At 44.5% G+C, this 137,306-nt stretch overlaps 3 protein-coding genes across 7 annotated transcripts in view; all 3 read left to right on the top strand.

Annotated features, from left to right (window-relative positions):
• Positions 1-15,882: 15,882 nt before the first annotated feature.
• ZFAND2B (zinc finger AN1-type containing 2B) lies at positions 15,883-57,654 on the top strand. 4 transcript variants are annotated; one of them, XM_073647328.1, is made up of 11 exons: positions 15,884-16,019; positions 18,433-18,517; positions 18,595-18,689; positions 18,768-18,899; positions 19,280-19,431; positions 20,246-20,344; positions 20,439-20,493; positions 21,163-21,239; positions 22,073-22,151; positions 24,198-24,256; positions 24,407-27,254. In XM_073647328.1, exons 1-10 carry the CDS (start codon positions 15,993-15,995, stop codon positions 24,216-24,218), a joined length of 822 nt encoding a protein of 273 aa, XP_073503429.1. In that variant the 5' UTR covers positions 15,884-15,992; the 3' UTR covers positions 24,219-24,256; positions 24,407-27,254. The 4 variants fall into 4 exon arrangements, with proteins under 4 accessions (XP_073503427.1, XP_073503429.1, XP_073503428.1 ...); XM_073647326.1 differs by lacking the exons at positions 24,198-24,256; positions 24,407-27,254 and adding an exon at positions 52,904-57,654 and having other exon boundaries at positions 15,883-16,019; XM_073647327.1 differs by lacking the exon at positions 24,198-24,256 and having other exon boundaries at positions 24,407-27,252.
• On the top strand, positions 51,146-108,165 carry LOC141161853 (uncharacterized). Of its 2 annotated transcripts, none has more exons than XM_073647319.1 (2): positions 51,146-52,159; positions 106,672-108,165. In XM_073647319.1, the coding sequence occupies exons 1-2, from the start codon at positions 51,498-51,500 to the stop codon at positions 107,330-107,332; spliced, it is 1,323 nt and encodes a 440-aa protein (XP_073503420.1). In that variant the 5' UTR covers positions 51,146-51,497; the 3' UTR covers positions 107,333-108,165. The 2 variants fall into 2 exon arrangements, with proteins under 2 accessions (XP_073503420.1, XP_073503421.1); XM_073647320.1 differs by lacking the exon at positions 51,146-52,159 and adding an exon at positions 104,875-105,609 and having other exon boundaries at positions 106,672-108,089.
• Positions 108,166-134,776: 26,611 nt separating this feature from the next.
• LOC141161857 (uncharacterized) overlaps positions 134,777-137,306 on the top strand; it is a 3,370-nt gene continuing 840 nt past the window's right edge. Inside the window, exons 1-2 of the mRNA XM_073647323.1 lie at positions 134,777-135,544; positions 136,735-137,306. The exon at positions 136,735-137,306 is cut by the window's right edge and continues 840 nt beyond it. Of these exons, the coding sequence (XP_073503424.1) occupies positions 134,919-135,544; positions 136,735-137,251 (1,143 nt within the window). The 5' untranslated portion in view covers positions 134,777-134,918 and the 3' untranslated portion in view covers positions 137,252-137,306. The remainder of the gene's footprint in view (positions 135,545-136,734) is intronic.

Genomic DNA, 137,306 nt, shown 5'->3' with positions numbered 1-137,306 from the left:
CGTCCTTGTTCACTGTCCCAAGCTCTGGAACCATCTACAAAATACTCCTCAGAGGGGTTAGTGAGTGGTACATCAGTAATATTTGCCAAGCCCTTTATTTCAGCTTCCATCAATGCCTGACAAGCATGTTCATGTGCCATATCAAACTGAGCTTCCTCATCTGCTAATTTGAAAAACAGGGGCAAATCTTGGCTCATGGTCTCTCCCTCTTCCACATCCTGATACTTTCCTCCCTTTTCTAAATCCACTGGAAGTAGTGTAGCTGGATTTAGAACATTACAGCGTTCGATAGTTATATGGGGAGGTGTAAGGAGTGAGACTTCATATTTTGTCAACCTTGATGCTGAGAGGTGACGGGCCTGAGCCTGTTGAAGTATTTCAGATACAGCATGAGGAGCTTGAAGTGTGAGGGGGCTTCCTAACACTATGTCCTCTGTCTTTTTAAAAAGTTCTGAAGCAGCTGCCACAGCTCTAACACAAGTAGGAGAACCCATAATGACTGGATCTAGGGTTACATAGTAATACCCTAGAGGGCGCTGCCTATCACCATGTTCTTGGGTAAGGACACCAGACGCATGTCCAGCCTGTTCGTGGCAGTACAAAGTAAAAAACTTGTCATAATTCGGTATACCTAGAGCTGGTGAGGCAGAAAGAGTGAGCTTGAGGGTGTTAAATGCATCAATAGCCTCAGAATTAATGGTGAAAGGCTCAGTTTTGATGCATTGGAACAATGGGGCCATAATACTAGAGGCATTTCGTATCCAGAGATGGCAGCACTGGACCAGGCCCAAGAATGCCCGAAGGGACTTGGTAGATCTTGGAAGGGGTATTTTTAGTATAGCCTCAATCCTCCCTGGGCTGAGATGCTTAATGCCTGGAGACAGGCAATGCCTAAGGAAAGTGACTGTGGACTTGCACAATTGAAGTTTATCTTTTGAAGCTTTGCACCCATGTTCTGCTAAGAATATCAGCAGAGATTGAGATTCATTGTGGCATATCTGGTCAGTGGTGCAGCAAAGGAAAAGGTCATCCACATATTAGATGTATACATGGAGTATCCACTATAGTTACTGCATTAACTGCCCTAAGATCATGTACTATACGATAGGCTACTGGTTGTCCAGGTGGGGTTTTCTTTTTGACTGGGTACAGGGGAGTGTTAACTGGGGATGTTATAGGAATAACTAGACCTCTTAACAAGAGCTCCTGGACATTCGCATGTATTGCTGCATCCTGAGCAGCACTTAAAGGATACTGCTTTATACAGGGGGGTTGGGCACCTGGTTTAAGTTTTACAGTCACCGGAGGGATGGGTAGTTTTCCCACATCAAGTTTTCTACATGCCCACAATTGACTGGGTATATCCTCAAGCCAAACAGGATGGGAATGAGGTATAGCGTCTGTATTGTCTAGAACTGTGGGAATTGTTAGGGATAGAAGACTATACAATGTGTCATCATCCTGGGGGATGGTCATCTTGGGGCCATTTGGAGTGAATTCTATGCAGGACCCAATTTTCTGCAACACATCTGTTCCCAACAAATTAAAGGGCACATCAGGGGAAACTAAAACCTGGGTTACAATTGAAATTGAGTCATGCAAATTTAACCGGAGAGGATGAGTCATTTGTAATTTAGTAAGTCGCCCCTCTACCCCTTCACAAGTCACATAGTCGGGGGACAAAATGTCCTCTGGAACATGTTCTTGCATTAATACTGTGTCTACCATGAATGAAATAGTTTGTCCCTCCCCCAGGGACATGGGGACAGTGAGTGTGGGTCCCTGGGGGTTGACAACGGGGCACAGGGAGACATCTGGATTGCCAGTTTCCTATGGAGGGGGGTGGGCAGTGGCTGTTGATTTTGCAGGACATTTGATGGATAGATGTCCGTTTTGCCGGCAAGACCAACATTCTACCTTACTGCAATCTCTATTTCCTCCTTGGTGGTTACTTCCTCCTCTCCCCCCATCTTCCCTTCCTGGGCTGCACAGGAGCCAAGTTAACCCTTTTCTTTGACATGCTTTCTAGTTCAGTACCTTGGGCTATTTCCTTTAAATCAACCCATTGCATATTGCGCCACTCCGGGCGACTAGTGCGTTCTACAGTCTGAACCATAGGTCTAAGACCATTCATAAAACACTGCAACAATAATTTGCGATCCTGATCATCAATCCAACCATGTTTGTTCTAATACAGAGGCATATTCTGAGACTGACTGAGCCTTATCCTGTACTACAGTTTGTAACAGGTTATGTTTTCTATCCTGCTCTGCCCGTGCCCAGTTTTGCATCCTTTGTATAAACACGCGACCCGACTCTGGTGTATTTTTAATGGCTGATTCCTGGCCTGGCAGCATCTGTGTAATTTCCATAAGTAAGGGGTCACTGCCTTTCTGCAGAATGACAGAAACTAGATCATCCCATGTGGCCTGATATGCCTCCTGAACACCCTGGAGGTGCATTCTGAATGTTAAGGTTTTTTTTCGGGGATCTGGGAGCTGTGTAGCGAGGGCAATAAGTTCACTGAGGGACCAAGGCTGATATGTTTCTATTGGCCATACTTGGGGGGGATCGTGTACCTACACATTATCAACCATCCTAGGAGGTTGAAATTGTACATGACTAGTGGTCTTCATAGGGAACTGAGGCACCCTGGGTGTTGTCCCTGGGTGTGAAGACCCACAGGACCAGCAACAATTAACCCCAGGGGGATTCTGATGACCACAATGTCTGCAAGTCCATCTCATTGACCCAGCATAAGGCGGGGGTGCTGAAGGGGGTGCAGAATTTACATCAGGTACAGAGACTACAGGGGTCTGAGAGTTTTTCAAACTATCATAGATTACATAGACAGTTCCATGCCTGGTTTCCTCTGATTTATGTTCACTCATTGAGAGATGTTTTGCTACTTCTAACCACATCCTAGCCTGCTCTAGTTCGTTTTTATCTTTCAACCATCCTTCCCAATTGCAGATATATTTCTCCCATTCCTTCTCTTCCAGATTTCCCCACTTTCCCATACCAAATTTCCACAATATTATTTCACATCCCTCTACTGCTTCTTTCCCTTTCAGTCTCTCCACTATCTCACATGCTGGAACTGGAGCCACGCCCTTTTGGTCAGTTAATTCCTTACTGTTGCCAGTCCCCATGACTGCAACCACTGTGCCAGAGTTACCGCAGAACTCTCTTCAGCACACCTAGAGCCTCTCAGACTCTAAACTTGATCCCGTCCCAGTCTCCTCTGATCCTCGGAAGACAGATCTGATCCTGTCCCAATCTCCTCTGAGCCTCGGAAGACAGATCTTTAAGGAAGTACTAACACCGATTTTCCAGCCCTGTGAGCTAGGGAGATTCATACACACAACCAAACAAATAACCAAGCCTACTGCATCACCTACTATTCCAATTATTTCTGCATGATCATATAACATTTCCCAGTTCAAAGGTTTTCCTTCTACACCTTGTTAAGGCACTGCGAGACAATTACATCTGCAATAAGTGTTGCTTTTTATACTATACAGTACAGACCAAAAGTTTGGACACGCCTTATTTAAAGATTTTTCTGTATTTTCATGACTATGAAAATTGTACATTCACACTGAAGGCATCAAAACTATGAATTACCACATGTGGAATTATATACTTAACAAAAAAGTGTGAAACAACTGAAAATATGTCTTATGTTCTAGGTTCTTCAAAGTAGCCACCTTTTGCTTTGATGACTGCTTTGCACACTCTTGGCATTCTTTTGATGAGCTTCAAGAGGTAGTCACCGGAAATGGTCTTCCAACAATCTTGAAGGAGTTCCCAGAGATGCTTAGCACTTGTTGGCCCTTTTGCCTTCACTCTGCGGTCCAGCTCACCCCAAACCATCTCGATTGGGTTCAGGTCTGGTGACTGTGGAGGCCAGGTCATCTAGCGTAGCACCCCATCACTCTCCTCCTTGGTCAAATAGCCCTTACACAGCCTGCAGGTGTGTTTGGGGTCATTGTCCTGTTGAAAAATAAATGATGGTCCAACTAAACGCAAACCGGATGGAATAGCATGCCGCTGCAAGATGCTGTGGTAGCCATGCTGGTTCAGTATGCCTTCAATTTTGAATAAATCCCCAACAGTGTCACCAGCAAAGCACCCCCACACCATCACACCTCCTCCTCCATGCTTCATGGTGGGAACCAGGCATGTAGAGTCCATCCGTTCACCTTTTCTGCGTCGCACAAAGACACGGTGGTTGGAACCAAAGATCTCAAATTTGGACTCATCAGACCAAAGCACAGATTTCCACTGGTCTAATGTCCATTCCTTGTGTTCTTTAGCCCAAACAAGTCTCTTCTGCTTGTTGCCTGTCCTTAGCAGTGGTTTCCTAGCAGCTATTTTACCATGAAGGCCTGCTGCACAAAGTCTCCTCTTAACAGTTGTTGAAGAGATGTGTCTGCTGCTAGAACTCTGTGTGGCATTGACCTGGTCTCTAATCTGAGCTGCTGTTAACCTGTGATTTGAGGCTGGTGACTCGGATAAACTTATCCTCAGAAGCAGAGGTGACTCTTGGTCTTCCTTTCCTGGGTCGGTCCTCATGTGAGCCAGTTTCTTTGTAGCGCTTGATGGTTTTTGCAACTGCACTTGGGGACCCTTTCAAAGTTTTCCCAATTTTTCTGACTGGCTGACCTTCATTTCTTGAAGTAATGATGGCCACTCGTTTTTCTTTACTTAGCTGCTTTTTCTTGCCATAATACAAATTCTAACAGTCTATTCAGTAGGACTATCAGATGTGTATCCACCTGACTTCTGCACAACACAACTGATGGTCCCAACCCCATTTATAAGGCAAGAAATCCCACTTATTAAACCTGACAGGGCGCACCTGTGAAGTGAAAACCATTTCCGATGACTACCTCTTGAAGCTCATCAAGAGAATGCCAAGAGTGTGCAAAGCAGTCATCAAAGCAAAAGGTGGCTACTTTGAAGAACCTAGAATATAAGACATATATTCAGTTGTTTCACACTTTTTTGTTAAGTATATAATTCCACATGTGTTAATTCATAGTTTTGATGCCTTCAGTGTGAATGTACAATTTTCATAGTCATGAAAATACAGAAAAACCTTTAAATGAGAAGGTGTGTCCAAACTTTTGGTTTGTACTGTATGTTTCCCAGTCTGGGTATACAGGCTAAGCAAGAACTTCAGTTACTATGATTTTGACACTGAGGACAACGATTCTGATTTATCAAAAACGACTTAACAATACGCAATCATTCAATGCACACTGCACAATCACTGATATTAATCCCCCTGCTGTATTCGGGCTAAAAACTGCATTCAGTTACCCCTTTCTTGAGGGTGCCCTTATCAATTTACAGTGGAATTCAATACCCTCAGAGTACTACCTTATCGTGAAGGATTCCTCTGTTATAGGCAATCACACTTCCCTGATCCTCTTACGGACCGATTTTCCTCTCCACCACATGTGAAGGAACACACCTAACGGGATCCCTTATCAAGCAGAGACCATAGTCCCTTATTGGTCAATCAAAAATCATTCAGTCCCACATTCAAGGATTCTCATAGTTTACAATATTATACCAGCTATTTATGACGTAGACAAAACAAACAACATAAAACAATCCTCCGACTCCTGAAATATACAGAAGAACTGCGGAGGTGCCTAATCCCAACACGCTGGGCAAGGTTGGTTACTCGTCACTTCATTCAATTATCATTCAACCGTCATTCAATCGTCAATTATACATCTAAAAACCACATTGAAACATATAAGACAACAAATTCAATCACTGGCAAGGGTTCAAAAAAATGATTGTCTTGTTAGGACCACTAATTACCCGTCCTGGAGCCCTCTAGGTAGCACTGAATTATTAGTAATACAAGGGATTACTGTCACGCTGTCTCTGTATACTGGAGGTAGGGGGCCTAAGCTGACCCTAAGCTGGGGCCCTGACTAATCCCTCAACCTGGAGGTACTGTTAAAGGTACAGAGGTCCAGGCCGCCAGCGTAACCCCTACCTCCTGAGGATCCCTGCACCTAAGTAATCTAGTCCTGAGAAGGACCCCGATCACAACAAAAGGGGACAAGTAATAATATGCCCACACACAGTACTTAGACGAACGAGACAGTACAAGGGAAAAACCAAAACCACCTTGCATACAAAAACTACACAACTACAACAGAGGGAACACCAACGGGAAAGGAGATAAATGATAAAGCGAGGAAGGGAAAAAACTCTCCGAATACACTTATCTCTGAAACTCCAAATACCACGATCCGCTCTGTTAGTCTGCATGAAATGCTTTCACCGACACTTCCCTAACAGACCAGCAGGCATTTGAAGGAGTCTCACTACAGCAGCAATGATTGCAGCTGGGCGAGGCTGGACCTCGTCTAGCACAGAGAGAGAGAATTAACTCCCTCACTGCCGAAAAACACAAAGCTCCAAAAAGTCAGCTGCGAGAAGTCAGGCTGTGTAATCGTGACGATCTTCGTGGCGACACACCCGTGACAGTACCCCCCCTTCTACGAGGGGCCTCCGGACCCTCAGGGCCAGGTTTATCCGGGTGAGTCGTGTGGAAGGCCCGAACTAATCGGTCTGCGTTAATATCCGACGCAGGAACCCACATCCTTTCCTCAGGACCATACCCTTTCCAATGAACCAGGTACTGAAGGGACCGGCGATTAAAGCGTGAATCGATGACCCTCGATACCGGGAACTCCAAGTTACCCTTGACCACCACTGGAGGGGGAGGTAAAGGTGACGGTACCACCGGCGCCACATACCTCTTAAGCAACGATCTGTGGAACACGTTGTGAATTTTAAACGTAGGGGGGAGGTCAAGACGGAATGCCACCGGATTAATAATAGAACTGATTCTGTACGGCCCGATGAACCTGGGACCCAGTTTCCAGGAGGGAACCTTAAGTTTTATATTCCTGGTAGACAACCATACCCGATCGTTCACACTTAGGTCCGGACCAGACACTCTCCTCCTATCAGCCATACGTTTGTATCGGTTCCCCATAGTATTCAGATTCTTCAGCACCCCTCTCCATACTGAAGCGAGTGATGAGGAAAATCGTTCCGAAGAGCCCCCCCTACTGAAAGTACAAAACTGGGGGTGAAAACCATATGCCCCAAAAAACGGGGACTTACCAGTGGACTCGCTCCGCCTATTATTAAGAGCAAACTCTGCCAGAGGTAAGAAAGAAGCCCAGTCCTCCTGGTTCTCTGACACAAAACACCGGAGATATGTCTCCAAGCTCTGGTTCATACGTTCCGTCTGACCATTGGTCTGAGGATGAAAAGCCGATGAGAACGACAAATGCATACCCCGCCGTGCACAAAACGCCTTCCAGAACTTGGACACAAACTGAGACCCCCGATCAGACACCACCTCGGAGGGTACCCCGTGAAGCCTCACAATCTCCCCAATGAACACCTGCGCAAGAGTTTTAGCATTAGGGAGAGCCGGAAGAGCGATAAAATGTGCCATCTTGCTGAACCTGTCCACTACAACGAGTATGACCGTTTTACCCGAAGACGGAGGGAGGTCCGTAATAAAGTCCATAGACAGATGAGTCCAAGGACGCTCCGGGATCTTCAAAGGTAAGAGGGCCCCAGACGGACAGGTATGTGAGGTCTTAGAGCGCGCACAAACCCCACAGGACGCGACAAAAGTTACCACCTCCTTATGTAAGTTAGGCCACCAAAACCGACGCGAGAGGAGATCCACAGTTGCTCTACTCCCCGGGTGTCCTGCAAAAACTGAGTTATGGTGTGCCTCGATCACCTTTTGTCGCAACTGATCTGGAACAAACAGTCTCCCCGGAGGTCCAACAGGGGCGTCCCCCTGAGCCTCCAATACCTCCTCCTCCAGCTCAGAGCATACTGCCGAAACCACCACCCCCTCCTGAAGGATAGGAATCGGGTCGTCCGTATTCCCGGCCCCAGGGAAACTACGAGATAAGGCATCCGCCTTTACATTTTTTGACCCAGGACGATATGTAACGACAAAATTAAACCTGGTAAAAAACAATGACCACCTAGCTTGTCTGGGATTCAGACGTTTCGCGGACTCCAGATATAGCAGGTTCTTGTGATCGGTGATAACGGTGACCGGATGGACTGCCCCCTCCAAAAAATGGCGCCACTCCTCAAAAGCTAACTTAATGGCCAAGAGTTCCCTATTGCCGACATCGTAATTCCTCTCAGCGGACGACAATTTTTTAGAGAAAAAGGCGCACGGATGCCACTTACCAGGGGACGAACCTTGTGACAATACTGCTCCCACCCCTACCTCGGAAGCGTCTACCTCTACAATGAATGGCTGTGACGCATCCGGTTGAATGAGTATGGGTGCCGAGGCAAAACATTTTTTCAAGGAGGAGAATGCTTGACAAGCCTTGTCAGACCACCTAGAAAAATCCGTCCCCTTTTTAGTCATGTCTGTGAGAGGCTTAACCATGGACGAGAAATTACGAATGAACTTCCGGTAATAATTAGCAAACCCCAGGAAACGTAGTGCCTTAAGATTCTCTGGCCGATCCCACTCAAGAACTGCCCGCACTTTCCCAGGGTCCATACGAAAACCGGACGCTGAAACCATGAAGCCTAAAAACTGGAGTTCCTGTACGGCGAACACACACTTTTCCCATTTGGCATACAGTTTATTATCCCGCAAGATCTGTAACACCTGCCTAACGTGCTCCTGATGAGACACCAGATCCGGCGAGTAAATTAAGATATCATCCAGATATATGACAACAAACTGTCCCACCAGGTGGCGAAAAATGTCATTAACAAAGTGTTGGAACACCGCCGGGGCATTAGTCAGACCGAATGGCATGACAAGGTTCTCATAATGCCCCTCCGAAGTGTTAAACGCCGTCTTCCACTCATCCCCCTCCTTCATCCTAATCAGACTGTACGCCCCCCTGAGATCCAACTTAGAGAACCATTTGGCGCCCACGATCTGATTAAAGAGATCGGGAATAAGTGGGAGCGGATACGGATCTCGGACCGTAATCCGATTAAGTTCACGGAAATCCAGGCAAGGGCGTAGGCCTCCATCTTTCTTCTTAACAAAGAAGAACCCTGCAGCCACCGGTGAAGATGAAGGTCTAATATGCCCCTTAGCCAGACTTTCTGAAATATAATCCTTCATGGCCTGCCTCTCAGGACCAGAAAGGTTATACAACCTAGCTTTAGGTAACTTGGCCTCAGGGAGCAGTTTTACAGAACAGTCATACTCGCGATGAGGAGGTAGTTCCTGACACCCTTTCTCCGAGAATACATCCTCAAAGTCCGCCAGAAATGGAGGTAAGACCCAAGGAGTAACCGCACCGATGACCGTGTTCATGCAGTTTTTATTACAGAATTTACTCCATTGGCTTATCTCTCTGGTTTGCCAATTAATAACCGGGTTATGCTTAGTTAACCAAGGAAGGCCCAACACTATAGGAGTGGGAAGACCCTCCAACACGTAGCAAGACAACAGTTCTTTATGTATCGCCCCCACTTGAAGTTTTACGTCATGCACAGCTTGCAAAAAACTTCCCTGACCGAGAGGCCTGGCATCGATCGAGAATATGGGGATGGGTTTAGCCAACTCACTCAACCGCATACCTTGAACCCGGGCAAACCGAGCATCAACCAGATTAGCCCCGGCCCCACTATCCAGAAGAACAGATATCCTCTCAGTTCTCGTACCCACCACCACCTCCGCCGGTACGAGAAACTGAGACGAACCTAGGGACGAAATACCTACTCCCAGATTGCCGTCCACCACACAACCTGGGATCAACAGTTTTCCGACGACTCTTCACTCTGCAATGGACGGGATGGACACCCCCCAATAAAATGTCCCTTTCTCCCGCAGAAGAAACACCTTCCTGTCTTATGGCGCACCACCGGTCCCCTCCCCCGAAATGATGTCCCTCCTAATTGCATAGGCTCCTCTGGACTGACCAGGGGAACCACCATATGAGGGGACCTTGTAGGAGGTGGAGTCATCACAGGGGGTAGAGTTATCCCGCACCTCTCCCGAAGCCGTCTGTCAACGCGAATAGCAAGGGCCATAGCGGCTTCCAGTGACGCGGGAGAGTCATACTGTGCCAACACATCCTGTAATTTGTCGGATAAACCTTGACAAAACTGGCTCCTAAGAGCCGGGTCATTCCACTGGGTGTCCGTGGCCCACCTACGGAACTCCGAACAGAATTCCTCCGCCGGACGATCTCCCTGCTGGATCCTACGTAACTTAGACTCAGCAAGGGAGATCCGATCTGGGTCATCATATACGAGTCCCAGAGCAGCGAAAAACCTATCCACTGACTGGAGAGCCGGGGAGCCCGGGGGAAGAGAGAACGCCCAAGATTGTGGGTCCCCTTGTAGGAGCGAGATGACAATTCCCACCGTTTGTTCTTCACTCCCCGATGACCGAGGCCGCAGCCGAAAGTACAACTTGCATGCCTCCCGGAAAACAAAAAACTTGTCCCGCCCCCCAGTGAACCTGTCAGGGAGAGCTACTTTAGGTTCTGGTCCGGCTTGCTCCTGAGGATACAAAACCTTGGACCTAACGTCCGCCAGCTCCATGGACAAACTCTGCAACTGCCGAGCTAGACCGGCTACTGGATCCATGGTAGCTGGAGAAAAACTAAGTGGTCGGTGAAAATGTCACGCTGTCTCTGTATACTGGAGGTAGGGGGCCTAAGCTGACCCTAAGCTGGGGCCCTGACTAATCCCTCAACCTGGAGGTACTGTTAAAGGTACAGAGGTCCAGGCCGCCAGCGTAACCCCTACCTCCTGAGGATCCCTGCACCTAAGTAATCTAGTCCTGAGAAGGACCCCGATCACAACAAAAGGGGACAAGTAATAATATGCCCACACACAGTACTTAGACGAACGAGACAGTACAAGGGAAAAACCAAAACCACCTTGCATACAAAAACTACACAACTACAACAGAGGGAACACCAACGGGAAAGGAGATAAATGATAAAGCGAGGAAGGGAAAAAACTCTCCGAATACACTTATCTCTGAAACTCCAAATACCACGATCCGCTCTGTTAGTCTGCATGAAATGCTTTCGCCGACACTTCCCTAACAGACCAGCAGGCATTTGAAGGAGTCTCACTACAGCAGCAATGATTGCAGCTGGGCGAGGCTGGACCTCGTCTAGCACAGAGAGAGAGAGAATTAACTCCCTCACTGCCGAAAAACACAAAGCACCAAAAAGTCAGCTGCGAGAAGTCAGGCTGTGTAATCGTGACGATCTTCGTGGCGACAAACCCGTGACAATTACATACCTCGGATGATATTCAGTAATTCCCAGAGAGATCCTTGTTGACGAATCCAGAGGAGGTCCGGTTATGACAATCCCAGGTTTCAGGCACCATGTACTGTTATGGAGACCTTTGTTTTAAGGAGAACTTTGGAATAGACAGCGAAGGGTCTTCACATTGCCAGTGAGATTCAAATTAAAATACTTCATCGATGAAGGGAAAGAGACAGAATACATGCGACATACATTGTCAGCAGGTAGAGTCTTCTGGTGTGGCAACAAAGACTCACCACATTTATTAGCTAGACAAAAAGTAAATACAATTGTTACATACAACTGAACAGGAAACCGAAATTAGACTATCAGTAATAAACACACTTCCCTTGGCCCAACGTAAAACCTTCTTATCAGGGAATTCACAGGAAACCAGTATCTTAGTCAGACATTCCACAATGTAAGTCTTAAACACTTAAGCAGACTTCAGACATAGCAAAAATATGAATTGTTTTCCTAAATTAATAATGATATCTAGATATAAAAAATTAACCATAACACAGGCAAACCTCAAAGTCCACCATGGCTTTGCTTCAGAAAGAAGATGTCCTGGCAGATTCTGGAGTGACCATCAGGGGCGGAACTACCGCCCGTGCAGCCGGTTCATTGAACGGGGGCCCCGAGGGAGAGGGGGCCCCTCCAGCCTCCAGCAGGGCCGCCATCAGGGCATGACTGCCCTGACTCCAGTATGGGGCCCGGCCGGTAGGGGCCCCCTCGGGGGCCCCCCTCTTGTGCATCTCTCTCCTCATGGGGCCCCCGGCCCCATGCTATGCGCCGGGTCCGGGACATTTCAGCGCTGAGCTGCGCTGTTGCAGCAGCGCCTTCATGATTCCCCTGACTTCCGGTCATGTGACGGTGCAGTCACATGGCCGGAAGTCAGGAGAACCTGCTGTCAGCGATTTGGACGAGCGCCAGGATTCTGCAGGGATCGCATGGGGGTAAGTATAACAAGTTTTATTTTTTTTAAAATACAATTAACTAGGAGTGGAGAGATGGGAGATGCACATGTGTGTGTGTGGGGGGGAGATGGGAGATGCACATGTGTGTGTGTGGGGGGGGAGATGGGAGATGCACATGTGTGTGGGGGGGGAGATGGGAGATGCACATGTGTGTGGGGGGGGAGATGCACATGTGTGTGGGGGGGGGATGGGAGATGCACATGTGTGTGGGGGGGGGGATGGGAGATGCACATGTGTGTGGGGGGGAGATGGGAGATGCACATGTGTGTGGGGGGGAGATGGGAGATGCACATGTGTGTGGGGGGGAGATGGGAGATGCACATGTGTGGGGGGGGATGGGAGATGCACATGTGTGGGGGGGGGGATGGGAGATACACATGTGGTGGGGGGGAGATGGGAGATGCACATGTGGGGGGGATGAGAGAGGTGCACATGTGGTGGAGGGGGATGAGAGAGGTGCACATGTGGTGGAGGGGGATGAGAGAGGGGCACATGTGGGGGAGGGGGACGAGAGGGGCACATGTGGGGGAGGGGGTGAGAGATGTGCACATGGGGGGGTGAGAGCTGCACATGGGGGGGTTTGAGAGCTGCACATGGGGGAATTGGGAGTAGGGGATAATGAGCTGCACATAACGAATGTGGGGTGGGGGAGAGTAAATGATAAATGATGATGGGGTGGGGAGAGCACGGACATGATATAATGAATTGGGGCAGGGGGTGCATGTAAATATTGAATGCGGGGAGCAGGAAGTATAGAGTAGGGGGCGTTGCGGATGCAGGAGTGTGACTGGTAACAAATTGGCGGAAAGAGTAGAGGTTCTAATTAAATTATATATTAAGTGCCTATTTACAGTTAATGGGGGCACAGTGGTGGATTACAATTTATATTTGGAATGGTTGCATAATAACTAACCATATATTGATGGTGGATGCACGTCTGTATTCAGCTGCGTAATGTAGAAGTTGGGGAATGTGCTCTAGATAACTGTGTTATTTTATGCAGAGACGAGTCCTGGCTGGAAGATGTGATGGCGGTCTGTGCTGGATGAAGGAGAAAAGCGAAGATGAAGGACTTCACCTAGAGACGTCACCGGTGAGTCAGTCTATTACATGTACACTGTGTATAATGTCACTGGTGATCACTGTATTACCTGTACACTGACACTATATACAGAGCTCCTGTGTATAATGTCACTGGTGATCCCTGTATTACCTGTACACTGACACTATATACAGAGCTCCTGTGTATAATGTCACTGGTGATCACTGTATTACCTGTACACTGACACTATATACAGAGCTCCTGTGTATAATTTCACTGGCGATCACTAGATTACCTGGACACTTACATTATACATACCATGTATAGAGCACCCGTGTATAATGACACTTATGGTAATATTAGTAATGTGGTGGTAATATTAGTAATGTAGTGGTAATATGTGGTCTGGTCATGGTGTGGCAGTTTTTCTCCCTTCTGTGTGGTATTATTCGGTCACTATGTTGTGGTAATATGTGGTCTGGTCATGGTGTGGCGGTATTCCCTGTATGTGGTATTATTGGTCATTTAAAAAAAAAATGTATATGACACATTCCCTTAAAGAAAACTAAATAAAAATATATCTAAAAAGAGTATTGGATATTTTAAGAAAATTTTAATAGGTTAGAGTAGGGCCCGCCCAGAAGAGTCTACCTTATCGTGGTGGCGGCTTTAAAAATCTTTTGGCCAAAACAAAAGCTGATGGCTATGTATGTGGCGCCGTCACATGGCCGAACGTCAGGAGAACCTGGTGGCAGCGACATGGACGAGCGCCAGGATTCTGCAGGGATTGCATGGGGGTAAGTATAACAAGTTTTATTTTTTTTAAATACAATTAATTAACTAGGAGTGGGGGGAATCAGAGATGCACGGGGGGGATGAGAGATGCACATGGGGGGGTGAGAGATGCACATGGGGGGTGAGAGATGCACATGGTGGGGGTGAGAGATGCACATGGTGGGGGTGAGAGATGCACATGGTGGGGGTGAGAGATGCACATGGTGGGGGTGAGAGATGCACATGGTGGGGGTGAGAGATGCACATGGGGGGGTGAGAGATGCACATGGGGGGATGAGAGATGCACATGGGGGGGGATGAGAGATGCACATGGGGGGGGATGAGAGATGCACATGGGGGGGATGAGAGATGCACGGGGGGTGAGAGCTGCACATGGGTGGGATGAGAGCTGCACATGGGGGGGGTGAGAGATGCACATGGGGGGTTATGTTTACATAACTTTGTTGCCTTATGAAGGGCAGGGGGGCCCCCCAAAATTTCTTGCACAGGGGCCCACTACAGTCTGTGTCCGCCCCTGGTGACCATCATAGTTGCATTCTTTGGTGCGATGTGAAGAACGTAGCAGCATGTAAATCCCCAAATATTACTGATATTATCTAATATTCCTCAGGCACGCTGCCAGAAGCTGGTGTCTGGCTATACAATCATGTTTGCAACAGGTCGTAACAGCCAGAGGGGCTCAACTATGTACTAAAGATGCTTGTCATGAAAGGGGTGAATAATCCTGAGACTGCAGTAGTCGGTAAAAGTGACATTTTCTGCTGAATTTAGAAGAACCACTTGTTATATTTTGAACTACTTGCATTGTTCTTGTTTGATTGATTTAGTAAAAAGGGGAGAAAGTTTGAAAAATTTTACTAATCAACCTAATTTACGAGAGGGGTTGAATCATTTTGATTGCAACTTTTTTGATCCACAGGAAATTATTGTTGAGGCTGATTACTGTCCGTGCAGTGGAGGTCGCGGTCATTGAGGAGGAGATCGACTATTATAAGGATATGGATAAGCTTTGGGACCTTCACGAACGTGAGAGAATGAGGAGAGCATGGTGCTGGATAGTGTCGGATTGCTCTGCAGCCCCCTCACTGTCTTTCCATGCACAGTTGCGGCGACTTCTTTTTCAGTTTCAACGGTGGTCCCAGAGCTCAGACCCTCACCGATTATTATGTGATGGTATATCCCATTGGATCGGAGAACCCCTTTAATTCTGCCTAACTTATTAACATCTGGTGACCCCTCAAATTTACATTTCTTCAGTCATTGATTTGCTGCTGCATGACATTGATAATGACTATGAAGATGTCCCCTGGCGACTCTCAATGTCACGCATGCAGCCCGATCAGAACAATGCTATTTGTAGCTGCAATGACCTGAGGAAACCTAATGAAATACTAAAAATAAAGCGAAAAATCCCTCTGTGCTACTTTGCTGTGGAAATATGACAAGTGCTTTTACAGCGAGAGAACAGAAAGTGTCCTCCATCACCATATGCTAATATAAAGGAGTTGTCCGGCTGTTAAATATCATATTAATTGTATAGATTATAAAATATGACCGATGTTTGCCATTCACATGCTGTTAAAATCTTTTTTTAATCCAGGATCAGGCGAGAAGACTAGTATCCGACTGAGTCACAAGAGTTGCACAACGCCCATCACATGATGAACTTGTGTGAAAAACAACGCATCCCTCTCCAGGCTTCCGTATTTCTGTGGTTTTGGGTGTACAAAGATGGCCGCTAGTCCCGCCTTCTTATGATTGACAGCTCGTGCAGCCAATGATTGAGCCGCGCGGCGAGGAAGCTTTGCGGTCTCCAGGGTAACGAAGAGGAAGTGACGTTGTTTCCGGATGTCGGGGAGCTACAGGCGGGTTCAGGTGAGTAGTAGCGGGTTTAGTTGGGTGATATCGGGATATTACAGGGTAGAGGGGATTATCGGGGGTCTGGACGATGGGGAGAGGTGATAACACCCCGGGAATGCGTCGTGTGTGCTGTGCGGGTGTCACCTGCGCCCTGTATGGGGTGAGGCCTCATATTGTGTCCGGCTATGGCTGACCGCCCGCTGGGGGTGATTCCTGTGCTGACAATGATGAGGGTTGTATCCTGACAGCAGACAGCTGACTTCTGCAGCTTCACAATGGACTTTCCCAATACCTCTGCTTGCTGTCAGTGAATGGGACCCATGTAAGCTGCACAGATCTCACTTCTCACAGCTGAGGGGTCGTAACTGTTGTCTCCACTCCATCAATTATTGAACTTCTCAATGGGAACGTCGGCCATGACTCCTCACCGGTCCTGCGCTCACTAATGGCTCGTAATGACTTATTCTTCCATTCACTGACTCATTTCCGTCTCATCCGTAGAAGCTTTTGCCGCCATTAATGTTCTGCGCTGATAATGGGGAAAGCGCCCAGGGCGGCCGCGGTCCTCATAGGAGACGGCGATGTTATTATCCATTACTGGAGTATTACAATATAAAGTACAAGCTGTCCAATAAGCGTCAGGGCGATGAGTAAAGTAAAAATGCTTTCAAAAACTTATGTTTTTTTTTAATTACTCCATTTTCCCAATTCAGAAATAAAATAAAAACGCATATTCCATACTACAACCGATACTGTTGGTTCTAATATTCTATACTGCGCCTGGTGAAAAAGTCCAGAATAATAAAAAAATATAAAGTTATTTAACCCATTAGGAAAATGCTGTAAAAAAATAAATGAAACACCAGGATTGACATATTCGGTCGCTGCGCTGCCACAAAAAAAAGCAATAAAAAGTGATTTCAACATCATGTGATTGGAAATATTGTACCAATAAAAACTCCTTCTCTCCACACAAAAATAAAGCCTCACACAGCTGCATAGATAGAAAAATAACCAAAGGTGCGGGGCTCAGAAAAGGCCGGCACAAACCACATTTTTTATTTATTTTTATTTTTTTTAACCAGTAAAATATAAAAAAAAAAAAAAAAAAAAAAAAAAAGTTCTAGGTATCGCCGTGATTGTAATGACCTGAAGAATCGCACTGCCAGGCAATTTTTACGTCACAATGATGACTGTGAAAACAAAACCCAAAAGAACAATCTGAGAATTAATTTTTTTTTTTTTTTCTTGAAATTTTTTCCGTTCTTCAGCACATTATATAGTAAACTGAATGGAGGCATTCAAAACTACAACTTGTTCCACAAAAAACAATAAGCCCTGATATGAGTGTGTGGATAGTCAGCTGATGAAGGGGGAAAAAAAATGAACAAAAATGTAAATATTCCACACGCTGAAGAGATTGAGACTAGTGATGATCCAGTGTGCTCGGTTAACCCTTTCACCGAGCATGAGCGGGTGCTGCCCGAGTATTTTCGGCGTGCTCGACAACTATGTTCGAGCCGCTGCAGCTGTTAGCTGCGACACATGCAGGGATTGCCTAACCAACAGACAATCCCTGCATGTATCGCGGCTGTCTAACAGACTCATGCAGCCACGGCTGCTCGAACATAGTTGTCGGGCAAGCTGAAAGGGTTAACCGAGCATTCTCAATCATCACTAATTGAGATGTAGATGGGGGGCTGCAATCTGATTGGTGGACGACTGGCCGAGATGACTATAAAGCGCCACGTTCCCAGTTTCGGCCTCTGGTCTTGTCCTTGGTTGTGGCCAGCGTTCTTGGCCGGTTCCTCTGTCACCTCCTAGGCCCTGTGACATCCTGACATTGCGGAGCCTAGGAAGCCACAAAGGTGCCATAGAGATGCCGGGCTCAGGGTGCTGATGCAACAGAGGAAAGGAGCAGAGAGGTCAGAACTGCAAACCACTATTTTTTATTTTTTTTCTCACCCCTAAAGCCCACTTTACTCGTGTTTTGCACCCATGGAGGTTAATTTCTCCCAATCATTGTCATCAGTGCCCCTCACCTAGCATCACCCTTCACATCTCTACCCGCTGTACATACAGGAAATCATTCTTCAGTATTTGGGGGGTTATTTCGGTTCAGGGTGGTAAAATGTAAAGATATTTCCCCCACTTGACGACCCTTGATTATAAGGAAGCCCCCACGACAATCCGCTGGAGCCTCCAGTGATCGGAGGAAGCTTCAGGCTCCAAACATAACACTGCCAGATCCATGGCCGCACTCTCGCTCCTCTCTGGCTGGCATAGGGGTGACGTCTCTGTAATGACTGTACATTAGAACATAAATAGGTCACAGTCTGTAATGTCTCTGCCCATGATCACGTTTTCTTTGCAGCCATCTCTGCCGATCTCTTCTGCTTCCTTTATGAAGCCATTTCTTTTCTTCCAGGCAGCACTTATTTCTTTGGAAACTACGGCCATGGAGTTCCCAGACCTCGGGCAGCATTGTTCAGAGCCGACCTGCAAACAGCTGGGTAAGCTGAAAATCCGAGATGGTGACTATGGCATAGAAGTAATAACTGGACCTGATCTTTGTCTTCTCATCCCTCAGATTTTCTGCCTCTGAAATGTGACGCCTGTGAGCAAATTTTCTGCAAAGACCACGTAACGTACGCCCTCCATAACTGCAGCTCGGCGTACAAGAAGGTAACCTCACGGGATAAACCGCCCTGTAGATAGTGGATGTCTCCTGTGTGGCCGTCTCATCACCTCTGCTTCTTTCAGGATGTGCAAGTCCCAGTTTGCCCCCTTTGTAATATCCCAATCCCCGTGAAAAGAGGCCAGACGCCGGACATCGTGGTTGGGGAACACATTGATCGTGACTGCAAGTCCGACCCGGCTCAGCAGAAGCGCAAGGTGAGGAGAAGTTGGTTCTCTGCAGGAAGGAGAGAGGTTAATGTTTATGATCAGTTGGGGGTCCTCCTTTACCCACCCCTTAGTGCATTAAATGGGACTGTGCTGCAATACCAGAAATGACCTGTGGACCAGAGAGGAGCTGCCTCCTACCTGCTGGGATTCCCGGCGCCTGTACTGATCGTCACACATGACTCTGAAGAGGCACATAGGATGCCGGCAGGTAGGAGGCTTTTCTGAGGGCTCCCATGGCAGCCACAGACTACTGACGTGGCCTCGGGACCAAGGTCTTGCCAATCGATTCTCTCATGGCCATCTTTATCCCTTGCATAGCATAATGGGTGCACTCAGCTTTCCTCATGATTATATCTGTCCATATCCAGATATTCACTAATAAATGCGGGAAGCCGGGCTGTCGGCAGAAAGAGCTGATGAAAGTGATCTGTGAAGACTGCCATGGAAACTTCTGCCTCAAGCACAGACATCCGCTGGACCACGAGTGCAAAGGCAAAAGCGCCCCCATCTCCCAGGCAGGGTGAGTCCGCGCTGGGCTGAATATGCAAGCACAGAAATGTATCGTGAGACCGGGAAGAAGCCGTCTGTCCATCTGTTAGGGAAAAAAAAGATCAATAACTTTCTTCACGGTCCATCGGGGATCCCTGCCATCTCCGCTATATTATTTATGTGACCACTGCAGCCAATCACAGACCTGACTCTCTAGCATCATTGCGGAGGCCGGTGACGTACTACAGTGATCACTTGAATGATGTCAATACTTCATTACTGCAGAAATCAAGTAGATATCGCTGAGACGGCGGCACCGGAGAGGCTGGGGATTGAACCCATTCCTTTCACACATTCTGGAAAACCCCTTTAACTGCTTTCTAATTCACTTAACGGGGTCGTCTCAACTTCTTAAATGGCTAAAATTGTAAAGTGTTCGTAAAAACAAAGAACTTTGCAATTTATCTCTTTTTTTTAAAAAAAAAATCCTCTTCATTCTAAAGATCGGAATGGTTTTCATTTTTATTGGTTACTGCTCATTTCCTTGGTTACTGGCCACCGCTGCAGTATATGAGAGGTGGTCAGTTTCTTAGACAAGGAGTGTTACTTTTACAAGCTCTTGGCTATAGAGCTTGTAACTTCTGCTGAGTTGATGGCCGGATCCCTCCATCTTCAGCGTCCCTGCGCTGCTTGCTGCATGGGAGAGCGCACATTTCGGACCGGCGGTGCACTGACGGTTTGAACGATCAATCATCAGAAGTTGCCATCCCCTCCCCCGTCAAACAGGAAAATGGAACGTGAGACAAACCCTTTAATGGTAAGATTAACCTTCTGCTGTTTTTCAGGCACGCCGCTCTGCTCCGGTCTCAGGCCTCTTCCTCTAAAGCCCCAGCATCCTCTAGTCACACGGTGGCCAGGCCGGCACCACAGCCGCAGCACAGCCGGTATGGAGGACCGACCTCGGTTATTGGCTGATGTATTTTTGCATTGAATTTGATTAAATCGCTTCCGTATTCATCTCTTCTTCTGTGTTTTCAGAGCGAGCGTCCCTAGTCCCGCACCCCCTGCCGCGGCCGCTCTACAGAATGGACTAGTAAGTGCTCCGCTGTTCCTGACGGCCGTATCGTGTAACGACCAGAACCCAGCAGCATAAATACACTAAAACACTCGAGTGCGCCAGTTCTCTAGCATGGAGCACCGTTCCGCTGATCCAACATGCAACACTAGGGGGCAATCTATGTGCAATTCCTGCATAGACTTCTGTGTACACATCGCCCTCTAGTGGAAGCACCAGACTAGGTTTTGACTTGCTGCCTGTGTACTTTTCCAATGACATTGAATATAAATTAGGCTCTAACTTATTTTATACTGCTGGTTCTCGTAGCAATAAATGCACTTTAAAGGGGTCTTTTATAACTAGCGAAGTGATAATATAATAAGTATAACTCAGATTTTCCGTCCTTGCTGAGCTGCTCATCCTGTGCTCCCTGCTGGTCACATGCTGTATATCATTCACGTGACTGACGCAGCCAATCACCGGCCTCAGCAGTGGTGCTGGCCTCTACGGCACGTGACCACCGAGGCCAGGGATGTGATCAGTGAGTTACAGCTAATGTATTATGTTATCACACTCTTTATAAAGTCTCCCAAAAATAAATTCCCTTTAAGGTTCTTGCAGCGTTGAATGTCGATCGGGTCTTTTGGGGTTTAATGACTTATTGTGCCGCTTCGTCCAGTTTCTGACTTCATCTCCTCCTCTCAGACAGAAGAAGAGGCGTTACAGAGGGCTTTGGAAATGTCGCTTGCAGAGTCTGCACAAAATGCTACTCCGCAGCACAGGTAGGGTTAATTAATACCTGAAAAATCGTCTTTTTTTTCCACTGGTGATTCCAACATTCTGTCCTGTGGAAATCGTTTGTGTGCATTACGTCCTCTGCTGGGCTTGTGATTTTACACGGCAACCAATCTGAGCTGCAGTGTAAATCATGGTGGCCGATCAGCCATCTGAGCCACGTGGTGTTTTGTCAGATTTTTTTTTTTCTTTTTTTGCAACTTAGACTACAATTCAGCGAATTGCAAAGCAGCCATCACTGAAAATGATCATCAAGGTAGCAAAGGCTTAAAGGGGTTTTCCATGATTAAAAAAACAGGGCAGCTATGTTTTAAAAAAAACAAAACAGTGTCACACCTGTCCACACGTTGTTTCTGGTATAGCAACAAGGCTCCAGTGAAGTGAATGGATCTAAAATAAAATACAAGACACCCATGGACAGGTGGGGTGCTGTACTGGAAGAACGCTGCCGTGTTCTTCTAATGCTGGACATGCCCTTTAAATATTCCAATGCGACGCTTATACAAGGTGTAGGGGGGTCTTCGGCATATTTCCTAATGGGTCCATTTGTTTCTGTGATTGCAATATTCATAGGCCATCAATATGAGATCGGTGGGGTCCGACCGTTGGCCTCACATTGATTTGGGGGGGGCGTTGCTGCCTCTGCATTTCTGCTTACACATGAGGCAGTGATGGGTGTCTCAGCTCGGGCAGTAAGGAAGCCACAGACCCTACAAACAGCTGATCTGAAGGATGGGGGTCCCAGAAACTCCCCCCTTTTACGTCTACTGCACCCTAAGGCGATCTATTGCTTCAGTACCTGAACATTGTGTTCTCTCAGCTCTCAGGAAGAAGAGGATTTGGCTCTAGCTCGAGCGCTGTCAGCCAGCGAGGAAGAATACAGACGGCAGCAGCAGGCGGTGAGTAAAAACCCTCCAAGGTCATCACATGCTGCGATGTAAAGACTGGCACAACATGAGCATGCTGCTGTGTGCAGAGCAATGCATGGCGCCATTCAGCCCGGAGTGACGCTTATATCACCGGGACTCCTAGTTTACAGGGGTTGTGCCATTGTGAACATCTATGGCAAATCCCCAGGATAATGCCATAAATCTCCCAAGAGAATACCCCTTCAATCTGTCACTTTTAAAGGGACACCATCATCCAAAATGATCAATCTTTAACCACTTCACTCCCGGGCGATTTTTCGTTTTTTCCTCCCCTTCTTCTAAGAGCCATAACTTTTTCATGTGATGCCCTGGAAAACGGGAAAAAAATTCCAAGTGTGGTGAAATTGCAAAAATAAGTGCTGTTCCACAATTATTTTTTTGTTTTTTTTTCCATATAGCATGTTCACTATATGGTAAAACTGACGTTTCATATGATTTTCCAGGTCAGAACGAATGCGCAGATACCAAACATGTATAGTTTTTTTTTTCTTTTTAAATGGTGAAAAATAAAATCAAAAATTAGATAAAAAAAATGTTTGCACTTGTCGCCATTTTTCAGGATCTGGGGCCTGGTGAGGGCTTATTTTTTCACCCTTAGCTGACCTTTCTACTGATACTATTTTGGGGTAAATACGATGTTATGCCTCTTATTACATTTTATTGTAATGTTTTTTTTCTCGATACGCTGTTTCGCTGTTTGCCAATCAGATTCATCATCATTTTATATTTTGATTGGACATTTCTGAACGCAGCGATACCAAATATGTGTATTTTTTCATTTTTATTTGGTGATTTGAACTTTATTATTTTTTTTTTTTTACTATCTTCAAATGTCCCTTTAGGAGACTTGAAGCTGCGATCATCCAATTGCCTGTGCTATAGCAGCCATCAAGTGCGGGGAAAGAAGCGGGCTCAGCATGTGAGCCCGCATCAAAAGCAGGGACACGGCCGATGACGTGAATATACATCATCGGTTGTAAAGGGGTTAAAGGAGATTTAAAAAACACCACCTTTTAGCATTTAATTTTTTCATCCATGTATAAATAAATGAACATTTTTACATGTATTTTACTGCCTGGCTAAGATAGCACATAATTGTCAGTGTGATAGCTGCCTAAGTATTGAGGTATGATCATATGGGGGGGGCGGCTGTCTAAGGAGGATGGTGATGCCCTTCATCTAGGGAGGATGGTGATGCCCATCATCTAGGGAGGATGATGATGCCCATCATCTAGGGAGGATGGTGATGCCCTTCATCTAGGGAGGATGGTGATACCCTTCATCTAGGGAGGATGGTGATGCCCATCATCTAGGGAGGATGGTGATGCCCATCATCTAGGGAGGATGGTGATGCCCATCATCTAGGGAGGATGGTGATGCCCATCATCTAGGGAGGATGGTGATGCCCTTCATCTAGGGAGGATGGTGATGCCCATCATCTAAGGAGGATGGTGATGCCCATCATCTAGGGAGGATGGTGATGCCCTTCATCTAGGGAGGATGGTGATGCCCATCATCTAGGGAGGATGGTGATGCCCATCATCTAGGGAGGGTGGTGATGCCCTTCGTCTAGGGAGGGTGGCGATGCCCTTCGTCTAGGGAGGGTGGCGATGCCCTTCGTCTAGGGAGGGTGGCGATGCCCTTCGTCTAGGGAGGGTGGCGATGCCCTTCGTCTAGGGAGGGGGGCGATGCCCTTCGTCTAGGGAGGGGGTTGATGCCCATCATCTCTCCAGTATCGCATGCTGTGGTGACGATGCAGGGGACGTGGACGCTTTCTGCAGATAATTGCTGGAGGTCACAGCAGCGCGGCATCCTGTTTGCAGTCATCCCTTTAATTATCCTTTATACACAGTCATCATTACTTTGCTTTGCTCCCATCTAGTATAATGTGCCTATAGTCGCTTCCCGCACAATGTACAAGGTACCAATAGTCCAACACTCCTCAGAAACAAGAAAAAAAAGGAAACCAATTCCAATAAAAGAAAAACATTTTCTCCCAAATATTCTTTCCTCCAGCCCTCTGACCGCCACACTTAGGATTTTGCATGCCGCGTAGCACAGCATTGTGCGCACAGGTAAGTGGAACGATGCATATATATTTTCTATATACATACGGCGTGTCGGCCTATTGTACCTTGTATGTTCTCTGTTGGTTTCCCGCTATCATTTCTGCTGAACTTCTTGGTTGATCTAAAACTAAATAAATCTGAAATTTCTGAATTCAGGGGCAGACGAGTCGCAATGCCAAACAGAGCACCTGCAATATGTGCTAGCGCCACACGGACCACCTGTGACCGAGCACACGGACCACCCGTGACCGAGCACAGGGACTGCGAGCAGCATCATGACCCGATCAGCGCCTCTCTACTTCTCCGGGACGGCAGACACAGACTGTGTTTTGCATGCTTTGATTTCTGTACGGAATCGCTGTAATTGGGGGGCTACGACCATCACAGGTGGACACCAGATGCTTAAAGACTACGTGGGACCCTCTATCTGACCTCAGGTTTCTCGTTGGGTGAATTTCCAGTCTACTGCCAGGTACTAGAGATATCATGGAGGAAACTGATCCAAACTAATGCAGAGGAAAAATTAAAGGGAATGTTCCCACATCAGAAAGTAGTGGCATATGCCATCACTCGATGATCGAGGGTGGGGGGGTCTGACCTTGAGAATGGAGGGGCAGCTGCACTGGATCAGAACAAAGTCCCTAAAGCAGTTTTTCCTTGAATGTTCCTGGCATCGCCCTATTATTTGAAGTGCGACCGGCCATAGGTCCTTACTCAGCCAGGTGGCCAAGAGCCTTATTGTTCTGGGAAAAACTGTCACGGGGACTCGGCTCTGGCGGACGTAGTATGGACACTAAAATCCGTCTGTGTTACTGTGTTTTTGGATTATGAATCTGCACAAAAATCCGCCACATCTGAACACGGGCGTACGGCAGCATTCATGTTGGTCGGAGTTACTGTTGGAGAAGATATCAAATTTGCATAAGCAGAGCGTCTATATCCGTCGTTCAGTTTCATTAATTCCAAAGAAATGACCTCCTTAATAAGACGCCTTTAATTCTCTTTGTCTCACATTGACATTTTTCCATTCCTGGTACTTAAAGGAACACTCCAGGCACAGGATACCCCGTGTAATGCCTGGGCAGGGTCTGCGTGGGAGGGGTCCCTGTGTCTTGCTCCGCCCCTGCAGACCCTGCTCCAGACATCACACAGGTATCTGTTCTATCCAGAGGGCTCCTTTAATTCACCCCATCATATAATAGTCTGATAACTACTACAAGTCTGAACATGCTCCACATTTACAGGATATATTGGGAGTGGTAGTTATACATCTCATTTCTGCTGTGTGTAGAAATCTACATGGTGCTATCATTTTTTTTTTTTTTTTATAAATGCTGATTTTTTTTTTATTAAATGGCAAAGAAGATGGAGGAGGGGTAAGGAATTAAAGGGGTTCTCCAGTCTCCTGTAAATAAAAGCTCTACGACCTTTTAATGGACTTTTCTGTGTCCGTTCATCACCATATTCAAGATCTCTGCTTGTTACCGGTGATCTACATTCAGATGTTGGACGCCCGTCCTGCGTCTGGTCGTGTTCACACTGCTGCGGCTTGTTGCAGACAATCCTCCGTGAGCACAAATACAGCAGCACAAACCTTCTTTCTGTCCTGATAGCTCTTACCTACTCTGATACATTGTAACAAGCGGCAGCTGTGTGACAGTAGACGGCTAGGATAGATTTTTTTACTGCCGCCGATTAAGCTTTATGGACATAAGACTGGAAGAGTCCATCATATACAGAGGACGTAAACGTCACCGCCATGTCCTGCTGATCGTTACGCCAACTCTATATACCGCTCCCTTTTTTTTTTTTTTTTTTTTTTTTATTTCTTTTTGTTTTGTTCTGTTCAACTGGATATGATTGACATGTAATTCTGAGTGATCGCAGATATTTTATTTTATTTGTACGTATTAGAAATAAGAGCATAAAACTTAACATTTATTACCATTAGATAAAATATGTGCAAAATGCAAGGACCTAAAAACACACAGTTAGACTGTCTGTGATATACAATAGCCAAAAGAACTTCCATATATTGTTACTTCCAGAGATATAAATATATGTCATATAAGCATACTGTATCTCTAACACAGACCAAGGAAGAAATGGCAATAGGAAAATAATGGAGCCCACAGTACACTATCAACTTATTGTGCCCCAATATATGGGAACATGAAAACACTCGCCCTGAGATATGGAAACATGAAAACACTCACCCTACCAATGATGACCATTTGACTTAGTTATATATAGAAATGGAACATCCTCACCAATTTTGATGACTGTCCATGCTCTCAGATTTCAGAGGGGGCTCCATGTGGTGGAAGTGAACCGAAATATCATGAGGTCACCAACCAAATACCGCTCCCCAGATGCCGCTCCCGACGCGTTTCTTAGCCTTAGCTATTCATCAGGGGAAAAGGGAAGAGGACATGCGGTATGCATGCTGCCCAAAGTCGCGCAGCTCATTCACCAGACAGCGCTACTTCACACTCTAGTAGATCCTCTTTTGAATCCTGATCGCGCTCTGTTCGTGATCGTGTCATTTCCGGTTCCGGTCACCTGACATCCGGTATGTGGAACGCAGATGCCGGCCGTGACACGCAAGCGTCACTTCCGGTGTGCGCGTCATAGACAAGGGAAAATCGCACATAACGGAGCGACGACTATGGGGCACGCAGGGTCGCCAGTTGACATCCTGCTTTGGATGGCACCATAGAGAAGTCTCATCCATGAATACCCCAAGCCAGGGTGAGTGTCCAGAACATGTGATAGCTGGCACTCATCCTGGCAACATACCATATGTACCGCGGTATATATAACACGCGTCCATTCTACCCCAGTGGTTATAAAGCTGGAGATGCTTCATAGGTCCAGAATCGCACAGTGAAGCTACGGCCCAGCCCCAAAAGCGCACTTTAAACCCAAAATAGAAAATTGTGCTAATACAAATATAAAGGAAAATGGATAAGTGACAAAAACAAGAACAGAAATATAAAAAGGGGGGAGAGGGGTGTTGAAGGGATGCGAAGGAGCATGAGGGGAGAATGGAGAGGGACCGCACCTCACCAAAACAAAAAAGGGGGGGGGGGGGAGAGAGAGAGATGCATGTGGGGGGCCAGGGGACCTATAAATAGCCCTATTCAGCACCTAGGGTAATATTCTTTTGAGATCATAAAGGACGTAAATTTGTTTGTGCGCAAGTTGAAGTGGCGCAAGCACTATATTAAGATTGATAAACAGGCATGCGCGGATCTGGGGGTCCGTGAAGAACTCCTACCTGATATTAGAACCCTTTTTCACCTCGGTGATGTGGATCCTAACCTTGAGGGTAATGGTCCATTCACCAATTTGAAACTGAAGAGTACTAAAATGCCACCCCCACAGAGTGATTTGAGCCCTATTGATGTATTTTTGAACATGGTGACTAAAGACTTAAGGGACCTGGAAAATGATTCCAGACGCTTCAGACACAATTTCACTCGTTGTGAGATGCAGGCATTGAGGTCACTAGAAAATGATGAACATATCACCATAAAACCTTCAGATAAAGGGGGTAACGTGGTGATCATGGATACCAGTCAGTACTATTTGATGTGCAGTGTTATACTAAATGTTAACCCCTTCAGGACCCAGCCTATTTTGACCCTAAAGACCTTGGCATTTTTGTCAATTCTGACCAGTGTCCCTTTACGAAGTAAAAACTCTGGAACACTTCAACGGATCCTAGCGATTCTGAGATTGTTTTTTCGTGACATATTGGGCTTCATGTTAGTATTAAATTTAGGTCGATAATATTTGCGTTTATTTGTGAAAAAATCAAAAATATGGGAAAAATTTTGAAAATTTTGCAATTTTCAAATTTTGAATTTTTATTCTGCTAAATTAGAGAGTGATGTGACACAAAATAGTTAATAAATAACATTTCCCACATGTCTACTTTACATCAGCACAATTTTTGAAAAAAAAAAAATTTTTGGTAGGAAGTTAGAAGGGTTCAAAGTTCATCAGCAAATTTTCTTTTTTCCAGCAAAATTTGCAAAGCCATTTTTTTTAGTGACCACATCACATTTGAAGTCCCTTTGAGGGGTGTACATGACAGAAAACACCCAAAAGTGACACCGTTCCAAAAACTGCACCCCTCAAGCTACTCAAAACTACATTCAAGAAGATTATTAACCCTTCAGGTGCATCACAGGAACTAAAGCCACATGGAAGAAAAAAATGAACATTTTTATTTTTCTAACAAAAATTTTCTTTTAGCCTAAATTTTTTAATTTTCACATGGGTAACAGGATAAAATGCATCCTAAAATTTGTTGGTCAATTTCTCCTTAGTACACTGATACCTCATATGTGGTCATAAACCACTGTTTGGGCACACGGCAGGGCTCAGAAGGGAAGGAGCGCCATTTTACTTTTTGAATGGAAAATTAGCTCCAAAAGTCAAATTGCGCTCCTTCTCTTCTGAGCCCTGTCATGTGCCCAAACAGTGGTTTACGACCACATATGAGGTATCAGTGTACTCAGGAGAAATTGACCAATACATTTTAGGATGCATTTTATCCTGTTACCCATGTGAAAATTAAAAAATTTAGGCTAAAAGAAAATTTTTGTGAAAAAAAAAGTACTTTTTTGTTTTCACAGATCATTTTGTGAAGCACCTGGGGGTTCCAAGTGCTCACTATGCATCTAGATAGGTGCCTTGGGGGGTCTAGTTTCCAAAGTGGGGTCACTTGTGGGGGAGCTCCACTGTTTAGGCACATTAGGGGCTCTCCAAACGCAACATGGTGTCCGCTAACAATTTGAGCCGATTTTCCATTCAATTTGTTAGCGGACACCATGTCGCGTTTGGAGAGCCGCTGTGTGGCCAAACATTGGAGCTCCCCCACAAGTGACCCCATTTTGGAAACTAGACCCCCCAAGGCACCTATCTAGATGCACAGTGAGCACTTGGAACCCCCAGGTCATTCACAAATTAATCCGTAAAAATAAAAAAGTGTTTTTTTTTCCACTTTTTCATTTTTATGAATCAATTTGTGAAGCACCTGGGGGTTCCAAGTGCTCACTATGCATCTAGATAGGTGCCTTGGGGGGTCTAGTTTCCAAAATGGGGTCACTTGTTGGGGAGCTCCAATGTTTGGGCACACAGCGGCTCTCCAAAAGCAACATGGTGTCCGCTAACAAATTGTCGGCTCAAATTGTTAGAAGACACCATGTTGCGTTTGGAGAGCCGCTGTGTGGCCAAACATTGGAGCTCCCCCACAAGTGACCCCATTTTGGAAACTAGACCCCCCAAGGCACCTATCTAGATGCATAGTGAGCACTTGGAACCCCCAGGTCCTTCACAAATTAATCCGTAAAAATAAAAAAGTGTTTTTTTTTTCCACTTTTTCATTTTTATGAATCAATTTGTGAAGCACCTGGGGGTTTCAAGTGCTCACTATGCATCTAGATAGGTGCCTTGGGGGGTCTAGTTTCCAAAATGGGGTCACTTGTTGGGGAGCTCCAATGTTTGGGCACACAGGGACTCTCCAAACGCAACATGGTTCCAATTTGTTAGTGGACACCATTGTGTAGTGTATGTCAGGTTGGTGTGCGGTGTGGTATATTGTAGTGTATACACCACACACACACACACACACACTACAACACACACACCAACCTGACATAGCCTACTAAGCTGAGTACGCCCTAGACTGGGATGAGTGGGACGGGCGGGACATTTTGTGTGCTGTGTGCGTGTGTAAAAAAAAAAAAAAAAAAAAAAAAAAATCGAAACTTTATTATAGTGTGAGTGTACGTGTGTGTGTGTGCTTGGTGTAACCTTCTGCAGTCACGTGTGGGGGCTGTCAGGCGTAGGGGGGCTGTCAGGCGTAGGGGGGCTGTCAGGCGTAGGGGGGCTGTCAGGTGTACGGGGGCTGTCAGGCGTACGGGGCTGTCAGGCGTAGGGGGGGGCTGAAGAGATGGAGGAGCCAGCAGCTGCAGCAGGGGGGGTGATCACTGGGGCAGGAGCCGGCAGTAGCAAGGGGGGTGATCACTGGGGCAGGAGCCGGCAGCAGCAAGGGGGGTGATCACTGGGGCAGGAGCCGGCAGCAGCAAGGGGGGTGATCACTGGGGCAGGAGCCGGCAGCAGCAAGGGGGGTGATCACTGGGTTTGCGGGGGGGGGGGGGTGATCACTGGGATGGGGGGGTGCACACTGGGGATGGGGAGTGAACACTGGAGACAGGGGGGGTGAACACTGGGGACAGGGGGGGTGAACACTGGGGTCAGGGGGGGTGAACACTGGGGTCAGGGGGGGTGAACACTGGGGACAGGGGGGGTGAACACTGGGGGAGGGGTGATTATTGGGAGGTGGGGGGTGATATCACTGGGACTGGGGGATGGTGGGTTTGATCACAGGAGCAGGGCATTTACACTGAGCCTGCTGCTGCTGTGATCACAGTCCACCGGCTGTCAGAAGGAGAGCAGCAGCCGGTGGATGAAGACGTGGGAAAGGGAGCAGAGGGAGCGGAGGTCGGGGTGCAGGTATGAAAGTGGAGGGGGGGTCGGGGGTGGAGGGGGGGGCAGGGTGGAGTGGAGGGGGGGTCGGGGGGGAGCGGGGGCAATACTACCTGATGCAGATCAGCGGCGGCAGCAGGCGATCCACGGGGGGGCAGCTGCAGAGGGTCCACGGGGGGGCAGCAGCAGAGGGTCCACAGGAGGCAGCAGCAGAGGGTCCACAACGGCCGGCACCCGATCCATGGACGGGCAGTTGCGACCATCATTAAAAACTCCCTCCACATCTGATTGGGGCTAGTATCCATGTGACGCTAGCCCCCCAATCAGATCTGGGGGGAGGGGGGGACAGAGGTGACACTCCCCCCAGCCAATGGCTGATGCTGTAAGCATCAGGCCATGCCCAGATTTAAATATTACACCAATTTTCATTGGTGAAATATTTAATTCATACCGATTGGCAGTTTCATTAAAAGTGAAAATGAAACAGCCAATCGGAGGGGTCCCAGGCACGGGGGGGTTAATCCACCCCCCGGGGGGTCGACTTCAGGATGTCCAGTTGCAGTAGCAACTGTGACACCTGAGCGACCCCGCTCGCAGGCGCTGCAGGGGGTCTTTCCCTCCATGTCACAGACGCTGTGACATGGGTCGGGAACGAACTGTTTTCCATGTCACAAACGGTGTGACACGGGTCGGGAAGGGGTTAAGGAGTGTTATAGCACATTAAAGGCGGATCCCACGAAGAGATTCTCTCAAGATTTGGAGGAACTGGCAAATGAGGCCATGAGGGATGGTACCCTAAATAAACAGGAGAGAGACTTTATCTGTCCAACCTATCCAGTTATGTCCACCTTCTATAGTCTCCCAAAGGTACATAAGGGCCTGAATCCACTGAAAGGACGACCCATAATATCAGGAATTAACAACCTAACCCAAAATTTGGGAATATATTTGGAGAAGGTACTTAAACCCTTCGTTTTAAGCTTGAACTCATTTGTCGGTGACACCAATGACCTGCTTCGCAAACTAGAAGGTATGACAGTTGACAAAGATGTGACTCTAGCTAGCATTGATGTCGAGTCACTATATTCCTCAATTCCCCATGATAGGGGTCTGGAGGCGATACGTTTTTTTCTCATGGGGAGAGGCAAACAATTTGAGCGACATAATCACTTTGTGATGAAGGCCCTTCAGTTTTGCTTGACAAAAAATGTATTTCTCTTCGGTGGGAAGTACTTCCACCAGCTCAGGGGTACCGCGATGGGGAGTCCTTGTGCCCCATCGTATGCCAATTTATACCTGGGTTGGTGGGAGGAAACCGTGGTGTTTGGAGACATCCCCATTGAAGGTGGTGAAAACATTTTACTATGGGTTCGATATATCGACGACGTCCTAGTTCTGTGGAAAGGGGACAAAACATCCTTTGGAAACCTCGTAGAAAGGCTTAATCATAATAACCTTAACTTACATTTCACTTTTGAGTTCGGCCCCCATGAGTTGCCCTTCCTTGACATTTTGATACGGATAGGAAAGGATGGGGAGATAGAAACTAGTACATACAGGAAAACAACTGCCTCGAATTCTCTCCTTAGGTGGGAAAGCAACCATCCAGCCCCCCTTAAGAGGGGCATACCGAAGGGGCAATTCATGAGGATCCGGAGGAACTGTTCGGACGATGCCATTTTTAGAGCCCAGGCCACCGATCTTTGTCAAAGATTTCATGAGAGGGGCTACCCCAAGAAGGTGATAGCTGAGGCTTATGGGGGGACTTTGGCCAGGGACCGCTCCTCCTTTTTACACCCATCCCCAATTTCGGATAAGGACAACACTTTCTGCAGACTCATCACTACTTTCACTAATCAGTCACATACAGTCCGTAGGATACTCCAAAAACATTGGCCGATTTTACTAATGGACGAGGATATTGGTAATATGGTCGACTCAAGACCTATGATTAGATATAAAAAGGGCAGATCCCTTAGGGACAGATTGGTCCACAGCCACTATATGGGCCATATGGGGAACAAAAGGCTGAAAAGTTCCATAACTGGCTGTTTTAGATGCAGTGGATGCGTATCATGTAAAGTCATCACGCAAGGGAAAGACTTTATAAGTAACGTCACCGGAAAAACATTTGTTGTCAAACATTTTATTAACTGCAGATCTAAAGGAATTATCTATATGGCTAAATGTGCCTGCGGAATGGAATATGTGGGGAAGACAAGGAGAGAATTGAGAAGAAGAGTAGGAGAGCACCAAAGAGATATCGCCCTGAAAAGAGATACCCCCCTGGCAAAACACGTGAATAACGCACACCCAAACAGTAGGGATATAATACGTTACATGGGAATTGACAAAGTTACGGCCCCACCAAGAGGGGGCGACTGGGACAAACTGATCCTGCAAAGAGAGACGAAGTGGATCTTTAGAATGCGGACAATGGCTCCCTACGGCCTTAATGAGCAGCTGTCCTACAGGTCGTTCCTATAAATGTAGGGTGAATTAGGGAGAGGAGTGTAGGGACAGCCGTCGAGGAGTGGGGGCGCCATTTGCGCAGGTTCATAGGGTGCCAACCTCCACTGCCAAGTAGGGATATTACCCTAGGTGCTGAATAGGGCTATTTATAGGTCCCCTGGCCCCCCACATGCATCTCTCTCTCTCCCCCCCCCCCCCTTTTTTGTTTTGGTGAGGTGCGGTCCCTCTCCATTCTCCCCTCATGCTCCTTCGCATCCCTTCAACACCCCTCTCCCCCCTTTTTATATTTCTGTTCTTGTTTTTGTCACTTATCCATTTTCCTTTATATTTGTATTAGCACAATTTTCTATTTTGGGTTTAAAGTGCGCTTTTGGGGCTGGGCCGTAGCTTCACTGTGCGATTCTGGACCTATGAAGCATCTCCAGCTTTATAACCACTGGGGTAGAATGGACGCGTGTTATATATACCGCGGTACATATGGTATGTTGCCAGGATGAGTGCCAGCTATCACATGTTCTGGACACTCACCCTGGCTTGGGGTATTCATGGATGAGACTTCTCTATGGTGCCATCCAAAGCAGGATGTCAACTGGCGACCCTGCGTGCCCCATAGTCGTCGCTCCATTATGTGAGATTTTCCCTTGTCTATGACGCGCACACCGGAAGTGACGCTTGCGTGTCACGGCCGGCATCTGCGTTCCACATACCGGATGTCAGGTGACCGGAACCGGAAATGACACGATCACGAACAGAGCGCGATCAGGATTCAAAAGAGGATCTACTAGAGTGTGAAGTAGCGCTGTCTGGTGAATGAGCTGCGCGACTTTGGGCAGCATGCATACCGCATGTCCTCTTCCCTTTTCCCCTGATGAATAGCTAAGGCTAAGAAACGCGTCGGGAGCGGCATCTGGGGAGCGGTATTTGGTTGGTGACCTCATGATATTTCGGTTCACCTCCACCACATGGAGCCCCCTCTGAAATCTGAGAGCATGGACAGTCATCAAAATTGGTGAGGATGTTCCATTTCTATATATAACTAAGTCAAATGGTCATCATTGGTAGGGTGAGTGTTTTCATGTTTCCATATCTCAGGGCGAGTGTTTTCATGTTCCCATATATTGGGGCACAATAAGTTGATAGTGTACTGTGGGCTCCATTATTTTCCTATTGCCATTTCTTCCTTGGTCTGTGTTAGAGATACAGTATGCTTATATGACATATATTTATATCTCTGGAAGTAACAATATATGGAAGTTCTTTTGGCTATTGTATATCACAGACAGTCTAACTGTGTGTTTTTAGGTCCTTGCATTTTGCACATATTTTATCTAATGGTAATAAATGTTAAGTTTTAAGTTCCTATAGCACTACATCTGCTGGCATCTATATCTACTTTTGTGTAGTTTTTTCTATTATCCCCGTTGCTGCATATAGAAATAAGAGCAGAATTGTGATTTCTTTTTGGTTCTGACTTCACATCTTCCCGCCACCGGCTGCTGGTTCAGTGTCTGTACAGTGAGGTGGGAGATGTAGTGTGCTTGACTGTACGAAGGCTGTAGATGCCTCCGTATGTACAGAGGCCAAGCTGAAGGCTAAAAGTTGTGGCCTCCTGGTAGTAAACGGAGGCCCATGAGTCCGATTGGGGTAAGCCAGCAGCTTTCCTGGATCATACAGCAAATGGGTTGCTTTTGGGTAATTGAGCACATCTCTCTGGAGGTTTGCGGGACGTAACAACATGGGCACCGCTTCCGGTGTGGAAGCGAGCGGCTCTGGACGACGCCCGATAACCCTGTGCACTGGAGATCTGTATAAGAACTGAGAAATGTCTCATCTTCGCACCTCCGCAACATTTTCCAATAGTAAATTGCCCAATTTACCATAAACGAGTTTTTCACACGATGGGGCAGATTTCCAAAACAAGTCTGTGCAGCTCAGAGAGGCAGTGTATTCTGCAGCGTCTATAACTACATGTAGTAATCACGCAGGCAAAAAAAAAAAAAAAAAAACATAGTCGCTCGACAGTCAAAAAGTAGGCACTTTACAAGAGAAGGCATGCTGAGACTTCTAGTTTCACAACAGTTGTAGGGCCCGGAGCCCGTCTTCATAAGCACCTATCATCGTTTCTATCAGTCTAATCTCCAATTTTACTGCTCTGTCGGTATTTATTAATCTCGTCTATATTTGCTGATTGCTTTATATCACAGATATTGTCTTCTACGGCTTATAATATGGATATATGTATTTATAAGGATTTATCTGAGATTTTTCATGCTCGCATGTGGCAAATAATTTACCTTTTTGAGACTTGATGTTACCCAGTCCGGCCTTTTAGGTAGCAGGGGGCCGATAGCCATCGGCTAGGTGGGTTTTTTAACTCTCCACTGTCTTATTCCTGTGGCCACCGTATTCCTGTGGCCACCGTCGTGTTCCACCAAAAAATAGTTTCACAAAAATCTGATTATTAAAGCCGCGATAAATGGCTATTATAATTATAAGTCCTGTCCGGCCTCCTGTACTTCCCCAGTTGGACCTTTAGAATAATCTGAGACACTTGTTAAACTATTTGTCTGACAAACATTAGTTGTTAAGCAGTTTATCCGTAGCAACCAGGCTTCCTTACTTGACACTTAAGCTCACAGCTGGTCCTATCCTGCACTATTAATCAGATTTTTCTTTAAAAAAATGATATAAGGAAACTTCCTTAAAGGGGTTTTCCAGGTTGAAAATATATTTCTGCAGTCACTCTGTGTGACCGTAAATTGCCAAATCCTGACAGTATGCAAAATGCACACTGTCAGGATTACGCTCAGTTATCAGCTCGAGCACACCATGACTTTGTCCGGTCAACGTGCCGACTAGCTTTCCAACCATTTATCTCAATAGAAAACTGAAAGAAGCAGGAAAAGTTGCTCATCAGCACACGACCGCAACGATACAGATCGCGTATGAGCAACCGCTCAAGCCGGCAGCAAAGCGGCATCACGACAGTGAGCTTATTCGATAATCTGTAGTCACTGCAAAAAAGTTACTTCTAAGCACAGAAATCCCTTTAAGCCTGATCTATAGCAGCGGATCACCTGAAGTCTCTCTGTAATTCCCATCAAAGTTATTTCCTCAGGTTCTAAAAGTGCCGAGAAGCGCAGGTTTTATTGATAATGTGACAATTTGTAATGTTCGGAGGAAAAACTTTCCGAGACGGAAGTCGGCTCCTCCCGGTTATTGTTCTAATTTATAAACCAAATAAATGAATGAATGTACATTCATGTAAAACTTTTTTTTTTTTCGTGTCTTTCTTCATAAATTAATATTTATTAAAGTAATAATAGGACGTGATGGCGTCCAGAGAATGGGAAGAATTGTCTACAATACATTATGTGGTTCTTCCAGGAAGGGGGGGGGGGGACAGTCATGAAGCTGAAGTTTGCAAGGTAGAAAGAGAGGAAAAGTAATTAGGGAACATTTAAAATTGTAAAGTGCTGCGGAATATGTTGGCGCTATAAAAATTATTATTATTCTTATTAAACTCATAAGAGGTATTGTTACTATTAATGGAGATTAGAATCGTGATTTACAAACGGGAATTGTTGCTGCTGATTCCAAGATCCGAAGACAAAATAGTTAAAGGTAAAGGTGGTTTATTGTCAACGCGTTTCAAAGTCAATAACGACTCCTTCCTCAGGACAATAACTATTGATGGAGCTTGTCACATATGCCTTTACTCTACTCTTGGAATATCTGTGCACCTGTAATATCTGCTTCTATGTGAATGAAGATCCACACAAGAAATTACAAGCCTGTCTGTCTGTAGAGGTGACTGCGTGGTAATAAAGTCTTGCGATTACAGCAACCTCTGCACCCAGTCAAGCAGACGATCTCTGTTTCTGAACTGTCCCGAGGGTAAGATCACAAGTGTCATATGAGAAAGAAGTTTTGTCGAAACCGGAACCGGAGACCTGGCCGCAGATGAGGCGAGCTTTATTTAAGAAAACAAAAAAATGAGATCTAGGTCAAGAAACTGAATTGTAATTTTTGTAATATCAAAGTAAATATATAATGCACAGATAACATGAACTTTGCAAATGTATACACCCAAATACTGCCATTCGGTTTTCAGATTCTTCCATACATTCCCTAAATAATGCCTCTATACAGTAAATAAAAAACACCATCTAGAACTCGTATAACTCTGCTATATATTTTCCTCACATGTCCAAAAAATACAGCGTTGATATTAGACTTTAAATATGGGGTTCATACCACCAGAAAATGATGAAATACTTGTATTTGGTGTCCGAATATTACCGCCAAAGAGTGCTCCTATAATAGATTAAAGAGAGATTTACTGCCAAAAACAGTTGTCATTTATGTACAGTCATTCCCTAAAAAAAAAAGAATAAGAAACCAACAATACTGAGTAATTTCTGTGCTTTGTGGCCTTCTTCTAGCCATCTTCTGTCATTACCAGGAAAGGTCTAGACCACCGCTTTCCTTTAGAGGAAATGCAGTACTGTAAAAAGTCATGGTGGCATTCTTCATCCTTCCAGATGGATATCAGCCGTCATGTAAAATGACTGTTCTAATGGAGTATTGGGGGGAGGTTGAAGGGGCAAATAATGTTGCGGAGTGAGTTTTACTGGTTATTGTTTTGCGAGAAACTTCTTTTCTTGGAAATGAAAATGAAAGCAACGAATGGACTTTTCTTGCCACGTCTGACCAACACTATAAAAGTTACGTAAAACTTTGGCCGGATGGGAAAAAAAAAGAACCCATGGTGACTTGACAAAAATCGAGTTCCCAATGAGATCAGATTAATAAGGTTTACTAAGTTATGTATGACATTGGCCGGATGAAAAAAAAAAAAAGAACCTGTGACGACAAAAATCTAGTTCCCAATTAAATCAGATTTAGAAGTCTTACTAAAGAAAAACAAGGAAATTAATCTAAGATTAAACTCTTATCTAAAGTTCTGAAGCGCAAGAAAAGTTATGGAATATTCCAAGAAGTTTAGAGACGAGAACATGAAGATACTGTATCCGTTACTCACCACAGATCGGCTTGCAAAGGACCTTAGAAACGATAGCGCACCTTATCTTACTTATACCGCAGAGGATAGCTTGTCTCATGTTAAGTTCAGAACAGAATTGGATGCCTTTATTGAAAAATATAACATTACAGGTTCTGGACTCTGTGATGGGTCGTTGATCAAGAAAACTCATCTGATTGCCATATGTGAAGTCGGCAAGGAATTTGTCCCCTAATATTGGGAAATTAGCATCTGCCTCATGGGGTTTTGTCTTCCACTGGATTAATATGTTACATTATACAGTACAGACCAAAAGTTTAGACACACCTCATATAAAGATTTTTCTGTATTTTCATGACTGAAAATTGTACATTCACACTGAAGGCATCAAAACTATGAATTAACACATGTGGAATTATATACTTAACAAAAAAGTGTGAAACAACTGAAAATATGTCTGATATTCTAGGTTCTTCAAAGTAGCCACCTTTTGCTTTGATGACTGCTTTGCACACTCTTGGCATTCTCTTGATGAGCTTCAAGAGGTAGTCACCGGAAATGGTTTTCACTTCACAGGTGTGCCCTGTCAGGTTTAATAAGTGGGATTTCTTGCCTTATAAATGGGGTTGGGACCATCAGTTGTGTTGTGCAGAAGTCAGGTGGATACACAGCTGATAGTCCTACTGAATAGACTGTTAGAATTTGTATTATGGCAAGAAAAAAGCAGCTAAGTAAAGAAAAACGAGTGGCCATCATTACTTTAAGAAATGAAGGTCAGTCAGTCTGAAAAATTGGGCAAACTTTGAAAGTGTCCCCAAGTGCAGTTGCAAAAACCATCAAGCGCTACAAAGAAACTGGCTCCCATGAGGACCGCCCCAGGAAAGGAAGACCAAGAGTCACCTCTGCTTCTGAGGATAAGTTTATCCAAGTCACCAGCCTCAGAAATCGCAGGTTAACAGCAGCTCAGATTAGAGACTAGGTCAATGCCACACAGAGTTCTAGCAGCAGACACATCTCTACAACAACTGTTAAGAGGAGACTTTGTGCAGCAGTCCTTCATGGTAAAGTAGCTGCTGGGAAACCACTGCTAAGGACAGGCAACAAGCAGAAGAGACTTGTTTGGGCTAAAGAACACAAGGAATGGACATTAGACCAGTGGAAATCTGTGCTTTGGTCTGATGAGTCCAAATTTGAGATCTTTGGTTCCAACCACCGTGTCTTTGTGCAACACAGAAAAGGTGAACGGATGGACTCTACATGCCTGGTTCCCACCGTGAAGCATGGAGGAGGAGGTGTGATGGTGTGGGGGTGCTTTGCTGGTGACACTGTTCGGGATTTATTCAAAATTGAAGGCATACTGAACCGGCATGGCTACCACAGCATCTTGCAGCGGCATGCTATTCCATCCGGTTTGCGTTTAGTTGGACCATCATTTATTTTTCAACAGGACGATGACCCCAAACACAACTCCAGGCTGTGTAAGGGCTATTTGACCAAGAAGGAGAGTGATGGGGTGCTACGCCAGATGACCTGGCCTCCACAGTCACCAGACCTGAACCCAATCGAGATGGTTTGGGGTGAGCTGGACCGCAGAGTGAAGGCAAAAGGGCCAACAAGTGCTAAGCATCTCTGGGAACTCCTTCAAGATTGTTGGAAGACCATTTCCGGTGACTACCTCTTGAAGCTCATCAAGAGAATGCCAAGAGTGTGCAAAGCAGTCATCAAAGCAAAAGGTGGCTACTGTGAAGAACCTAGAATATAAGACATATTTTCAGTTGTTTCACACTTTTTTGTTAAGTATATAATTCCACATGTGTCAATTCATAGTTTTGATGCCTTCAGTGTGAATGTACAATTTTCATAGTCATGAAAATACAGAAAAATCTTTAAATGAGGTGTGTCCAAACTTTTGGTCTGTACTGTACGTAGAACTGGATGGACTTATTTCTACTTTCAACCCTAACACTATGAAATTATGAAAACTGTCACTTAAACCTAATAGTGGCTGCAATAAAAGTAAACTTCATAAAATTGCAGGTGTTTTTTTTTTTTTCCATTTCCTTTCGCCCAAAAAAAATGAATAACCTATTAATACATGTACGGCAAAATTGTGCACAATAACAAGCCCTCATACAACTAAGTCTGAAAAGAAAAAAATGTAAAGTTATTATTTTTGATTATGCTGATATCCAGATGATCATAACCATCTAATGGCAGATCTTATTTCAACTTGAACAGCGGCTTCTGTTTAAAAAAAAAAACAAGAAAAAGTCAAAAATGCAAAAACAAAATATAAAAAGGGGAAAAAACATGTATATAAAGGTAAATGTTTTTTTATTCTTGCTGTTGTAGTGACATTATAGCTTATGTGTGGCATAAGCATCTGGGGAAGAGCTTTGGGGAAACAGAAACAAATTTGCTATTAGAATGCAGCATTAGGCTACGTTCACACATTGCATATTTGCTTTTTTTTTTTTTACCCTCGGGTATTTTCCTGCAGTTTTTACCTGCGTTTTTTTTTTTCGCAGGTAAAATAAAAAACACCTCCATTCACACACTGCGTTTTTTGCTGCGTTTTTTTTACGCAGTGTACACTACAAAGACAAAGTTTGTTGAAGAAAAATAAAAAAGTGTCATTGATGTCATTTCCTGTCTTCTCTGCTGGAGTATACAGCATTTTGCCCCGGTGGACAAAGAAAACAAGCAGACAACATTGTAGTTAAATTTTTTTTTTATATTTCTGGAACTGTTTTTACTTGCAAAAGTATTTCTTCTGGTTTTCAAAAATGTTATAAAAAAATGTTTCATCTACATAAATTGATTTGATTTTTTTCTTGTAAACTTTAACATGTTAACATAAAGTGCAAAGCACCAAAAAGTGCGGTTAGGGTGTTCTGCATAGTATGTCACCACCATTGATAAAAATGACATGCAGGACTCTCTATTGTCAGGGGTTAAATTCCTTACACGTTCGGCTAGCGAGCTCCCAAAGGTGCTATACTCATCATCCTCTGGCTGTTGTTGGATCAAGGCCATAGCCTGTGCTAGAGCCACCTTTTCCTCCTGCACTGCCACATTTTTTCTTTTTTTAGCCTGTTTTCTGGGTGGTGGTGACAAGGGGCTAGACGAATCAACCAGAACAGGTCTAGCAGCACTACGGTCCTCAGAGTCAGGCAGGTTTTCGGGGGCCGGACTTGAGAGGGTGCTGTCACTAGTCGGTGATTGACACTCTGTTGTCATTGTCACCGAGGTTGAGTTGCATTCTGGCATTGGGGGCGTAGTGCTCGGCACAGCACTGGGGATAGCCGCAGGCACGGTTGGTGTTGCAGTCACTGCAGCAGGAGTGGAAGAGGATGGCATTGTTGGGAGTGGCCGTACATTCCCAATGGTTCTGTAAAGGGAAACATCAAAACAATTATGTTAGTCTTTTGTCATTATGATAACGCTTAAAATTAGAAGTTAAAAACTTTATTGATACTTACGGACGGTAATGCAGACTTCTCATCAAGAATTGTAACTCCTGGTCAAATTTTACATTATTCCCATAGGCCGCAGAGCCACTTGGCGCTTCCTGTTTGGCCCGCATGAATCGGTCCTTCACAGACCTCCACCGTTTCTTCACCGATGTTTCTAGAATGGGAAAAATCAAATACATTAGCATACAGTTCTAGTGTATACAGACAACAAATTAAAATAAACACCTCCAAACCAAAAACCATTTACCGATATCAGACCGCAACTCCTTTGAATAGGATTGAAAATGGGGGTAGAGGGTCAGAATTACTTTATTCCAGGACGCAGCCTTTGACCATCTTGTTGGAGAAGTCCCTGGACCCCTTATCCCACAGAGCTGGAAAATGTTGAACCGTAAAAAGAAAAACATTAACAATTACATTACGAATTTATCCACACCAGGGAACCGAAAAAAAATTTTCTTAAAAAAAAAGGACTTAAATTACACACAGATTACCCATACACACACATCAGGGCGAATTAAAAATGCCATTTGTCCACCCACACCTATTACTATCGGCCCGTGCACCTTATTACTACATCCGTAATCCTCCCTGTTTCACCCAAAAATGGAAGATTATGCACTGGTGTACTGAAAGGAGTATCCGCTATCCTCCAGGCAATCCACTTTCCTCCCATAATTTTACATACAGAGGTTAACATTGTGAGAACCAATGGGGAGAGTTTTGTCAATGTATTTACATACATACAAAAGTAATCGAGCAATATACAGTACAGACCAAAAGTTTGGACACACCTTCTCATTTAAAGATTTTTCTGTATTTTCATGACTATGAAAATTGTACATTCACACTGAAGGCATCAAAACTATGTAACTATGACATAGTGGGAATAACCGAGACATGGTTAGATGAAAGCTATGACTGGACAGTTAACTTACAGGGTTACAGTCTGTTTAGAAGGGATCGAAGAAGTCGGAAAGGGGGTGAAGTCTGTCTATATGTAAAGACGTGTCTAAAGCCTACAATACGGGAGGATGTATGGGAGGGAAATGAGAAGGTTGAGTCCTTATGGGTGGAGATACATGGGGCAAAAAACAATAATACAATTATCATAGGAGTCTGTTATAAACCACCAAATATAGCAGAAGCCACGGAAAGTCTATTAATGAAACAAATAGACGAAGTAGCACAAAATAACGAGGTGATTATTATGGGGGACTTCAACTACCCCGATATAGACTGGGAAACCGAAAGCTGTAGATCTCAGAAAGGAAACAGGTTTCTGTCAATTATCAAAGACAATTATTTGTCACAACTTGTGCAGGAACCAACTAGAGGGACGGCCCTTTTAGACTTAATATTAACTAACAGGCCAGACAGAATAACTGAGGTGCAGGTCGGGGGGCACCTGGGAAATAGTGACCCCAACATTATACAATTCCACATGTGCTTCAGTAGGTGCCCAGCAAGGGAGTCACAAAAACACTGAACTTCAGCTAAGAGATGCCCTTCACCTTATAGACTGGGATAGTATCTTCAGTAATAGGAGCACGGATAGAAAATGGGAAATTTTCAAAACAGTCCTACATAGTCACTGTAGAAGGTACATACCTTATGGGAATAAAAGGGCTAGGAATAGGAGGAAGCCAATGTGGCTAAATAAGGAAGTCAAGAGGGCAATGAAAAACAAAAAAAGGGCTTTCGGTAAACTTAAACAAGAAGGCAGCGAGGAAGCGCTAATATCTTATAGGGAAAAAAACAAAATCTGTAAGAAACAAATAAGAATAGCAAAAGAGGAGACAGAGAGACTAATTGCCAAGGAAAGTAAAACCAATCCCAAACTGTTCTTTAACTATATAAACAGTAAAAGGATTAAAACTGATGGAGTTGGCCCATTGAAAAATAACCTGGGTAAAATCATAGAGGGCGATGAGGGTAAAGCGAACCTACTCAATAGCTTCTTCTCCACTGTTTTCACAAAAGAAAACAATTTATCGGAGGAAATGCAGAGTGATAAAGTAAACCCTCCGCTAAATATCACCCACCTAACCCAGGAGGAAGTTCAGAAATGCCTAAATAATATCAAAATAGACAAGTCACCAGGCCCAGATGGCATACACCCCCGGGTACTAAAAGAATTAAGTAATGTGATAGACAGGCCGCTGTATCTTATATTCAAGCACTCTTTATGGACAGGGACTGTCCCACTAGACTGGCGCCAAGCAAATGTGGTACCAATATTCAAAAAGGGGTCTAAAAGTGACCCTGGGAACTATAGAGCAGTCAGCTTAACATCTGTTGTGGGTAAATTGTTTGAAGGATTTCTTAGAGATGCTATTGTAGAATATCTTAATGATAATAACTGTCTAACTCCATATCAACATGGATTCATGAGGGATCGCTCCTGATGGCCTTCTACGAGGAGGTGAGCTCACAGCTGGACCGGGGAGAGTCAGTGGATGTTGTATACCTTGACTTCTCCAAAGCGTTTGATACCGTGCCACACAAAAGGTTGGTATATAAAATGAGAATGCTTGGTCTGGGGGATAATGTGTGCAAGTGGGTAAATAGCTGGCTGAGTGATAGAAAGCAGAGGGTGGTTATCAATGGAGTAAGCTCAGGGGGTGTCAAGGTTACTAGCGGGGTGCCTCAAGGGTCTGTCTTGGGCCCTATATTATTTAATATATTTATTAATGATCTAGTGGAAGGGTTGCATAGTAAAATAGCAATATTTGCAGATGATACTAAACTTTGTAAATTAGTTAATACAGATGAGGATAGGGCACAGCTACAGGAGGATTTAGATAAATTGGGGAGTTGGGCCAAAAAATGGCAAATGGGGTTCAATGCCGATAAATGTAAGGTCATGCACATGGGAAAGAAAAACAGCAGTCACCCATAAATATTAAATGGGAAACCGTTGGGGAAATCTGACATGGAGAAGGACCTGGGCGTCTTGGTTAATAACCAATTAAATTGGAGTGCCCAGTGTCAGGCAGCAGCTGCGAAGGCAAATAGAGTCATGGCATGCATCAGAAGAGGAATAGGGGCATATGATGAGAACATTGTTCTTCCTCTGTATAAAGCGCTGGTAAGGCCGCACTTAGAATATTGTGCACAGTTCTGGGCTCCGGTGCTCAGGAAAGACATATTGGAGCTAGAGAGGGTACAAAGGAGGGCGACTAAGGTAATAAAGGGAATGGAGGGACTAGAATACCCAGAGAGGTTGTCAAAATTAGGCCTATTTACGTTGGAAAAGAGAAGGCTTAGGGGAGACCTCATAAACATGTATAACTAAATCAGGGGGCAGTACAGAGATCTCTCCTAAGACCTGTTTATACCAAGGATGGTGACAAAGACGAGGGGGCACACTATGCGTCTGGAGGAAAGGAGGTTCCTGCACCAGCATAGAAGGGGATTCTTTACGGTCAGAGCCGTGAGACTCTGGAACTCTCTGGGAGAGGAAGTGGTGATGTCCAACTCACTTAATGAGTTCAAGAGAGGCCTGGACGCCTTTCTTGAGAACAATAAAATTACATCTTATGCTTAGTGATAGTTAATTAATCCAGGGATTTAATCTGACTGCCAGATTGGAGTTGGGAAGTGAATTTTTCCTCAATGATGTAAATTGGCCTATACCACATGGGTTTTTTTTGCCTTCCCCTGGATCAACGCTGCAGAATAGCTGCAGTGCACAAGAAATAGGCTGAACTCGATGGACGCTTGCCTTTTTTCGGCCTTATAAACTATTTAACTATGAATTAACACATGTGGAATTATATACTTAACAAAAAAGTGTGAAACAACTGAAAATATGTCTTATATTCTAGGTTCTTCAAAGTAGCCACCTTTTGCTTTGATGACTGCTTTGCACACTCTTGGCATTCTCTTGATGAGCTTCAAGAGGTAGTCACCGGAAATGGTCTTCCAACAATCTTGAAGGAGTTCCCAGAGATGCTTAGCACTTGTTGGTCCTTTTGCCTTCACTCTGCGGTCCAGCTCACCCCAAACCATCTCGATTGGGTTCAGGTCTGGTGACTGTGGAGGCCAGGTCATCTGGCGTCGCACCCCATCACTCTCCTTCTTGGTCAGATAGCCCTTACACAGCCTGGAGTTGTGTTTGGGGTCATTGTCCTGTTGAAAAATAAATGATGGTCCAACTAAATGCAAACCGGATGGAATAGCATGCCGCTGCAAGATGCTGTGGTAGCCATGCTGGTTCAGTATGCCTTCAATTTTGGATAAATCCCGAACAGTGTCACCAGCAAAGCACCCCCACACCATCACACCTCCTCCTCCATGCTGCACGGTGGGAACCAGGCATGTAGAGTCCATCCGTTCACCTTTTCTGCGTCGCGCAAAGACACGGTGGTTGGAACCAAAGATCTCAAATTTGGACTCATCAGACCAAAGCACAGATTTCCACTGGTCTAATGTCCATTCCTTGTGTTCTTTAGCCCAAACAAGTCTCTTCTGCTTGTTGCCTGTCCTTAGCAGTGGTTTCCTAGCAGTTATTTTACCATGAAGGCCTGCTGCACAAAGTCTCCTCTTAACAGTTGTTGTAGAGATGTGTCTGCTGCTAGAACTCTGTATGGCATTGACCTGGTCTCTAATCTGAGCTGCTGTTAACCTGCGATTTCTGAGGCTGGTGACTCGGATAAACTTATCCTCAGAAGCAGAGGTCACTCTTGGTCTTCCTTTCCTGGGGTGGTCCTCATGTGAGACAGATTCTTTGTAGCGCTTGATGGTTTTTGCATCTGCACTTGGGGATACTTTCAAAGTTTGCCCAATTTTTCGCACTGACTGACCTTCATTTCTTAAAGTAATGATGGCCACTCATTTTTCTTTACTTAGCTGTTTTTTTTCTTGCCATAATACAAATTCTAACAGTCTATTCAGTAGGACTATCAGCTGTGTATCCACCAGAGTTCAACACAACACAACTGATGGTCCCAACCCCATTTATAAGGCAAGAAATCCCACTTATTAAACCTGACAGGGCACACCTGTGAAGTGAAAACCATTTCCGGTGACTACCTCTTGAAGCTCATCAAGAGAATACCAAGATTGTGCAAAGCAGTCATCAAAGCAAAAGGTGGCTACTTTGAAGAACCTAGAATATAAGACATATTTTCAGTTGTTTCACACTTTTTTGTTAAGTATATAATTCCACATGTGTTAATTCATAGTTTTGATGTCTTCAGTGTGAATGTACAATTTTCATAGTCATGAAAATACAGAAAAATCTTTAAATGAGAAGGTGTATCCAAACTTTTCGTCTGTACTGTATATCATGTTATTAAATAACGTGTACCCATTAAAATATATAAATCCTACAAAGATGGAACGTTACTCAAATATATCAGTGATTGCATGTTTTATTGAACAATTCAAATTACATAAAGTACACATAGAAAATGGGGATATATACACAAATGAATCAAATAATGCTAGATGAGAGATACGTAATTAAATGCTATTACATCAGTTTAGAACAGAACATGAGCACTGGTATTTGGCTTGCCTATAAAGTCCATAAATATCCTTGCCAAGGATATAATTGTATATATCTAAAGGCAATTAGGATGTATACAAAGTAAATTATATCCACATCAATAGAGGCATGATATATGTTAAAGCGCAAGTGCATAAAGAAGTAGATACAAAAGTGCCGATAGTGCAATCAGTGCAAAACTTCCCTTGTGAAAGCCAGTGAGGCGGAACGTACGTCGGGATTTGCTCTATGTGAGAGGTCTGTAGATATATTATTTACTGCTTTTTCATTCCTTATTTCTGTTTTGCACTATGGGCACTTTTGTATCTACTTCTTTAAAAAACAAAAAAACAGTGCGCCGCTGATCTGACCTGTTCTAAGCTCTCCACAGCCCCCACACTCACCTGGCACATGTCACCGCTCATCATACACTTGCACTATGCTAACAAAACTGTTCAAAATGCCGTGGTTGCCCTATATTCGCGGTCCCCCGCAAATTCGTCGAAGTTTTCCGATTTTAAGAAAGTTTTCTCGCCTTTGTGATCACAAATCCGAATGTGCCATATTCGTGGCGAATTTGAAACTTTCGAACATTCACCGAACAAATTCGCTCAACACGACTCTTCAACTTTTATCTAAAGTTCTGATGATAAAGGAAAGTCTTGTGGAAAATTCCAAGTGGAATTTAGACCAGAACATGAAGATACGGTATCCATTACTCACTTAATATCTGGTGATGGCGCTGATTCAGGGACCAAAGACAGTGCTTGCAGATTACCTTAGAAATGATACCAGCACCATTACTTCTGTATGCCGCAATTCTGAGGACAGCACCATCTAGTTAGACACCGAAGTATGAATAAGTAGACAGGGCCTAATTATTGCCAGACAACCAAAGAGAAATTATTAGACCAGTAAAAATTAACTTTTAATAAGTACGCTAAAAGCATAAAAGGTCTAAACAATCCACAATACGTATAAACAAGACAAACATACCATAGGTTATTAAAAAGTTTTTAGGTTAGGTAACACACCAGCCAGGAGATAGGGAGAGGATTAGCCCATACTATTTATCCCTTAAATCTCTTCCTTCCTGGCAGCGGAGGTTGGCACCCTAATTTATGATGCGTGGCGCCCCCGCTCAATCCTCTGAATCTATGCGTATACACCTTTTCTACCTTTCTCATGATTGTATTTTTGCTCTGTCTTAGGATAGGTTTAATAATAGGGATATAAGGGACACCTACTTTGAGCTGGGGCATCACGCAGCATAAATTAGGGTGCCAACCTCCGCTTCCAGGAAGGGAGAGATTTAAGGGACAAATAGGGACAGGATTAGCCTGTACTATCTCCTGGCTGGTGTGTTACCTAACCTAAAAACTTTTTAATAAAGTTAAGACCCAGGGTCTTCTGTGGGCGTAACGCTACTCAGACAACACAGGGTGCGGGTAAAACAGTGTGGCAATACATTATTGAACCACAAAGCGGACAATAAACACACAGAACAGCCCCAGCAAATGCCCAAGATGGTACAACATTACACAGTCCTCACCCTTCCTTCTCCGCCCGCCTGGGATAGAACAGCTGTGACTTTGGAGACTTCCAAGGCCGACTACCTCAACCAATGGTCCCCCGCTTCTGGTGGGCTTCCACAGAGAATAGGTAGCGGTAAGCTTAGGAAGCTAGCAGTCCATCGAGGTGCAAGGCCAGGAGACCCGAGGGTCCAAATCTGGCCGCTCCGAGAGTTTCCATGGAGCCAGGCGGCCAGTGGGTCCCTCCTGGCAACTCCAATGTCTTCATGAGTTCTAGGCGACCCGTGGGTCCCTCCTAGCAACCCCGAAACAACATATCCATGGGGCCAGATGACTTCTTCGTCCTCTCTCCTATAAGTCAACACAACACAATAGTGTATTTCTCTTGACTTAACAAATCTAATCATCTAGCTAATTAAGATTTTACTCTGTATCGTCACAATAACCTATGGTATTTTTGTCTTGTCTATATGTATTGTGGATTGTTTAGTCCTTTTATTCTTTTAGAGTACTTATTAAAAGTTAATTTTTAGGGGTCTAATAATTTTTCTTTAGTTGTCTGACAGCACCAACTATTGGTCACAGTTCCACCCCTCACTGTGTCTGGGATGCAGTTACTGACAGCTCAGCCGTCCAATCTTGTACAGGGGCGTGCTAGAGCTGTCAGTACTGTGATTGACAGCTCAACCATCCAATCTGGTACAGGGGTGTGCCATAGCTGTCAGGGTGGTGATTGACAGCTCGGCTGTCCAACCTGAGACTGGGAGGCACTTGCTATTGTAGCATCGGCATCTCTGCCCCCTGCCAGGTTGAGACGCCGTCCCCGTTACCGCCGCGGTCCTGCTCCGGCATCTTCCGGCCTCCATGCTGCGGCTGCTGGTGCACGCAGCTTCCCTGGCTCTGTGCTTAGGGCGCGCGCGCGCTCCCTCCCTCTTAAAGGGGCCGCGCGCGCCGTCCTAAAAATTCCCCGGCCAATGGCCGGAGGACTTTCTCTATAAAAGGCACCTCCTCCAATATGGAGGTGGCCGTGCAAGGTTTTTGCTCTGTGTTACTTACTTTGCTTCAGCCCTCAGGTCCTCAGCAAGTCATTCCTGTCCGCCAGTCTGATCTTCAGTCCAGTCCGCCAGTCTGACTACTTTCCAGCCCGACAGTCTGTCTACAGTCCAGTCCGCCAGTCTGTCTATGGGCTCTGCCCGCCTGATTACCTGGAAGCACCTGCTTGTTACCTGCCGTGTCCGCCAGCCTGCTTACCCGGAAGCACCTGCCAGTTACCTGCCGTGCCTGCCAGCCCGCTTACCTGGAAACACCTGCCTGTTACCTGTTGTGCCCGCTTGTCTGCTTACCCGGAGCACCCGTCTGGCTATCAGCCAAATCAAACTGCTTGTCTACCCGGACCACCCGTCAGCCTGCCTGCCGTGCTCATCTGCTGTACCGGTCAGTTCCTGCCTTCTGACCCGTGGGAGTCACCTGCTCTCATACAAGGTCAGTCCCAGAGTGGCACCTGGTCCCCCTGCTCGGTTCCTCCCTGGTTCACGGAGTCTACTGAGCCGCTGTGTGACCTTGGTCGGGCCGAGTAGATACTTAGTCACGCCCCTCTGGCCCCTCCTTGCACCGCAGCATAGAGGTTCCACCACCCGGATCCTTAACAGCAATCTTCACGTGTTCATTATCCCAGTTGAATGCCAGGCTACTTAACTGAGCTGTTCCCCCCACATCTCTGCCTGACATACATTCAGCTAGTGTGGGGTTTGTTCTCTGTGCTTGAGTTCTGTTTATTGATCTTCTGTTGCCTGACCTTGGACCTTGTTCTGACCATCCGTCTGATTAACCGCTTCTGCTCTGATCTGCTGTCCTCCTGGAATTCTGACCAACGGTACGTTACCTGACTACGCCTTTGCCTCTTTCCTCTGTTTATGACGTACCCTCCTGGCTTTGACTTCGGACTCCTTGACCATCCCGTCTCACGTCCTGGCCATGAAAAATGACTCAGCGTCACACTATTAATGTGCAACATTTTTGGAAAAAAAGGATCTAGAATCTAGATCCCAGCAAAGAAATATAATCTGAAACACATACTAACAGGATGCCTGTCATATTGCACATGAACAATAGCAAGATTGCTATTTTTGTATTCATCTTGACTTTCAATAAAACAACAAATTATATGAACCACGAAATGGTGCTTTAAATAACAACTTGCAAATAAGTCGTCATATGGCTGTATCGATAGAAAAGTAACGTTAAGGCACTTGGTGGTGGTGATCTCGATTTCAGCTCAAACGTCTCATGATGGATTTAATTTTGCCTTGGAAAACTACCTCTCCTGTATTAAATAATAGTTAAAAGAATAAGTAAGTTCTACTGAATTATAAAAACATGCATAAAAAACAATATAAAATGCTAAAAAAATGTAAGATACACAAGGTTTCTTGTTCTTGCTGTTTTAGTGATGTTATGTTGTATGCAATGTACTCATAGTTGGTATAACTTTGGGGAAGAAAGAAAACCACAAATTCTCCATAAAGATGTAATATAGAAAAGTTAAAAATTTCACTGTGGAATAAAAAGTTTGCGCCTGCGCCACCCATGACCATAAAAGGGTTAACTTGGCTAATCTGTTGTAGTGGCTAATCTGTTGTAGTGAAAGTGAAAACAGCGCGGGGACTTTCTGCTCCCTTATCTGTATAGAATATAAAGAAGATGCCAGAATAATTTGTACAGAAAGGTAACAACACCTGTATAGAGAACAATGCTCTCAAGAATTCTTGGATTCTTTAGAAGTGAGGATGAAAAAAGTGAGGCCAAAAAAGTTAAAGAAAGGAGCATGAATAATCCATGTTTGCTGAGTGAAGATGAGAGAAAACAAGCCGAGGAAGCTAAAGAACGAACCCAACGACTTTTATCGGATGCTCTGAAGAAAAAGGAAAATCTTCTGGTGGAGGATCCCAAGGTTTTTGGAGACTTGAATTTAGAGAAGCTTTATCCATTCATCACCACAGATCTGGTTGAGGAGCTATGCCGGGAACTAGAGAAAGTGACTTTTGCAAAAAATAAAGATCCTGACCAAGATATTGGAACTATTGCGTATGTATACCGCTGTTCAGAAGACAGAACCATCCATCTATGTGCACCATTTTGGAAAACAGATCCAGAATCTAAATTCCAACAAGATACAATTATCCACGAGGTTTCCCACTTTCTTGGATATGGTCATATGGTCCAGGAGAACAGTGACAGAGTGCAGAAGTCTCCACAGTCTATGTTGTGCCCTCAGACCGCTTACTCAGTGGCTTCAGCCCTGACATCATCCATGGATCATCCAGGAACCTTCACGGACGGCTCCTACTCCTGCTGTGGTGAGACCTCCCGGGACACCGTGTGCCAGAAATCCTGGGTTTCTAACCAGATCAGGTAGGCGTCATATATTTATGTATTACTATGCAGTATAAAGAATATTTAGTAATTTACTGATCTACTGCAAATTGCCAAAAAGAAGAGAAAGTGGAGCAAGGAGGAGACAGATCTACAGGGTCATCAGTAGGCTTTCCCTCATATGGAGCAAAGTTTCAGTTTGCTACCCAAATCTGTATCTAAATACCCTGAGCAAATTAGCTATGTACATAGGGTATATAAACTATGGGAAGGAATGTATAGAGATTGGCACGTAATAAATTTTGGACATCCGTTGGGTTTCCTGTGCACCAGAAAATTAAATCTAAAGCAGCTCTTAATTTGACATACTTTCCGATGTAAATTATTGCACTGTGCTCGGAGGGGTCAAGCTTCATTTTGTTATACCCTTATTTTTATTTATTTATTATTTTTTGTTTACAAAAGTGACACACAAGGGCAAAAATTTGCAATTTTTTGACCAAACATGTCTTGTGGCAAGTTTTGGAACCGTTTTATGATAAATACTAAATATCTCCCTTTGTCTTTCTACAAGTGACTCTGAGACTAAATAACAGATCCATAGCTGATATAAATGGCTGCTGTAATTTAGCTACTTCCTAGATTAAGATACAAAAGTAAGAGCTCAGGAGAAAAACTAGCGATCACAAGAAAAGGCAGATTCTCGGGAGAGTAAGTTCTAATTTTTAACCTTACATCTAACTAATTTGATAATTTATCATATTTTTTATTATTATTTATCAGGTTGGTGAAGTTGATGCACAAAGTGGAACGTCTTTGGAAACAAATACTCCTGGTGCAGAGATGTCCTGCTGGTGATGAGACCTCTACTACTTGTGATAATCCAGATACCCTGAGTGAAGAGTTGGGGGCAGATACTTGTAGTATAAAGACATAATTTTCTTTTGGAGATACGGATATATCTAATGATGAGACAGATGCATCTGAGGAGCAGACGGATATTGTTATGCAGATGGTAAGGAGATGGATGACTCTGGTGAAAACCCAGGCAGGTCTGTTGAAGACACAAACTAATTTGCTAGAGAAGCCGAAAGATCTGATGAAACAAATCAATCTATTGAAGATACAAAGAAATCTATTGAAGATGCAGAGAAATCTGTTGCAGATACAAACCAATCTGTTAAGGGCACAGGATAATGTTTTGAAGGAAAAGACCAATATGGTAAAGCCACTGGCCGATATGTTGGAGTCACTGGACAAAATGTTGGTGACACAGATCAATGTGGAGAAGACAAAGGCTGACGTGGTGAAGACCCTGAGCGATATGCTGAAGACACTGGCCGATGTATTGGAGAGACTGTATATGTAGAAACGTAGGTTGTTACGTTATAGATACAGGCCAATGTTTTTTTGAGCAAGTATGGGTGCAAGAAATTGCAATATTGGTGCAACATGCAGAAAAAAATGTACTAGCATCTCAATGACTTAACCCTTTAAATTTACTATTTTATTTTTAAGTGTCCTGTTGTGCCACAATATCCTGGTTATACCACTACTGTACTGCCATATTCATTGATCCCTGTTTATATCAATCTGTCTGTTCTGGTTTCTGTCTGTTAATTCTTGTAACATCCTTCATAATCACAGCACTGAATTAACACCTGTATATCTCTCTGCCAGTATATTTTCCTAGTTGTAATTTCCTGTAATCCTTTGATCTCAATTCACATCTCTCTATCTATCCATTTTGGACTGTCTGCAGTCCTTGCTGTATAGCAAGTATACCCCCATATTAGCTCCGGTGTCTTAATTAACCCCAGCTGTGATTCTCTGATCTCTGGCTCTTCCCCTCTGCCCACACCCAGTCTAATCATAGATATATAAATATATGTAGACACAGGTATGGTGACTGAGGTCTGTGTGGTTATCTGCTTATCACATTTACTCAGCTTTTCTTTAAATCTACTCCTATCCTTTCGCCATGCTAACAAATGCTCTTACAGTTTTTGCTCTACTAATCGTCATTCTCCTTCGCTATCACCAAACCCCAGCACACTCTAACCAAATAATCATCTCTCCGTTCCTCTTACCTCCCCACCTGACTTCATCTGCCGACCTGCTCCTCAACCTCAGATCTATCCCACTAAAACATAAAACAAATCGGCGACTCTCCTTCTCCCACCTGCTCGCCCTCTCTCTGCTTCTCCTCACTGCTGGTGACATATCTCCAAATCCTGGACCCCCACAGTTGATACCTCTCATTTATTCCCCCTCCTATCGCACCCAACCAAATATAAACTACTGCAACCTCTGCTACATAAAACCTGTGCCCCTGACGCCCACCCCCCTGCTCCCTCTCTCTGGAGCACTCTGGAACGCCCACTCTGTCTGCAATAAGCTCCATGTGACTCTTTACCTCTCGAAATTTCTCCTTCCTGGGCCTCACCAAAACATAATTGACACCTTCTGACACTGCCTCCCCTTCTGCGCTGTGCTATGGCGGCCTCCACTTCACCCACACTCCTTGCCTGATAACAGACTTGGCGGAGGAGTGGGTCTTCTCCTTTCTACCAACTGCACCTTTAACCCAATCCCACCTCTACCTTCCCTCATCCTCCCTTCTTTTGAAGTCCACTCAGTCCGCATCTACTCTCCCTCTAACCTCCAAGTTGCTGTCATATACCGACCTCCGGGCCCAGTCACTGCCTTTATTGACCAATTCTCCACCTGGCTTCTTCACTTTCTCTCTGTTGACATTCCCACCATCATCATGGGTGACTTCAACATCCCCATTGACACCCACCAGTCAGCAGCCTCCAAATTCCTGTCACTTACTTCTTCTTTTGCACTTACTCAATGGTCCTCCTAAGCTACCCACACAGACGGACACACACTAGACCTCATCTTCACCCGACTCTGCACCCTATCTAACTTCACAACCTCCCCTCTCCCCCTATCTGACCACCATCTACTCACTTTCTCATCCCTGTCCTCCTCACCTGTCACCCATGTCCAGCAACTAACACACCCCCACAGAAACCTTGCACATCAAGACACTCACACACTCTCTGACTCTATTTTACCCCTTGCATCCATATCCTCACTCCACGACACAGACTGCTCCACTGCCTTCTACAATGCCACTCTCGCATCAGCTATTGACTCGGTTGCCCTTCTCGTGCATGGCAGAGTGCGACGAGTCAATGCAATCCTGGCACAACAACCTCACTAAAGAGCTTCGGCAAGTGTCCAGGGTTTCGGAGCGGTGTTGGAATAAGACACATTCGCATGACGACGTCACTGCATGCAAACAAGCAACACTCGCTTTCAAATCAGTCCTCACCTCTGCTAAACAGGCCTACTTCACAACCCTCGTATCTTCCTTATCCTACAACCCCAAACAGTTGTTCAACACTTTTAACTCCCTTCTCCGCTCTCCATTGCCCCCTCCGACCCCCCTCATCTTTGCAGAGGACTTTGCCACACATTTAAAAAATAAGATAGACCAAATAAGGCAAGTCTTTATTGTTCAACCATCACAACCCCTTTGTATACCAGACCAATGCCCTTCCCCCATAACCTCCCTCTCCAACATTACTGAAGGAGAGCTTACTCATCTCTCCAAATCACACCTCACCACTTGTGCACTCGACCCCATCCCATCCTACCTCCTCCCCAGCCTCACTATCACACTTATCCCAGCCCTAACCCACCTTTTCAACCTATCACTAACCTCTGGTACCTTCCTTTCTGCTTTCAAACATGCCACAATCACGCCTATCCTCAAAAAGCCATCCCTCGACCCAACCACTATGTCAAGCTATCGCCCCATATCGCTGCTTCCAAACTCCTTGAACAGCATGTCCACGCTAAACTTTCCTCCCATCTCTCATCTAACTTGCTCTTCGACAACCTACAATCTGGTTTCTGTCCCCATCATTCCACTGAAACTGCCCTGACCAAAATTACTAACGACCTACTTACTGCCAAAGGTAACAGATGATTCTCTATACTTCTCCTTCTAGACCTATCCTCTGCCTTTGACACAGTTGACCACTGCCTCCAACTACAGATCCTCTCTTCCTTTGGCGTCAAAGACCTTGCCCTATCCTGGATCTCCTCATACCTTTCCATTTGCACATTTAGCGTCTCCCACACTACCTCCTTATCCCACCCTCTCTCTGTTGGAGCCCCTAAGGCTCTGTCCTAGGACCTCTACTCGTCTCCATCTATACCCTTGGCCTGGGACAACTCAAATTCCCATGGCTTCCAGTATCACCTGTACGCTGATGACACTCAGATCTACCTCTCTGGCCCAAACGTCACCTCTCTGCTATCCAGAGTCCCAGAGTGTCTCTCAGCCATATCCTCCTTCTCCTTTCGCTTCCTCAAGCCCAATGTGGCAAAACTGAACCTCCATCTCATGTATCTTCCCCACCTGATCACTCTATCACAATAAACGACATCATGCTTTCCCCTGTACCAGACATCCGCTGCCTGACTCAGCCCTGTTCTTCAAACTGCACATCCAAGGTCTTTCCACCTCCAGCTCAAAAATATTTCCAGAAGCCGTCCTTTCTTCAACCCTCAATCTACTAAAATGCTTGTGCATGCCCTCATCATCTCCCGCCTGGACTACTGCAACATCCTCCTCTGTGGCCTACCTTCTAACACTCTCGCACCCCTCCAGTCCGTTCTTAACTCTGCTGCCCAACTAATTAATCTCTCTCCTTGCTACTCCTCTGCTTTTCCCCTCTGCAAATCTCTTCACCAGCTCCATTTCCCCAGCGTATCCAAATCAAACTACTAACACTGACCTACAAAGCCATCCATAACCTCTCTCCTCCGTACATCTCTGAACTAATCTCCCGATACATTTCCTTACGTAATCTCTGGTCCTCCCAAGACCTCCTTCTCTCCTCCACACTTATTCGTTCCTCACCCAATCGCCTCCAAGACTTCTCCTGAATGTCCCCCATCCTCTGGAATTCTGTGCCCCAACATGTCCGATTATCCACCACATTCAGATCCTTCAGACAGAACTTGAAAACCCATCTCTTCAAGAAAGCTTACAGCCTGCCATGACCACGCTGACTCCCCACCACCACCGGAGCTGCCTCCTCAACACCACTGGAGCTGCTGCAACCCCCCAACCTACTGTTTCCTTCCCCGTTCCTATAGAATGTAAGCCCGCAAGGGCAGGGTCCTCTTCCCTCTGTACCGGTCTATCATTGTTAGTTTGTTTATTGTAAGTGATATCTGTATTTTTTATGTAAACCCTTCTCATGTACATCACCATGGAATCAATGCTGCTATATAAATAAATAATAATACTGTACATTACTGCTTTCATAATCGTAGCTCAGATCAGGGATACGACAATCAACCATTATTACCATTTGCTTATTGTAATTGTAAATGTAATACGTTATCCACGTATTGTTCGCTGCTTGGAAACCATTGACAAATTGATTTTGGTTGACTTAATTCTCATCTCGGCAATGAACCTGCATTTTGATGTTTTCCATGAAAAATCTACATATATGCTGATACCTGCAGTTAATTCTTTTAGTTTATAAAGCAAATAAATGAAAATTGTTCTTCTCAGATTCTGTATTTTTCCTTATAAAATAATTAAAAAATTATTATCCAAGAAGAGGATGAACCGCACTCCTGACTTTGGAAGAACGTATAGAATAGACTTTATTTAACCGGTTCCCGACCGCCCACTGTAGATAAACGTTGGCGCTTGCTGGGCTCTGTGCAGCGCCGACGTTTAAAAACGGTGGGTGGTCTCGCAGCGCTCAGGACCCCCAGGGTCCTGCAAGCGCTGCGATTCCGGTGCAGAGCGTTAGCTCTGACAGGGGACATCATCGGGACCTGATTGGATCAGGTCCCAGTGATGTTAACCCTTTGCTATGTTCTATATGCCGCGATCTATAGTGATTGCGGCATGTAGAAGATAGAAGGAGGAGAGGGGGTCGTTTTACTTACATCTCCGAAGACCCCTGATACCTTCCAGGACCTGACGTTGCTATGGCAGCTGGAGGTCACATGACCGCCTCCAGATCTGCCATATATGGTGTCCTGCCTGGCTCAGCCTGCAGCTGAAGCCAGGCAGGAGACTGACTGTGAAACAGTCAGCGAAGATCTCATGTAATGTAATACATGTCTATTACATTACATGAGATCAGTGATCAGAAAAATAAAAATTAATGTCCCATACAGGGACTAAGTAAAAATGTGAAAAAAAGTAAAAAAAAGGTTTTTAAACTGTTAAAAAAAAATCACAAAATAAATAAAAATAAATAAATAAAATATTAAACCAATAAATCTGTATATTTTTACAAAACCAAAAAAAGTACACATATTTGGTATCGCCGCGTCCGAAGCAACCCGAGCTATAAAACTGTCACACTAATTAACTCCTTCTGTGCACACCGTAATAAAAATAAATAAAAAGCGGAGCAAAAAAATATGCTTTTTCATCATATCGCCAAACAAAAAGTGGAAAAAAATGCGATCAAAAAATAAAATAGAAATAAAAATGGTACCACTGAAAACGTCATCTTGTTCCGCAAAAAAAAAAGCCGCCATACAGCTCCATCAGCCAAAAAATAAAAAAGTTATAGCGCTCAGAATAAAGCAATGCAAAAAAAATATTTTTTTCTATAAAATTATTTTATTGTGTAAAAGCGCCAAAACATAAAAAAAATACAGTAAGTGTAGTATCGCTGTAAACGTACTGACCCGAAGAATAACGCTGCCTGATCACTTTTACCACACGCAGAACGGCATAAAAAAAAAACCTCAAAAAACAATTCCTGAATTGTTGATTTTTGTTAATTTTACCTCCCAAAAAACGGAATAGAAAGCGATCAAAAAATGTCACGTACCCAAAAATGGTACCAATAAAAATGTCAACTCGTCCCGCAAAAAACAAGCCGTCACATGACTCTGTCGGCCGAAATATGGAAAAATTATAGCTCTCAAAATATGGTGATGCAAAAACTGGATTTTGCAAAAAAAAGCGTCTCTTAGTGTGTGACAGCTGTCAGTCATAAAAACCCGATATAAATCTGGTATCTCTGTAATCGCACTGACCCGAAGAATAAAGTAATCACATCACTTATACCACACGAGAAACGGCGTAAAAAAATAAATAAAACCAATTCTTCACCTGCTACTGATTAGTTTATTATGTCTCCCAAAGATTGCAGTAAGACTCTGCTCACATTTATCCTGCGCTCTGCGCTGAGCACTTACACCAGAGTTTCCGTGTAAATCTCTGAAATACGTGATTCAGACGGAACCCATGACGGAATATTCCCTGTAATGAGGCAGATATAGGCCACTGTGGATGCCATCTGGCCTGTGATCCCACGGTGTCAGTTTTTTTAGGCGTGCATAAAAGTGCGGTTGGCCACAGTTTTGTGCACTTCTGAAAAAAAGGACACCGCTAAACAGAGGCCAGACGGAGTCCAGAGTAACTCTGCTGCCTCATTACAGTGAATGGATCCCGCAGGGGTTTCATCTGAATTACATCACTTGGAAATTTAGATGGAAACCCTGATGTAAGTGCTCAGCCTCGAGCGCCGGATAAATGTTACGTAAAATGTTCCCAATAAAAGCTTCAACTCAGTCCTCAAAAAAAGCTAGTCCCCACTCAGGTCCGTCATCTGTTAAAAATATAAGGGACTTCCAAGTTACTGGTAGCAGAAAGGCTCTGGAAAAGCGAAATGGCCCTTGCCCCCCAAAAGAAATTCAGAAAATTTTGTGCTCCCAAATCCAAATGCCTATTCTACAATAATTTGTTCTCCAATTGTCAAATAGTGCTCCGTCCCCCCCAGATCTCGCCGTATGGCTGAGCGGTACGATACAGCCACATATGGGGTATTGCCACTTTTAGAAGAAATTGTGTGACACATTTCGGCACCATTTTTACCCATTGCCCTGTGTGAAAATGTAAAATCTGAGGGTAAAACATTTTTTTGTGATAAAAATATAATTATGCTTTTTTCACTGCCCAATGGTATAAATTAAAAAATAAAAAAATACTACTTCCCTAGATGAATTCCTTGAGAGGTGTAGTTTACAAAATGGGGTCACTTGTGGGGGTTTCTGCTGTTTCGGCATGTCAGCGACTCTTCAAATGTGACATGGTGTCTGCTGCCTATCCCAGCCAACATAGTGCTCCTTTCTCTTCCGAACCCTGCCGTACACCAAAGCAGTGGTTTCCCCCCACATATGGGGTATCGGCGTACTCAGGAGAAATTGTACAACAAATTTCATGGTGCAATTTCTCCTGTTACCCTTATGATAACGCAAAATTAGGGAATGAAGAACATTTTTTGTGGGAAAAATGTGAAAATTTTATTTTTACGGCTCAATATTATAAACTTCTGTGAAGCAGCTGGGGGTGCAAGGTGCTCACCACACATCTAGATAAGTTCCCTAAGGGGTCTAGTTTCCAAAATGGTGGCACTTGTGGGGGGTTTCTACTGTTTAGGCACATCAGGGGCTCCCCAAATGCAAGATGGCGTCCGCTAATTATTCAACAAATTTTACATTCAAAAAGTCAAATGGCGCTCCTTCCCTTTCAAACGCTGCCGTGCACCCAAACAGTTGTTTGCCTCCACATATGGGGTATCAGCGTGTTCAGGAGAAATTGCACAACAAACTTCATGGTGCAATTTATCCTATTACCCTTATCATAACGCAAAATTAAGGGATGAAAAACGTTTTTGTGGGAAAAATGTGAAAATTTTATTTTTACAGCTCAATATTATAAACTTCTGTGAAGCACCTTGGGGTTCAAGGTGCTCACCACAGATCTAGATAAGTTCCCTAAGGGGTCTAGTTTCCAAAATGGTGGCACTTGTGGGGGGTTTCCACTGTTTAGGCACATCAGGGGCTCCCCAAATGCAACATGGTGTCCGCTAATTATTCAAACAAATTTTACATTTAAAAAGTCAAATGGCGCTCCTTCCCTTTCAAACCCTACCGTGCACCCAAACAGTGGTTTGCCTCCACATATGGGATATCAGCGTGTTCAGGAGAAATTGCACAACAAATTTCATGGTGCAATTTTTCCTATTACCCTTATGATAATGCAAAATTAAGGGATGAAAAACGTTTTTGTGTGAAAATGTTATTTTTACAGCTCAATATTATAAACTTCTATGAAGCACCTTGCTCACCACACATCTAGATAAGTTCCCTGAGGGGTCTAGTTTCCAAAATGGTGTCACTTGTGGGGGGGTTTCCACTGTTTAGGCACATCAGGAGCTCTCCAAACGCAACATGGCGTCTGCTAATTATTCAGACAAATTTTACATTCAAAAAGTCTAATGGCGCTCCTTCCCTTCCGAACCGTGCAGTGCGCCCAAACAGTGGTTTTCCCAGTGGTATCAGCACGCTCAAGAGAAATTGCACAAAAAAATTTGGGTCCATTTTTTCCTGTTACCCTTGTGAAAATTTTAAAAAAATTGGGTCTAAAGTAACATTTTTGTGAAAAAAGTTAAATGTTAATTTTTTTCTTCCACATTCCAAAAATTCCTGTGAAGCACTTGAAGGGTTAATAAAGTTCTTGAATGTGGTTTTGAGCACCTTGAGGGGTGCAGTTTTTAGAATGGTGTCACTTTGGGGTATTTTCTGTCATAAAGACCCCTCAAAGTGACTTCAAATATGATGTGGTCCCTAAAAAAATGTTTTTGTAAATTTTGTTGGAAAAATGAGAAATCGCTGGTCAACTTTTAACCCTTATAGCTCCCTAACAAAAAAAAACTTTGGTTCCAAAATTGTGCTGATGTAAAGTAGACATGTGGGAAATGTTATTTATTAACTATTTTGTGTGACATATCTCTCTGATTTAAGGGCATGAAAATTCAAAGTTTGAAAATTGCAAAATTTTCAATATTTTTGCCAAATTTCCGATTTTTTCACAAATAAACGCAAGTTATATCGAAGAAATTTTACCACTATCATGAAGTACAATATGTCACGAAAAAACAATCTCAGAATCAGGGGAATACGTTGAAGCGTTCCAGAGTAATTACCTTATAAAGTGACAGTGGTCAGAATTGAAAAAATTGGCCTGGTCACGAAGGCAAAAACAGGCTCTGGTGCGAAGTGGTTAAATAATCGGTATCTCAAAAATCATTGTAGCGTTGCAGGTGACGCGCCCCCTGGGCTCGTGGGGTGCTCGGCAGCCGGGCCTTCTTGTAGATGGCTGGTGGTGTTGGGGGATGTCACAGTGGCTGGCCCAGTCCGTGACCGAGGGTGGTCAATCCAAAAACATAAAAGGGGGATTTTTGGTTAAACGTAAAAATAAAAAGGGGAAATAAAAAGGTTTGTCAGAATGTCCGTGACGCCACCTGTGGTTTATGGTAATGGGTTACCAGCGCTGCAACAGTCCGCTGAGGCTGATGTTAGGGGCAGCTTTGATGGGACGGCTCCCCACAGGTGGAGCAGGCCTCAGGGCAGTGTAGAGTTGTAGGAAGATGGCGGTGTCGCCGGGCTCTGTGGTGCGGGTGAGGTGTCGCAGAGGAAATAACAGACAGAGGTGGTGGCTGAAGTCATCCGAGTCTTTACTCACTTTTTAGCTCAGAGCTTCTCTCTGCTGTCACACGGCGAGCTGCGGCCGCCAGGGAGGGGTTCAGCGCTTTCCCAGGTTGTTCAGGAGCATCTGTCAGGACCCCGCTCTCGTGTGTTCCTCTCTTGATCAACTTCCCCGCCTTGAGTCCCCCACTAAGTCCCATACGGGTACTGCGATGTCCCTATGGGTAACGTGGAGTTCCCGGACCGACTGGGTGCCCTTTTTGGTGACTTGTGGTGGGGTGGTGGCGACTGCACCTGGAAAGTACAGATGCCTCCACAACCAAAGACCTTGTTATTAAGATGGCCTGCAGTTATATAGATATCTGGTAAGTGCTTAGATAAGTGCTTCCTCCACCCTCACTCACTACGTGGTTCCCCCTAACTTTGGTTCCCCCCCATATCTCCATTCAGGACCGGGGCGGCACTATGGTGCTTTTGGCCCCCTTCAGAACTGGAGTGGTGTAGTGTTGAGTGTGTTATTGGGGCCCTGAGTGGTACTCCGTCCTTACCTTGGGAAAGGAGATACCACACCTCTATATGAGGTGCAGTACCCCTATGGCGACTGAACCCTCAGAGGCGCCACACAGGAATGTTTTCAGACTGATGAAGGTTCTTCTTCAGGCTCTGTGAGATTTAAAATAACAATAAATAGTTACCTCACCACTCAACTGTCCCAACCGCCCACCATCCACTCTTCGGCGCCTCTTTCTTTCCCCTTTGCCAGTTACACACACATTCTCTTTGACTTTTCAATCCAGGCCTTGTCTCTCTCGCACCTCAACTGGACCCCAGTCATAACTACGTATACAGACCGTGTCAACGCTCGGGCAACGTGCGTAGTAATGTCTGATGCCTAGACAAGGCAGAAGACCCAGCCTGGAGTGAAGAGGCCAAAGAGAATGTACATAATGGGGAAAGGGGAAAAGAAGAGGCCTTGGGAATAGGATGTCAGGTCTGGTAAGTGGTGGAGTGCGTATTATTTGTTTTTTTTTTTAAATTTGCCTACTCCTCTATAGTTCAGCAAAATGGTGACCTCAGCTAGCCACCAATTTGCTGCATTCACATGGTGCAATTTTCAAAAAATCCATATTCTGGAGAACATGAATTTTTATAAAATTTGAGGAGGAATTAATTCTACTCAAAAAACTTCACTCGTATCAAATTCCTGTACTTTACTCTTGGAATATTTTGCACCTCTATTGTCAGTGTGGACATGAGTGAATGTCCTAACCAAATAGGAAGTAACAAGCTGTCTGTCTGTAGAGGTATTAATAAAGTCCTGTGATTACAGCAGCCTCTGCACTGATTCATACCGGCAGTGTCTGTCTCTCTGCACTGCAGAAGGAGGAGATTGGTTCTTGTAATGTGAGCAAACAGCAGCCGGAGACCTTGCCATAGCCAAGCCTAGCTTTATAGAAAAAAAGTGGGGTCTAGGTCAGCAAATGCAATAGTCTCCCGACCACTTGTCATTTTAAGTTGCTTTTGTAATTTCAAACTTATTACATAAAAAATAGATACATAAGCATTTTCCACCCAAATTTACCCCAATATTGCCATTCAATGTTCAGATATTTTCATAGAATGCATAAATAATGCATCTATACAGTATCCAAATAATAGCACTATAGAAAGCTATATATTTTCCAAACGTGTCCAAGAAATCTGCAGTACAGTGCTTATATCGTACTTCAATACAATGTCAACCATACAATACTTAAATAACACTCCTATATAGAGTCCAAATAATACTGCCAAACAGTGTGTAAAAAGTCAACAGGTTAAGGAGTTTTTCTCCTTTTTTGCTCCAGTTATCACATATGTGTGGTCATTTTTGGTCCTTCTAAGTCCCTAAGGACTAAGGCCCTTCCTTTATCAGCAAAGAGACCACCACTTTCCACCAATACTCCATCACAAGCGATAGACTTAAAATTAAAGTTGACTCATTTATTGAAAGGGAAAGTTCTAATTAACTAATTGCGGAATTTAATTAGTGAGGTCATTCATTCTGTTAAGAAATGGCTGTCAAAGATGGATCTTACTTAAAGAAGGAAGGCAGCAAATGTTGTACCTGCTGGTTTTAGCCCTTGCTCAGTGAGTAAAATGGGTCGTTCCAGACATTGTACCGAAGGAGAAAGAACTTTGATCAAGAAGTTGATTGGAGACGGGAAACATATAAAGAAGTGCAGAAAATAATTGGCTGCTTGTGTAAAAAGATTTACAATGCTTTAAAATGGCAAACAACATCCGAAACACGTGGTAGGGAAATATATCCTACCATGTGCATACTGTAGATCATAGAATAACAAGAATGCCAAAGAAGCATCCAATGAGGGCGATCAAAGTAGATCTTCAGTTATCTATGAGTACTGCAACTATCAGAAGATAAACTGAAAAAATGAACTGGAGTATAAGTTGTTATGCATGCAAAATAGGAGCATGTTCACACTGGCCTTTAAACAGAGAAAACCTAGGACAGTTTGTGAGACGACCCATAAACCCTCAATTCAAGCCACAGTACACTGTGAAGACTGTAAAACATGGAGGTGCGAGCAGAATGGTTTGGGGATGTTCCTCATACTATGGAGTTGGGCCCATTTATCGCATACCAGGCACCATGGACCAGTTTGACTATATCAAAAAACTGGAAGAGGTCATGTTACCTTATGCTGAAGAAGAAATTTCCTTGAAATGGGGATGTCAACAGGAAAATTACCCAAAACAAACCAGCAAGGGGGCAACATCCTGGTTCCAGACCAACAAGATTGATGTTATGAAGTGGCCGCCCGATCCCCAGACCTCAATCCGATTGAGAATTTGTGGAGTGACATCAAAAAAGCTGTTTTTGATATAAAAGTTAAGAATGCAAAAGACCTGTGGAACGTAGTGCAGTCAGCTGGGCTGAAGATCTGTCCTCCGCAGGTGTCAGATGTTAGATGTGACTCTATGCCACACAGATGTAAAGCAGCTATCAGAAATAAAGGTGATACAACTAAAAATCACTTCAGTGATTAACAGACAAGTGAAGTCTGGAAACAAATTTCAGTTTATGTTGTAAAGATTCGAGTTTGTAAATGATAATACAGACACTGATATATTTCGAGCAGCCGATTATGCCCTTTTTCTTCATTTTCAGTTTAAAAATGAATATTTTGTTCATGTTTTCATTTGGAATTGAATGTGCAGCTCCCAGCGCCTTTGTCTTTATGGAAATAAATGCGATTATGAGGACTGGGATTTTTCTCAGTTGTGTTAAACACATTGCTGTTATTTTGCACATAACTTTATATGACTAAACCTATAAAGAAGCTGCATAAGACTTTGGCCAGATTAAAAAAAATGAAGATGGAGCCTTTGATGACTAAGCAATGTCCAAGTAGTTGCTCAGGGAGATCAGATTTAGAAGCTTTACTGCATAAAAGAGAAAGAAAAACAGGCAAATGAACCTGAAAATAAACTCTTCAGCTTTTATCTAAAGTTCTGATGATAAGGGAAAGTCTTGTGGAAGATCCCAAGAAGTTTGGGGACCAGAACATGAAATGCAGTATACAGAAGTTGCAAATATCACTCAGGAACCAAAGGTGTAAAACACCCTGGACCATAAAGTCTTAATCTGTCTGGCTATTATCTTATGTACTTTGTTATAACATCACATGAAAAAATGTCTGTAGTGAAAGTGAAAACAGCGCGGGGACTTTCTACTCCATTATCTGTACATTATATGAAGAAGACGCCAGAAGAACCTATATAGAAAGGTAACAACTCCTTTATAGAGAACAATGCTCTCAATGCTCTTTACTATTAGTAAGGATGAAAAAAGTACGGCCAAGGAAGCTAAAGAACGAACCCAAAGACTTCTATTCGATGCTCTGAAGAAAAAGGAAAGTCTTCTGGTGGAAAATGTCAAGGTGTTTGAAGACCTGAATTTAGAGAAGCTTCATCCACTCATCACCACAGATCTGGTGGAGGAGCTGATCCGGGAACTACAGAAAGTCATGTTTGCAAAAAATAAAGATCCTAACCAAGATATTGCAACTATTGCGTATGTATATCCCGGCTTTGAAGATAGAACCATCTATCTATGCGAACCGTTTTGGAAAATGGAACCAGAATCTAAATCCCAAGAAGAAACAATCATCCACGAGGTTTCCCACTTCCTTGGATATGGTCATACAGTCCAGGAGAACAGTGACAGAGTGCTGAAGTCTCCACAGTCTATGTTGTGCCCTCAGACCGCTGACTCGGTGGCTTCAGCCCTGACATCATCCATGGACCATCCTGGAACCTTCACAGACGGCTCCTACTCCTGCTGTGGTGAGACCTCCCGGAACACCGTGTGCCAGAAATCCTGGATTTGTAACCTCCTCAGGTAGGTGCTGCATATTTATATATTTTCATGCAGGATAAAGAATGTCTTGTCATTTACTGATTTACAAATTGCTAAAAGAAGAGATAGATAAATCCATGGGGTCATAAGTAGGCTTTCCCCATATGGGACAAAGTTTCAGTTTGCTGCCCTAGATCTATATCTAAATACTCTGACCAACTGGTGTGAGGACATCTACCTGGCGCCTAGGACCTCGGGTACATGCTTCTACCTATGTACATTGGGTGTAAGAACTATGGGAGGGAATGTATCAAGATTGGCACATAATAAATTTGGCACATCTGTTGGGCTGCCTGTGTGTAAGGTGCCCCAGCGAGGTAGTCGTGGGTGAGCTGTAGCTCCCTCTTGCTCTGGCGCCCTACAGACAATTCGTGTCCTCCCTCTGATGTGTGGCTGTGTATGTGGTGCTCTCCACTTACTTCAAACCATCCGATCGCGGCTGTCTCCAGGCATTTCTCTTCTGGGACTAAGGCAGCAATAAATTCAGAGGACACGAGGTTCTTAACCAGAACTTGGACTTTACTTGGGGAAGAGGAATATGTACAGTATTTACAGGCAGATATAATGGATAAGGCCCGACAGGTTATTATCTCTCTCACAGGCGCTGGCAACATCTTCAGCCCTGGTTCCCTCTTTAAGTGAAGCATCTCTGTGACTCTAATCTCTAGCCCAAGAGACTCTTCTGCAATACCAACAGTGATCTGGATCCGATTTCTCTCCCCCACGTCTTAGCCTGGAGTCCTATTTATCTTCCTCTGCTTTCTGCAGACTAGAAGTGCCCCGGGTCCTCACTACCTCTGATGAGTTTCTCCGGCCAGCTAACAGGACTCTTACTGTTGCGTAGGGAAACTTTCACACTATTGATCCCACTGTCTGAGGGTATGGAGCTCCTGTCTACCTTAGCAGCCACATATATTCATGCTGCCCGTACGGTTCACTGTCGTATCTCTAACTGAATATAACTTCCTGCTTCTGGAAACTAAGCAGAGATTTTCCTAAAGTGCCCACCCTCTGTGGACTGTCATCACACAGCATTAACCCATCACTGTCTGTAACACTGCTAGCAGACTCAACCTGACATCTGCACCCTGGAGAGTGGCATCTTGTGGCTGATTACAGGTACTGCAGCCCACAAGGAATTATGCCAGGAACAAGCTCTACAACACTCATTGCTTGATCAGGGCACTAAGTTCCCCCTCTACTCTACTGGACACTTCTCTTAACTACCTCAGTGCCAAGGGAAGGCTATGTCCTTCCTCACTATTACATGTGCACCAGAACATTAAATCTAAAGCAGCTCTTGATTTTACATACTTTCTAATGTAAATTATTCCGCTTTGCTCGGAGGGGCCTGTGCACCAGAAAATGAAATCTTCGGCAGCTTGGAAGTTGTGTTGATTTAAAATAATTTCTGATGTAAATTATTCCGCTGTTCTCTGAGTGGCCAAGTTCCATTTTGTTAATTCCTCACCTACTATTTTTTTTTAGAAAAATAACACACAAGGGCAAAAAGCTGCAATTTTTGGCCAAACATGCCTTTTGGCAAATTTTGGGACCTTTTTATGATAAATATTAAATATCCCTCTTTGTGTTTTTACAAGCGACTCTGATGAACACGGATGAAGCAATTTAGCTACTTGGTAGATTCAGATACAAAAAAAAGAGTTCAGGAGAATAACTAGCGATCAGAAGAAAAGGCAGGTTCTCGGAACCATAAGGTTTGACTTTTAACCATGAATCTAAGTATTTTTTTGATGTTTTTATTATTTCTATTATTTATCAGGTTGGTGAAGTTGATGCACAAAGTGGAACGTCTGTGGAAACAAATACTCCTGGTGCAGAGATGTCCTGCTGGTGATGAGACCTCTACTACTTGTGATGATACAGATACCCCGAGTGAAGAGTCGGGGGCAGATACTTGTAGTATAAAGACAGACTTTTCTTTTGAAGATACGGATATATCTGATGACGAGACAGATGCATCGGAGGAGTAGACAGATATTGTTATGCAGATGGTAAACAGATGGATGACTCTGGTGAAAACCCAGGCAGGTCTGTTAAAGACACAAACCAATTTTCTAGAGAAGCAGAAAGATCTGATGAAACAAATCAATCTATTGAAGATGCAAAGAAATCTATTGAAGAAGAAGCAAACCAATTTCTTCAAGCCACATGGAAATGTTTTGAAGGAAAAGGCCACTATGGTAAAGACTCTGGTTGATATGTGGGAGATGCAAACCAAAATTTTGGTGACACAGGTCAATGTGGAGAAGACAAAGGCTGATGTGGTGAAGACCCTGAGCGATATGCTGAAGACACTGGCCGATGTGTTAGAGATACAGTATATGCGGAAACGTAGGCTGTTACCTTATAGACACAGGACAATGTTTTTTGAGCAAGTATTAGTTAAGAAAATTGATATAATGGCACCACATGCAGAAAACATGCAGAAAACATGGCCACATGCAGAAAAAAATGTTACTAAAATCTCAGTGACTTAATCCTTTAAAAAATTGTGTTTTTTTAAGTATCTTGTTGTGCCATGAAAAAAAAAGGGTGAAACAATATCATGATGATACCACTGCATATCATAATTATGGCTCAGATCAGGGATACAACAATCGACCATTATTTCCATTTGCATATTGTAATTATAAACGTAATCCACCTCTCGCTCCCCTCCAGGAAACCATCGAGAAATTGATTGTGGTTGACTTAATTCTCATCTCGGCAATGAACCTACATTTTTATGTTTTCTGTGGAAAATCTACAGAGGTGCTGACACCTGCAGTTATAATTTTTTTGAAAAACAAATAAATTACAATTGTTTTTCTGAAACTCTGTATTCTCCTGTATAAAGTAATTGTAAAATTATTAGCCAAAAAGAGGATGAACCGCTCTCCAGACTTTAGATGAACTTATAGAATTGACTTCATTTAAATAATCAGCATCTCAAAAATCATTGTAGCATTGCAGGAATATTTTCAGTTCTTTTTTTCAGGCTCGGTGAGCAGGTCTAAGGGCTGCAGTGCCTCCCATTGATTTCCACTCTACTTCTGGGTAAGAAGGAAAACTATGGGTTTAATAATCTATACAATCTGAGATGATTTAAAAAAAAACCTAGTTCAGACAGATTTTGTAATTGATACATGTGTGATGTGAGTGATCAGTGATGTATGAGCTATTACATAATAAAGGATAAATGCCAAAGGTCTAAAATACGACTATACAGGATGCCACTAAGTAGTGAGGTCTGAAGTGTCGCTCATTATGAGTGGGGTTGACATATTGTACAGTTTGATTTCAGCATTAGCTTGTGTGTACTGAGAACATAAAATATTATTTTGTTCCATGAATAGAGGTCAGACACTTGCAGACGAACCGCTTGTCAGAACGAAGGGGATGACATTGTGCACAGCAGTAAAAGTCTGCATTATAGCTAGTTACAAGTGGGGGTGAGTAGTATTTGTTATAAATGGTGCCCAAGACATAAGTGAGGGCTACAGAGAAGAAAGAAGTAAATATTCTTGTGTCCCATGAGACGAAGTTAGACACTTGCAGACGGACAACCTGTCAGAACGAAGGAGATGATGTGGAGCCCAGCAGTAAAAGTCTGCATTATAGCTATTTAAAAGTGAGGGTGAGTAGTATTTGTTATACATGGTGCCCAGGACAAAAATGAGGGCCTCAGAAGTAAGAAGTAAAGTAGTAAGCATCAGCTTGTATTGCTGTCGGTGTATTCTGTCTTAGGCGGAGAAGACCTGCCCACTTGCATGTGAGCACTGTCACTAAGAAGAAAGCGCAAGGAGATCTAGCATGGATGGTGTGACGATACAGCTTATTATCATAATAAGCCAGACGATTAGATTAGTTAAGCCAAGGAAAATACATTATTGTGTTCATGTTGACTTGTAAATGTATGTGTTTTTCTGTGGCTGATCAAGAAGAACATACGATTATTTGTATAACCCTGATTGTTGTCTCTTCTTGGGACTGTGAACAATGAATGTTTGCTAAATATGTTGATTAAGCTTTGTGTGAACACTGTGGCTTGTTGACTCACAAGACAGGAGGACAAACTATGCAAATTCATCAAATGCTCAAACAATGAGATCTGAGCACTGCTCTTTCCCCCCAAGCTGTGGATGTATACTTAAAAAGGACATGTGCTTCTGTAGCAGGGGAGACTTAAAACAGAGATTGGAAAGAGATTTTACAAGGAGAATCAATCATCAAACTCTCTGAGACCATTAGCTTGGAAGTATGGCTTTAAGCAAAGAGACACAGATTTGGATTCTACATGATTCTGGCCTTAGAGTATGGCCCTTACTGGAAAGATACAGATCTGCTCCACTGACCATCAGAGACCCCATGGATACATTTGGGGAGAACTGTATAAGAATGAAAGTTTTGTATTGTGGGAAAAACCTGGTGTAGGCATCACCGCTACATTTTCCAGTAGTGTGAGATACATTGGCGATCACGAAAATAATATTATGACGTGGAAATGGGAAAAATTGTCTATGTTCAGTGCTACAGTATGTGTCTCTCTGAGGGGGCAGTCATGAAGTTAAAAAATTATTTGCAGTGTGGAACGAGAGGAAAAGTGTACACAACACAAAAATGAGAGTGTATTTAGCCCATATGTGGTATTATTGTCAGAAATTGCTATAGATACCTTTACTTTATTCTTAAATATTTTTGTACCATCGGTTGTGCATTGTAGCATCGGCGTCTCTGCCTCCTACTAGGCAGAGACGCCGTCCCTCTCACCTTCCTGTTCAGCGCGCGGCGTCCTCCAGCGCTCCTTCCCTCGCTGCTGCCGGCGCGCGCTCCTCCCCGGGCACTGTGCTTAGGGCGCGCGTGCGCGCGCTCCCCCTCTCTTAAAGGGACCGCGCGCGCCGTCCTAAGGAGTCCCCGGCCAATAGCCGGAGGACTTCCCATATATAAAGCACCTCCTCCAAAATGGAGGTGCCCGAGCAAAGTTGTTGCAAGGCATACTCACCTCTGCTTCAGCCCTCAGGTCCCGTTGCCAGCCTGACTACCAGTCTTGTTTGCCTGCTTGTCTTCTCTTCAGCCCAAAAGTCTGCCTTCTGCATCCGCCAGTCTGTCTATGGGCGAGTCCACCTGCGGACCAGGAAGCACCTGCCAATTACCTGTCTGCTACCTGCCGTACCTGCTAGCCCGCTCAGCTGGGAGCGCTCACCTGCTACCCGCCTGCTAGCCTGCCTGGAGGCTCCGCCGTCATTTGCCGTGACCACCTGCCTGTCAGCCAAGAGACTATTACCCGATCTGCCGTCACTTGCCGTGACCGCCTGCCTGCCAGCCAAGAGACTATTACCCGCTCAGCCGTCACTTGCCGTGACCGCCTGCCTGCCAGCCAAGAGACTATTACCCGCTCAGCCGTCACTTGCCGTGACAGCCTGCCTGCCAGCCAAGAGACTATTACCCGCTCAGCCGTCACTTGCCGTGACCGCCTGCCTGCCAGCCAAGAGACTCTTACCTGCTCTTCCGTCACTTCCCGTGACCACCCGCCTACTCACCCAGAGACTGCTACCTACCAGCTGTGTCCACCCGCTACTCCGGTCAGTCCCATCTACCTGACCCGTGGGAGCCACCTGCTCTATTACAAGGTCGTCCCCAGTATAACATCTGCCCCTCGGGGTTCCGCCTTGTTCCTGGGCACAAAGGTTTCACCACCAGGCCCGGTTACAGTTTGCTCGGGCCATGGAATCCGGTGGCGCCCAAGCTCCCTCGCTCTCTGACCTGTTCCACGAAGTCTCCTGTCAGAGATCCCAACAGGAATCCATCCTGAACCACCTGCATAATGTCAACTCCCGCCTGGACACACTGACTGCTCCACCTGGACCTGCCTCCAGTCGTACGACTCACGCCCCGGCAACGCCGTTACCCATCAATGCCATGGTACCCGGTCCAGGTCCTCGGCTCTCTGCACCGCCTCGTTTTGGTGGCGATCCCGCCTTGGCTCGAGGCTTCATTAACCAGTGCACCCTGCACTTTGAACTCTTGGCACATCACTTTACCACCGACCGGGCCAAAGTGGCTTTCATCATGTCCCATCTCACTGGGGAGGCACTGGCTTGGCTAAATCCCTTGTGGGAGAGAGGGGATCCCCTGGTATCCAACTTGTCAGCTTTCCTCACGGCTTTCCGGAAAGTCTTCGATGAACCGGGACGAAAGACCTCGTCAGCCTCCTCTCTGCTACGTCTCCGCCAAGGGAGTCTCACTGTAGGCCAATATGCCATACGGTTCCGTACCCTCGCTTCTGAGCTTGCCTGGGATAACGAGGCCCTGCTGTCCGTCTTCTGCGAGGGACTTTCCGGACGGATTAAAGATGAACTTGCCGGTCGGGACATCCCTACCACTTTGGACGACCTGGTGTCACTAGCTACCCGGATTGACATCCGGTTCCAGGAACGTACCAAGGAAACCACACGTGAGAGAAGGTATCCCCGTCTTGCTCCTAACTTCCAGAGACCTGTCTCTTCTTCAGTCACTCCCCGGGCGCACTCACCCGAGCCCATGCAGGTCGACCAGACCAAGTTGGTCAAATCCCGCCAGGAGTCACGCCGGGCCGACTGGAGCTGTTTCTATTGTGGCAGCAAGGAGCTGATACGTTCCTGCCCGGAGAGGCCGGGAAATGCCGGTGTCTAGGATCACTCGGAGAGGTCGTCCTAGACAAAAGTAAGTCCTCTCCCTCCCTGACTTTGTCTGTCTCTCTCTCCTGGGGAGAGAATCGGCACTTTGAAATCGCCCACCTGGACTCTGGAGCTGCTGGGAACCTCATCTCCCAGTCCTTGGTAGAGAGATACCATATTCCCACCAAGCCTCTCACTGAACCTTTGTCAGTTGCCTCCGTGGATGGTAGACTCCTTCCAGTACCCATCCTGCTCGTCACTGAACCCTTAACTCTGCAGGTGGGAATGCTGCACTCAGAGAAGATCTCCTTCCACGTGCTATCCGGACTCTCTCACTCCCTGTTGCTAGGTCTACCTTGGCTCCAGACACATGAACCCATATTGAACTGGCGATCCGGTGAAGTACTCCGGTGGGGTCCAGACTGCCATAAGACTTGCCTGGTTCCGGTCCGCCCAGCTCACCCTCCACCTACTCCAGCTAATCTACCCGGTCTCCCGGCTCCATACTGGCCCTATGCGGACGTCTTCGGTAAAAAGGAAGCAGAGACGTTGCCACCCCATAGGCCATATGACTGCCCGATCGACCTGGTACCTGGCGCCACTCCTCCCCGTGGGCGTATCTACCCGTTGTCTGCGGCTGAAACCCGGGCCATGTCTGAATACATTGAGGAAAATCTGGCTAGGGGATTTATCCGAAAATCTACCTCCCCAGCTGGAGCCGGATTCTTCTTTGTCATTAAAAAGAAAGACGGCTCGCTACGTCCCTGTATAGACTACAGAGGACTCAATCTAATCACTGTAAAAAACAAATACCCCCTGCCGCTCATCTCCGAATCGTTTGACTGTCTCAAGGGCACCAGGATCTTCTCCAAGCTAGATCTACGAGGAGCCTACAACCTGGTCCGTATCCGTCAAGGAGACGAGTGGAAGACAGCATTCAATACCCGGGACGGTCACTATGAGTACCTTGTGATGCCCTTTGGTCTCTGTAACGCCCCTGCTGTCTTTCAAGAGCTGGTCAACGACATCTTCCGTGACCTCCTGTACTCCTGCGTTGTGGTATACCTGGACAATATCTTGGTCTTCTCTCCGGATCTCCCCACACACCGGAGGGATGTTCGCCAGGTCCTGCTTAGGCTTCGGCAGAACCACCTCTATGCCAAATACGAGAAGTGCCTCTTTGACCAGACCCCCCTTCCATTCTTGGGCTATGTTATCTCCCAGACAGGCCTGCAAATGGATCCCGAGAAGCTCTCTTCCATTCTAAAATGGCCCTGTCCAGAAGGTCTGAAGGCGATACAGCGATTCCTGGGCTTCGCCAATTATTATTGTCTTTTCATCCCACACTTCTCGTCCCGGACTGCTCCCATATCTGCGCTTACCCGTAAGGGGGCAAATCCCAAGGTATGGTCGCCTGAAGCTGAGGAGGCCTTCCTTTCCTTAAAGAGAGCCTTTGCCCCCGTTCTGCACCGTCCGGACTGTAATAAACAATTCTACCTGGAGGTTGATGCCTCCTCCTCTGGAGCCGGAGCGGTACTCACCCAAAAATCTTCTACCGGGAGAATGGTAACCTGCGGCTTCTTCTCCAAAATCTTCTCCTCGTCTGAGCGCAACTACTCCATAGGAGACCACAAATTACTAGCCGTCTAATTGGAACTGGGGGAGTGGCGCTATCTGCTTGAAGGGGCTCTTTACCCGGTAATCATCTACACGGATCACAAAAACCTGGCATATCTCCAAAATGCCCAGAGACTCAATCATCGCCAGGCCCGGTGATCGTTGTTTTTTGCCCGTTTCGACTTCATTCTTCATTTCCGCCCGGCGGACAAGAACGTCAAAGCTGATGCCTTGTCCTGGTCCTTCCTGTCCTCCGATCAAGAGGAGGAGCCTACGCACATCATTGACTCCTCCAAGGTGATGAATGTGGCCCTCTTGGATCTGACTCGTCTTCCACCCGGTAAGACGTTTGTAGCAGTACCAGATCGGGAGAGGGTTCTTCGCTGGGGACATTCCTCTAAACTAGCTGGCCATGCTGGCCAAAAGAAGACCTTCCAGTTCATTTCCCGGCATTACTGGTGGCCTACCCTGCGAAAGGACGTCGTGGACTTCGTCGCGGCCTGTTCATCCTGTGCCCGTAACAAAATTCCCAGACATTTACCAGCTGGCCATCTCCAGCCCCTTCCCGTACCTGCAGCTCCATGCAGCACATTGCTATGGACTTTATCACCGATCTTCCTGTTTCTGCCGGTTGTACAGTCATTTGGGTGGTCGCTGACCGCTTTTCTAAAATGGCCCACTTCATTCCCCTGCCTGGTCTCCCATCTGCACCCGAGCTGGCTAAAGACTTTATTCGCCACATCTTCCGTCTCCATGGCCTACCCTTCCACATTGTGTCGGATCGTGGGGTTCAGTTCACCTCTCGCTTCTGGAGAGCAACATGTAAGCTGCTAGACATCACCCTGGATTTCTCCTTCGCTTACCACCCACAGTCCAATGGTCAAGTGGAGCGGATCAATCAGAACCTGACCTGCTACCTCCGGCACTTCGTTAATGCCCACCATTCGAATTGGGTGGATCTCCTACCATGGGCTGAATTCTCTTATAATAACCATGAGAGCGAATCCTCTTCCAAATCCCCGTTCTTTATAGTCAGTGGCCAACATCCCCGGATTCCAGTTCCTGTCCCCGCTTCTGTGGACAACCCTGCCGTGGAGTCTCTTGTCAGCGAATTTTCTACTATTTGGGAGAGTACCAGGTCCGCTCTTCTTGAGTCCTCCGAGCGGATGAAGAGATATGCTGATAAGAGGCGTCTGGATCCGCCTCAATTTCATCCGGGAGACAAGGTTTGGCTCTCTTCCAAACATGTGCGTCTCAAAGTACCCTCCTACAAGTTGGGCCCTCGATTCATCGGACCCTTCGAAGTCCTCAGGCAAATTAACCCAGTGGCCTACAAATTAAAACTCCCGGCCACCCTACGCATTCCCAACTCCTCCACGTATTCCTCCTCAAACCCGTTGTCCTTAACACTTTTTCCGACAATCCAGGTACTCCTCCTACTCCGGTTTCTGCTGAGGACGTCTTTGAAGTGGAGAGTATCCTGGCCACCAAGAGGGTAAGAGGGAGAACCTTTTTTTCTGGTGGATTGGAAGGGGTTTGGTCCTGAGGAAAGAACTTGGGAACCCAGGGAGAACATCAACGCTCCGCTTCTCCTTGAGAAATTTCTCTCTGGCCTAAAAAAGGGGGGGCCTAAATGCGGGGGTACTGTAGCATCGGCGTCTCTGCCTCCTGCTAGGCAGAGACGCCGTCCCTCTCACCTTCCTGTTCAGCGCGCGGCGTCCTCCAGCGCTCCTTCCCTCGCTGCTGCCGGCGCGCGCTCCTCCCCGGGCACTGTGCTTATGGCGCGCGCGCGCTCCCCCTCTCTTAAAGGGACCACTCGCGCCGTCCTAAGGAGTCCCTGGCCAATAGACGGAGGACTTCCCATATATAAAGCACCTCCTCCAAAATGGAGGTGCCCGAGCAAAGTTGTTGCAAAGCATGCTCACCTCTGCTTCAGCCCTCAGGTCCCGTTGCCAGCCTGACTACCAGTCCTGTTTGCCTGCTTGTCTTCTCTTCAGCCCGACAGTCTGCCTTCTGCATCCGCCAGTCTGTCTATGGGCGAGTCCACCTGCGGACCAGGAAGCACCTGCCAATTACCTGTCTGCTACCTGCAGTACCTGCTAGCCTGCTCACCTGGGAGAGCTCACCTGCTACCCGCCTGCTAGCCTACCTGGAGGCTCCGCCGTCATTTGCCGTGACCACCTGCCTGACAGCCAAGAGACTATTACCCGCTCAGCTGTCACTTGCCGTGACCGCCTGCCTGCCAGCCAAGAGACTATTACCCGCTCAGCCGTCACTTGCCGTGACCGCCTGCCTGCCAGCCAAGAGACTATTACCCGCTCAGCCGTCACTTGCCGTGACCGCCTGCCTGCCAGCCAAGATACTTTTACCCGCTCAGCCGTCACTTGCCGTGACCGCCTGCCTGCCAGCCAAGAGACTCTTACCTGCTCTTCCGTCACTTCCCGTAACCACCCGCCTACTCACCCAGAGACTGCTACCTACCAGCTGTGTCCACCCGCTACTCCGGTAAGTCCCAGCTACCTGACCCGTGGGAGCCACCTGCTCTATTACAAGGTCGTCCCCAGTATAACATCTGCCCCTCGGGGTTCCGCCTTGTTCCTGGGCACAGAGGTTCCACCACCCGGCCCCGTTACATGCATATGAGTGAATAAAGTAACCAAATAAGAAATTTCAAGCCTGTCTGTCTGTTGAGGCAATTACTTGGTAATAAAGCCCTGTGATTACAGTAGCCTCTGCACTGATTCCAGCAGGCAGGGTCTTTCCCCCTGCACTGTGGGAAGGTAGAGTGGCAAATGCAAAGTCAGCAGGCAGCAATCAGAGATCTGGCCTCTTGTTCAAACAGGCAGTTTCCCTGGATTGTGGGAAATGAGAAGAGGCAAGCGTAAAGCGAGCAAGAAGAATCTGAAAGTTAGCCAAGGCTGATATTGCATAAAATAATGACTCCTAGGTCAACAAATTAAATACCCTATCACCCATTTGTCATTTCTAACTGTTTTTGTCATTTGTAACTGTTTTTGTAATAGCAAACTAAATGCATAAAACACAGATACATAAACACATTTTACCCACATGTATAAACACAAGTACTACTATATAGTGTTCAGATATCACCATACAGTCCCTAAATAATGCCTCTATACTGTATCCTAGTGCCATCATGTAGAACTCACATAATGCTGATATATTTTCAATATGTCCAAAAATTCCATAGTACAGTGTCCATACCCCCAGGCAGGGCCGCCATCAGGGCATTACTGCTCTTACTGCTGTATGGGGCCCGGTGAACAGAAGTAAAGAGTGAGGGCCAAGGCCGGGGCCCCCCCTCTTGTGCTTCTGCTCAACAGGCCTCAGGGTATCCTGTGCTGGAGCGCAGTGTACATCTCGGCGCAGGGAGTCTTTGAGCTCTTATGGCCATGAAAATTGAACGGCCGTGCAGCTCCAAGGGAGTACCTCTGCCTCTTCTGTGACTCACTGGAGACGGCGTGTACATGTTGATGTCATCACGTACTCGCCGGCGAGCACCAGGATGTCAGTACAGAAGTGGAGCTGCCCCTGCAGGGGATCGTATGAGAGGTAAGTATAAAAAACATTTTTTAATAGAATTAACCCCTTTACCCCCGAAGGCTGTTTGCACGTTAATGACCAGGCCAATTTTTACAATTCTGACCACTGTCACTTTATGAGGTAATAACTGCTGGAACACTTCAACGGATCCCACTGATTCTGAGAATGTTTTTATATGACATACTGTACTTCATGATAGTGGTAAAATTTCTTCAATATGACTTGTGTTACTTTGTGAAAAAATCGGAGATTTGGCAAAAATTTGTCGATTTTCAAATTTTTTATTTTCATGCCCTTAAATCAGAGCGATAAGTCACACAAAATAGTTAATAAATAACAATTCCCACATGTCTACTTTACATCAGCACAATTTTGGAACCAAATTTTTTTTGGTTAGGAAGTTATAAGGGTTAAAAGTTGACCAGCGATTTCTCATTTTTCCAACAAATTTTACAGAACCATTTTTTTAGGGACCACATCACATTTGAAGTCACTTTGAGGGGCCTTTAAGACAGAAAATACCCAAAAGTGACACCATTCTAAAAACTGCACCCCTCAAGGTGCTCAAAACCACATTCAAGAAGTTTATTAACCCTTCAGATGCTTCACAGGAATTTTTGGAATGTGGAAGAAAACAATGAACATTTAACTTTTTTTCACAAAAATGTTATTTTAGACCCAATTTTTTTTATTTTTGTAAGGGTAACAGGAAAAAATGGACCACAAAATTTGTTGTGCAATTTCTCCTGAATAAGCCAATACCCTATACGTGGAGGAAACCATTGTCTGGGCGCACGGCAGGGTTCGGAAAGGAAGGAGCACCATTTGACTTTTTGAATGTAAAATTTGCTTGAATAATTACTGGACGCCATGTTGTGTTTGGAGAGCCCCTGATGTGCCTAAACAGTGGAAACTCCAACAAGTGACCCCATTTTGGAAACTAGACCCCTCAGGGAACTTATCTAGATGTATGGTGAGCAGCTAGAACCCCGATGTACTTCACAGAAGTTTATAACATTGAGCCATAAAAATAAAATTTACACATTTTTCCCCCAAAAATGTTTTTCAGACCCCAATTTTGCATTTTCATAAGGGTAACAGGAGAAATTGCAGCACATAATTTGTTGTGCAATTTCTCCTGAGTAAGCAGATACCCCATATGTTGGAGAAAACCACTGTTTGGGCGCATGGCAAGGTTCGGAAGGGAAGGAGAGCCATTTGACTCTGAATATAAAATTTGCTTGAATAATTAGCGGACGCCATGTCGCATTTGGGGAGCCCCTGATGTGTCTTAACAGTGGAAACCACCCACAAGTGACCCCAGTTTGGAAACTAGACCCCTAAAGGAACTTATCTAGATGCGTGGTGATCACCTTGAACCCCCAGGTGCTTCACAGAAGAGCCGTGAAAATCAAAAAATCAAACTTTTTCCACAAAATGATCTTTTAGAACCAAATTTTATTTTTTACAAGGGTAACAGGAGAAAATGGACCCCAAAATCTGCTGTGCAATTTCTCCTTAGTATGCAGATACCCAATATGTGGGTAAAATACAGTGTTTGGGTGCACGGCAGAGTTCAGAAGGGAAGGAGCATTGTGTGACTTTTTGAACACAAAATTGGCTGGAATCGAGAGCGAACGCCATGTCGCATTTGGAGAGCCCCTGCCTAAACAGTGGAAACCCCACACAAGTGACCCCATTATGGAAACTAGACCCCTCAATGTTTTTTTCAAGAGGTATAGTGAACATTTTGAACCCAGAGGTATGACACAGAATTTGATAACATTAGGTCATCATATTGAATAAGTTGTCATTAGTCTTGAGCGCAGGTGCTCGTTACTTGAATTTGCATCGAGTGCTCGGGTATGCACCATGTATCGTGGATGCTCGTGTCCCCGCCCCTCATGTTTCACGGTTGGTAGACACCCAAATGAAACATGCAAGGATTGCTTGTGTATGGCAGGCAATCCCCACGTGTTTTTTTTTGGCTGTATAACAGCCGCGAAACATGCGGGCGGAGACTTGAGCTTGTCACTCGAGCACCCGCGATACTCTGTGCATACCCGAGCACCCGATACAAACTCAAGTAGCGAGCACTTGCGCTCAACACTAGTCGCCATATCGTCATCTTTTTTTTTCTTTACTTTTGAAAAAATCCCAACCACAACCCTAACCGTAACCGTAATCATAACCCAACTCTAATACAACCCTAACGCTAATACAACCCTAACACAACCCTAATCCTAACACAACCCTATCAGAACCCTATCCCAAGGAATCCATTCACTGTCATGAGGCAGCAGAGTTACTCTGGACTCCATCTGGCCTCTGTTCAGCGTTGTCCTTTTTTTCAGAGGTTCACAAAACTGTGGCCACCGGCACTTTTATGCACGCCTAATGAAAAGACAGACACCGTGGGATCACAGGCCAGACGGTGTCCACGATGCCTCCATCTGCCTCATTACAGGGAATCCTCCGCCAGCGGTTCTGTCTGAATCACGTATTTCAGAGATTTACACGGAAACCCCAATGTAAGCGCTCAGTGCTGAGTGCAGGATAAATGTGAGCAGAGCCATACTGCGATCTTTGGGAGGCTGAATGAACAAATCAGCAGCAGGTGAAGATTTGGTTTTATTTATTTTTTACTCCTTTCCTCGTGCGGTATAAGTGATTAGACGCAGGGGGGGACACAGACTGTAGTTGGCCCCTGTGCAAGAATTTTTTTGGGCCCCCCCCCTGCCCTTCATAGGGCAACAAAGTTATGTAAACATAACCCCCCATGTGCATCTCTCACCCCCCCATGTGCATCTCTCATCCCCCCCCTGTGCAGCTCTCATCCCCCCATGTGCAGTTCTCATCACCCTCTGTGCATCTCTCATCCCCCCATGTGCAGCTCTCATCCCCCCCATGTGCAGCTCTCATCCCCCCATGTGCAGCTCTCATCCCCCCCGTGCAGCTCTCACCCCCCGTGCATCTCACCCCTCCGTGCATCTCACCCCCCCGTGCATCTCACCACCCCCTTGTGCATCTCACCCCCCCGTGCATCTCATCCCCCCTGTGCATCTCACCCCCCCCGTGCATCTCATCCCCCCTGTGCATCTCTCATCCCCCCCGTGCATCTCTCATCCCCCCATGTGCATCTCTCATCCCCCCCCATGTGCATCTCTGATTCCCCCCACTCCTAGTTAATTAATTGTATTTTAAAAAAAAAAAACTTGTTATACTTACCCCCATGCGATCCCTGCACAATCCTGGCTCTCGTCCACATCACTGCCACCAGGTTCTCCTGACTTCCGGCCATGTGACGGCGCCGTCACATGACCGGAAGTCAGGGGAATCATGAAGGCACTGCTGCAGCAGCGCTGCACTGCTACACAGAGGAAAGCAGCACTGAGATGTCCCGGCGCTTAGTGCTCAGCATGGGGCCGGGGGCCCAGGGCCGGCTCCAGGTTTTTGTGGGCCCCGGGCGAAAGAGTCTCAGTGGGCCCCTTTAACACATACCACGATTCATGATGCACAGATACCGAAGAGAAATATATATAAATACAGTACAGACCAAAAGTTTGGACACACCTTCTCATTTAAAGATTTTTCTGTATTTTCATGACTTTGAAAATTATACATTTACACTGAAGGCATCAAAATTATGAATTAACACAAGTGGAATTATATACTTAACAAAAAAGTGTGAAACAACTGAAACTATGTCTTATATTCTAGGTTCTTCAAAGTAGCCACCTTTTGCTTTGATGACTGCTTTGCACACTCTTGGCATTCTCTTGATGAGCTTCAAGAGGTAGTCACCGGAAATGGTTTTTATTTCACAGGTGTGCCCTGTCAGGTTTAATAAGTGAGATTTCTTGCCTTATAAATGGGGTTGGGACCATCAATTCTGTTGTGCAGAAGTCAGGTGGATACACAGCTGATAGTCCTACTGAATAGACTGTTGGAATTTGTATTATGGCAAGAAAAAGCAGCTAAGTAAAGAAAAACGAGTGGCCATCATTACTTTAAGAAATGAAGGTCAGTAAGTCCGAAAAATTGGGCAAACTTTGAAAGTGTACACAAGTGCAGTTGCAAAAACCATCAAGCGCTACAAAGAAACTAGCCGCCCCAGGAAAGGAAGACCAAGAGTCACCTCTGCTTCTGAGGATAAGTTTATCCGAGTCACCAGCCTCAGAAATCGCAGGTTAACAGCAGCTCAGATTAGAGACCAGGTCAATGCCACACAGAGTTCTAGCAGCAGACACATCTCTACAACAACTGTTAAGAGGAGACTTTGTGCAGCATGCCTTCATGGTAAAATAGCTGCTAGGAAACCACTGCTAAGGACAGGCAACAAGCAGAAGAGACAAGTTTGGGCTAAAGAACACAAGGAATGGACATTAGACCAGTGGAAATCTGTACTTTGGTCTAGTGAGTCCAAATTTGAGATCTTTGGTTCCAACCACCGTGTCTTTGTACGACACAGAAAAGGTGAACGGATGGACTCTACATGCCTGGTTCCCACTGTGACGCATGGAGGAGGAGGTGTGATGGTGTGGGGGTGCTTTGCTGGTGACACTGTTGGGGATTTATTCAAAATTGAAGGCATACTGAACCAGCATGGCTACCACAGCATCTTGCAGCGGCATGCTATTCCATCCGGTTTGCGTTTAGTTGGACCATCATTTATTTTTCAATAGGACAATAACCCCAAACACACCTCCAGGCTGTGTAAGGGCTATTTGACCAAGAGGGAGAGTGATGGGGTGCTACGCCAGATGACCTGGCCTCCACAGTCACCAGACCTGAACCCAATCGAGATGGTTTGCAGTGAGCTGGACCGCAGAGTGAAGGCAAAAGGGCCAATAAATGCTAAACATCTCTGGGAACTCCTTCAAGATTGTTGGAAGACCATTTCCGGTCACTACCTCTTGAAGCTCATCAAGAGAATGCCAAGAGTGTGCAAAGCAGTCATCAAAGCAAAAGGTGGCTACTTTGAAGAACCTAGAATATAAGACATATTTTCAGTTGTTTCACACTTTTTTGTTAAGTATATAATTCCACATGTGTTAATTCATAGTTTTGATGCCTTCAGTGTGAATGTACAATTTTCATAGTCATGAAAATAAAGAAAAATCTTTAAATGAGAAGGTGTGTCCAAACTTTTGGTCTGTACTGTATATATAGTATAATTCCAAAGATTTCACTTCTTACATTACATGAGTGATATCTATTGTAAATTCCACAATAGCTCAGAAACCAGTGAATCACTCCACACAGTATACTGGCCCCCATAAAATGCTCCATACAGGAGACTGGCCCCCATAAAATGCTCCATACAGAATACTGGCCCCCATAAAATGCTCCATACAGGATACTGGTCCCCATATAACGCTCCATACAGGATACTGGCCCCCATATATATGCTCCATACAGAATACTGGCTCCCATATAACGCTAAATACAGGACACTGGCCCCCATATAATGCTCCATACAGAATACTGTCCCCCATATAACGCTCCATACAGAATACTGGCCCCCATATAAAGCTCCATACAGGATACTGGCCCCCATATAACGCTCCATACGGAATACTGGCCCCCATATAACACTCCATACAGGATACTGGTCCCCATATAACGCTCCATACAGGATACTGGCCCCCATATATATGCTCCATACAGAATACTGGCTCCCATATAACGCTAAATACAGGACACTGGCCCCCATATAATGCTCCATACAGAATACTGGCCCCCATATAACGCTCCATACAGAATACTGGCCCCCATATAACTCTCCATACAGGATACTGGCCCCCATATAATGCTCCATACAGAATACTGGCCCCCATAAAATGCTCCATACAGAACACTGGCCCCCATATAACGCTCCATACGGAATACTGGCTCCCATATAACGCTCCATACGGAATACTGGCCCCCATATAACACTCCATACAGGATACTGGCCCCCATATAATGCTCCATACGGAATAATGGCCCCCATATAACGCTCCATACAGGATACTGGCCCCCATATAACGCTCCATACAGAATACTGGCCCCCATATAATGCTCCATGCAGAATACTGGCCCTCATATAACGCTCCATGCAGGATACTGGCCCCCATATAACACTCCATACAGGATACTGGCCCCCATATAACGCTCCATGCAGGCAGTTCCCCCCACATAATGCCCCACGCAGGCTGTTCCCCCCCACATAATGCCCCACGCAGGCTGTCCCCCCCCACATAATGCCACATGCAGGCTGTTCCCCCCCATATAGGATGTGACTCCCCCTTATAATGCCCCATGCAGGATGACACCCCCCTTCCTTATAATGCCCTGTGCAGGATGTCACACACACCCCCTCCCTTATAATGCCCCATGCAGGATGTCACACACCCCCTCCCTTATAATGCCCCATGCAGGATGTCACCCCCCCTCCCTTATAATGCCACATGCAGGATGTCACACACACACCCCTCCCTTATAATGTCCCATGCAGGATGTCACACACACACACCCCTCCCTTATAATGCCTCATGCAGGATGTCACACACACACCCGTCCCTTATAATGCCCCATGCAGGATGTCACCCCCCCTCCCTTATAATGCCCCATGCGGGTTGTCACCCCCCCTCCCTTTTAATGCCCCATGCAGGATGTCACACACCCCCCTCCCTTATAATGCTCCATGCAGGTTGTCACACACCCCCCTCCCTTATAATGCCCCATGCAGGTTGTCACCCCCCTCCCTTATAATGCCCCATGCAGGATGTCACATCCCCCTCCCTTATAATGCCCCATGCAGGATGTCACACACACCCCCCTCCCTTATAATGCCCCATACAGGATGTCACACAACCCCCTCCCTTATAATGCCCCATGCAGGTTGTCACACACCCCCCCTCCCTTATAATGCCCCATGCAGGTTGTCACACACCTCCTCCCTTATAATGCCCCATGCAGGATGTCACACCCCCCCTCCCTTATAATGCCCCATGCAGGATGTCACACACACCCTCCTCCCTTATAATGCCCCATACAGGATGTCACCCCCCTTATAATGCCCCATGCAGGATGTCACCCCCCCTTTATAATGCCCCATGCAGGATGTCACACACCCCCTCCCTTATAATGCCCCATGCAGGATGTCACACACACCCTCCTCCCTTATAATGTTATAATGCCCCATACAGGATGTCACCCCCACCTTATAATGCCCCATGCAGGATGTCACACCCACCCCCTTATAATTCCCCATGCAGGATGTCACCCCCCCTTATAATGCCCCATGCAGGATGTCACACACCCCTTATAATGCCCCATGCAGGATGTCACACACCTCCACCTTACCCCCCTCCCTTATACTGCCACAGGCCTCCATACAATAAAAAAAAAATCAAATACTCACCTCACTTCTCACCTGCTGCCGCTGCTCTGGTCTCCACACCCGCATCGGCGTCTTCCCGCTCTGCGCTGTGACTGCTCAGGAGAGAGCGCGGTGTAAAGACATCACCACGCCCTCCGACCTGAGACGTCACAGTGCAGCAGCCGCGGAGGATGCAGGAGCTGCTGCGGAGGCACGAGGAGGGGTAAGCATTGTGCCGGGTGCCGGGGCCCTGAGCAAGCGGGGGGGGAGCAGGCGCTGACACCGCTCTCCTCCGCTCACGGGTCCCATAGCGTGCGGGGTGCCCGACGGTGAGGGCCCCCCCGCCTGCTCAGGGCCCCGGCATTTGCCCAGGTGCGCTGGGTGCTGACGCCGGCCCTGCGGGGGCCCCATGAGGAGACACACAAGAGGGGGGCCCCAACGGGGCTCCGAGGGGGCCCCGACCGGCCTGGTCCCATACTGGAGTCAGGACAGTCATGCCCTGATGGCGGCCCTGCTGGAGGCTGGAGGGGCCCCCTCTCCCTCGGGGCCCCCGTTCAATGAACGGGCTGCACGGGCGGTAGGTCCGCCCCTGATTAGACGACTTTATTCTTTGGGTCGGTGTGATTACAGCGATACCAGATTTATAATCGATACCAGATTTATATCGGGTTTTTATGTTTGACAGCTGTCACACACTAAAAGACGCTTTTTTTTGCAAAGACTAGTTTTTGCATCACCATATTATGAGAGCTATAATTTTTTCAGATTTCGGCCGACAGAGTCATATAAGGACTTGTTTTTTGCAGGAAGGAAATATACATAGAAATAGTATATGTAACAAGAAAAATGGGATGAAAAGGGAAGGGATAAACAGAATGTAGAAAGGAAGGACATAGGAACGTAAATGAAAACATATACATAAAAGGTCAACTGAATCAATTGCACCTTACAATACAATATTTGCATAAAAAAGAACATTAGTCTATTCAATCATAAAATGAACGGTATAGATTCTCGTTATACAAATTTCGATCGAATGTTTTGCTTTTAAGGACTCCTATTTATGAGGATATATCGAGTTCCATATGGACGATTCCAAGTCATATGTTGAAAGGGTGTTATTTCTGATTGCATATGTATATTCAAACATATTATTGTTCATAATTCTGTCTATATCTTCTGTAATTGCGGGAATACATGTTTGTTTCCATTTAGACAACAATCACAGCTTTGTTACCAAGAAAATATGTATTATTATAGATCTTACTTTAAGTGGAAAATCATCTATTCCCAGAGATAGAATGGCTAATTGAGAAGTAGGTGAAATATCTATGTTGCATATTTTATTAATCAACCCAAAATTCTCTGTCCAAAGAGAAGAGATTAACGAACAGTCCCATAGTAAATGTAAAAGAGTACCTCTTTGGCTACATTCTCTCCAACATAATTCAGATTGATTGGGAAATATTCTATGAAGTTTTACTGGGGTATAATACCATTATATCATGGTTTTATAATATGATTCATGTAGATTAGAGTTTTGGATGAGTTTTTAAAGGAAATTTTTATCGCTTTTTGCCATTTATCAGCTGAAAATTTGGTGCCCAAATTCTTTTCCCACTCCAACATATATTTTTGTTTTGAGAATATAACATCATTGTTGAACAAAGAATAAATATGTTTAGTATTCCATATAGATTTATTGTCCGGATTCCTAATGAGAGAAAATACTTCTTTAGGAAGCATTAGAGGAAATTTACATTTGTATCTGAGGTATTTTCTCATTTCTAAATATGTAAAAAATTCTATTTCTGGGAGGTTGTATTTTATTTTGAGATATTAGAAGGTCATAAAAGAGTCTTCTTTGTTATCACTCAATATCTTAGATAAATATTAAATTCCCTTCCTTTCCCACAATTTATAGTCAAAATGTGGAATTTCCTTTATAAATATAGAAATGGGTATTTTTTTCCACTCTAATTGGTATTAAGTTGGACTTAGTGGTTTTATATAGAGTTTTCCATGCTAATAATATAGAATTATTAATTGGGAGAGATGTAAAATTTGATGAATGATCAAATAAGTGTAATAGAATTAGTATATGTATAGGCATATACTTATTGAAAGAGTTTTCCAACTCCATCCAACTGGGTTTATTCAAAGATTTTGAAAATAAATTTTTGCTCTGTATAACAATGTTGGATAAATTATTTGCATCTAGGTTTAGTACACTGTCAGGCAAATATGGAAGAACATTTTACTGACATTAATATTTTCCTGACATAGATGTTCACCCCCCTCCCTTACTCCCCTCACCACTTGTCAGCACCGAGCTGTCCGATTTGCCTCAGCACAAAAGCCCCAATTAACAAACGCCTGAGAAATGGCTTATGCAAACAATGCCAGCCAAGGTGTGTTAAAACTTTGTTAGGAAGCAAGCTTCTTGTCTCTGAAAGACGCAGGAGGTAATTAAAACGCAGTCTTGCACTAATTTGCATGTAACCATGAGGCTGCTTCCCGAGCCTCAAAGGGAAATTTGCAGACGCGCTGACTCCGATATGAACTATGAAATATTATGAGTTCCATACGTCCGACAGTAACGGGACCCATATGTTTACTGACCAAATCAGCCCAGGAATGTATAGGTTGTTTTCCAGGGCTGTAGGCAAAATCAAGGAGCTGTAGCGCAAAAACATCAGAATAGCAGACTGCAGCTATGTGATGTGTGGTCTATAAATAAAGATAAAATCATAAGGGAAAAAATAGCGTAGTTTTCAAGCTTCTGCGATCAACGAGCGATGAGTTATTGCAGAAGTTAGCGTTTTTAATAAAGATGTACAGGTTGGAGACCGGCCCACAGGATGTCACCACAAGGGGCGTGTGGCTAGATCTCTCAGGTATAAGAGATTCCATGGAGAAGACAGGAGCACTCATTTCCAAGGGGTAATAGGAATTATAAGCAATGGGTTTTGTTCAATAATAGCATAATCCAACTGGGGAGCCCCTCCACCACCTATATTGAATCGTTTCCACAATCATATAGTGTAAGTTATCTTCTTTCATCCTGTTTATTTTATGTAACTGCCTATGTATTTTAATGCCTCCTTTGTAAAATCCTTATGTATATATTTTCCTAAACACTGCCTCCCTTTTGGATTAAACATAAAATTTAATAGTTCTGTTTCTTTTGTTCTGTAATCGTTCCCTTCACTGAAGCCATATACGCTACCAAAACGCAGGCGTCCGGCCAGGCCTGTATTATATTTCAAACTTGGCCGGTGGTGGCAGCGAATATTAATAATTGGGCTATCGTGAAGCTGACAGTGACCGTACGGAGGGTGCTATACACGGATTCCAGGCTTTGGAATCCCCGAGGTGTGGCGCCATACGCTCACTGGTTGCTTGCCGATATCCACGTAGCGAATAGTCTGGATCGCGTGCTCGCGACTCCGTACGAAAGACGGCAATGGCGAGATATTACGTGATCTCCCCGGTGTCGTCCCTCAGTGTGGGTTGGAATTCCTGACATACACCTATACCACCTTTTAATTTTTGCTTAAAGAGAATATGTTTAGCTATCTTTGGAGGTTTGGAGCTCCAAATACGTTTGGATAGTTGTTTTTGTAAATTTTTTAACCAAATTCCTGGAATAAGTATAGGAATTGAGCGAAATATATACTGGAGTTTTGGTAGAAGAGATATTTTGTATAGTATGATCATCCCTAACCAAGAAGTTTCTAGTTTTTCTAGGATATGTCATTTTGTAGCTCTTTCAAGATACCAGATAAGTTTTCATCTATTATTTTGATTCCTTGATTTGTTAATTTTATACCTAGATATGATATATTATGTTCTTCCCATGAAAAAGGGGATTCATTTTTGATAATATTGGATAATTCTGTATCTATGTGGTAACCTAAGATTTTTGGTTTACTAGTGTTGATTTTATAATATGATATTTTGGAGAATTTCTCTATTATATTAGATATTTCACGGATGAAGTTAAGTGGGTCAGTCAAAGTTAAAATTATGTCGTTTGCATAGAGACCTATCTAATATTGCCTAGAATTAGTGGCTATGCCTTTAATAACATTATTTATTCTAATTGTTTCTGCTAGGGGTTCTATGCTAAGTGAAAAAAGAATCGGAGAAAGTAAGCATCCCTGTCTTGTTCCATTTGAAATTTTTTAATTTTTGGATAGAAGATCGTTGACTAATATATTGGCTGTAGGATAAGAATATAAAGCTATAATGACATTAAAAATTTGGCCATTAAATCCGAATTTAGATAATGTTGCTTGCATATATTTCCAATTCAATAGTCAAAAGCTTTTTTAGCATCTAATGAGATTATGGTGGCTGGTATTTTTTCTTTTTCAATATATGAAATTAGGCCAATGGTTGGTTTGATACCATCAGCGGATTGTCTGTTTTTTTTATAAATCTGACTTGATCTGTGTGAATTAAGTTGGGAAGAAATTCCGAAATTCTATTTACTATGATCTTCGCAAATATTTTAATATCTGTATTTAGTAGTGATATTGGTACCATTTTCGGGCATGTGACATTTTTTGATCGCTTTCTATTCCGATTTTTGGAAGGCAGAATAAACATAAACCAAAAATTCAGGAATTGTTCTTTTGTTTCTGTTTTTATGCCGTTCAGCATGTGGTAAAATTGATAAGGCAGCTTTATTCTTCGGGTCAGTATGTTTACAGCGATACCACATTTATATTGTATTTTTATGTTTTGGCGCTGTGATGAAAGCCGGCCGGTGGGTGCAGCTCTCTGGCGCCCCCTTACCTCTCAGGTCAGTCAAGGTACTGCACCTAGAGAAAGTAGTGCCAGGAAGCTGCAACCAGCGCAGGGAACACGGTAGTGTGTTATCCCTTCAACGTCACTAAACCGTAACGTCACTACACAGCACAACTCGCTAGCGCCCTCTTAGCCTCAGGTCAGTCAAGGAACTGCACCTAGGATAAGCGGTCGCCAGGGAGACTGTCCTGTAACCTACTGGGTATCGGGGCCCTCTGTAGTGAGGGCGGTATATATATCTTCCTTGGCCGCGCCAGGAATATATATATCTGAACCTCCGACCGTCACTACCAGCCTTCCCCAATCCCCAGTTGGTATGCTGCCACCAGTCCCTATTTTAGATATACGCCCAGTCCGTGAATGGGCCTATATCGGGTCAGGAACCAACCCTGGGTAGCGTTTTTGGCTTGAGCCGAGCTCACACGGACGTGCGTTCGTTATGCAGAATAAAAGGCAGGCCCACAATTACTTGAGGTAATTGATTATAATAATACACTAGATACACGATATACAACTAAATATACACAGGTATAAGGTCAGGCTAAACTATACAACAATGGAATACAACACACAGAATCACCACAGCATATCAGTTACCGGTTTCTTGATTTTCTTGTGACGCAGGGAGAGGATTCTGCGATCGCAGGCACGGTTCTTTGTTACAGGCTGAGGCCTACCACCGCATGGTCAAACTGCTCCTCCCCTTGGTGGCCTCAGCTGGTGCTCAGATGTTCAGCACACCACTCTTGGGTCAAGACTGACTTGTCTCTTGTCTGTCCTGCTATCTTACCTGCCCTGTCCCGCCCACTGCTGGTGAGGTCAGCTGACTCAGTCTCCACCCTCAGGTCTAACTTCGATCAGAAGCCCAAATTCTATGGAACCCAATAACTTCTTCTGGGATGGTCTCATGATACCCCCAGGGGTTCCCATGGATTCGGGCCGCCGTAACCGACCTTTTGATATCAATTATGATACCATACGGTCCTCAGGAATGGCTCCGCGCTATATCTTGGCTTCCAGAGCACGTACAAACGTCTACCGCGGAGGCTTGTGTGCGCAATGGCTCCGGGACGCCGTGATATTTTTTTATTGGCCCATCCCATGCAACATGCGTGTACTTTTCATGTTTCTATATCTTATGCCTCCATGCTTGTGACAGACAAAGAAACTAGTCCTATGGGACAAATGGTCAGGTACAGATAGACGAAGCACCCCCCCCTGCTGGCTGTGTTTCCTCTCGAAGTCTTTGAAGCTCCTAGCATTCAAGTGTTAAGTAGGCTTCTTATCTTACAGGAGCCTGGATGGGGGGAAACTATCTAGTTGACGTTTTAACAGAAGGTCCCAAGGGTGGGGGCTGCTGAAGTGTGGCCATCCCTGGATATGATTTATCATTACCAAGATGGCGGCTACAGGTTCATCACACCTCCCCCTATACGAGGGCGCGAGGGGGTAGCACATTCCTGTGTTCCCCCGTGCGTCCTTCTGCACCCTCCCCTTGCCGGGATAACCCGTCAGCGTTACCGTGGTCACGGCCTCTTCTGTGGCGAATGGAGAAGTGGTACTGCTGGAGAGCGAGGCTCCAGCGTAGCAACCTGCCATTCGACCCAGAGACCGTGTGTAACCAGCTGAGGGGGTTGTGGTCCGTCTCCACGGTGAAATGGCTCCCGTACAAGTAGGGCTGCAGACGCTGCAGGGCCCATACAATTGCCAGGCATTCTTTTTCCACCGTGGAGTAAGCCACCTCCCGGGGCAGTAGCTTCCTGCTCAGGTACAAGACAGGATGTTCCTGGCCTGTCGTGTTGACCTGACTTAGCACAGCACCGAGGCCAAAGTCACTGGCGTCGGTCTGTACCACAAACGGCCGGTCGAAGTCGGCAGCTTGCAGTACAGGGGAGCTACTTAGGGCGGCCTTGAGTGCCCCGAAAGCTGTCTCGCAGGCGACTGTCCAGTCGACTGCGACGGGCAGCTTCTTCTTGGTGAGGTCCGTCAGGGGCTTGGCCAGGGTGCTATAGTGTGGGACGAACCTCCTATAGTACCCGGCGGTCCCCAAGAAGGACATCACCTGCTTTTTGGTCCTAGGAGTGGGCCAGGATGCGATGGCATCCACTTTCCCCGGTTCTGGCTTCAGAACCCCCCCGCCTACCCGGTGACCCAGGTAGAGGACCTCACTCATGCCCAGCTGGCACTTTTCCGGCTTGATGGTCAAGCCTGCCCGGTGGATCCGACCGAGCACCTGCCGCAGGTGCTCTAGGTGATCCTCCCAAGTGGGACTGAAGACTGCAATATCGTCCAAGTACGCAGCCGCGTACCCTTCAAGTCCCTCAAGCAGCGTATTGACCATCCGCTGAAAAGTGGCAGGGGCATTCTTCATGCCGAATGGCATCACTGTGGACTCGTACAGTCCAAAAGGGGTGATAAAGGCAGAGCGTTCCCTTGCCGCGGGGGTCAGAGGAATCTGCCAGTACCCCCGGCTCAGATCCATGATGGTCAGGTACTTAGCCCCGGCCATCCGATCGAGCAGGTCATCGATGCGTGGTATGGGGAACGCATCGGTGGCCGTTACAGCGTTGAGCCCCCGGTAGTCCACGCAGAACCGTGTAGTTCGGTCCTTCTTTGGTACGAGGACTACAGGCGAGGCCCACGCGCTGCTGGATGCCTGGATCACCCCCAGCTTCAGCATCTCGTCTATCTCTTGGCGCATGTTTCCCTGCACCTCGAAAGAGACCCGATATGCTGAACGCCGGATCGGCGGGTGATCGCCAGTGTCCACGTCGTGGACAGCCATCTCAGTCCTTCCGGGCAGGCTGCTGAACAGCCCCCGGAAGGGGTGCAGGGTGGTCCCCAGCTGGGACCGTTGGTCCTCCGTGAGCTGGTGGCCAACCCCCACATCCTCGATGGACCCACCCGCCTTGGCTTGGGTGAGCAGATCCAGGAGGGTTTCTACCTCTCCTTCCTCGGGAAGGTTGCACACTGGGTGGGCAGTCGCTTCCCGCTCATGATGAGCCTTCATCATGTTCACGTGGAAGGCCTTCCTCCTTCCACGGGCGTGATCCAGGGTGACCAGATAGGTGACGGCATTGAGTTTCTGGTGCACGAAGTAGGGACCTTCCCAGGCTGCCTGAAGCTTGTTCTGTGGTACGGGGACCAGTACCCACACCTTTTGACCCACCTGGTAGGTCCTCTCACAAGCATTCTGGTCGTACCACCGCTTCTGGTCGGCCTGGGCCTGGGCCATATTGTCCTGCACCAGCTTTGCCAAGGCCATCATCCTGTCCCGGTGGCGCACGACATACTCGATGACCGACACCTCGGGGGTGGCCAAATCCCCTTCCCATGCTTCCTTCACCAGAGCCAGGGGGCCCCGTACCCGTCGCCCGTACAGGAGCTCAAAGGGGGAGAACCCCGTTGAGGCCTGCGGAACCTCCCGGTAAGCAAATAGGAGGTGTGGGAGGTAACGCTCCCAGTCTCTCCCGTGGGAGTCGACCAACATCTTAAGCATCTGCTTTAAGGTGCCATTGAACCGCTCACACAGGCCATTAGTCTGTGGGTGATACGGGCTGGCCACCAGATGTTGCACCTGCATTTGCTTACAGAGGGACTCCATCAGCCGCGACATGAACTGGGTCCCTCGGTCGGTGAGCATTTCTTGGGGGAAACCCACTCTGGAGAAGATCTCCAGTAAGGCGGTAGCCACCTTGTCGGCCCGAATGGACGACAAAGCTACCGCTTCCGGGTACCGGGTGGCATAGTCCACTACCGTGAGTATGAAGCATTTCCCGGAGTGGCTGGGAGTGGACAGAGGTCCAATAAGATCCACAGCGACCCTCGAGAAAGGCTCTTCGATGATTGGCAGAGTTACCAGTGGGGCTTTGTGGCGCGGCCCCGCCTTCCCCACCCTCTGACAGGTGTCACACGAACGGCAGTAGGCACCCACCGCGGCTCCCATCCCAGGCCAGTAGAAATGCTGAGCTATCCTGGCCTTGGTTTTAGCGATCCCTAGGTGTCCGGCCATCGGAATCTCGTGTGCGATCCGCAACAATTCCGCCCTGAACGGATAGGGTACCACTAACTGTCGGTCCCTGGGCCACGCCTCCGGTGAACCCTGCTGGACCGTTACCCGGTACAGCCGTCCCTGGTCCCAGACCACACGCTCGCAGTCTGACTCCATGGGAGGCTGTGCCGCCTGTTCCTTGAGAGCTTTCAGGCTGTCGTCTGCTTCCAACGCAGCCTGAAATTCCTGACTTGATGTGGCCAGAATCGACGAAACTGCCACATCCTCCGTCAGCCCCTCCGGGCATGTCACCTGGCCGCTGTCGGACCCGGCAGACACTTGGTCAGAAGTGGGGAAGCCGTCGGACCTCTGCAAGGCTCCTTGGGCTCCGACGCTCCCACTCCTGGTGACAGCGGCTATGACCGCTGTGACCGTGGGTAGTGCCTGCTTCCCCTCTGTTTCTGACCAAGCCGCCCGATCAGGCAGGCTTCCTAGGCCTTTGGACATCTCGGATGTGGGGAACTCCTGCCCTGGGGTCTTACCTGGCGGCTCCTCTCTTGGGACACCCCCACCTCCCATGGCCTGTTCCTCCCCCTGCAGTGGGCCTATACTCAGCAGCCTGGATACCCCTGGGAGCCCTACACTGCCGGTAGCTGCCCCCCTCTCCATCCCTGAGCTTCCCTCTACAGAATCCTGCCCGCCCCCTCCCTCACCGGAGGACAAGAGGTCACGGCACGCCGGCTGAGCACCTCTGCGGGCATCCCCACACTCCCCACCTGCTTTCACTAACCCTGTTTGTGTTGTGTCTGTGCAGGTGTTACCCTCAGGTTTCACTCCCTCCTCCTCAGCAGGACGCACACTACGTACAACATGGTTGGCATTAGCAGCTGACAAATCAATACACTCTTGGGGGGCCGAACTTGGGGGTTCAGAGGGTACATACTGCGATACTAGACGCCCCAAGTCGGTCCCTAATAAAACATTTGCGGGAATATTTGGCGTTACTCCCACCTCCCGCATCCCCCTTCCGGCACCCCAGTCCAAATACACCATGGCAACGGGAAGTGCCGGCTCCACGCCTCCAACCCCGGAGACGGAAAGAGTCTTTCCTGGTACCAAGTCCTGGGGGGACACCACCTCAGGCCGTACCAGTGTTCGTTCAGCGCCAGTGTCCCGCAGTCCCATGACCGCAGAACGGCCTATGGTGACGGGTTGGATGTTGTCCAGGGACCTACCACCACCCCCTCCCACACACAAAACATTGGGCGCTCTCTGGGACTGGGATGGGGTCTTTTGGCGCTGGGGACACTCAGCCCTAAAGTGTCCTGGTTTGTTGCATAGATGACAACGTCTTACGTCTGGTCCTTGCCTGGAGAGGGCAACAGGGGGATACACCCCTTGTGTTCTAGGGGCCGGGGAAACAGGGGCATGACTGGGCTTACCCCCTCTCCAGGTGCTGCTGGCAGACTTCTTCAGCTCAGACGCCCTGTTATTGGCATACTCGTCTGCCAGGGCGGCTGTAGCAGAAGCCCCTGTTGGTTTTCGGTCACGGAGGAACTGTCGGAGGTCCTCTGGGCAGTTCCACAAGAACTGCTCCGTGACGAACAGTTCCTGGACCTCCTGGCGGGTAGTAAGCGCTAGACCCGAGGTCCAGTGCTCTGCGGCTCTCAACAGCGCCTGCATATGATCGGTCCAGGTGTCCTTGGGGCCACGCAGCAGGCTCCGGAACTTCTGGCGGTACGACTCGGGAGTGAGGTTGTACTGCCGGATCAGGGCCCGCTTGATGCAGTCGTAGTTCTGTACCTCCCCGGCAGGTAAGTCCCCCAAGGCATCCAGGGACTTACCCCTCAAACGGGGGGTCAGGTATCTGGCCCACTGATCCCGGGCCAGATGGTGCTGAAGACAGGTCCGTTCAAATGCCACCAGAAAGGAGTCCAGGTCCCCATCCTTCTCCAGTAGAGGGAAGTCCTCAGCTCGGACTTTGGACGACTTGGTCTCCTGATGGGTTGGTTGCTCTAGCGGAAGCCCCCGCTGGGCCAGGTCCAGTTGGTGCTGGCGCTCCGCAGCTCGCTCTGCACGCTCCGCAACCTCCCGGCGCTCTGCAGCTTCACGCTCCGCAGCCTCCCGGCGCTCTGCAGCTTCACGCTCCGCAGCCCGCTCCGCAGCCCGCTCCGCAGCCCGCTCTGCACGCTCCTCCTCCGCTGCCTTCTCTGATGCTGCCAGGAGGGTTTTGTAGACGGCATCGCCATGAGACTGGAGACTTGCCATAGCCGCTTGTAAAAGGGCTTGTGATCTGGACAGGCTGGGCTGGGTAGGTGGTGGGCAGCCCACTGCGGGACCGTATACTGGGGACTGGCTCCCTGAGGTGCCCGGGCTGGACTCCTCCTCGCCATGAGTAACAATGTCCTCCCCTCCTGCCACACGGACCGTAGCATTAGCCTCTTGCAGGGTCTTGCTCCTGGTGCCGTCTGCCATCTTGGTAACCGACACCGCTGCAACCCTGAGTTTGCACACACCTTGTTATACTTTTAGCCTGACCGTCTAACGTTGGGCTGACCTTAAGACTCCAGCAGTGGAAGTTACCACTGGCAGTCTTTAGTGCCTGGGAGTAGGGGTCCCACAACACTATTATTCTGCAATCCCACCGCTCTGCCACCAATGTGATGAAAGCCGGCCGGTGGGTGCAGCTCTCTGGCGCCCCCTTACCTCTCAGGTCAGTCAAGGTACTGCACCTAGAGAAAGTAGTGCCAGGAAGCTGCAACCAGCGCAGGGAACACGGTAGTGTGTTATCCCTTCAACGTCACTAAACCGTAACGTCACTACACAGCACAACTCGCTAGCGCCCTCTTAGCCTCAGGTCAGTCAAGGAACTGCACCTAGGATAAGCGGTCGCCAGGGAGACTGTCCTGTAACCTACTGGGTATCGGGGCCCTCTGTAGTGAGGGCGGTATATATATCTTCCTTGGCCGCGCCAGGAATATATATATCTGAACCTCCGACCGTCACTACCAGCCTTCCCCAATCCCCAGTTGGTATGCTGCCACCAGTCCCTATTTTAGATATACGCCCAGTCCGTGAATGGGCCTATATCGGGTCAGGAACCAACCCTGGGTAGCGTTTTTGGCTTGAGCCGAGCTCACACGGACGTGCGTTCGTTATGCAGAATAAAAGGCAGGCCCACAATTACTTGAGGTAATTGATTATAATAATACACTAGATACACGATATACAACTAAATATACACAGGTATAAGGTCAGGCTAAACTATACAACAATGGAATACAACACACAGAATCACCACAGCATATCAGTTACCGGTTTCTTGATTTTCTTGTGACGCAGGGAGAGGATTCTGCGATCGCAGGCACGGTTCTTTGTTACAGGCTGAGGCCTACCACCGCATGGTCAAACTGCTCCTCCCCTTGGTGGCCTCAGCTGGTGCTCAGATGTTCAGCACACCACTCTTGGGTCAAGACTGACTTGTCTCTTGTCTGTCCTGCTATCTTACCTGCCCTGTCCCGCCCACTGCTGGTGAGGTCAGCTGACTCAGTCTCCACCCTCAGGTCTAACTTCGATCAGAAGCCCAAATTCTATGGAACCCAATAACTTCTTCTGGGATGGTCTCATGATACCCCCAGGGGTTCCCATGGATTCGGGCCGCCGTAACCGACCTTTTGATATCAATTATGATACCATACGGTCCTCAGGAATGGCTCCGCGCTATATCTTGGCTTCCAGAGCACGTACAAACGTCTACCGCGGAGGCTTGTGTGCGCAATGGCTCCGGGACGCCGTGATATTTTTTTATTGGCCCATCCCATGCAACATGCGTGTACTTTTCATGTTTCTATATCTTATGCCTCCATGCTTGTGACAGACAAAGAAACTAGTCCTATGGGACAAATGGTCAGGTACAGATAGACGAAGCACCCCCCCCTGCTGGCTGTGTTTCCTCTCGAAGTCTTTGAAGCTCCTAGCATTCAAGTGTTAAGTAGGCTTCTTATCTTACAGGAGCCTGGATGGGGGGAAACTATCTAGTTGACGTTTTAACAGAAGGTCCCAAGGGTGGGGGCTGCTGAAGTGTGGCCATCCCTGGATATGATTTATCATTACCAAGATGGCGGCTACAGGTTCATCACAGGCGCTTTTACACAATAAAAACTATGTTATAGAAAAAAGAAATTTTTTTGCATCACTTTATTCTGTGAGCTATAACTTTTTGGGCGATGGAGCTGTATGGCAGCTTGTTTTTTGCAGGACAAGATGACATTTTCAGCGGTACCATTTTTATTTAAATTTGTCTTTTTGATTGCCTTTTATTCAACTTTTATTCAACTTCTTGTTCGGCGGTATGATGATAAAGCATAATTTTTTGCTTCTTTTTTTTATTTATTTATTTTATTGTGTTCACTAAAGGGGTTAACTAGTATGCAGTTTTATAGGTCAGGTCGTTCCGGACGCGGCAATACCAAATATGTGTACTTTTATTATTTTGTTTTTTTTCACAATAATATTTATTTATGGGTACTATATATATGTATATATATATATATATTTTTTTTTTTTTAATTTACAACAGTTTTTTACTTTTTTACACTTTTTTACTTAGTCCCGCTATGGTCTCCGATCCAAGAGCAGAGGGGCTTCTGCACCAATCACAGCATTTAGGGGGTTAAAGTGCCGGGAGCGGTGTGGGGAGAGCACATAATGAACTGGGAGTGGGGTGTGGGAAGAGCACATGATGAACTGGGAGTTGGGGTTGGGGAGAGCACATGATGAACTGGGGGTGGGGAGAGCCCATGAACTGGGAGTGGGGGTGGGGAGAGCACATGATGAACTGGGAGTAGGGAGAGCACATGATGAACTGGGAGTGGGGGTTGGCGAGACCACATGATGGTGTGGGGGGTGGGGAGAGCACATGATGAACTGGGAGTGGGGGATGGGGTGGGGAGAGCAAATGATGAATTGGGAGGAGGAGAGAGCAAATGACGAATGTGGGGTGGTGAGAGCAAATGATGAATTGGAGTGGGGGGGTGGGGAGAGCAAATGAATTGGGAGTAGGGGATGGGAAGAGCAAATAATGAATTGAGGATGGGGGAGTGCAAATAATGATGAATTGAGGGTGGGAATCAAAGGACACAAAATGATCAATTGAAGGTGGGGAGAGCAAATGATGACTTGAGGATGGAGGGGGGAGAGCAAGTGAGGATGGATGATAATGAATTGATGGTTGGGAAAAGTAAATGATGATGAAATGGGGATGGGAGAGAGAGAGGACATGACAAAATGAATTGGGGCGGAGGTGCGTATGTAAATATAATGAATCAGGAGAGTGGGGGGCGTTGAAGATGACAGAGTGTGACTGGTAAAGAATTGGGGGAAAGAGTACAGGTTCTAATTAATTTATGTATTTATTAGGTGTGGAAAGTGGCTATTTACAGTTAGAGGGGGCGCAGTGGTGGATTACAATTTATATTTGGAATAGTGGGTTGCATAATAACTAATTACATACTAATGGTGGGTGCACGTCTGTATTCAGCTGCGTAGAGTAGAAGTTGGAGAATGTGCTCTAGATAACTGTGTGTTATTTTATGCAGAGACAAGTCCTGGCTATAAGAAGTGATGGCGTTCAGCGCTGGATGAAGGACTTCAACTAGAGACGTCACTTGTGAGTCAGTGTGTTATCTGTATACTGACACTATACATTATATACTATCAATCACAACGGGTCAATAAAGGGCAAAAATTCAGCGTAATCAGCCAAAGTATAAAAAACAAATCTTTATTGAATACATAAGTCAAAACATGATGCAATAGAATAATAAAATCAGATAAAAGGTAATAGTACAAGCAGAGATATGCACCCACATACTGGCCACCAATGGTGTATTATAGTAGCTAAGTAGCTGCCTTATAAATCTCATAAGAGCTCAAAAACAATACCCTAGTAGATGACAATCGCATGGGAGCTCAAGAACAGTCACAAATGTAAATATGGAAAATAACAGCTGAAAAAAACAGACACCTTAAAGTAAAATGCCCTGTATCATAGAGGATGACAGTCCAATATCATACATAGTACCATTAAATGTGTGCACTGCAGGGACCCAGTGGTTTAACCCTACACAGGGATATATACTATATAGTGTCAAGTGACAGCAATCTATTCAACATTCTAGAGGACTGCTTGATGAAAATAGCAGGGCATAATGTACAAAACAGGATAAATGATATGAGTAACCAATGAACTACCAAAAGGTATCATATACTATACAGCAAATGGATGACTAAGGGAAAGGCATACCAGGATGGGGGTGCACCAGGAACCACCCCTTACACGCGTTTCGCATCTGCTTCCCCCGAGGGGTGACTCTAGGGCGGTGATCAGGATTTTTATACCAATACTTACCAATGTGAAGCGGGATGGTAATGGCGCTCCCATCATCTCGCCCTGGTGGGTGCACATCTGTATTCAGCTGTGTAGTGTAGAAGTTGGGGAATGTGTTCTAGATAACTGTGTGTTATTTTATGCAGAGACGAGTCCTGGCTAGAAGAAGTGATGGTGGTCTGCGCTGGATGAAGGACTTCAACTAGAGATGTCACTGGTGAGTTAGTGTGTTAACTGTACACTGACACTATACACTATATACTATGTAAAGAGCTCCTGTGTATAATGTCACTGATGATCACTGTATTACCTGTACTCTATATACAGAGCTCCTGTGTATAATGTCACCGGTGATCCCTGTATTACCGATATACTATATACAGAGCTCCTGTGTATAATGTCACTGATGATCACTGCATTACCTGCACACTCACACTATTCACTGTATACTATGTACAGAGCTCCTGTGTATAATGGCACTTACGGTAATATTAGTTGTTTTTTTATTTATTAATGATCAGTATTGTAGTATTCAGTCACTATATGGTGGCATTATGTTGTGTGGTCATGGTGTGGAGGTATTTGTTCCTTGTATGTGGTATTATTCAGTCACTCTGTGGTGGTAATATGTGGTCTAGTCATGATGTGGCGTATTTGTTCCTTGTATGTGGTATTATTCGGTCACTATGTGGTGGTAATATGTGGTCTAGTCATGGTGTGGTGGTATTTGTTCCTTGTATGTGGTATTATTCAGTCACTAAGTGGTCGTAATATGTGGTCTGGTCATGATGTGGCGGTATTCCTTGTATGTGGTGGTAATATGTGGTCCGGCCATGGTGTGACATTATTTGTCCCTTGTATATGATGATATTGGTCATTTAAAAAAATTTACGTGACACATTCCCTTAAAGAAAAAAAAATAAAAATATACCTAAAAAGAGTATTGGATATTTTAAGAAATGTTTATTAGGTTAGAGTAGAGTAGGGCCTGGCCAGAAGAGTCTTCCTTGTTGTGGTGGCGACTTAACCCCTTAATGACGTGTGTCGTAATAGTACGACACACGTCGGGTCCCTGACTTTAGTGCGGGCTCCAGTGCTGAGCCTGCACCTTTCCGGGCACATGTCAGCTGATCTATACAGCTGACATGTGCCCGCAACAGCCGCGGGTGGAATCACGATCCACCCGAGGCTGTTAACTAGTTAAATGCCGCTGTCAATCGCTGACAGCGGCATTTAACTCGTGCTTCCGGGAAGTTCCGCCCATTGGCGACCCCGGTACATGATTGCGGGTCTCCAATGGATTGGCATGACAACCCGGGATCTGCAGGAGACCCCTGTATTTGTCATGTCCAGATTGCTATGAGCGCCCCCCAACATTCATAGCAAGTGAGCATTTCTGTAACACACAGGTGATCTGATCATCGCCTGTGTATAGCAGAGGCGATCAGACAACTGCAGCTTCTAGTCTCCCATGGAGATTATTGAAGCATGCAAAAAGTAAAAAAAAATGTTTTTAAAAATATAAGAAATCTAAAAGTTTAAATCACCCCCTTTCTCCCCATTAAAATAAAGCAATAAAAAAAAAAAAATCACACATACACATATTTGGTATCGCTGCGTTCAGAATTGCCCCATATCAATATAAAAAAAGAATTAAGAAGAATTAATTTGATCGGTAAACTGCGTAACGAGAAAAAAGTAAAAACCCAAGAATTAATTTTTTTTGGCCGCCGCAACATTGCAATAAAATGCAATAACGAGCGATCAAAACATCAGTTCTACCCCAAAATGGTATCAATAAAAACGTCAGCTCGGCACAAAAAATAAGCCCTCAAATGGCCCCAGATCCTGAAAAATGGAGACGCTACGGGTCTCGGAAAATAGCACCATTTTTATTTATTTTTTTACCAAATTTTGGATTTTTTTTTCACCACTTAAATAAAAAAGAGCCTATACATGTTTGATATCCATGAGCTCGTAATGACCTGGAGAATAATAATGGCAGGTCAGTTTTGGCATTCAGTGAACATGATGAAAAAAAAACAAAAAAAACAACTGTGGAATTGCACTTTTTTTGCAGTTTCACCGCACTTTGAATTTTTTTTCCAGTTTTCCAGTACACGATATGGTAAAACCAGTGATGTCGTTCAAAAGTACAACTCGTCCCGCAAAAAATAAGCCCCGCCCTGCCATATTGACTGAAAAATAAAAATGTTATGGCTCTGAGAAGAAGGGGAGCAAAAAATAAAACTGGAAAATGGCCCGGTCATTAAGGGGTTAAAAAATCTTTTGACCAAAACGAAATCTGATGGCTATGTATGTGATATGGTGTTCAAAGGGAACTGTTAATGTGTGATTGGTGCAGAAGTGGAGTTCCAAGAGTGGTCGGTGGGACTGTGGAAGGTTCGAGGGGTGGAGGCGGAGCTGGGCGGAGTCTCAAGAGGGCGCAAAAATTTTGCCAGTATGGGGCCCCGAAATTCCTGGTAGCAGCCCTGCCCCTAGAAATCGCCGAAATAATACTTGTATTTGGTGGCCGAATAATACCGCCAACAAGTGCTCAAAATTCAATCATCTAAGGTGACTATTATAGCAGAGGATGGGGGTTGATTAAAATGGCAAATACTCCTAAAATTGCTGAATGAGGTTTTCTGGAGACCGTTTTCCTGTAAACTTCCTTTCTGGGAAACAGAACAGAAAATGAAAGTGAAAAACAATGAAGGGAATTTTCTGTAGCAACGTAATAATAATTTTTATTTCTATAGCGCTAACATATTCCGCAGCACTTTACATTTTAGAGGGGACTTGTACAGACAATAAACGTAAGACTTTTTCCAGATGGATATAAAAAACTTGGTGACAAGAAGTTTAGTTGCCCAATGAGATCAGATTTAAGAGGCTTTAATAAGTAAAAAAACAAACAAAGCCACTTAATTTAAGTAGTAAATCTAACTCTGAAAACACAAAAGGGAAGTCTTCTTGTGAATGTTCTGAAGTTTGGAGAGCAGAAAAAAAGACAATATCTATCATTTGCCCCGGATCTGGTGATGAAGCCAATTCAGGGGCCAGAAAAGTGCTGCTAACAAAGAATCATAGAAACGATAACCGCACCGTGACTTAATTATACCGCAACACTGATGAAAACAACATTTATCTATTTGCATCTTTTTTAGAAAAAGATTTCAGAATCTAGGTCCCAAAAAGAGCAATAATCCAAAAACATATCCTAACAGGATGCCTGTGATATTCCATATAAACAATGGCAAGATTGCAGCTTTTTTGTGTTCATCCTGACTTTTTTCCGTGTTGGTTTAAAGGTGTGGTTATTCTGCTGAACTGGAAAAATGTTCACATTGTATTTATATTACATAGTGAAAATGAAAGCAAAAACATTTCTTCTAGAAGCCAAAACGCCCTCCGTCTAATTCATATTATAATATGAATTAGACGGAGGGCGTTTTGGCTTCTAGGGCTCTTTTGGGAATTAATAAAGTGAGGCCAAATAAGATAAAGAGAAGAACCATGAATAATCCGTGTTTGCTGAGTGAAGATGAGAGAAAACAAGCCGAGGAAGCTAAAGAACGAACCCAACGAGTTTTATCTGATGCTCTGAAGAAAAAGGAAAATCTTCTGGTGGAAGATCTCAAGGTGTTTCTAGTTCTGTTAGAGAATCTTTATTATCCATTAATCACCACAGATCTGGTGGAGGAGCTGATCCAAGAACTAGAGAAAGTGACGTTTGCAAAAAATAAAGATCCTGAAAAAGATATTAGAGCTAATGCGTATGTACTCCTCTGCTCTGAAGACAGAACCATCTATCTATGTGCACCATTTTTTAAAAAGGATCCAGAATCGAAATCCCAAGAAGCAACAATCATCCATGAGGTTTCCCATTTGCTTGGATATGGTCATACAGTCCAGGAGAACAGTGACAGGGTGCAGAAGTCTCCACAGTCTATGTTGTGTCCTCAGACCGCTTACTCAGTGGCTTCAGCCCTGACATCATCCATGGATCATCCAGAAACCTTCACAGACGGCTCCTACTCCTGCTGTGGTGAGACCTCCCGGGACACCGTGTGCCAGAAATCCTGGGTTTCTAACCAGATCAGGTAGGTGTCGTACTTACTGTATATAGTTGTCTAGTTGAGACTGTAGACAAAACTATTGTGCTCCTATATATGTGCTCTATTTCATTATTTTTCATTGGACCCACTTTCAAAATTATATTTGGCAGAAATGTGTTGTCAGAAGGGGCGACGGTTCTGTGTTGTTTCATTACTGTTTTTTTCCTCTTTTTCTCTCTACTTTGTTGTTAATCTTTGCACCTACAATTCTGAGGCCGGAGAACCTTCCAATGCTTTTGTTTTATTTTCTGTAAATGTACAAAAGGATATGAAATAAAATGTATTTAGAAAAAAAAATGCATGGTAATTTCATAGTTGCCAACTGCCCTGGGAATTTCTGGGACTCTGGGACTAGGAGGGATTTATGTAACCACCACCCAAAACAGGGAGTTGCAGGGGCTATCCAAGATCGTTGGGGCATTCCCGGGAGGGGTGAGGTTGGGGCGGGACTTAAATGTCTGCAGAAATTTTGGCAACTATATAATTTACTAATCTTTGATTAATTACCACTGAAATATGAAGCCACAGTGTGTTGTGAAAACAACTATGACATTTGCAATCTTGAGAACAAGCATCAATCAGTAGTAACACCCTTAGTATTCACCAATAACCAGGGTACATGCACCATTAGCAGTCCTTCACCTAGACATATTGTTGGAGCTATGGGGGAGAATTTATTAAGACTTGACGCCACCACTTTTGCTTACCCCCATCCATTTAAAAACACATGCGGCAAAAGGGCAAAAAGTTCCCCCCAAAAAATTTCTGCCAAGTGTTGCAACTCTCTTTTTTTATAGGATAAAACTTTAATAAATTCTCACCTAACCCCCATCCCATGTGCTTCCATGGATGAGTCTGTTATTGAATGATAGCTCCATAGCTGACAAACATGGCTGCTGTAATTTGGCTTCTTTTTAGTTTTAGATATCAAAAAAAGAGGTCTAGGCAATAGCTAAATTTTCAGTAAAGATAGTTTTGGTCATTAACCTTAGATTTGCTTTACAGAAATAAAAGCATATATAAATGGAATATATATTTTTTTAATAGATCGATGCACATAATGAATTCGCGGAGACAAATGCTGTTGCGGAGATATACTGCTAGTGAGGAGACAGATACTATAAGTGATGATACGGATTTATCTGATGAAGATACAGAAACCTCTGAAGACAAAGATTCTACAACAGAGCCGACAAGTACTGATACTGGGCTGGACCACAGATGGATATCTCAGGTGAAAAGAAAGATAGATCTGATAAAGACACTGAACAATTTGTTGTACAAGCAGAAAAATCTGATTAAAAATCAAAATAATCTGATGAAGGCAAATGGTTATGTGGTGGAGAAAAAGGCCGATATGGTGAAGCTACTGGCCAGTATGGTGAAGACAAAGGCTGATATGGCTGCAACAATGGCCGATATAGTGAAGCTACTGGCCAGTATGGTGGCAACAAAGGACAATATGGCTGCGACAAAGGCGGCTAAGGTGAAAACACTGGCCAGTGAAGTGGAGACAAAGGTTGATAGAGTGAAGAGAACAGTGGATATAGTGAAGGAAATGGTGAATATCATGAAGAGAAAGGCTGATGGGGTAGAGATACAGATTGATTTATTGGAGTCACTGGCCAGTGTATTGGGGGCACTAGTTAATATATTAAAAACACTGCCCAAAATGTTGAAGATACTAGCCAGATATCTGAGACGCTAACCAGTATGGTGAAAACATAGGCTGGTATGATAGAGATGCAGGCCGGCATTTTGGACCAGGTATTTCTACGGGCAAAAATAAATAGAGACTCCACATGAAAAAAAACAAAGTAAAAAATTTTTAGAATCTTAATAAAAAACAGAAGTGTAGCGTTGAAAGGGTTAACTACCCTATTGTGTTGTAAAATATGATGGTGAAATAATATCATTAGTGTATCACTATATGTACTGTACATTGCCGGTGTCATAATACTAGGTCAGATCGGGTGTATGACAAACAATGAGCATTATAACCATTCGCATATTGTAATAGTTAAAACAGTCCACTTATCATTTGCAAAAGTGAAACCCATCAACAAGTTGTTCTCGCTGGTGCTATTCTCATCTCAGAAATAAGCCTACATGTTGATGTTTCCATGAAAAATCTACAAAGATGCTGACACCTGAAGTTATCGTTTTAGATTGTGAACCAAATAAATTAATATTATTCATCTGGGACTGTGCATTTTTTTTAATAAAGTAATAATATAATTATTAGCCTAGAAGAGGTGGAAGCCCACTCCAAATTCTAGATGAAGATATAAAATTAACTTCATTTCAATAGTCTTAGACTTGAAAAGCAACATTGCAGCTATGTTTCAGACTGATGAAGCCTAGCAGAAGGATGGAAGGATAGAGATTATGTGGAGCTGTAAAAAATACTTATTTCCGTACATTTTTTATAGAGGACTTCTTATCAGATGAGATCGATCAAAGACTATATCACGATATTCTTATAAAAAAAATATATCGATTTATTCTTGGATTGTCCATTAAAAAGAATGATTGCAGTAGTTACATAAAATAGATTAAATAGTTACAAAGTGATTGTCCATTTGTCCATAATTAGCTTAATAGTTGAGATTCATCCATCTTTTCCTGGGATCCTGAATGGTAGATTGCGTCTGTCTGTGTTCAGCATGTGTGTCAGGATGACACCATGTGTCCGGGTAAAGCACATGTCTCCTTGGGCCTACATTGGCAGCTGTTTCCTTCACATATAGATCCTCGTCCAGTGTCCTGTGAAATGGCAAGAGCGCCCGAGCCCCCCTTCATGTATGGGTTATATAGGCCGGTCATACCAGCTGTTCTTCTACTTATGGTGCTAACTTACACCGAACTAAAAATACACAAATAGCGCATGTCATCTAGAAACCCTAGCATGAGGCTGATGCAATCTTATGCAATATATGGTACAGAAATCAGAATTAAGAATAAAATGAATATCCGTAATTAATATTTAACAATTCCCCCTTTTGAGAATGACAGACATCAACTGAAATCCTCAAAGTAGATGGGTTCATCATTAGGATAACAGGATGACACCATGTGATGTGTCCAGGTAAAGCACATGTCTCTTTGGGCCTACATTGGCAGCTGTTTCCTTCACACATAGATCCTCATCCAGTGTCCTGCGAAATGGCAACAGTGCCTGAGCCCCCCTTCATGTATGGGTTATATAGGCCGGTCATACCAGCTGTTCTTCTACTTATGGTGCTAACTTACTCCGAACTAAAAATACACAAATAGCGCATGTCATCTAGAAACCCTAGCACGAGGATGATGCAATCTTATGCAATATATGGTATAGAATTCAGAATTAAGAACAAAATGAATATCCGTAATTAATATTTAACAATTCCCCCTTTTGAGAATGACAGACATCAACTGAAATCCTCAAAGTAGATGGGTTCATCATTAGGATAACAGGATTACTTTTCTTTTTCTTCTTCCTCGGCAATATAATTTAATGTCAATAATAATAATATTAATATCAGATTATTGTTATACGTATTCAATAGCATAGTGATGTGAATTCATGTTATGGTAAGCCGTGACTAATATTAATTTAACATGTATAATTATACTTCCCTAAATCTAAATTGAAGAAATCACGGGTCCAATCGTCATCATCTGATGTCATCGGGTCTTTGTCTCGTCTTCTTCTTGGTTCTTTTATAACACAGTCTTTAGATGGAAAATCCTTTGAAATAAATTATACCGTGTAGATATTGTACAGTCTAGAATTGTATTCATTATTGTTCAGTCCATAAACTGTACTCTTTATTAGAAAGGTCATGTGTATCAATTGATACGAAAACAAAGTACATGGATGAAATGTAGCTTTAATATCTGTGCAGTGTCACCTGGATTTACGTTGGATTGTCTTTGGATAGTTCTGGAATCCTCCGTGTCGTCCACACTGGTCTCGTGTCACTTTTGGAACAGATGTGACATCTTTGGTCAGCAAAGCAAGGGTTAACTTGACACTTCCCTGCTTTATATAGCACCATAACCAGTACTCAGTCCTTTATGTACAGGACACATATGTCAGGCTGGTAGAATCCTGACACTCCTTCATTATTCACCAGTTTTCAGGTGATAGGAAACAACTGGAACGTGATAATAATAATAATAATAATAATTTTTATTTATATAGCGCCAACATATTCTGCGGCACTTTACAATTAAGCGGGGACATGTACAGACAATAAATTCAATACAAGGTGAGACAGTTTAAACAGTTACATCAGGAGTGAGGTCCCTGCTCGCTGCTTACATTCTACAAGGAAATGGGGGGGGACACAATAGGTGGAAAGTGCTTATTATTTCAGGTCTGGCAATTATAATAAGTCGGGATCATATAATGCAGTATGATCCGGTCATCAGCCTGTATGTTCAAGTGCAATACTCAATTACCGAGTGCCATTATTGTGTGCATGGAGGGTGTAGAGACAGATGAACAGTAGGGAGCAGATTTTGAATAGTATTTAGGAGGGACCAGGGGAAAGTTAGTTTACTGGGTATTTGAGGTGGTAGGCTTGTTTAAAGAGATGGGTTTTTAAAGTGCGTTTGAAGACATCGGGGCTAGGCATCAATTGGATAGTCTGGGGTAGAGCATTTCAGAGAACTGGTGCAGCACGAGAGAAGTCTTGGAGACGGAGGTGCGAGGTTCGGATTATGGGGGATGTTAGTCTTAGGTCATTTGTGGAACGGAGGGCACGTGTAGGACGATAGACTGGGATGAAAGAGGAGATATAAGGTGGTGCAGAACTGTGGAGAGCTTTGTGGGTGAGAGCAATCAGTTTATATTGGACCCTGTAGCGAATGGGTAACCAGTGTAATGACTGGCACAAGGTGGAGGCATCGGTGAAGCGGCTGGACATAAATACGACCCTGGCTGCCGCATTCAGGACAGATTGGAGAGGGGAAATTTTGGTAAGAGGGAGACCGATCAGAAGAGAGTTGCAGTAGTCCAGACGAGAATGAATAAGAGCGACAGTAAGAGTTTTATCAGTTTCAAAAGTGAGAAAAGATCGGATTCTGGAGATGTTTTTAAGATGCCGGTGACAAGAGCGAGTATAGGGAGTAAAGGAAAGGTTAGTGTCGAATATGACCCCGAGGCAGCGGGCGTGCTGCTTGGGAGTTATGGTTGAACCCTCCAAGGTAATTTCAATGTTAGGTAGAGTTAGGTTAGTAGAGGGGGGAAACACAAGAAGTTCAGTTTTGGAGAGATTCAGTTTAAGATAGAGGGAGGACAGCAGACAAACAATCCTTGGTATTTTGTATTAGGGTAGGGGTGATGTCAGGAGAAGAAGTGTATACTTGGGTGTCGTCAGCATAGAGATGATACTGGAACACAAATCTGCTGATTGTTTGTCCAATAGGGGCAGTGTATAGAGAGAAGAGGAGGGGGCCTAGGACTGAGCCCTGCGGAACCCCGATAGTAAGGGGACGAGGAGAGGATGAGGAGCCGGCAAAAGATACAGTGAAGGAGGGGTCAAAGAGGTAGGAGGAGAACCAGGAGAGAACGGTTTCCTTGAGGCCTATAGAGCGGAGCATAGTGAGGAGGAGCTGGTGATCCACAGTGTCAAATGCTGTAGAGAGATCCAGGAGAATCAGCAGGAAGCAGTGACCATTAGATTTAGCTGTTAGTAGATCATTAGAGACTTTAGTGAGGGCAGTTTCAGTGGAGTGTAAGGAGCGGAAACCAGATTGTAGAGGGTCGAGGAGAGAGTTATCTGAGAGATAGCGGATTAGACGGGAGTGGACCAAGCGTTCCAGGAGTTGAGATGAAAGGAAGATTAGAGACCGGTCTGTAGTTAGCCGTGCAGTTCTGGTCCAGGGATGGCTTTTTAAGTAAAGGGGTTATGATGGCATGTTTAAATGAGGAGGGAAAGATACCTGAAGAAAGAGAGAGGTTAAATATTTTAGTCAGGTGAGTGGTGACCACCGGTGAGAGGGACTGCAGGAGATGTGAAGGAATGGGGTCACTGTTGCAGGTTGTCGGCCGAGAAGAAGCGAGGAGCTGGGTAACTTCTTCTTCTTCTGTAACAGGCTCAAAGATGGCTAGTGAGCTTGAAGTGCGGTAGGGAAGGGGATCCAGGCACTGAGGAGAATGGGCTGAGATGTCCTGATGGATGTGGTTGATTTTTTCGAAGAAATAAGTGTCCAGATCCTCCCCGCTGAGGTTGGTGGTGGGGGCCTGTGCTTTAGGTTTCAGGAGGGAGTTTAAGGTTTCGAAAAGTTGTTTTGGATTGTTGGACATTGAAGTGATGAGGGTGGTGAAGTAGGGTTGTTTGGCCAGATGAAGGGCAGAGTTATAGGTTTTGAGCATGAATTTATAGTGGATGAAGTCCTCTGCTAAAAGAGATTTTCTCCACTGACGCTCAGCACACCTAGAGCAACGCTGAAGAAAGCGTGTTTGCATCATGTGCCAGGGCTGCCGTTAGCTGTGTCGGGTCTTTCTGCGTGTAGAAGGTGCTGCTTCATCTAGGGCACTCTTCAGTGTATTATTATAGTGTGACAATGCTAAGTCTGGACAGGAGAAGGAGGAGATGGGGGCTAAAAATGTGTGGAGATTGTCCATAAGCTGCTGGGTATTAATGGTATGTGTATTCCTATAAGTGTGGTAAGTGGGGGTGTCCCGGGTGAGGAGACAATTCTTAACAGAGAAGGAAAGAAGGTTGTGGTCTGAGAGCGGGAGAGGGGAGTTGGTAAAGTCATCCAGCGAGCAGAGACTGGAAAAACACAGGTCCAGAGTATTCCCGTCTTCATGGGTAGGAGAATTAGTAAACTGTGAGAGACGGAATGAAGAAGTTAGAGAAAGTAGATGAGAGGCAGATTGGAAGAGGGGATCATCGATGGGGATGTTAAAGTCGCCCATGATGAGGGTGGGGATGTCACAGGATAGAAAGTGAGGAAGCCTGGTGGCAAAGTGATCTAAGAACTGGTGGGAGGAGCCTGGAGGGCGATACACAACTGCCACTCGCAGGGAGAAGGGTTTGAAGAGTCTGATGGTGTGGACTTCAAAGGAAGGAAACATAAGTGAGGGAACTGGGGGGATGACCTGGAAAGCACATTGTGAGGAAAGGAGCAGACCAACACCTCCATCCTGTCTGTTGCCAGGTCTGGCGGTATGTGAAAATTTCAGCCCACCAAACGAGAGAGCAGCAGCAGCAGTGGTGGTGTCTGGCTGCTGAATCCAGGTTTCTGTGATAGCCAGAAGGTTAAGTGAATTAGAGAGGGAAAAAATCATGGATGTAAGTTAGTTTGTTACACACAGACCGTGCGTTCCAGAGAGCACAATGGAAATCGATAGGAGAGGGCATGCACTGAACGTTAATAAGAATAGCAGGGTTTCTATGTAGCTGGAGGAGAGTGGTGTATGCTAGTGGAGGGGGGGCCAGGGTTGGGGGAGATGTCGCCTGTGACTAGTAAAAGGAGAAAGAAGAGAAAGAGCAGGCGGTGCAATGATTTGTATGAACGTTTTGAATGCTGTATGGAGGTAGAGGATGGTTTGCAGTGGGTGAGGAATGTCAGTAGAGCCTCAGAGTTATACATGGGAGAGGGGAGAAGGGAGGGATTGATATAGAGTGAGTGCACAGAATGTGTTAAAGGGCGGGTGAGATGTGAGAAAGCAGAAGTGAAAACAAATAAAAAGCAGATTGATAAGACTAATGCATAATGCAGTATGACTGACCGAGAAGCATGTTTGTATGAATATCTTATGCACCTTACCTGTCTCCTGCCCTGTCCAACTGCCATTGTATAACTGCACTTTTAACTATTGCACTTCAAATCTATTGCACGCGTGACCCAGCACGCGTGCTATCCCGAGCCAGAGCTGAATATATATGAACTGAAATGTCTACTAAAGTCCAGCACCAGTTGGTCATACTGAGTAATTAGTCAATTAGCAAAAGTCCAGAGCTGGCAATGCTATGCAGGGTAATAAACACCCAATGTTAAACAAAGAGGCCATAAAACAGTGACAAACAGAGCTTTGAACACTAAAATAGGAACAGGAAAACAAAAAAAACAAAAAAAAAGACAGATGGAGCAATTAAATACCATGGAAAAAATCTTGTTAGACAATATGACGCTGTACACACTTCTCATCAGACAGCACACAAAAACGGATGGAGCAATTAAATATCATGGAAACTTGAACACAACTCAGTTCATATAGGATCATCGTCCTCTGCAGTCGTGGTTATCAGTGGTGTGAATTGTATTTGACACAGTCTATTATAACACTCAGCATTCACACCTGTTACCTTCTGAGATTTCCAGATATTGGTTGCTTCTTCTTGTAACCTTTGAGAGTCTCTTTGATTTATAAATATGAAAAGTCTTTATTAAGATAGAATTCATAATTGCGATGTCTTGATTGAAGTTTTCATTCCCTAATCTGATACCAAATCTGGCAATTTTCCTAACCTATAATATCACAGCGTACCATAGCAATCACTAATATCCATCTAATTATTATTAAAATATTAAAATAAATTATGTTTGGAATAATAAACAATAATATATAATAATTCATTATTAATCAAGTTCTTCACGTGATAGAATATTTTTATGTCATAGGTGTAATTACCTTTTCCAACCCATAGGTGTCAGTGTGTTTTGAAACAACAAGTGTTTATATCTTTATTAAACCAATAATACCAAAGAATGTATACTCATGAACCAGAATGAATAAATGAATGAAAGAATGAATGACTTGATGTGTTTACTCAAAAAAATGAAACATTTTTCTTCTTATATTGGAATCATATCATTATATTTAATGAAGCAATATTCTTGCACTTGACATTACTTTATTAAATATTAATGTGTTTTCTCAATTGAGATATTGAACTGAAATAAAATAAAAAAATGAGAATTAAAAATGAAAAAAGGAAAAATAAGAAGAAAGTAAGAATAAAATTTAAAAATGAAAAATAAAATTAAGACTAAAAATAATAATAATAAAAATAAGGCCTTTATATGTTAATGACAAATGCAGAGTAATTATATTCTCCATAAAAATACCCTTATATTTCCATTATCTGGATGATTTCATATTTGTTATAACCTTGTATTACCAAAAATGATTAAATGATGCAACTTTGCATGTAATACCCTTCTTAATTATACCATTGTACCTTATTAATATTACTTCTTCATTAAAATGTGTGAAAAATAAGTATTGATCAAAAGTGATTATGTAATCAGAATCAAAAGCACATTTTCACCCTTAATACCAACAAATATTATTCTGTAAAATAATTTCTATGTCAGAATCAAATAAAAAAAAAAAAATTCTTCTATAAATATTTTGCATAAATTTCATATCAATTTGTAGCATATATTTGTCTGAAGATGTATGTACTCATCTGGGTAACCATATAAAAATAATATCCTTGAATACTATAAAATTATCATGTGTAAAAATTATTCTAAATGTAAATTTGATTTATAAACCATTTTGATGTGTGGTTGCCCTTATCCACTATTAGCTAAATCAAGAAATAATAATTACTAAAGAAATATATATATATATATATATATATATATATATTATGTAGATAATACTTAATTATGTATCATAATTTTCTCAGAATTAAATGTATTTTTGTACCTTTACATAAAGAAATGTTTTTTTTTTCAAACATACATGAGGCCTCTGTCACACACATCACACTTAGCAGCTGCTCAATTACTTCATCTGTCATTTCACTCTGACATTCACAGATTCTGTTCAACCATACATTCAACATACACATAAGAATGTATGAATACATATATATATTTAACCCAGAATTATTGTATCCTAATTATCAATGCACATTGTAAACTATTAAATTTAATGTCTTAATATTTCTTTGAATATTCCCTCACTACATAGAATATAAGATTTTTCTGAAATTTAGGACGCATGAAAAAAATACTCTTGACTAGCAAAAATAGAAATATCTTTTTTAGTGGCTACCAGGTTTAAATTACACCAACGAAAGATAGAATGAATGGAAATTCATATTATTTGCTCAAAGTTCAAAGGCTGCTGCTGTCACACACGTCATGCTGTAAAGTTACTTTAGTTATAAAGCACAAACACTTCACGCACAGAAAATATTAGCAGCATAAAATAATTAATTAATAAGTGTTACACATAATATAGTTCAAATAGTTATATTGTTATTATTTTAAAATCATAAAAAACATAAAATCAAGCAATTTTTTCGAACTTCCTGTGTGAATAAAGAAATAAATCCATTTTAGAGTTGTTTGATAAAATCCTGCTTTGGAATGAAAATTCTAAGGAAACATAAAAGATAAGATGAAATATCAAATTCATACATAAACAGAATCCCTGATGAAGACAGCCGCTGCTGTTGAAACGCATTGGACGGACTGTCCCTAACTCAGACCAGGAAGCACACCCAGGCTTCCGTACCTCGTGCACTCCGTGCACCACGTGACGCCGCATCACACGCTCAGCATCTCGCGCGCTTCTCTGCAGGAAGCGCGCGTCCCGATCTCCTCCTCTCCACCTACTCACACCGAAACTACGCGGGTTGCGGCAGTCACCGGCCGGGACACCGCACCCGCTCCGGTTACCGGACGTCACGACCATACCCCAGGACCACCAGGACCGTGAGTACCAGTGGGCTTAGACCCCTAGCATATACAATCTATTCCTATGTAAAACTACTCTCTGACTACCTACCACTGCTCCCCATAGTGCAGCCAGAGCCTCCTGCTGCATCTGACCGCACGAGACCAGGTGGCTTTCCTAACCCTATGAGACCCAGTGTCCCTGCACTGAACTCTGACACTCCTCTGGACCACCAATACGCCTGCAGCTCATATAAGGTACTTCCTGCACTATATTAACCACTCTACATAAGCCTACATCACTCTGTGGCAACCTCCTGACTGCCTACCATTGTTCCCCTATAGGGCAGCCAGAGCCTCCTGCTACATGTGACCCTGGGAAACCCAGTGCATCTTCTGCCGTACCTGACTGTATGACACCGAGCGCTTCTCCATAATACTCTACTACCACCTCTCTGGACCACCACTAAGCCACTTGGCTTACAAAAGGCACAACCACTCGGTGTAAGTACCCCTTGCACTACAGAAACCCCTCTGTGTTTGCTTTGCATCACTCTGGGACCACCCTCATTGCTCATTTTTGTTCAGCCCCTCAGGACGCTAGCCTCCATCGCAGCCGCCACGGACAGCTCAGCCAGAGCCTCCTGCTGCACCCACCACGCTCAAACCCAGGTGACTTCCAGTAAGGACACCCACCCCCTGGACCCATCACAGGTCAGTGAACTTACGCACTAAAGCACGTCCAAAAGGACGGGTACCCCACCTAGGTCAGACCCCACTTAAACAGGGTCCCCAGGCAGGATCCTACTTACCCCGCTTCTTCCTCCTCAGGACATTGGCCATGTTCGAATCTGACCCAGTGATTGAATATGACTAATACACTGTGAAGTCTACAGGCCCTACAGATCCCACAGACAGGATCAACGATAAAAGTGGGCCAATCACATCCAGCAGAAGGTACGTGATCACATCTATGATCACCAAACTGCATGCACAACTCTATACTTAAATTTTCTCTCCCTCCTCCTCCTCGCTAGCTAAATCCAAAAAGGAGCAAAAAACCCCTCTACGCTGAGGAACAATCACCACGTCTGACCAGGTCTCCGCACCAATACCTCCATCAAGGAAAACCGGAACCATATGCCAGTACTGACCCAGTCCAATTGAACTACCTGCTGACCTATTGACTGATACTCATGTATTGAAATTTATGCACTCTATGTACTTTATTTTATTTTATCTATTGAATATTTACCGTACACACCCGGACCTAGTGTACTTTTTACGGACTATCTTTTATCCTACTCTATTCCAATTTTACACATTTTTATAACAAATTGTAACCCAATAAAGGAATTTTAACTAATTAGCCTGTCTCCCCAATCTATTCCACTATCGCTGGCGCAATTTTAAACTATATCTATAATATATACATCCATACGGACAGGTATCGGTTCCCTGTCTACAAATTTGCAGCCACCATAGTGAGCGGCCTAATAGCGCCTTCTTCCTCCCATTCTACATAAACAGAATTATTTAAATATCTTATACATATATTGGTTCTAATGTAATTCAAAATATTGCTACTTTAATTTATATACAAGGTTCTAATTTATTAATTAATTAATATTTTAATTATGACTATAGGTATACATATATATACACATACAGTCATACACAATCTCTACTTAAACAAGTATAATATATGAATTTACAGAAACTATACAATTACACAATTTTACTGTATAAGATTATAAATAACTAATGATACATTGTATAACTTTTATGCAATATATAATTACAGTTTTTTTCTTAGCCACTCCCTAAACCAAATCTTATGTCTCTCTCAAATATCTCCAGAAAAGCTCTATTTAGAAAAGACATTTTTCTATCCTTCATAAGCTCAGATAATTGACTGTTCTTCAGTCTACATTCCATGATGTCAGTGTGAGCCGGTCGTCTCACCTGTCTCTGTCAATTTCAGCCATTTTTCTTTTTAGGGAGAGGTCACAGTTTTGAATTTTTAACTCTTTCTGTGATGAAATTGACTTTTGAATCATCTCATATTGCTTATAACATATATGAAATCTTCTACTTATTTCATAGATTTAATTTTAAGGATGACTCATTGGCTTTGATATTTTTCCTTTTCTGGTTTTACAAATTTAGCTTGATTTATTTTCTTTTCACGATTTTCATGTTTTCTAACAAAATCAAGCAACTGCGCAGATTCAAATAACGGATCTTTTTGTGACGCCATAACCCGAGATACTGGATTTAAGAATTTGAATTTTTGTACAAAAGTTATCATTTGTTGTACTTTTCCACTTTTGATGAGAGCTTAGTACAACCGTTCAAATATGGACATGAATGTATATGTACATTCTTTCCTACCAATCCTTAATTTTTGAAGATCATCTATGTCTGGGAAATCCTTAGTGGCACAGTAAATCAAATATTTTAATCTGTCCGAATCATTTTTCCATTCATTAGGAGAGTCATTTTCACAGGGCATTAAAATTAGACGTCTGGAAAATGTCATAGCAATCCACATTTTAAATAGTTGATTCCTCTCCTCATTGGATAAATCAAACTTATCAGCAAAGCTCTGAAATATCTCTGAATTTCTATGGACATGGATTTTGACATCATATTTTGGCATGATTTTGTATAATTTTAGAAAATTTTTCCCAACTTTAATTTGGCGTTGGGCCTCTGTAGCTTCAAAAATTTCTGCTATTTTTAGTGGCCCTTGTACATCAGCTCCTACTACGTCACTTATGTCTCCTCCCAAATCACCTAATATGTCAGTTTCCCATATATCAGTTATGCCTCCTCCCATGTCAGTTTTTTGTATGTCCGTCTCTTCGTCAGATTCAAGGTCACCTTCAGTATTTATTACAGACACGTGTCTCAAATCTTGCTCAATTTCCACATTACAGTCAGAATCAGTATCACCATTTGACACTATTTCTACACAATTGTCCTGCTTAGACTTTTCTGACACAAGACTATGAAATACATCAACCAATTGTAGAATATTTCTCAATTTTTCTTTGTCTCTATGAAAAGATACCAACTTATAATCTAACTGTAAATTCTCCAATTCACATTCTCTATATAAGCTAAGCCACAAAACATCTAAGTCAGTTTTGTCAGTAGCCTTAAATTTCAATTTACTTTGCTTAGCAAAAGAAGAAATGATATCCATATTTTGCTTACCTTCAGATTTCTTAGCTTCTTATCTTCTGGTGATCATCTTCATCATCAGCTTCTGTATTATCCTCAGCTAGTAGTACCTCTGGTGCCTGTCAATCCATCTGGAGAATATATCAGTCCTCAATATGTAGGTTCTTTCTGATTCTTGTGACAAAGTTAGTGGATTTCCTGACACTTGAACAACAGCTGTTCAGCTCGTCTCTCCCCTTTTGTTCAAGAAGGAAATTCACTTGAAAACAAAAAAAATCAGGATTGGATGCTCGTCAATGTAAAAAATACTTATTTACGTATATTTTTTATAGAGGACTTCTTATCAGATGCAATCGATCAAAGACTATATCACGATATTCTTATAAAAAAAGTTTTGATTTATTCTTGGATTGTCCATTAAAAAGATTGATTGCAGTAGTTACATAAAATAGATTAAATAGTTACAAAGTGATTGTCCATTTGTCCATAATTAGCTTAATAGTTGAGATTCACCCATCTTTTCCTGGGATCCTGAATGGTAGATTGCATCTGTCCGTGTCCAGCAAGTGTGTCAGGATGACATCTTGTGTCCGGGTAAAGCACATGTCTCCTTGGGCCTACATTGGCAGCTGTTTCCTTCACATATAGATCCTTGTCCAGTGTCCTGTGAAATGGCAAGAGCGCCCGAGCCCCCCTTCATTTATGGGTTATATAGGCCGGTCATACCAGCTGTTCTTCTACTTATGGTGCTAACTTACACCGAACTAAAAATACACAAATAGCGCATGTCATCTAGAAACCCTAGCATGAGGCTGATGCAATCTTATGCAACATATGGTACAGAAATCAGAATTAAGAATAAAATGAATATCCGTAATGAATATTTAACAGGAGCTTAGCTGGAAACGTCTGCATTATAGCTAGCTAGAAGTGGGGGTGAGTAGTACTCATTATTACATGGTGCCCCTGATTATAGTGAAGGTCACAGAGAATCAAAGCAGGATGCATCACTTTGTACTGCTGTTGGTGTCGTCTGTCTCCAACCTGCATGTGAGTTACCATCATTAGAAAAAAGGGCAACTAGATCTACCATAAAGGGGAGCATATACGCTTACTTCTTAGAGTGAAGAGCACATCTGCCAACAGAATGAAGTAGGCCTCCATAAAGGTGAGGAATTGACACAGTAAAGGAGAGCATATTGGCTTATTCCTGATTGTGAGAATTGCCACACAAAAGGAATGAGTTCTGATACCTAAGTGAGCAGAAGATTGATACACCAGAGAAGTTTAAAGACTGGTGCTTGTTTGTGAGGGACTGATACATGGTAACTGAGTGAGTATGCTGTAAGAGTGTGAAAGTTGCCACACACAGGTATTATAGGTCGGTCACTCTGTCATGTGAATTTTAAGACTGCATTTTTTTTTTCTAATGAAAAACATACATAATAAGATAAACCTCTACATTACAGATTTGTGGTCTGCTGAACCTCTGACTGTCTCCTATATTTGTCTAACCACTGTGGTTGCTATTGACTGGAGCTTGGATCATTGCATTACTGCACCTTAATTTAAAAAAAGGTTAGTTTACAAATGGTTTTGATTAAAATATTTTAGCTTTTTGTGTTTACATCTTCTCTGCAGGCCTATGTGACACTACGGTAACAGATTACAAAGAAACTTACAGTCATACTTCATTGCATTTGTGCCCTACTGCTTACTAATGTACAGTACATTTTCTATATTAGCAGGAAGCTGGGGCAAAAGAATGACAGCAGGATCAGACTACGCAGGGCTTGCTTGTTGTCTGTTACCATGGAGACATGTAAATAGTTCTTCTGTAGTATAAACACCAATCACACTCTATATTTGTTGTATTTTTAGGGCATTGGCCGGCTGTTTACGGTTGATGTGGCAGCGCATCCCTCCAGCGTCGCCCTCCCACCTCCTGAAGCGTCGGAGGTGAGCGAGGACTGGTGATGTGGGATGCCTGACCTGCCACTTCCGGTTCTTGTCCAGCCGCAATAAGCGCCATCAACACCTGAACAGCTGTGGTATATATATATATATATATATATATATATATATATATATATGTATATATAAGGACCACACTACCCTTCTTCACACACGCCCCCTTGGAAGAAACATCAGTGAAACGCGCGTTGGGGTTCCTGCCTGTGCATCCACATCCCCACACAGGTATCCTGTCTACATGTCTTTACCCTTATTGTTTGGTACAGCTTTAGAACTGGCAGCCACTATGTTTATATCCATATTTTGAACTGACTTAGCTCTCCTCTCAGAGAAGGGCATTTACGTCTGATATTACCATTGTCATATATTTCTACACCATGTGTCTTAGTGCAATTATTAATGCATGTGCACTTTATTTAGGCCACATTTGTACATTCTTTCATTTATTTTTGCTTATATGCTTTAGTTTTGCACTTGCACTTTATTTGCACACAATTACTTTGCCTGACTTTATGCATTTTACTTAAGGTGCAATATACAGTGGGTACGAAAAGTATTCAGACCCCTTTAAATTTTTCACTCTTTGTTTCATTGCAGCCATTTGGTAAATTCTAAAAAGTTATTTTTTTTTCTCATTAAAGTACACTCTGCACCTCATCTTGACTGAAAAAAGACAGAAATGTAGAAATTTTTGCAAATTTATTAAAAAAGAAAAACTGAAATATCACATGGTCATAAGTATTCAGACCCTTTCCTCAGTATTGAGTAGAAGCCCCCTTTTGAGCTAGTACAGCCATGAGTCTTCTTGGGAATGATGCAACAAGTTTTTCACACCTGGATTTGGGGATCCTCTGCCATTCTTCCTTGCAGATCCTCTCCAGTTTCGTCAGGTTGGATGGTGAATGTTGGTGCACAGCCATTTTCAGGTCTCTCCAGAGATGCTCAATTGGGTTTAGGTCAGGGCTCTGGCTGGACCAGTCAAGAATGGTCACAGAGTTGTTCTGAAGCCACTCCTTTGTTATTTTAGCTGTGTGCTTAGGGTCATTGTCTTGTTGGAAGGTGAACCTTCGGCCAAGTCTGAGGTCCAGAGCACTCTGGAAGAGGTTTTCATCCAGGATATCTCTGTACTTGGCCGCATTCATGTTTCCTTCAATTGCAACCAGTCGTCCTGTACCTGCAGCTGAAAAACACCCCCATAGCATGATGCTGCCACCACCATGATTCACTGCTGGGATTGTATTGGGCAGGTGATGAGCAGTGCCTGGTTTTCTCCACACATACCGCTTAGAATTATCACCAAAAAGTTCTATCTTCGTCTCATCAGACCAGAGAATCTTATTTCTCATAGTCTGGGAGTCCTTCATGTGTTTTTGAGCAAACTCTATGTAGGCTTTCATATGTCTTGTACTGAGGAGAGGCTTCCGTCGCGCTACTCTGTCATAAAGGCCTGACTAATGGAGGGCTGCAGTGATAGTTGACTTTGTGGAACTTTCTCCCATCTCCCTACTGCATCTCTGGAGCTCAGCCACAGTGGTCTTGGGGTTCTTCTTTATCTCTCTCACCAAGGCTCTTCTCCCACGATTGCTCAGTTTGGCTGAACAGCCAGGTATAGGAAGAGTTCTGGCGGTCCCAAACTTTTTCCATTTAAAGATTATGGAGGCCACTGTGCTCTTAGGAACCTTGAGTAATGCAGTAATTCTTTTGTAACCTTGGCCAGATCTGTGCCTTGCCACAATTCTGTCTCTGAGCTCCTTGGGCAGTTCCTTTGAGCTCATGATTCTCATTTGGTCTGACATGCACTGTGAGCTGTGAGGTCTTATATAGACAGGTGTGTGCCTTTCCAAATCAAGTCCTATCAGTTTAATTAAACACAGCTGGACTCCAATGAAGGAGTAGAACCATCTCAATGAAGATCGCAAGGAAATGGACAGCATGTGACTTAAATATGAGTGTCTGAGCAAAGGGTCTGAATACTTATGACCATGTGATATATCAGTTTTTTTTTTTTAATAAATTTGCAAAAATTTCTACATTTCTGTTTTTTTTTCAGTCAAGATGGGGTGCAGAGTGTACTTTAATGCAAAAAAATGAACTTTTTAGAATTTACCAAATGGCTGCAATGAAACAAAGAGTGAAAAATTTAAAGGGGTCTGAATACTTTCCGAAGTATTGAGAAGAAGCCCCCTTTTGAGCTAGTACAGCCATAAGTCTTCTTGGGAATGATGCAACAAGTTTTTCACACTTGGATTTGGGGATCCTCAGCCATTCTTCCTTGCAGATCCTCTCCAGTTCCGTCAGTTTGGATGGTGAACGTTGGTGGACAGCCATTTTCAGGTCTCTACAGAGATGATCAATTGGGTTTAGGTCAGGGCTCTGGCTGGGCCAGTCAAGAAAGGTCACAGAGTTGTTCTGAAGCCACTCCTTTGTTATTTTAGCTGTGTGCTTAGGGTCATTGTCTTGTTGGAAGGTGAACCTTCGGCCAAGTCTGAGGTCCAGAGCACTCACATTGAACATTGGCGTCATTTCTTGGAAGGCGCTAGATTTCCTATTCAGGTTTTCACAGATCATAAGAATTTGATCTATCTGGATGCTGCCAAACGCTTGAATGCCCGTCAAGCTAGGTGGGCACTTTTTTTTTCTTGGTTTAATTTTTCTGTTACTTATATCCCTGGTACTAAGAATGTTAAAGCCGATGCTTTATCTCGTAGCTTTTCTCCCATGGTTGGTACCGAGGAGGAGGAGAGCATTTTACAGAAAGGAGTTGTGGTAGCAGCATTGGACTCCGTTTTGGAAGATGGGATTCTGAAAGCCCAGGAGGATGCCCCATCTAACACTCCCCATGGGAGGTTGTTTGTGCCTAGAACCTTTAGGAGAGATTTGTTTGTGGAGTATCATGAGTCTCGGTTGGCAGGTCATCCAGGAATTTCTGAGACTAAGAGACTTATCAGTCGCAGTTTTTGGTGGCCTGGGTGGCAGAAGGAAGTCATCAAGTGGGTGCGTCAATGTACGGTGTGTGCTAGGTCAAAGGCTTCACATACTTCTGCTGCGGGGTTGCTTTGCCCTCTGGAGGTTCCTAGTGCGCCTTGGACGCATCTTGCTATGGATTTTATTACTGACCTTCCTGTGTCCGAGGGTTTCACTGTCATCTGGGTGGTGGTGGACCGTTTTAGCAAGATGTGTCATTTGGTTCCATTCATTAAGCTACCCTGCGCTAAGACACTCGCTAAGGCGTTTGTTAAGGAAATTGTCAGGCTCCATGGCGTTCCCACCGACATTGTTTCTGATAGGGGACCTCAGTTTGTGGCTCGCTTTTGGCGTGCTTTTTGTGACAGGTTGGGAGTCCATTTGTCATTTTCATCTGGGTATCATCCTGAGTCTAATGGGCAGACTGAAAGAAAGAACCAGGATGTTGAACAATTTTTGCGTTGTTTTGTGGCAGACAATCAAGAGGGGTGGTCTGAGTTTCTGCTACTCTCAGAATTTGCTCTTAACAACCATACATCCTCCTCTGCTGGGTGTTCTCCTTTTTTTTGTTGTACTGGGAGACATCCGTCTTTTGGTTCGTTCTCCAAATTGGGGTCGGCGGTGCCGGAAGAGGAGAATTTTTCTTTTGATTTGGAGAGAGTTTGGACTAATGTTCTTTGTAACCTTCAAGAGGCTAACAAAAAGTCCAAGAAGTATTTTAACAGGAAACGTAAAGAGGTTTTGTTGGTTGTCCTCAAAGAATCTGGGGTTGAGGATTCCCTCTAAAAAACTGGGCCCAAAGTTTGTGGGTCCATTTAAGGTGCTTCAGGTGGTTAACCAGTCTGCTGTTAGGTTGGAGGTCCCCACCTCCTGGAAGATTAATCCGGTGTTTCATGTTTCCTTGTTGAAAAAGGCTGATGTATCGGATAGGGATGCCACTGTCACAGTTCCTCTGGTGGTAGAAGACGGCGAATATGAAATTTCTCGTATCCTGAATTCTAGAGGGCATAGAGGGAGATTGCAGTATCTCATTGCTTGGAAAGGTTTCGGTCCCGAGGATAACTCCTGGGTAAGGACGGATGATGTCTCTGCCCCTAGACTTGTCAGAGCTTTCCACAGGAGATTTCCGGATAGGCCCAGTCCTGGAGGATCCAGAGGATCCTCATAAAAGAGGGGGTACTGTTAGAACCCTCCTGTTTGTTTTTGTTTCTATCTTGGGTTTTGCGGTCACGTGACCATCTGCCTATATATTCCAGCTCCGCTGGACTTCAGTGTTGTTTTGACTGTCTCTCTAGCTAGGTGCTTTTGTGCCTATCTCTCTCTAGTTCGCTTGGTCCTCTGGGACCTCTAGTACTTTTTGTCAGTTTAACTTTTGCTCTGCAACAACTTCTGCTAGGAGGTGTCCCATTTTTGTCCCAGTCCTTAGTTCCTTTAGGGATCCCTCCCTTTCTCTATAGGTCTCCGTTCAGACTAGCCGAGGACTAAGGCGGGTCTGTTCACAAGGAACAGGTAGCCTGCTACAACGTAGGGGCTCAGCTTAGTCTTACTGTAGGGACAGCTCTCCCCATCTTTCCTTAGTTTATGTTGCAGATCATAACAGTTGAAACATTGGACAGTTTAGTGTCAGTATTAGCATATGTGTACAGAGAACATAAAATATTCTTGTGTCCCATGAGACGAAGTTAGACACTTGCAGACGGACAACCTGTCAGAACGAAGGAGATGATGTGGAGCCCAGCAGTAAAAGTCTGCATTATAGCTATTTAAAAGTGGGGGTGAGTAGTATTTGTTATACATGGTGCCCAGGACAAAAATGAGGGCCTCAGAAGTAAGAATTAAAGCAGTAAGCATCAGCTTGTACTGCTTTCAGTGTAGTCTGTCCCAGGCAGAGAAGACCTGCCCACTTGCATGTGAGTGCTGTCACTAAGAAGAAAGTGCAAGGAGATCTAGCATGGATGGGAACATAGAGGTAACTGTGAGTGAAGAGTTCATCTGCTGACAGAATAAAGGTAAGCCACTATAAAGGCAAGGAGTTGCCACAGAAAACGAGAGCACCTTGGCTTATGTCATGTCACTTTTAAGATTGCATTTTTGGTTCTAGTGACAATATAATAATGATCTGTTACATTATAATTGAAACATATTGAGATGAAATTCAACTTCACAGATTTGTGGTCTCCTGAACTTCAGTCTGTTTCCTATACTATCGTTTGGAGATCTGTATAAGAATGAAAGTTTTGCATTGTGGGAAAAACCTGGTGTAGGCATCACCGCTACATTTTCCAGCAGTGTGAGATACATCGGCGATACACAAAAATAATTCTATGACGTGGAAATGGGAAAAATTGTCTATGGTTCAGTGGTACAGTATGTGTCTCTGAGTGGGGCAGTCATGAAGTTAAAAAATGCTTTGCAGTGTGGAACGAAAGGAAAAGTTTACACAACACGAAAATGAGAGTGTATTTAGCCCATATGTGGTATTATTGTCAGAAATTGCTATAGATACTTTTACTTTATTCTTATACATTTTTGCACCTCTACCATCGGTTGTGCATATGAGTGAATAAAGTAACCAAATAAGAAATTTCAAGCCTGTCTGTTTGTTGAGGCAATTACTTGGTAATAAAGCCCTGTGATTACAGCAGCCTCTGCACTGATTCCAGCAGGCAGTTACTTTCCCCCTGCACTGTGGGAGGGTAGGAGTCTCGTCCAACAGGCAATCTCCCTGGATTGTGGGAAATGAGGAGAGGCAAGCGTAAAGTGAGCAAGAAGAATTTGTGAGTTAGTCAAGGCTGATATTGCACTAATAAAATGAGTCCTAGATCAAGAAATTAAATAACTTCTCGCCAATTTGTCATTTTTAGCCGTTTTTGTAATATCAAACTAAATGCATAAAACACAGATACATAAACACTTTGCACCCAAATATATATACACAAGTACTACTATATAGTGTTCAGATATCCCCATACAGTCCTTAAATAATGCTTCTATACTGTATCCTAATGCCATCATATAGAACTCACATATATTCATATATACAGTTGCAACCAGAAATTTACATTCATTATATAAAAAAAAAACATTTATGTTTTTCTCAATATCTGACATGAAATCAGAATAAACCTTTCCCGTTTTAGGTCAGTTAGGATTACCATAATTTTTAATATTTGCCAAATGCCAGAATAATAAGAGAGAGAGAGAGAATGTTTTAAGGCATTTTTATTACTTACTGCAAAGTCAAAAGTTTACATACACTAAGATTACTATGCCTTTAAACAATTCTGGACTGCCCATATGATGATGTCATGTGTTTGGAAGCTTCTGATAGTTTTTTTCTGATAGTTTTTTTTGGCAACATTGATGGGATAATTAGAGTCACACCTGTGAATGTTTTTTAATGCACACCTGAAACACACTAGCATCATGGGAAAGTCTAAAGAAATCAGCCAAGATATCAGGAAGAAAATTGTGGACGGATGGATAAAAAAACTTGATGACAAGAAGTCAAGTTGCCCAATGAGATCAGATTTTCAGGCTTTTCTGAGCAAAAACAAATAAGCAAAAAAAATGGCCGCTTAATTTAAGTATTAAATCTAATTCTTAAAAGACAAAAGGGAAGTCTTCTTGTGAAACTTCTCAAGACGTTTGGAGACCAGAGAAAAAGACAATATCCATCACTCACCACAGATCTGGTGATGAAGCCAATTCAGAGGCCAGAAAAGTGCTGCTAGCAAAGAATCATAGAAACGATACCCGCATTGTGATATACGTATACCGCAACACTGATGATAGCAACATTTATCTATTTGCATCTTTTTTGGAAAAAGATTTCAGAATCTGGGTCCAAAAAAAGAACAATAATCCAAAACCATATACTAACAGGATGCCTGTGATATTCCATATAAACAATGGCAAGATTGCTGCTTTTTGTGTTCATTCTGACTTGAAAGAAATTAATACAAAAAAAGAATAAAAAGCAAAAAAGTAGTCACATGTATTCGTAAGTGGTACCAATGAACACGACAATTAATCCTCCAAAAAATAAACCTTTCTGAAGAAAACAGAAGAATAATAAAGTTACAGCTCTCAGAATAAAGTGACACAAAGGCAACTATTCTAAGACCTTATTGTGCAAAAGTAGTGAAACCTACAGTAAAGAAAATTACATATAAATATATATTTGCCATCAGGGTCAAACTGAGGCATCAGGACACAGGAGGATTCTCCAGTGGTCCACGGGTCCTCGGCGGACCCCCGAGCAGGACGTAGAGGGGGCCCACTAGTTTCAACTGACAGTGACGTTGCCGGCATATGACCTCACCATCATGCACCGCCTGCGATAGATGCACTGAAGTCATCCGCCAGCCATTTCACCACGACTGCGCCGGACATGAAGGAAGAGGATACCGCGCAGCGCCGGGAGCGCAGGCAGGTAAGAAGAATCTTTTTTTTTTCTTCTCTCTTCAGTGAATGCGGCATGATGTGGGCCCAGGCAAAGGGTCATATATGGGGCCAGGGCAAAGGGGGCATATATGGGGCCAGGGCAAAAGGGGCATATATGGGGCCCAGGAAAAAGGGGCATATATGGGGCCCAGGCAAAAGGGGCATATATGGGGCCCAGGCAAAAGCGGCATATATGTGGCTCAGGCAAAGGGGGCATATATGGGGCCCAGGCAAAAGGGGCATATATGTGGCTCAGGCAAAGGGGGCATATATGGGGCTCAGGCAAAGGGGGCATATATGGGGCCCAGGCAAAGGGGGCATATATGTGGCTCAGGCAAAGGGGGCATATATGGGGCCCAGGCAGAGGGGGCATATATGGGGCCCAGGCAAAAGGGGCATATATATGGCCCATGTGAAGGGGCATATGGGGCCCAAGAAAAGGGGCATATGGGGCCCAGGACAAGGGAAATAGGGGGCCCAGGGCAAGGGGTATAGGGGGCCCAGGACATATTTGCCAGGACAAGGGACATAGACAAGATAGGGGAACATGGGATCCCTGGATGATGGACATAGGGGCCAGGATGAGGAACATAGGGGCTCAAAATGGGGCAACATAGGGTCCCAGGATGGGTGACATTATTAAGTAAAGGGGCCAGGTTGGGGGACTTTATTACTGTATGGAGGCTAAAATGAGGAACATACATTAGTTTATGGTGGCAAGTGGGGAACATCATTTCTGTAGGGGCCAATTAGGGACATTATTACTTCTGTAATATAATTTACAGAATACTGTTTTCCATTGGGAGGGGGCAAAAGGGAGATCCTGTTACTGTGCAGGGTGGATATATGACGCTTTTTTCTTCCTATGGCGTAGTGTATAAGTCTGGGAATGTCCTCTATAAGCGATCAGCTATTGATAACTGTGTGTAATTTTCTGAAAAGTCAAGTCCCGGCTGGAAGAAGTGATGGTGGTCTGTGCTGGATGAAGAAGAAAAGCGAAGATGAAGGACTTCACCTAGAGATGTCACTGGTGAGTCAGTGTATTACATGTACACTTACACTATATACTATGTACTATGTGCAGATCTCCTGTGTATAATGTCATTGGAGATCACTGAATTACCTGTACACTGTATACAGAGCTCCTGTGTATAATGTCACTGGAGATCACTGTATTACCAGTACACTATACACTATATACAGAGCTCCTACAGTACAGACCAAAAGTTTGGACACACCTTCTCATTTAAAGATTTTTCTGTATTTTCATGACTTTGAAAATTGTACATTCACACTGAAGGCATCAAAACTATGAATTAACACATGTGGAATTATATACTTAACAAAAAAGTGTGAAACAACTGAAAATATGTCTTATATTCTAGGTTCTTCAAAGTAGCCACCTTTTGCTTTGATGAATGCTTTGCACACTCTTGGCATTCTCTTGATGAGCTTCAAGAGCTAGTCACCGGAAATGGTCTTCCAACAATCTTGAAGGAGTTCCCAGAGATGCTTAGCCCTTGTTGGCCCTTTTGCCTTCACTCTGCACTCCAGCTCACCACAAACCATCTTGATTGGGTTCAGGTCTGGAGACTGTGGAGGCCAGGTCATCTGACGTAGCACCCCATCACTCTCCTTCTTGGTCAAATAGCCCTTACACAGCCTGGAGGTGTGTTTGGGGTCATTGTCCTGTTGAAAAATAAATGATGGTCCAACTAAACGCAAACCGGATGGAATAGCATGCCGCTGCAAGATGCTGTGGTAGCCATGCTGGTTCAGTATGCCTTCAATTTTGAATAAATCCCCAACAGTGTAACCAGCAAAGCACCCCCACACCATCACACCTCCTCCTCCATGTGTCATGGTGGGAACCAGGCATGTAGAGTCCATCCGTTCACCTTTTCTGCGTCGCACAAAGACACGGTGGTTGGAACCAAAGATCTCAAATTTGGACTCAGACCAAAGCACAGATTTCCACTGGTCTAATGTCCATTCGTTGTGTTCTTTAGCCCAAACAAGTCTCTTCTGCTTGTTGCCTGTCCTTAGCAGTGGTTTCCTAGCAGCTATTTTACCATGAAGGCCTGCTGCACAAAGTCTCCTCTTAACAGTTGTTGAAGAGATGTGTCTGCTGCTAGAACTCTGTGTGGCATTGATCTGGTCTCTAATCTGAGCTGCTGTTAACCTGCGATTTCTGAGACTGGTGACTCGGATAAAACTTATTCTCAGAAGCAGAGGTGACTCTTGGTCTTCCTTTCTTGGGGCGGTCCTCAGGTGAGCCAGTTTCTTTGTAGTGCTTGATGGTTTTTGCAACTGCACTTGGGGACACATTCAAAGTTTGCCCAATTTTTCGGACTGACTGACCTTCATTTCTTAAAGTAATGATGGCCACTCGTTTTTCTTTACTTAGCTGCTTTTTTCTTGCCATAATACAAATTCTAACAGTCTATTCAGTAGGACTATCAGCTGTGTATCCACCTGACTTCTGCACAACACAACTGATGGTCCCAACCCCATTTATAAGGCAAAAAATCCCACTTATTAAACCTGACAGGGTACACCTGTGAAGTGAAAACAATTTCCGGTGACTACCTCTTTGAGCTCATCAAGAGAATGCCAAGAGTGTGCAAAGCAGTCATCAAAGCAAAAGGTGGCTACTTTGAAGAACCTAGAATATAAGACATATTTTCAGTTGTTTCACACTTTTTTGTTAAGTATATAATTCCACATGTGTTAATTCATAGTTTTGATGCCTTCAGTGTGAATGTACAATTTTCAAAGTCATGAAAAAACAGAAAAATCTTTAAATGAGAAGGTGTGTCCAAACTTTTGGTCTGTACTGTATGTATAATGTCACCGGTGATCCCTGTATTACCTGTAGACTGACACTATATACAGAGCTCCTGTGTATAATGTCACCGGTGATCACTGTATTACCTGTATACTGACACTATATGCAGAGCTCCAGTGTATAATGTCACTGATGATCCCTGTATTACCTGTACACTGGCACTATGTACAGAGCTCCTGTGTATAATGTCACTGGTGATCACTGTATTACCTGTACACTGACACTATATACAGAGCTCCTGTGTATAATGTCACTGGTGATCACTGTATTACCTGTACACTGACACTATATACAGAGCTCCTGTGTATAATGGCACTGGTGATCCCTGTATTACCTGTACACTGACACTATATACAGAACTCCTGTGTATAATGTCACTGGTGATCACTGTATTACCTGTACAATGTATACTATATACAGAACTCCTGTGTATAATGTCACTGGTGACCACTATATAACTTGTACACTGACACTATATACAGAGCTCATGTGTATAAAGTAACCGGTGGTAATAACAGTGTTGTTTGATTTGTGTTTTTTATTAATGATCAGTATTGTAATATTCGGTCACTATGTCATAATATGTGGTCCGATCATGGATCATGGTGTGGCGATATTTTATTCCTGTACGTGGTATTATTCTGTCACTGTGTGATGGTCATATGTGATCTGGTCACGGTGTGGCGGTATTTGTCCCTTGTATGTGGTATTATTCGGTCACCATGTGGTGGTAATATATGATCTGGTCATGGTGTGGCGGTATTTCTCGCTTGTATATGGTACTATTGGTGTTGGTGTAGTGGATTGAGTTGTGTATGGCAGTCAAGTATTTTCTCTGATATTAATTAGGAGAAGATTCTTTATTTCTATTAGTGATTAAATACTTGGAACAAGATGCACTTAGGCTATGTGCCCACAATGCAGAAATGCTCCGGATTTTTCCTGAGCCTTTCTGCATCTCCCTGGCAGAAAAAACGCATGCGGATTGTACATGCGGATTGTACATGCTGATTGTACATGCGGATTGTACATGCGGATTGTACATGCGTTTTTCCTGCCAGGGACATGCGGATGTGAAGCGTTCTTCACATGCATTTCCGCATGCGGGTTGACAAGCGCTTTCCAAGCGATTTTCGCATCACTTGGAAAGTGCTTGACAACTTGGTCACACTATAGAAATCCATGCAACCGGCATATATAGTGTGACCCCAAAGAATGGTTAAAAATAAAAAATAGATCTATACTTACCTTCTGATGGCCCCCGGTGTCCTTATCCGATCCGTCCTGGCTTGCCGTCAGCTCGCAGTGAACTAAAAGGACCTGCCACGATGTCATTTAGTCATGTGACGGGTCACGCGACCGCCGACGTCAGCGGTCGTGTGACCCGTCACATGACTAAATGACGTCATGGCAGGTCCTTTTTAGACCATCGCGAGCTGACGGCAAGCCAGGACGCATCGGATAAAGACACCGGGGGCCATCAGAAGGTAAATATAATGTATATTTTTTATTTTATTATTTTTTTTACAGGTACTATGGTATCCGGGTCCGGAGGAGAGTCTCCTCTTCTCCAAACCCGGGTACCATCCGCACATTGAACCGCATGATATCCGGATGTGCACATGTAGTGATGCGGATTCCATGCATTCCAATGCAAGTTAATGGCGGCGAAAACGCCGCGATTCCGCAAAATAATTGTTAGTGCTGCGGATTTTTCCGCAATGATAATCCGCAGCGGAAATTTCCGCAGCATGAGCACAGCACATGCAGATTATCATTGGGGAACATCGCAGACCTTCTACCAAGTATTTAAGCATTTCTGCAGCGGAATTGCCGTTGCGGAAATGCTTAAAAAAACGCATATTAGGCACACAGCTTTACAGGGGTTCTCCAGGGAAAACAAGTAATCACCTCTCCACAGGATAAGTGATAAGTTAATGATTGGTGGGGGTCTGACTGCTGGGACCTGCACCAATCAGCAGAATGTGGAGCTTTTATCCCCATTAAACTGGAGCGGCATGTGCGACTTGACCACTGATCCATTCATTCGCTCGGTGGCTGCGAGCGTTGCACTTATTTTTTTCTGGAAGCCCCAAAGAGGATGAATGGAGCTACGGTCAGACGTCCCACCTCCTGCATTTTAAAATGGGGATAAAATTTCCCCATTTTTCCGACAGGTGCGTTTTCCAATGGTCGGACCCAAATAATCAATAAGTTATCACCTATACTGTGAAGCCCATGGATCGGTGTGGTTTAACCAAAGAACAGTTATAGTGGCGCACAGTAGATGTGCCGGAGCCGCCTGTGTTTTACAGTGGACGCTCCACTATAATGGGGATAACGGCTAACTGGTATCTGCATATGGCTGTAGGGTGGGCCCCTAGAGTCAGTTTCCCCTGTGGGCCCCAGACACCCCAGTCCGACGCTATTTTCTATCACTGTAATTGTATTGACCCCCACAAAAAAAAGTATGATGTCACTTGTACCTCATGGTGAAAAGCATAATAATTCAATTAAAAAAAATAGTAGAATTGTTCTTTTTCCATTCCTTTGTTCGTAAAATGTGAATTAAAGTTTTTCAATACGTTATATATGTGCCCAGAATAATGTAATTGAAAAACAACTTGCAACTAAAAAGCCCTAAAGAAAATTATATGATATAAGAAAATTAAATTGTGGCTCTTGGTGATGAACATCTGGATTCCAGAACAATCATCTGATAGTGGATCTTATTTCATCTTGGATAATTACAGCTCCTGTCTTAAATAATAAGTAAATTATACTAAAATGTAACAAACAATATAAAAAGCTAAGAAAAAGTGTAAAAATAAACGCAGGTCTTTGTTCTCACTGCTCTAGTGAGGTTTTTCCTTATGTAACTTGCTCATATTTTGTGTAAGTAATGATGGTAGAGCTCTCTGTATGAAATAAAAACTAAATTTCACCATTAAGATGCAGCATTGAAAAGTTAAAAATTTTACTCTGGAAACAAAGTCACAAAACACCTATGGCAATGAAAGGGTTTTCCTGTGTGGCGATTCCGCCGAAACATGTTTACTTTGTTTTTATATCACGTAATAAAAATTGTCTGTAGTGAAAATGAAAGCAAAGCGGGGAATTTCTGCTCCATTTTCTGCACAAAATATAAAGAAGACGTCAGAATAACTTGTACAGTGAGGTAACAGCTCCTGTAGACCGGACGATGTTCTGATTTCTTGGGCTCTTTTGGGGAGTGGGAATGAAAAAAGTGAGGTCAAAGAAGATAAAGAGAAGGAACACGAATAATCCATGTTTGCTGAGTGAAGATGAGAGAAAACAAGCTGAGGAAGCTAAAGAACGAACCCAACGACTTTTATCTGATGCTCTGAAGAAAAAGGAAAGTCTTCTGGTGGAAGATCTCAAGGTGTTTGGAGACCTGAAGTTAGAGGACCATTATCCATTAATCACCACAGATCTGGTGGAGGAGCTGAGCCAGGAACTAGAGAAGGTGACGTTTGCAAAAAATAAAGATCCTGAAGAAGATATTGGAGTTAATGCGTATGTATACCCCCGCTCTGAAGACAGAACCATCTATCTATGTGCACCATTTTTTAAAATGGATCCAGAATTTAAATCTCAGCAAAGAACCATTATCCACGAGGTTTCCCACTTCCTTGGATACGGTCATACAGTCCAGAAGAACAGTGACAGGGTGCAGAAGTCTCCACAGTCTATGTTGTGTCCCCAGACCACTTACTCAATCGCTTCAGCCCTGACATCATCCATGGAGCATAGAGGAACCTTCACGGACGGCTCCTACTCCTGCTGTGGTGAGACCTCCCGGGACACCGTGTGCCAGAAATCCTGGGTTTCTAAGTTCATCAGGTAGGCGTCACATACATTTCCATACAGTATATAGTTGTCTAGTAGAGACTAGACAAAAATTTTGTGCTCCTATATATGTGCTCTATTTCATTGTTTTTCATTGGACCCACTTTGAAAGGTATATTTGGCAGAAATGTGTTGTCAGAAGGGGCGACGGTTCTGTATTGTTTAGTTACTGGTTGTTGTTAATCTTTGCACCTACAATTCCGAGGCCGGAGAAACTTCCAATGCTTTTGATTTATTTTCTGTATATGTACAAAAGGAAATTAAATAAAATATATATGAATGGTAATTTCATAGTTGCAAATTTTCCCTGGAATTCCTGGGACTCTAGGGATAAGGCCACGGCTCCACTATCAGTATTTAGTCAGTATTCGGTCAGTATTTTTTCTCAGGAGTGGGAGCCAAAACCAGGTGAGGAACAATCAGAGAAAAGGTATAATAGAAACAAAACACCAATTCTGCATTTATCACCCACTCATGGTTTTGGCTCCCACTCTTGAGAAAAAATACTGACCGAATACTGACCAAATACTGATAGTGGATCCGTGGCCTAAGAGGGGTTTCTGTGAGCCCCACCCAAAACAGGGAGTTGCAAGGGCTTTCCAAGATCGTTGGGGCATTCCCGGGAGGGGTGAGGTTGGGGCGGGACTTAAATGTCTGCAGAAATTTTGGCAAGTATGTAATTTACTAATCTGTGGTTAATTACTACAAAAATATGAAGCCACAGTGTGTTGTGAAAATAACAATGACATTTTCAAGCTTGAGAACAAGCATCCATCAGTAGTAACACCCTTAGTATTCACCTATAACCAGGGTACATGCCCCATTAGCAGTCCTTCACCTAGACATATTGTTGGAGCTATGGGGGAGAATTTATTAAGACTCGGCTCCACCACTTTTGCTTACCCCCATCCATTTAAAAACACATGCGGCAAAAGGGAAAAAGTTCCCCCAAAAATTTGTGCTAAGTGTTGCAACTCTCTTTTTTTATGGCAGAAAACTTTAATAAATCCCCACCTAACCCCCATCCCATCTGTTTCCATGGACGAATCTGTTATTGAATGATAGCTCCATAGAAGACAAACATGGCTGCTGTAATTTAGTTTCTTCTTAGTTTTGGTCATTAACCTTAGATTTGCTTTACAGAAATAAAAGCATATATCAATGGAATATTTTTTTCTTTATAGAGAGATGCACAAAAAGAATCCATGGAGACAAATGCTGTTGCGGAGATATACTGCTAGTGAGGAGACAGATACTATAAGTGATGATACGGATTTATCTGATGAAGATACAGAAACCTCTGAAGACAAAGATTCTACAACAGAGCCGACAAGTACTGATACTGGGCTGGACCACAGATGGATATCTCAGGTGAAAAGACAGATAGATCTGTTAATTACACAGAACAATTTGTTGAAGAAGCAGAAAAATCTGATTAAAAAACAAAACAATCTAATGAAGGGAAAGGGTGATGTGGGAAAAAAGGCTGATATGGTGAAGCTACTGGCCAGTATGGTGACGACAAAGGCTGATATGGCTGCGACAAAGGCTGATATGGTGAAAACACTGGCCAGTATGGTAAAGAGAAAGGTGGATATTATGAAGAGAGAGGTCGATGGTGTAGATTTATTTGAGTCACAGGCCAGTGTATTGAAGACACTGGTTAAAATGTTAAAGACATTGGCTGAAATGTACCGTTGAAAGGGTCAATTACCCTAATGTGTTATAAAATATGATGGTGAAATAATATCATTAG

The sequence above is a fragment of the Phyllobates terribilis genome, unplaced genomic scaffold (assembly GCF_046119375.1).
Source record: "Phyllobates terribilis strain yellow unplaced genomic scaffold, ASM4611937v1 Scaffold_9__5_contigs__length_417890890, whole genome shotgun sequence".
Taxonomy (NCBI): Eukaryota; Metazoa; Chordata; class Amphibia; order Anura; family Dendrobatidae; genus Phyllobates; species Phyllobates terribilis.
This window is presented reverse-complemented; position numbering and strand designations above follow the sequence as displayed.

What these genes read in the sequence shown, in the direction of transcription:
- ZFAND2B (XM_073647326.1), top strand. Translation starts at nt 15,993, where the DNA reads ATGTCGGGGAGCTACAGGCGGGTTCAG. An exon ending in GGAGCTACAGGCGGGTTCAG is followed by an intron (nt 16,020 to 18,432) that starts GTGAGTAGTAGC and finishes CTTTTCTTCCAG; the next exon opens with GCAGCACTTATTTCTTTGGA. An exon ending in GCCGACCTGCAAACAGCTGG is followed by an intron (nt 18,518 to 18,594) that starts GTAAGCTGAAAA and finishes CTCATCCCTCAG; the next exon opens with ATTTTCTGCCTCTGAAATGT.
- LOC141161853 (XM_073647319.1), top strand. Translation starts at nt 51,498, where the DNA reads ATGCTCTCAAGAATTCTTGGATTCTTTAGAAGTGAGGATGAAAAAAGT. An exon ending in TGGGTTTCTAACCAGATCAG is followed by an intron (nt 52,160 to 106,671) that starts GTAGGCGTCATA and finishes TTTTTTTAATAG; the next exon opens with ATCGATGCACATAATGAATT.